Source organism: Phocoena sinus, chromosome X, assembly GCF_008692025.1.
Source record: "Phocoena sinus isolate mPhoSin1 chromosome X, mPhoSin1.pri, whole genome shotgun sequence".
NCBI lineage: Eukaryota > Metazoa > Chordata > Mammalia > Artiodactyla > Phocoenidae > Phocoena > Phocoena sinus.
The window spans coordinates 36294320-36438498 of NC_045784.1; the positions used below are offsets into that span (position 1 = coordinate 36294320).

Sequence of the window (144179 nt, forward strand, 5' to 3'; positions counted from 1 at the left end):
AACACAATGTGGTCTCTCCACATTGCAGAGGAGTGTTCTGCCGTAAAAAGGAACGAGGTACTGACGCACGCACTACCACATGGACGAACCTTGAAAACATAACGCTAAATGAAAGAAGCCAGACCTAAATGTCACATACATGAAATGTCCAGAATAGGCAACTTCTTAGAGTCAGGAAGGAGTTGAGAGGTTGCCAGGGACTTTGGGGAGGGGACAATGAGGAGGGACTACTAATGGGTAAGGGGTTTCTTTTTTGGGGCGACGAAAATGTTCGAAAATTGATTACCGTGATGATGGCACAGCTCTGTGAAAACACTAAAAACCACTGTACATTTCAAATGGGTGAATTGTACAGTACGCGAACTGTACCTCAATACAGCTGTTATTAGGAAAAAACTACAGTGAGATACCATTTCTCATCTATGAGGTTAGCAAACATTCTAAAGCTTGACGATATACTGTTGACAAGGCTGTGCGGTAACAGACACTCTTAAACATTGTGAGAATGCAAAATGGAAGGTGAATTTGTCAATATCTGGCAAAATTAGGTTTGTATTTACCCTTTGACCCAGCAGTACCATTTCTAGGGCCTTCCTCTTAAAATACACCAGTAACAAGAAAATACAGACACAAGGATATTCAGCATCATTCGTACTCACCAAAGAGTAGAAACTACCCAAGTGTCCAAATCAAGGCTACTGGCTAAACAAACGATGATACACCCACACAATGGAGTACTACATAGCCGTAGAAAAAAGAATGTGGAAGATCTGTGGGAGGTGATGTGGGGTGGTTTCCAGGATATACTGTAAAGTGAAAAGGAGTTTAAACAGTCTGTTCCCATTTGTGTAAGAAAGGGAAATAAGTAAATATGCACGTATCTCCTCACTTTCGCAAAAGGAAACGCAGGAAGGATGAACCAGAAAACAATGTAGTTAGTTACCTATAAGTTTGGGGGTGGGGGTGGACAGCATGGAATAAATCGGGAAGACGACAGCCCTTGCAGGGTGTATCTTTTTGTGGAGTTTAATGCTGAAAGGTCAGAGGAGACAGCTTCAAGGGGCTCCCACCGTCCAAACATGGGCCGATTAGGGCATCAAATTAAGGGGACAGTAAAGGATTATAACCCACTGGATAAAGTAGGAATCCACGAGACCACCTTAATAATAGGTAAGTATATAAAAAGGGGGGAGAAGGGGGAATTCCCTGGCGGTCCAGTGGTTAGGACTCGGCACTTTCACTGTCAAGGGCCCGGGTCTGGTCCCTGGTCGGGGAACTAAGATACCGCAAGCGGTGCAGCACAAACAAACAAACAAAAACTGGAGGGAGAAGGGAGGGTCTTCCTTATAGTAATGCTGACGGATATACATGGAAGGACTGGTGGAACTGGAAAATCACCACTCTGCATCCATCACAGTAAATATTGATTTGGAGAAGACGGACGCTGGCTCTATGGGAGAGAAAGTCTGACAAGGAGCAGGATATTTACATAGTCTTAAAGTAATTATCTACTGAGCGTTTATTAGCTGCAAGGGGGCAGTCGTATCTCTGCAGTGGAGAAACTGGACAATGCCTTGACTAGGTAATGAAAATGGACATTACCAGTGAGGGGCAGACAGACACGTGCTTCTGGATGTGATACTCTGGGAAGGACACAGATCACTTTGACAGTATTTTGGCTGAGATGTGACTCTGTGAGGAAACATCAGGCAGGCCCCAACTGAGGAACAGTCTATAAAATAACTGGTCTGTGCTCTTCAAAAATGTCCATGGTATGAAAAACAGAGAAAGGCTGAGGAACTGTTCCAGATGAAAGGGGACGACTAAATGCCCTGCATGGGTCCTGTACCGAAGAGAAAAAATGCAATAAAGGACATTTTGGGGACCACTGACAAAACTGAAATGTGGGGCTTCCCTGGTGGCGCAGTGGTTGAGAGTCCGCCTGCCGATGCAGGGGACATGGGTTCGTGCCCTGGTCTGGGAAGATCCCACATGCTGTGGAGCCGCTGGGCCTGTGGGCCATGGCCGCTGGGCCTGTGCGTCTGGAGCCCGTGCTCCACAACGGGAGAGGGCCACAACAGCGAGAGGCCCGCGTACCGCAAAAAAAAAAAAAAAAAAAAACTGAAATGTGCACTATAATTACATGAAATATTGTATACAACATTTCATCAGTGATAACTATACTGTGGTTACATCAGAGAATATCTTTGTTCTTAGGAAATACACAGTGAAGTATTAAGGAGTAAAGCAAAATGATGTTTGCAACCTACTCTCAAATGGTTCAGATAAAAAGTAATGTGTTTGGATTATATATAAATATATTACATATATAGATACACACACACACACATATACACATGCGTATCTATAAAGAGAACAATAAAACGAACATGGCAAAGTTTCAACTTGGCTGCAGTGGTTGGTACCGTGTCAACCCAGTTGAGCCAGACCGTGGTTCCTGGAATCGCCTTCCCCGCGCGATTCCAGGGAAGAGCTGGCTCAAACATCACTGCAAGAGGTTTGCAGCAGAAGGAAACTGACTCTCAGAAGGCGGCGGGGTTAAACGCAGTGGAAGGAAGGAAGGAAGGAAGGAAGGAAGGAAGGAAGGAAGGAAGGAAGGCAGGCAGGCAGGCAGGCAGGCAGGCAGGCAGGCAGGCACAGAGGTGCTGGTGGACTCCAGCTTGTTCTCTTCTCTGCTCCGTGGCCAGCGCGTCCCCCTGACTGCGGGGCTGACCCCAGCGCCTCTCCCCAGGCCCAGCACTAGACTCCTGGTCAGCCTCCCTTCAGGGCCCAGGCCCCGCTTTGGCTCCTCACACTGACCGGCTGTCGACTCCTCCTCCCTCCACCTCCCCCATAACATCCCCAGCTCCGTCCCGTCTATTCGCTGCAACAAATCCCTTCTCACCCAGCGGCCCTGCTTCCCGGATAGAATCTGACCTTGGTGGATCTCAGGAAAGGGTATATGAGAATTCTCTGCATTCCTGCAACCTTTTTGTAAGTGTGAAACACTTTCAAAACGAAGTTTTAAAATATCAAAATTTTCAAAGATTTAAAATACTTGATGATCCTTTCAGTAAAAGGTTAACAAAAGGTTTTTTCATTTCCGGTGCCAAGACTATGTGTGAGGAGTAGGCACTGACCTATTTCCGGTGACAGGACGCTGCGAATGAGGCCCTGGCCGGGGAGGGGGAGGGGGAGGAAGGCCTGCAGCCTTCTGCTTCTTTCACCACTGACCTGATCTGAGGACACAGGAATAAGGCAGACATGAAACAGAAGATGTGGAGGAAGCCACGGTCCACTGGGGGCCGGACCCAATGATCCCCTCCTGCCACTCAATTGCACGGAGGGACCCAGACCAGACCAGGACACAGGGAGCGTTTTATAGCTAGAGAAGCCGAGGTATAACACACTTAATTGACGTCCTCTTAGCTACTGGAAGATGCTGCATAACCACGCAGGCTTCAGCCACTGTATTCACATGTGTAGGGGGGGGAAAACGGCATAAGAAGGCAAAAGATTAGAATCAGGACCACAGATGGCTCTAAAATTACTTTTTGCGGTAACTGAAAATAGTAGAGCCAATATATCCGCCTACTGTTGTTTTTTTTTTTAAAATTTTTATTTATTTATTTATGGCTGTGTTGGGTCTTCATTTCTGTGCGAGGGCTCTCTCTAGTTGCGGCGAGCGGGGGCCACTCTTCACTGCGGTGCGCGGGCCTCTCGCTATCGCGGCCTCTCTTGTTGCGGAGCACAGGCTCCAGACACGCAGGCTCAGTAATTGTGGCTCATGGGCCTAGTTGCCCCGCGGCATGTGGGATCCTCCCAGACCAGGGCTCGAACCCGTGTCCCCTGCACTGGCAGGCAGACTCTCAACCACTGCGCCACCAGGGAAGCCCCCGCCTACTGTTTTATTCATCCAGCCTCTCTCGAGGCACGGTGCTACTGATTCCCTTTGGTACAATGTGAGAGCAAATATTCCAAGGAAATCAGCATAAGATGTGGCCAAAAACAATTTCATAAAACACCTAAATCCTAAATGTTCAGTTTTCATAGCCATAATTCAGGAATAGTCTTATGTTTTATAAACGTTGGCCAGCATTCCAGGGAAGCTCTAATGAAATACAATCTCTGATTTTTGTTTTAAACCACAAGACAGAAAATCATTTAAAAAATAAACTGCTAGGACTTCCCTGGTGGCGCAGTGGTTAAGAATCCCCCTGCTAATGCAGGGGACATGGGTTCCAGCCCTGGTCCGAGAAGATCCTACATGCCGCAGAGCAAAGCCTGTGCGCCACAACTACTGAGCCTGTGCTCTAGAGCCCGTGCTCCTTAACAAGAGAAGCCACCGCAGTGAGAAGCCCGCGCACCACAACGAAGAGTAGCCCCTGCTCGCCGCAACTAGAGAAAGCCTGCGTGCAGCAACGAAGACCCAACGCAGCCAAAAATAAATAAATTAATTAAATGCTGTCATCATTACAGTAATCCTTTCCCCCCACCCCTGGGGCCGCACTGCAAGGCTTGCGGGATCTTAGTTCCCCAACCAGGAACTGAACCCGGGCCACGGCAGTGAAAGCGCCGAGTCCTAACCACTGGCCCACCAGGGAACTCCCATTACGGTAATTCTTGACTCAGGCAAGAATCATCAATGGATGCTAAAATATTTGATGAGGAAATGGATATTTACATAGTCTCAAAGTATCTCCCCACAAATTACTTATGAATTACAAAGGGGAAAATACTGACTTTACAGTGGAGAGACCTAGTGAACATTACCTTGCTCCCACTAGTCACCAGAAGGCCACCTCCGTCTCACTAATGGCCATCATGTGCCTGGTAAGGTGCCGCGCCGGGCACAGGATGTCACTTCCGCGGGGCTCCTGCCAAACATGAACTCCCTGCACGTGGTCGTGAGAAAACATCAAGGGAACCCAAACTGAGGGACATTCTATCAAACCACTGGCCTGTACTCTTCTGAAGTGTCAAGGTCATGAATGCTGAGGAAAGGCGGAGGAACTGTTGTAGATTAGAGGAGACTACAGGGACATCACAATTAAATGCAATGCGTGACCCCACTCTGCATCCTGGACTAGAAACAGAAAATTGTGACACAGGACATTTATTGGGACAATGGGCAAAATGTGAATAAGGATTGTAGATTACAGTACTGTATCAACGGTAAACGCCTTGCTGTTGACGGGTATATTGCGGTAACGTAAGAGAAAGTCCGCGAGCGTCTGCATGCTTAGGAAAAAGACACTGACGTTCTGAAGTTCTTAGGGGCAAAGAAGACCATACAGTGAATGTGTCAGAATGTTAACAGTTGGTAAATCTTGCTTTGTCATTCTTGTTTTAAACTATTTAAACTTTTCTGTGAATGTGAAATTATTTCAGAATAAGAAGTTCAAAAGAAAATAAATTAAAGTCAAAAGGTGTGCTCTCCATGGTCCAGTGCCCTGGAATTCACTGAGCGGTCACGTGCGTCCGGATCCTTAACGTCCAGCAAAATGTCACGAGACCTGTAAACCTGGAATCTTCGTTAGAAGAAAGTATGCGATGGCAAGTTTTCAGTGGACTGGGGAAAGCTGGGAATCTTAGTATTTGCCAGTCTTCTCCCAGCGTTTTCCTTTGAGAGATGACAGTGAACTTGCCCTCCGTGTTCATGTGTCTCAAGGTGGAGCCACACAGTAGGCCCTGAGAGCTTTATGTTGGCACAGAGAGTAGAAATGACAATAATGGTAAAGAAATACTATCAATAATAATAATAAACCTTTAGCTGCTTAGTCTCATCTATTAAAATACAGTGAAATATACAGCAGCCTTATTTCCCTGTGGGGAAGCGTAATCCCAGGACAGCATTACTGATGCTCTCTCTAATCCTAAAACGGTTTTGTCACTATCTTTGCCAGGTAGGAATCTCTACAGCTTCGCCCATTCCTAGCCTTGCATCCTTCTCAAGTCTCCCCAAGTTCCATTACAGTGTCTTACCCTCCATTTGGGCCATCCATTGCAACTGTAACAACCAACAGGTATCTACCAGGCACAAACCTTACACAAAGACTATATTTAGCCAGGCAGCTACCAGCCGGGAATCTACCAGGAAAGTCACTTAAACGTTGCCCGTACCGTTGTCTGTACCTCCGTTTCTCTAGCTTTAAAATGCCCCTCTGAACAGGCAGATCTTGTCTTGTTCAATTTGGGCCAAATCCAGTCAACACGTTAGAACGGCTTGTGGGGAGAAGGAGTATTTCATTCGGTGATACTTTCGCTGGCCTAAGGGAACTTACAACGTAGTTGGAAAGACAGAAACACATCAGACGTTAAAGTGATTTGTGCAGAGAGAAACAGTGAGAGAAGGAAATCTTAACCCTGGTCTACCATGAATTCACCGAGTCACCGTGGCAAATGACACAATTCCTTAAAGCTTCCTGCCTTATTTGTAAACTGGGAGGGTTGGACTGGACGATAATAATGATAACAGGTAAAATTCACTGAGCACTTCTTATACACCAGGCCCTATATTAAGCACTGAACGTGGACGAACACACTGAAACCTCACCATACTGCTGTGAGGTAGGTACCACTATCATCCCTATTGTACAGACAATCCGTGAGATCCAATGTTCTATAGTCATGTGATTTCAAGTTAAAGAATATAGTAGACTGTAGTTTCCAAAGGTGGTCCAACAATATTTCCCATCCCACATGCTCTTCTTAAAAAGTATGACTTTGAAAAAAAAAAAAAAAAAAAAAAGTATGACTTTGAACATTCCTGCCTTACAGAGGTGGGTCTATGTCCGCTCTCGTTGAGTTTGGGTGGGCTTTTGTCTGGAGAAAGTTATGTTATGGGACTTCCGAGGCTAGATCATAAAAGCCAATAAATACAGCTTATATTAGTTTTCTATTGCTGCACAACAGATTATCACAAACTTAGTGGCTTGAAAGAACACCCACGTATTAGCTCACAGTCTGTAGGTCAGAATTCCGGGCACAGCATGGCTAGGTTCTCTGCTCAGAGTCTCAAAAGGCATGCATGCTGTTGGAAGAATTCAGTTCTTTGTGGCTGTAGGACTACGGTCTGCCTCTCCTTGCTGGCACTCGGCTGGGGCTGCCCTCAGCTCCTAGAGGCTGCCGAAATTCCTTGCCACGTGGCCCCCTTCACGCTCAAAGCCAGCTATAGAGAATCTCCCTCAGGTCAAATCCCTCTCACACTTTCAATCTCTGACTTTCTCCGTCTCTGACCTCCAGACCCACACTCAAATGGCTCATGTGACAGAGAGAAGACACACAGAAGAGGAGGAGGCAATGTTACCATGGAGGCCAAGACTGGAGTGCTGTGGCCACAAGCCAAGGAATGCTTGTAGTCACCAGAAGATGGAAGAGGCAGCCCCAAAAGGGAGCGTGACCCTGCTGAATTTTGGACTTTTAGTCTCTAGAACTGTGAGAAAATAAACTTCTGTTGTCTTAAGCCAAAAACAAAAAAACAAAACACCTCATGTGATTAGGCCACGTCCACTTAGAGAATCTCCCTATGTTAAGGTCAGCTGCTTTGGGACCTTAATTATATCTGCAAATTCCCTTTTGTCATATAATCATGGGAGTGATATCTAATCACATTCATAGGTTCTGCCCACACCTGGAGGAGATTATGCAAGGGCAGGGGCCATCAGGGGTCATTTTAGAATTCTGCCTACCACATAGCTTCTGTTTGATTCTCTTGTTACACCTGTTCTTAGGCACCATGCTGTGAGGAAGCACAAGCAGCTTTAATAGTCCCAGCTGAGTTCCCAGTCAACCACCAGTATCAACTTGCCAGCCTTGTTAGTGAATCATTTTGAAAGTGGATCTTCCAGTGTCAAGCTGAGCTGCCCCAGCTGGCCATGCATGGAGCAGATAAGTTGTCTCCATTGAGTCCCACCCAAATTGCAAATCTCTTAAGTAAAACAAAGGATTGTTGTTGTTCTAAGCCACTATGTTTTAGGGTGATTTGTTACACAGCAATAGGTAATCAAAATCAAGTAACAAGCTATGTGAGGCGATCTACAAGTACTGATAGCTTCTTGTGGACATTTCTTTTAGGACACTGGAGCATCTGGCAGGGTAGGCCTAAAATGTCAATTCATGCTTGCTGATTTATTAATTCAAATGTATACTTAACTGACTCACACCAGTATACCAGTCATCGATATTTGGAAGCCCAGTGCTTTAAAAGGGTTATATGAAAATGATGCTGCTTTCCTTTTGAACAATGGCTATACCGTATATTTTAAAGCTATATTTGTAAAACATCTGAGATGTAAATGAACAGAGATAATGAATGTATTAATTTTTAAAGGTATAATGGGCTTGTTTATAAATCACTACTTAAAAGTATTAATATTTCAATGTATACTTAATTACTTTTCAACACATTACTTTTACTGGAAAAGGTAGAAAACACTGGGAAAAGAGTCATCAGTTTTGTCATTAAGAATTTTCATCAATGGATATTAACTATTAGGTGAAAGACATCCATACACTCTCATAAGAGGCTCCCCTTGGATTACCTGTTGATTACATAGAGGAAAAGGTCCTTTACAATGGAGAAATCTGGCAGACAACTCAACTGAATGATCAAACTATCACCAATAATAGAACAAAGTGATATCACGTGCCTCCCACTGTGATGCACTAAGGACACAACCACACGTGTGTAGTATTCTCGCCAAAAAACATTTAACTTTAAAACAGACTAATCCAAATTAAGGACATTCTGAAAAAAACACTGACTTGTACTTTTCAAAAATACCAATGTTACAAAAGACAAAAAAACGCTGGGGAACTCTTCTAGATTAATGTAAAAGAAATGATAACTAAATGTGAATCTTTTTTTTTTTTTGCGGTACGCGGGCCTCTCACTGTTGGCCCTCTCCCGTTGCGGAGCACAGGCTCCGGACGCGCAGGCTCAGCGGCCATGGCTCACGGGCCCAGCCGCTCCGCGGCATGTGGGATCTATCCCGGACCGGGGCACGAACCCGTGTCCCCTGCATCGGCAGGCGGACTCTCAAACACTGCGCCACCAGGGAAGCCCTAAATGTGAATCTTGAGTGGATCCTGGATCTCCCCCTTCCAACAATAAAGAAAAGAAAAGCCATAAAACTATAACACTTAACTATGCACTGCATATTAGATGATAGTACTGTACTAAATGTTAAGTATCTGAGTGGATTATTGTACTGTGGTTTGTAGGAGAATGTCCTTGTGAAGAGCCAGATGCTGGAATATTTAGAGGTGAAATGTCACTTCGCAAGTAATACTCGGGCAAATTGTGCAAAGAAAAGTCTGTACCTGGCTGAAGAATTTTGTATCAACATCTAGTCAACGCTGTCCACAGCCTGGAGAGAACAGTTTCCCCCTGCGTAGCTGAGAAGCAGTGAGCAGGACCCTCGCCTCCCTGGGCGAGGAGCTTTCAGACGGCCACAGCACGACGGGGAGCAAAGGACGAGGCTGTGATCCCACCTTCACTGAGAAGCGCACGCATACACACTTTACGGCAGTCACGCGAAGGCACGAGGGCGAGGCTGCGCCTCACGTTCCCAAAGACAGGCACGACAGCTGTACGTGCCATCTAGTGCACTTTACGGCAGAAACGTGAAGGCACGAGGGCGAGGCCGCGCCTCCGCCCCCAAAGCTACGCAGGACAGCGGCACGTGCTGTCTAGCGCGCTTTACGGCCGCCGCACGAAGGCGGAGGTTCCGGGCCGACGCAGGGTAATCAACGGTTCCGGGCTCTGCGCTCCACCTCGTTGTCGGTAGGCTGTTCATCCGTTGGCGCTCCCACGGCTCGGCGATCATGGCGGCGGTGGCGGCACTGTGGCGGAGGGCGGTGGAGATCGTGAAGACCAAGGAGTTCCGGGATTACGTGACCAGCACGCACTTCTGGGGTCCAGTGGCCAACTGGGGCATCCCACTGGCTGCCATCAAGGACATGTGGGCGCCGCCGGACATCATCAGCGGCCGCATGACGACGGCGTTCATCTTATACTCGATGGTCTTGATGCGCTTCGCCTACCTCGTACGGCCTCGCAGCTTGCTGCTGATAGCGTGTCACAGCACCAACGTGGTGGCGCAGTGTGCAGGGGGGGCCGCTATCTGATCTACCACTACGGCGGCGCCACGGCGGCCACAGCCGTTGCTGCCTCTGTCGCCTCTCCCGGCTCTACCGCCGCTACCCCCGCTACCACCCCCGCAGCTGAAGACCCTGTGACTGACGGCGACTGCCTGGAGGTCACCGACTACGATCCGCTGACCCCAGAACATGATTGAGAGGGCCCTATCAAATCTTTGCAGCTTGCAAGCACTGAACTGTTCTTCCTAAAGAAAAGATCAATACAAAGTCTGGTTTTGACTCTGAAACAGTGCGAATCTGATTGAAACCTGCAGTTCTGTTAATAAAAAATGGCAAATAGCACAGAACTGAAGCTGTTGAGTGTTGTTTATTTCGTGACAGGGAAATAAAATGGTTTTTAGAAGGTGAGGGTAGATTGGCTAGTCTTCCTCTCCACGGGACCTGCAACTCGAGGGTTAGTTTATGTAGGGGACGAAGGCTGAACGAAAGACACTTCAACTTAGCTAATTTATTTTTTTTTAAGCTCTCCTGGGAACATGCTTTTGTTACTTGTTTCGGGTGTCCGGGCCAGATAAGCCACGATGTTTGTACACCAAAAAATTCCAAGGGCTACTTCTACTGAGGGAAATATTTCCAAGGGCGTTTAAATGAATTCAGTGAAATCCAGCTCAGACTTTTAAGGAGTACTTAGCAAGAGAACCTAGAATCTGTTGGTGACCGGGAGCAATGACAGAACCTTCAATGGAATCAGGATAAATAACTCAGGTCAGTGGCTGTCAACCCTGAATTCTAGGTAAACAGAAAATAAAAACGACAAGATCATTATCCTTTCCTCTTTTCCTCATGCCTAAAAATGGGGGACCTGGCAGTTTGTAAAGGTGGTGAACCTATCACCCTGTGTTGCACTGTAGCTAGGGGTGAGGGTGAGGGTCAGTGGTAAACAGTATTAGCCCAGGGTATCCCCCCTAGGAATCCTATGGGTGCTAAAGGACTCTGTCTGCTTGGGAGCAGGAGGAGGGAAAAGAGAAGGGTGGGGCTTTGGGTGTAAGGCCATTACCTCTGCAGCAGAGGCTGCCCTCTAGGATTTGACCCCCAATCCCCCCTCCCTCTGGAGAATGCGGGAAGTTCCAGGGTGGTCTCCTGGGGAACCCCCATGTATGTGATCAAAACCCCTACTTTTGTTAAAGACTTCAAATGCAAAGATACTGAAAACAACTCTGAAATTTTCTGAGGACATCAGGTTTTGGACAAGACAGGCACAACTTTACCTTCTGTGGCATCTAAGCAGTAGTCCTCTTTGTAGGCAGTTTCTGCATTTCACGTTCTGCGTACAGGGGGAAAAACAAACTCTGGAAAGTGACAGTGTATGAGTTATCTATTGCTGTGTAACACATCACCCCCAAACTTAGCTTAAAAAAACTTAAAAACAAATATCTCGGACAATTTTGTAGGGCCAGGAATCTGGGAGGGGCCTAGTTGGGTGCTTCTGCCTTAGGGTCTCTCAGCTGTCTGCTGGGGCTGCAGTCTCTGAAGACTTGCTGGAGGATCCACTTCCAAGCTCACTCACACTGTTGTTTGCAGGAGGCTTCCTTGTCATGTGGGCCATAGGGCTGCTCACAACATGGCTTCCCCCAGAGGTGTTCCAAAAGAGAGAAAGCCCAAGATGGAAGCCATAGTCTTTTATAGCTTAATCTGGGGAGTGACATACCATCACTTCAGCTGTGTTCTCTTGGTCATATGGACCAACCTTGGTACGCTGTGGGAGGACAACACAAGGGTGGGAATAGCAGGAGGCAGGGATCATGGGGGGCCATCTTGGAGACTGGCTACCACACGTGGCTCTGAAATAAAAACTCTCCTGCCTTCCTGAAACTCAATAGAAAGTAATAAATCATGTAAGGTCATCGCCCACCTTCCCCAAGAGATGTCACAAAATGCTCAGTTTACAGTTTTGTGGTCATTACAAACATGCATATATTACAGAGGATGGGTTTGAGAAGCAGGAAAGAAGTCTCTGGAAGATAGGTGGTAGCTCATAATATTTTAGATAGTTCAGATTATCATATAATAAAAAGCAGTTCTGAAAGTTCTGAAATGAATCATAACCTCGTAGATTTTCCCCCTTTGCTCTTACCTGAGTGGAAATTAATGCATTTTTAAATTTGTTTCACAAAATGTATTTTGTAATTTGACTATTGTATTTCAGTAAAAGGCCACTGTCTGTTGAAGACATATCAGAGCGGGTACGTTTGTAATTAACCTGGTAAGGGGAAAATAGGTAATCCCTGCTGATAATTTCCTGTCACCCTACATTTTTAATTTAGAGGGCAAAACGATTAGAGCAAATATCCAAAAGATTGCAACACCTCCATTCTAATGCAATGCTCCACTTACAGGACCTAATTTGTAGCATGCCCACCCAGCTAAGAGCTCTAACCCTTTGTTGCCTAGGATATTAGTGTTTAAAGCCATGTAAGTGATTAATACTTTAATAAAAACACACCCTTCAAATCATTAGGGTAATAATCATTTCATAATCTCCCCAAACTCTCAAACATAATTCTTTCTGGCCTTGGCAATTTAACTTAAACTGCCTACAGGTCTCTACCACTACTTTATGAAGCCAAAAACATTTTCCAAATAGGCAGAGCTATTTTTTCAGAAGCTTTTGTCATTGACACACTTTTGTTACTTCCCAGAATTTGGGTTTTATACTGAGTTTAAAAAGTAACATCTTCCTCTTTAGGTCCTCTGACCTTCCTGGCAAAGCCCAGGCTAAAATCCAACGAACTGCCTTATGTTTGCAACTCTAATGCTACAACCATTTTTCTCCTCGAATTCTTTCAAAACTATGAGCCTCATACTGTGTCTCAGGGAGAGGCTGGGAACAAATCACATTGCTGGACAAAGACAAGGCACTTAGAGATGATGAAGCCCTGTGCGGGAAGGAAACCACTTCCTGGACTTCTCCTGACCCTGATAACTCACGAGTTCCCCTGGAGGTGGAGATGACCCCCGCAAAAGTGGAGGCTACAATATATTCCAGGAAACGTGACATATAAGTCTTGCAGTTTGAATTTATGTCTATTATTTTGAAATGCAAAATTTGAATGAAAAGTTTTCAAACTACAGGAGTGCAGCTTTGTTGTAAAAATTTCACACGCGAGTGTGCAAAAAATAGAAAAGCCAAATTCGACCCCAATTCCTTTGGCAGTGGTAACATGGCAAAAAAGCTTGGGAAAAGTACACAACTTTTCAGACCTGTTATTTGAAAATACCATAGTTTTTTTTTTTTAATACCATAGTTTTATAGCATGCTATGCATTGTTACACATTCTGCTTTTCTATCTATAATGTCTTACACGTCACCCCCATCATGGCATTGCAGCCTTCTTTTTAACAGTTGCATAATACTCGGTAGCATGGATGTGCTGTGATTATTTAACCAGTCCTCTCTCGATGGCTGCCTGCCAAGGCTGCTGTGAACACCCTTTTGTCCATGCCCTGTGCCCATGGGCACAGATCTGTAGAAGAGAGTCCCACAGGGCTGATGTCCCCGGATCAACCTTTACAGCTATGTTTGCTATTTTTTTTAATTATAGTGTTTTTTAAAAAATTTATTATATTTTTGGTTGCATTGGGTCTTCGTTGCTGCACGCAGGCTTTTCTCTAGTTGTGGCAAGCAGGGGCTAGCTACTCTTTGTTGTGGTGTGCAGGCTTCTCATTGCAGCGGCTTCTTTTGTGGAGCACGGGCTCTAGGTGCTCCGGCTTCAGTAGTTGTGGCATGCGGGCTCACTAGTTGTGGCTTGCGGGCTCTAGAGCACAGGCTCAGTAGTTGTGGCACATGTGCTTAGTTGCTCTGCGGCATGTGGGATCTTCCCGGACCAGGGCTCGAACCCATCTCCCCTGCATTGGCAGGCGGATTCTTAACTACTGCGCCACCATGGAAGTCTTAAAGCTGTGTTTGCTTTAAAGCTATGTTTGCTTTAAAGCCCCCTCCAGGCATGTCTTCCTATCTTCGTTTCAATTTTAATGTAATTAAATGTTGCCAGAATAATGTTTTCTGAACAATATCTTTTTTTTTTTTTTTTTTTTGGCCGCACCTCCCGCCTTCTGGGATCTTAGTTCCCCTACCAGGGATCGAACCCGGGCCCCGGCAGTTGAGTGACAGTGCTGAGTCCTAATCACTGGACCGCCAGGGAATTCCCTGAACAGTATCTTTAATTCATCAGAGCAGACAATAAATCCAGTAAGATGACAGCTCACATACCATTGTCCATACCTTACATATCCTCCATTTGCATCAACTTCAGTGCCTGGCATGTGGTTGATACTTGATAAAACGTTTCTTGGGTAGATAAGGAAAAGCTAAATAGATACAAGAGGTATGAAATGAAAGTGTTCATAATCCAAAGTTCCTAAGGTGAGAAATCAGATCTTAAATTGGTTAGTGAATCAAGATTTAATGTGATCCCAAGTTTTGTTATCTTACATGTAGAAACTAGGAAATATTTCATGGAGTATCTTAGTTTGCAGGAAGTTGCAAGATGAAAGAAAATTGTTACTTTACTATTGAAGTCTTCTAAAGGAACTCCATGAAATGAAGGGAGAAAGAAAATGTAAGATTAAAGACCAAATAGTAGCAGGAAAGATGAAAGCAGGAAGTCACAGGCATATTTGCATTCATCCAGGTTTTACAGAACTACATTAAATGCATTTCAGGGTAAAAATGCACCCCCCCACCCCATTCTCTAAAAATCACATCCTTGTTGGGCAGCTGAGTAAGCAAAGGAGCAGGGCTTCACCTGGGCTGGAAACGGAAGCACCTCCTCTAGGCAGTGGGGAATGTGGCAATTCTGTCCCTCAAGGTCCAGGGGTGACAAGGCCCAGTTCAGTACTGCTGGCTTTGGAAATGAGCAGAGGTAGGCGAAGGTGAGGGTAGAGCTGATCCCACAGATCACTGCATACAATGGGACAGGGGTTTTGCAGTTTAGGAAACAAACAGGACAAAGTCAAAAGTGTATGACTTTTTGGGTAAAAGGAATAAGGAAGTATGAATGAATTTGTGAATTTGCTGAAAGAAAATGATGTCTTTGAACTTCCATAAGAATATTAAAGTTTCATTCCTCAATCTCATAACAAAGGACAAGGCTTAGTTAACAGTGTAACTAACATTTGCGTCTATGAATACCTCTAGGCTATCAGTTGACCCTTCAGTTAATGAATATTCATTGAGCACGCAAGGGCCAGGCCTTGTGCTCGGCACTCAGGTTATAACTGAACCGGAAGAGCTGTGACTGCCACCAAGGCTGACTTTTCTTAAGAGTGCCATAAACAAGTCAGCAACCTCAAAACTTTCCCGGACATCCCTGCTTGTGATACTGGCCTGGGCCCTCCCCCTGCTTTGGTCAGCCAAGCTACTGTGTTCTCCAGCCCACCTCTTTGTCCTACTGCCTCAAGCTACCAGAAACAGGTAGTAACAGTTCTGTACTAACTGGAAATGGCTAGAAAATGGCCTTTCGGGCACATTTTTTTCCTTGCCTGCTGGCAAAAAGGATTTATATCATCTCAACATGTACATCACAGCCCACCCTTGGGCATCCTCATGAATGAGACTTTCAGGCAAGTGTGTGGGCACAGGACTTGCGTGCCAGTGGGCAGAGAACTCTGCGTGGCCCTTCACACAGGCCTGGCCGAACACAGCCTTTAGTGTTTAAGCAGTTAGAGTTTCAGGACCAGAAAAGAATCTCACCTTTTAAACAGCAAAACCAAACCAAAAACAAAACCCAAAAAACAAACAAAAAAGCCCGGATGACAGCAAGTTTGGCACAAGAGTATCTAATATTTTTTGGCTGGTACAGATCACATAACACCAAGCTTAGGAATGTAAAAAAAAAAAAAAAAAAAAACTCCCAAAGAGTTAAAGGAAAGTCCAGGAAAAGATGACACAAATTCCTTTTTGTTTGAGTGGAGTACTTGGGTAAGTTTTCCCTTTTGCACAGAAAAGGACGGCTGAGATGGAAGCCCGGCTGACTTTCACAGAACATGCCTGATTTTTGTTGAAGGTCAACCTAAAATAAAAGAAAATATTTAATTTTCTTCATTTGAGGAAAAAAAGTAAAATACTGAAGATAGTTACTTATTTTAACATGTTTTTTTAAATTAATTAATTAATTAATTTGGCTGCACTGGGTCTTAGTTGTGGCATGCGGGACCTAGTTCCCTGACCAGGGATCGAACCTGGGCCCCCTGCATTGGGAGCGCGGAGACTTAACCGCTGGACCACCAGGGAAGTCCCAACAAGTTTTTCTTCTGAAAACAAACAAATTGCTATTATTCACGCCACGGCTAAGAGTGAGGCAACACTGGCATCACTTTAGGGCTGAAATGCTTCTTGATTATGTCAGAAAGTTGATTCATTTAAGACTAGACCAATGACTTCAGGTATACTTGACTGAACAAAGCTGACAGGGAGTTTATCTTGAACTAGTTCACAGATGTGAGAACCATCAATCAGAAAGAGCACAAAGCTCAGTGTCCTTTCTTTCAAATAAAAAGGACATAGGGAAACTTCAGATGAGACTATGTGTGTTATGGCCTTACCTAAAAGAACAGACATTAAAGAGATGAGGCTATTCTGTCCTTATTTACCATCATATGCTTAAACTCACTTCAGGCCTTCCCTTCAGGTGTCTGTGCCCTAGGTTCCTTCGAATCCAGTTTTTGAGGCTGTTGGTGGAGGCTGTCTAGCTTCTGCATATCTTCTGTGAGACGATTTCTAAGATCCTCGTTGTTTCTCAGAAATTCTTTCACCACTTCCAGTTGATTTAAGATCTGTAAGAAGAAACCATACAATGCACAGCTTAGATAATTTTATAGCAGACTTAAAATTCAGATGAAAAACTTACTAGCTCCAAGACTGGCTCCTGTTCATGTGTCTACCAATAGCTGGTTCTGGGGCCACACAAGGGCGTGTTTGCTTGTCTCCTTAACATTTTTTGCTTTTAGGGGTTAATATCCAAAATATATAAAGAGGGACTTCCCTGGTGGCGCAGTGGTTAAGAATCCGCCTGCCAGTGCAAGGGACACAGGTTTGATCCCTGGTCCGGGAAGATCCCACATGCCGCGGGGCAACTGGGCCCGTGGTCCACAACTACTGAGCCTGCGCTCTAGAGCCCTCGAGCCACAACTGCTAAAGCCCGTGCGCTCTAGGGCCCGTGTTCCGCAACAAGAGAAGCCACTGCAGTGAGAAGCCCACGCACCACGAGGAAGAGTAGCCCCCACTCGCCACGACTAGAGAAAGCCTGTGCGCAGCAACAAAGACCCAACGCAGCCAAAAAAAATAAAAAATTATACACACACACACACATATATATAAAAAGAACTCACACAATTCAATAGCAAAAAAAACAGACAACCCAATTAAAAAATGGGCAAAGGACCTGAACAGACATTTTCCCAAAGAACTGAATAGACACTTTCCCAAAGAAGACATACAAATGGCCAACAGGTACAGGAAAAGGTGCTCAACATCATTAATCATCAGAGAAATGAAAATTAAAACCACAATGAGGTATCACCTCACACCTGTTAGAATGGTCACCGTCGAGAATCCCCTGGCGGTCCAGTGGTTAGGACTCTGTGTTCTCACTGCCAAGGGCCCGGGTTCAATCCCTGGTCGGGGAACTAAGACCCCACAAGCCATGCGGCACGGCCAAAAAAAAAGGACAGTCATCATCAAAAAGAGGTAACAAATGTTGGCGAGGATGTGGAGAAAAGGGAACCCTCGTACACTGCTGGTGGGAATGTAAATTGGTGTAGCCACTCTGGAAAACAGTATGGAGGATCCTCAAAAACTTAAAAAAGGAACTACCAGGTGATCTAGAAATTTTACTTCTGGGAATATATCTGAAGAAAACAAAAACACCACACTGAAGAGATATCTGCATCCCCACGTTAATTAGCAGCATTATTCACAATAGCTAAGACAAGGAAACAACGTGAGGGTCCATCAACAGATGAATGGGTAAAGACGATGTGGTGTGTATATATATACACACACACACACACACACACACACACACACACACACACACACACACACAATGGAATATTACTTGGCCATAAAAAAGACGAAAATCCTACCATTCGAGACAACATGGACGGACCCAGAGGGCGTTATGCTAAGTTAAGTCAAACAGAGAGAGATAGATACTGTATGATCTCACTTATATGTGGAATCTAAAACAAAAACAAAAAAATAAACTCACATAAAAAGAGATCAAATTTGCAGTTACCAGAGGTAGGTGGGAATAGGGAATTGGATGAAGGTGGTCAAAAGGTACAAAGTTTACAAGATAAATAAGTACTAGGGATGTAATGTACAACACAATGACAATAGTTAACACTGCTGTATGGTATATTTGCAAGTTGTTAAGTGAGTAAATCTTAAGCATTCTTATCACAAGGTAAAAAACACTTTTTTCCTTTTTTTGGTATCTATACGAGATGACAGACGTTAACTAAACTTATTGTGGTAATCATTTCACGATATATGTACGTCAAATCATTATGCTGTATACCTTAAACTTATACAGTGCTGTATGTCAATTATATCTCAATAAAACTGGAAAAAGATTTTAAAAGATGATTTTTTTTTGCTGTAAAACTTCCTGCATTTGTACAAAAGGGCTGTATGTCTATACCTATATGTGTGTGTGTGTGTATACACATATATACACACATACGTATACATACACATACATATATATGTATATATAAAAATAAAATAAAGCCCTTTCATTTTGAATTTTGTACCCATTTATTATGATTAAATACATTTACACATACACATATATATATATACACACACATATATACAAACATATACACTCACACATATAATGCTCTTTGATGTTGTACACACTTATTACTAGTAAATATGTATACATATATACGTTTATTACTATTCAATATTTATAAAATATACATACATATTTACTAGTAATAAATACACTGGTACAAAATTCAAGATGAACACAGGGTACAACGTAAAAAGTTGGTCCTCTTCCACATCCTGTCCCCAGTCACCCAGCTCCTCTTAAAGGTGACCCCAATGAAGTTTCTTGTGTCTCTTCCAGAGACAGTCCATGCATTTACACGTGAGCATATATGTATATATGTGCACACCTTTTTAAAATTTCCGCTTTATTGAGACATAATTGGCACATACACATTTTTAAAAACACAAATGGCAGCATATTAGACATTGTTCTTCAACTGATTTTTTTCTATATCAGATTGTAAAGAGTGGCCTCATTATTTTTTTTAATGGCTGAACAGTTTTTCAGTTATGGATGTCTCATGCATTAACATATTATTTCAAACCTTCTGCTAAGAGAAATACTGCTGCAGTAACTAACCTGGGACATGTGTCATTTTGCATAAAGTGACAGGCTATTTGTAGGGTCTGTTTTTAGAAGTGGAATGAAGTTTTAATTGATAGAGTTTTCTGTTTTAATGTTAATAGATTTTGCCAAAACTGTCATCTCTAGAGGTTATACCAATTTAAACTCCCACCAGTAACATCCCTCCTGACATTTAAACTAATAAAAGCATGTATTCTTAGAACAGTACCACGGAAGTGTTTTCACTCGGCTTATCCCAGGATACCCTCACTGGTCACTGTGCTTATTACAAAGAAGAGAGTTATTAATATTTTGGGGTGTGGTGAATTGTTTAAAATGAGGGACCCCCAATTCCAAGCTAAGTCAAGATGATCGACGTCTAACGAAGGAAAGTGATGGAGTACCCTACTCTTAGCAGAGTGGTGGTTCTTAAACATTAGAGATGTACACAATTGACTCTGGTGCAGCAGGGCTAGGGCAGAACCTAAGCAGGCACCAGGTTATTGTGATGGCAGCGAGTGAGACGGTCGGTTGCAGAACGATGGCTGCCAGGGATGGGAGGGAGGGGAAGACTGGCTAGGGCTTGTGACCAGGATGAACAGGCAACAGGGAGGGCCAGGGTGGAGCTGAGGATGACCAGAGGTCTTCAGACAGGTTACTAAGTAGATGGGGATGTGCCCTTCAGCTGGAGCTGTTTATTACATGGCTAGAAACAAGCCTACAGCTCCTGAAAGATACCTGGGCTTTAAATAATAAATCTGGAAACCATAAAAACGTGAAATGAAGATTACATCAATGACGTAATTCACAGTGTACATTAGTAATTGCGGGTACTGCACTGTTAGCACTCATTGCCTGTGCCGGGTGCTCTAGATGCACCCCAGGGTTCTTCCCATTCCCTGGTTCCCATCAGACGCCCGAGCCCATGCCGGCCTGGTCTGTGCATCACACATACCCTCCAAGATGGAGTGGGGTCCTCCCTTCCCATAGACCTTCTCATTTCATGACTTGGGAGCTATGATCCTTTGTGCTGTCACCTCCTGACCCTCTCTGCTCTTGAAATGTGCTCAACAGGGGTGATTATTTTAGCTTGGGGGGAGGAGAAAGAGTCAAAAGGAGTTTTTAAAAAAATTTATTAAGAATAGGGAAGGCTTATGCACGTTTATATGTTAAATGGGGAAGGAAGTAAAGGTGGAAAAACAAAGTGCTAGAAAAGTAGTCAGACAGACTTGGATATTGAAGCCCAGCTTTGCCACTTAACTAGCTGTGTGACTTTGGGCAAGACACTTGACCTCTCTGAGCTTACTTCCATATATGCAAATATAGGATGCTGATACCAACACCACCAAGCATTCCTGTGAGGATTAGAAATAATCTAGTAAAAGCACCTAGCACTGTGTCTGGTACATTCCTCCCTTCCGACAATCATTTAACAAAAGCGTACCGAGAGTCTACTATGTGCCAGGCAGGCGCTGTTCTAGGCAAAAGATGCTTAGCGCCTCCATACTGCCAGGCACTTAAGCCAAAACCCTTGGACTTGTCTTTGACGCCTTTCCTTCTCTCCCACACCACACGTGCCCCCCTTCTCACCACCTCTACTCTTCACCCTTCCACCCTGGTCCGAACCACCACCTCTCTGACCTGGTACCTGCGGCAGCCTCCTAATGTCTCCCTGCTTCCGTCTTTGGCCCCCGGCCCTGCATCCTCCACACGGCGGCCAGCGTGCTCCCTTCATCGTTCTGCTGCTCAGAACTCAGTGTGGCTGCCGCCTCAGGAGGAGGAGCCTGGATCCTCCCAACGGCCCACACGGCTTCCCGTCGCTCAGCTCCTCACCGCACTCCAGCCAGCCTGCTTAGCTTGCCCTGCCCTCCGCCCGAACGCTCCTCCTCCAGAAGCGCACACGGCTGCTCCGCACCTCCTCCAAGGTATCGCTAAGTCTCAGCTTCCCCACGGGGCCTCCCTGGCCACCCCGCGCAACCCAACCCCCAGCCCCGTTCGGCCACTCCTGATCCCCACACTGTGCTCCACACAGCCCTCCTCCTTCTACCTCGCCCCATCATTGCTTATTATGCTGACCGTATACCATCTGTTTTGTTCACTGATGCACGCCAAGCTTCTAGAACTGTGCCTGGCAAATAGTAGGCACTCACTCATGAAATAAATCTGGCCAATAGCCAATGGAGTGTCACTTCCATCCTTTCCCTGCCTGCCTCGACTGCATTCTGTCACCTCCTCCCTGAGTTTCCCCCTGAAAGTGGTCCCCCCACCAGGGTTTAAGAAGTCAGTAATGATCTTCAAGAATGTGCAAGTTCTTTGCATGTTTTTTAGCCACTTACTGCACTCAACGTTCTCTGGCTGAATTTTGAACCCCCCAGATCCTAACACAGCACCGAGGGCCGGCAGGTGTGTGTGAAGGGCTCTTGGGTGACAGCTGCTGCTCCCATTTGGCTCTGAGGCGGACCGCGTTTTACAATCACAGTTATGCACGCACAGTGTATTTTAATGGGCGCCCCCTTTTATAATGTTATCATTAAGGCTCGCCAACTGGACAGAGAAGAATGGAGATGATGAACTCTCTGCTTCGTGGTCCCTGGCACTCACTCCCGTGCTCCCTGATGTCTTTCGGGGGACTGTCGCACTAAATCACCACCATTAACCCTTTCTTCTCAACTTGGCTTTCCAACCCGAGCTCTGCTGTTTTAATGAACACCAGAAACAGGTCTTGCTAAACATTCACACAAAAAGTGCCGCGGTCATAATACAACCACTGCATTTCTTGACTCCTAATTGCACATTTTTAAAAATACTTTAACATCTCGAATGAGAATGCGCCTTACCATTGACAGTGTCTTACAGTAAACTGGCAGCATTTTTTTTCTCTTACAAGTGACTGAATTAATGGTGTGTCTTGCAATTCACAGTGTTTTCGAGTCACTGGAATTTGGTTTACCAAATCCTCTGACTTTGGAGACTAACCCAAAAGAACACGAATAATCGTATTTGCTGCTGAACTTTCAAAAGAGGTCTGTTCCACACGTCGTGGAAAGCCATCCTTCAGCTTCTCAGAGATAACGTGCCAATCAATCCGAACTTACAACCTGATCAATTGAAATATCAAGAGAAATGCCACGGTCCACTGAACAGAAAGCATGAAACATGAGAATTTATCACCTTTATCTAGAGACTTGGGGACCCAGAGGACAAGCCAATTAACCCCAATTTCCTCTCTGTAAAACAGAGATAATGAAGGGTCGAAATTTACAATTGCTAGCTGCTCGGGGACATGAGAGCCGCTGCACCGCACGTGGGAAGGCAGGCCCAGGGCCAGAGCGGGAAGACCCCAGGGCCAGCCCTCATACCCCGGCCGTGAGGCCTTGAGCCCATCAGCACCTGCCCCTTAGGGTTGCTATAAAGCAGGGTATTACCCAGGTCCCTTCCCGCTCCCAACTTGCAGAGACTCCTGGTTTCAGTGTGTTGCTATCGATGCATTTTGCTCTTTGTTACACAAGCAGGAAAAGAACTGCAGCTCCCTCAAGGAAGAGGAGAGAATTTCTGACGACTCAGGGACCGTGAGCCTGATCTCCCGGTTTTCTTCTGTTGTCTGACTCTGCTTTTAAAAGGAGCAGTGGAAAGAAAACTGGGGATGGTTCTAATGGCATTTTAAAGTAAAGCCAGATGAGGGACTTCCCTGGCGGTCCAGTGGCTAAGACTCCGCACTCCCAATGCAGGGGGCCTGGGTTCGCTCCCTGGTCAGGGAACTAGATCCCACATGCCGCAACTAAAAGAGCCCGCACGCCGCAACTAAGACCCAATGCAGCCAAACAAATTAATACTTTTTGAAAATAAAAAAATAAATAAAGCCAGATAAAACAGATGGATTTAGAAAACAGCTTTAACAGCCTTATTCGTCACTTTAAATACCTACGGTGTGCCAGGGTGGGTGCACCCCAAAACCACTGGTACCCAGTCCCTGTGCTAAAGGAGTTCATCAAGCTGAGTGAAGCACCTGGGTCAAGGTCAGAAGAGTTAACGTAGGCATATGGACCAGTACGGAGCATGGCCTAAAAAATGAAATACACACTTTGTATTAAAACACGCTGTGTTTCACGAGGTAGCCAGTAAAGCTACTTTCCTCGGACGAGGTGGAATTGGAGAGGTAAAATGATCTGTCCAAGACATCCTGGGAATCTGGAATTCTAATCCAGCAAGTGCTGGGCTATTTCTGAACCTTACCAAAATATAATTCTACTACTGTTAGTTTTTTTAATATCTTGCATGTAACAAAGGGGACTCATATCTCCTGTACTTGAGACGATCATTAGCTTGCAGCGTCCTGAGCTAGAAGCCTTGACGATCCTTTAACCCCTCCTTCGCCACCTCCCGCCAGCCCCGGGCCACGCCCCAAGTAATCTAACCAGCCACTGCGGCTCGGCCCCAGTAGTGCCTCCAGCACCCGGCTCCTCCCCCACACCTCTAGCTTCTGTCCTCTTTCTCTCACCCTCACGCAACTGCCAAGAGCCTCCTGGCTCGTCTCCAACCTCCAAGTGCCATTAAGACGTCACTTCCTAAAAGCCCTATCTGATCTATTCATTTACCCTCTCCTGATTCAAAACCTCTGTTGGCTCCCAACTGCTCTTTGGGAATAAGGTCCAAACCCCTTAGTGAGGCATAGAAGACCTTCCAAAATACGGCTTCGACCTACCTGACCACCCTCACAACCGACCATACCTCCCTCCTACGTCGCCTCGTCACTGTCTGGCCCAGGCTAGTCTTTCATGTCTTGGCAAATGCCTTCTGCCAAGAATGCCCTTCTGCTCTTGCCAATTTGCTGAACTCTGATTTGATTCTTAGTCCCAGCTCAACAGCGCCTTCTCAGCAAAAAGCTGCAGAGAGTCGCGGGAGCCTGCGGTTCAGGATTCTGTGGCCGCCCTTCCTGTGGTCTTCCACTCTGTGGCACACATTAGGCACCCAAATGTTTGCTGATGGGGTGAAAACATTTGTTTAAGGGTAACAGTAATCTGTGCCGAAAGAATATCCATTTCTGGAAATTATCTGACTTTTAAAGCAGAAACATAACCGTTAGTAAGTTAAAATGTGCTACTCTTCCTCCCTGGTGCCTTTCTTTGTTTTGTTTACTCACACAGAGGATGTAATGCTTTTTTTTTTTTTTTTTTTTACCTCTTCAGGCAACACCTCTTGTCCCTTTGCTTGAAGATATAGCTCTTGAAGTTTTTCCTTTAGTAACTCCATTTCTATCTCGTTTACTTGGTGCTCACTCAGGTAAACTCCTGTTTCATAGTCACACCCATCTGGCTGATCCTCCTCAGGGATGTAAACAGCCCAGTCAGATGTCAGCAGCTGTTGGGTTACCGAACAAATACGTGAACCGACTGAATGGAAAAGATATTCCAAAAAAAAAAAAAAGATATTCAAAGAATTTGTAATTAAACATCGTTGACTGGATCCAGTCTAATAACATCCCGTGACCACAGAAAAGCTGCTCAGCCCAATCACAATTCTGACTTCGTATCAATATTGTTCCCCTACTTACATTCTAGAATTTTGTTTACATCTAATAAGCTTCAAATTCTAAATGAGTGACTGTGATTCCTTTTTTTCCCCCTTAGGTCTTTATGTTAAACGTGATTTTTTACCTGTTCTATTCGGGAGTATACCGCCACAATCTCTGGGATATTCTTAAATTCATTCAGAAAATTTTGGATCTTTATCTGAAAATCTCGAAGCCACACAGAAGATACTTTCATCTCTGAAGAGTGCATGATCTCGTTACGACACTTAATCACCTATAGAAAGACAAAAAAAGAGAAAAGCCTTCAAAGGCCAATAGTGGGGTAACCTGAGATTTTGTAGTTCCAGAGAAAGACTGTTGAAAGGCCTTGTTAATTCTAAAATCCACAAGTGCGTGGTCTGCAGGTGCCGTCGAGGCTCGAGGGGGATGTTCAACCCCCAGCCACTTGAATAAATTAATTGGGGTAAGAAATACAAACAAGCCTATAACTGTCGCTAGTCCTTGAAATCTTGTGGCCGGGGGCGGGGGGGGGGGGTAATCTCTCGCACAATCCCCCAAATGCCCTAACTTAAAACAACCTGCCGAAGAGTAAAACTATTGGCTACTGGCTCTGAGAATACCCAAAGGCCAAAGCAGACAATGCAAAAACTCTTTTAATATACATTTCATGCCAAGTCTTCCACACTCTTGGTTAAAAGCTACCAAAGGGGTTGATTTTATACTGTGATAGTTTTTGAGTCTGCTGATGATAAAGGACTCTCAGTCCTTTCAGCTGCTGGCATGCTAGCAAAATACACATGCATTTTCTCTACATATTATAAATAATCCAGGTATGCTATATACCCTTTTCAAGGACCCTTAGAGTAACAAATGTGCCAGAGCTGTTCTCTGGTGAAACAGAGGTAGTCTAAATCTCCCAGAGGAAGTCTGACAAGCGTAGCGATCTGTTCTGACACTGTTTATCCATTAGTGTTTATATTTTCCTCAGTTCTAGGTAAATTGGCCTTGCAACTGTTTAGCCAATGAGATTGAGAAGGGCAGGATTCCAATGCTGGCATCCAATGGACAGAATGACGCATTAGTCTGTATTTGTTTTTTTTTTTTTTTAATATGGAAGATTACTTTGCTTCTGTTTATGGCAGAACAGGGAAGAGAAATTTTGAGGCCTGTCGATTTAGTGGCAAACAGTGCAACAGCAGGTTGTCGGAAAAGTTCAACAGGGTAGGGTTGAAGGGTCAGTCTCCCGCCTGCATTCGCACAGGGGTTCTGGGACATCACAGAAAGTGCGTGTGATGTGAGCCCTGCTTGCCTGCTCAGCGATGACAACTGTGGACCAAAGTCTAACTCCTTCGCACACCACTGTCTGGGGAGAGCCGTGAGCTCTGCCTACACGGCTGCTCTAGCAGCACGGGGTGTGGCTCCTGACTGGTCTTCACAGCACCTACCCGGCCAACTCTGTCTGCTTTTCAATCTGATAGTTCTTACCTCTGTGACTTTCTTCCGATCAACCTCGAAGTGATCACAGGAGTTGATGAGACTTAGAAGAGCAACCGCGTCACATTCCTCGGGTCCTGTTTTGTCTGCCAGTCCTCGGGGCATGAAGGCCTGCAGCAGGGGAGGCCCAAGGGGCACCCGAGTCTCCTCCAACCCCAGGGGACATCTATCTATATGGGGCTAGTGGGACAAGTGCTATGTGCCTGTTCCCCGAATGATGACTGAAACTCTCTTACTGAGGTTTCAAGTTAGAGCCTCATGAATCCAAAACACGAGTTGGGAAACGGTGCGGCAGCCGAGCCTCAGCCCAGGGCAATAACTGAAGAGTTGCTCCATCTGTCCACTTGCTATTACAGACACTTATACACTTGACCTAATTGTCCTTTCTTAATGGCATATAAGCAGGAGGCAGGGGAAGAAACCACCCTTTTCTTTTCCTTACTGAAGTTTCAGTGGCTGAGTTGTTAAAGAAGATTTAAAAGTAATAGTTATTCCCAAGTGGACACTTAAAAATTACTCGAGAAAGTTCAGTATGGTAGTAGAAAGTTAAGAGTCTGGGCTGTGGAATGCGACAGACCCGGGGTGCAAATCCCAGCTCTGCCACTTGTCGGATTCCTCGGATTCCTCATCAGTAAATAGGGGCTGACTGTCCTCATCTACCTTGAAGGATGTTTCGAGAATTAAATGAGTTAATGCGAGTAAACCACTTGCATGGAGCCTGGCACATGCTAATACACAGGCCACAAATGTTGGCAATTATTATGTTGATGGTGCAAGGTGAGCAGGACCTACACAGGCGTTACAGACGGGGTCCCAGGGTCTGAGATACTAGATACGACAGAATGGCCCCATTCGAGCATGATCTTTCCTTTTGTAGCATTTTATGGTGTGTACCCCCGAAATGGTGTTATAGCAAGGCTTGGGCACATTTCTTTCCTGAAGTATTTCCAAATTTACATCTGAAGGCAACAACTTTACCAAGCTATGAAGCTCAAGAGCACGTTCCTGCCAAGGGACTAGAAGAGATGACATATGAAAAATGACTCGCCAAAAAAGAACTCTAAATAAAGAGACCTGCTCCCTTGAAAACACACACATTTCCGGAGGCAAGCAACCATGCTGCTTCCTGCAGTGCTCATGGTGCTATTCGGAAAAAGGAACGTGGTACGGGCCGACACCCCCCAAGGAGAGTCAGGGCTCTGTTCCTGATGGTGGTAGAATCACACACCTCGGCCTCATGTAACTGAGAAGAATTCTTCACCTACTGGATGGCCCCTATCAAAAGGTACAGTAGCCAAGACCATCACTGTCTCTGGCCAACCCGCTGAAAGTAGATTATGGATGTTACAAGTGTTAACAAAGAACTAATGTATCACAGGCAAACTAATTTGATGAAATAGAGGAAAAGAAGAGGAAGAAAAGAAACACTGCTTATTCCAACTGTGGCTGAGAGGAACACCCAAAGTGGGAGGGGCCTTAGTTGCCTCAAAACCAAGCAGAGTTTTTCTTTCCCATTACAAGGTATGTCCAGTCTGGCATTTTCTCACCAATATAAACCTGTCTCTCCCACGTCAAGGTTTTATTCTAGTACTTCTTTCTTTTCCTCAGAACCAGAAGCCGACGGAGGCTCTGCCGCCTCCTTGCCTCTGAAAGCTGTTTCTTAAAATGGTATCGCCTACCGCCAGGTTCCGTATGTGACAAGCACAGGGTGAGAAACACACGCTATTGCCTCTCACTACCCCCTCCTGTCTCTTCACTGAGTAGTAGGAGACAAGGTTGGAGAAATAAACAGGGGCCAGACGTGCTGGGCCTTACTGGACTTGACAAGGAGTTTGGAGTTTACTCTAAGGACATCGGGAAGCCATCCAAGGGTTTTGGGCAAGGGAAGAAAGCGATCTGATTCCCACACGAAGACCGCACATCCTGCTGTGTGAAGGACCAACCAGGGGTGAGCAGAGCAGCAGAGGCGGCCGGGTGGGAGGCTGGCAGGAGAGGGGGCGAGAGCTGTGATGCAGAGATGGCGAGGATGATTCCAAAGATAATTTGCACGTACAAATAAGAGGGGTGGGGGGGGGAAAGAGATGAAGCAAGAATGACTGTAGGTAGTTGGTGGTGGGGCACGGGTGCAGGCTGGCTGGCGGGGAGAGATGAAGAGTCCTGCTTGAGAAGAAAAGACGAAGTACCCAGGAGGTGATGAAGTGGAGGCATCAAGTAGCAGCTGGGTATGGGCCCCCGGAGCGCAGAACAGTGCATTGCTAGGGGTACCAATCTGGGAGCCGTCAGCAGAAACGTAGTATTTAATATTTCACTCCACGGGCCTGGGCAGTATCACCAGGGGAGAAGGCGGGATGGGGAGGGACAGAAAAGGCCCGAGGAAGGCCAACCGACACTCAGAAGGAGGCTAAGGAGGAGCCGGGGAGACAGGAGGAAACCCAGGAGGGGAGGATGTCACAAAGCCAGGGCTGTTTCAAGAAGAGTGGCCTGCAGTGCGGCGGCGCCGAATAGCTGAGAGGTAGGAGGGGCGAGGCCAGAGAACGGAAGGTCACGTGTGCCCCTGACAAGACATGCAGCGGAGTGGCGGGGCAGAAGGCAGAGAGGAGTGGGTTGAAGAGTCAACGGGACCTGCATGAACCCTGAAAAGAGAATTAGGCATAAAGCACTTCTTGAGAAGTTCTACTGGGTATGTATGTGGGAGGCAGTTAGAGAAATGGGGAGACAGCTGGACGGAATGGATGAAGGAAGTTTTTCTTTCTTTTCAAATTTTATTTTCCAAGTATTCACTCAATTCTTTTTTTAAAAAAGCTTTATTAAGATGTAATTCACATACCATATAATTCACCCATTTAAAGTACACAGTTCTTCGTGGAAAAGACTCTGACAAGTACAGGTTTCTGGTAACTGACTATACCGCTGAACTGAATGAATAAGCATTTCCAGAACTCTAATGGAAAACTGATGGATTCACAAAAGTGCTAACAAAAGATCAAGATGAAAAAAAAATTAATTACGTGGGACTGAGTGAACTGATGAGGATGATTATAATTTTTGTGACTTTCTGTGTGAATTAAAAAAAAAAAAAAAAAAAAAAAATCCCACAAGGACTCAGAGGCAAAAAATATACAAATCAGTTTTCACTGCAAAGTAAAGGAGCTGTTACCGTGGAGGATCACTGGACGGAACGCCAATATCGTGACATAGTATGAGTGTGTTTCGTGTTCGGTAATTGCAGTCGCTGTTGCTTTTGTTGTGGTCATCCACTTACAATGCTTGGTGTCGGTTTATTTATCTCTTGTAAAAATAAAATAACAGTGTGTGTGTGTGTGTGTGTGTGTGTGTGTGTGTGTGTGTGTGTGAAAAAAAAAAGAATGTGAATACAGGGAACTTTGGGAAACTAGGAAATCTAGAAAGGATTCATTGGTAATTATTTATTTTCAATGAATAAAATAAAATGTAATAATACGGCTAAAAAAATAAATAAATAAAGTACACAGTTCTTTGTGATGACATGGATGGATCTTGAGGGCATTATGCTAAGCGAAGTAAGTCAGACAGAGAGAGACAGATACCATACGATCTCACTTATTCGTGGAACCTAAGACAAAAACCCGAGCTCGCAGATGCAGAGAACAGACTGGTGGTTGCCAGAGGTGGGGGGTGGGGAGTGGGCAAAATAGGTGAAGGGGGTCAAAAGGTACCAACTTCCAGTTATAAAATAAATAAGTCCCGGGGATGTAATCCACAGCATGGTGACTATAGTTAATAACGCTGTACTGCAGTATTTGAAAGTTGCTAAGAGAGCAGCTCTTGAAAGTTCTCATCACAAGAGAAAAAAACTTACAACCACACACGGTAGTGGACATTAACTAGACCTACCGTGGTGATCATTTCACGGAGTGTTAAATATCGAATCACTATGTGGTATACCTGAAATTAATATAACGTTACAATCGATGACACCTCAATAAAAAAATTAGGCACTTACAGTTTAGTGGTGTTTTCAGTATATTCACAGAATTGCACAACTGTCACCACAATTTTAGGACATTTTCATCACCCCAAAAAGAAACCCCTCTACCCATTAGCTATTGCCCCCTCTCTCCTTCAGGCCCTGGCAACTACCAATCTACTTTCTGCCTCTACAGATTTGGCTGGTCTAGACACTTCATATAAATGGAATCATACAATATATGACTGGCTTCTTTCACTTAGCATAATGTTTTCAAGGTTCATGCAGTACTGTGGCATGTATCAGTACTTCATTCCTTTTTATGGCTAAATAATATCCCATTGTATGGATAAACCACATTTTGGTCATCCATTCATCAGCTGATGGACATGTGTGTTGTTTCCACCTCTTGGCTATTGTGAAGGCTACGGCTATGAACATTCGTGCACGGGTTTTTGTGGGGACACATGTTTCCACTTCATCAGGTATGTACCTAGGAGTGGCACTGCTAAGTCATATATTAACTCTATACTGAAATCTCTTTCTTTAAAAAAATTGAATAAACCAAGGCAGTACTAAGGCTATTTGTATGGTGATGGGAATAAACTGGGAGGTCGGAAGAGTGGAGACTCAAAGTCCTTGGGCAGGTGGGAGGGGATAAGGTCCAACACTCAAGTGGAGGGACAGGGCGGTAAGAGGAGAAACGCCCTTCCTCCTTTGTAGCAGAAGGAAGAAGATGGTGCACATTGAGGTAGGTTGGTAGGTCTGGTAAACAGATAAGAAAGCGAGAGCAAGGTTAGCAGCTGGGATTGCAGGTGGGGGAAGAGGAGTGGGAGCTCAGCGAAGGAGAGGCAGCAACAGTTGTCTTCGGGAACAGGAACCTACGGAGAGACAAGGCCAGGCTGCTGGGCTCGTGATCAAGAACTGAAAGCGAAAGATCCCTCGAAAGATTCTTCCCCAGAGCAGCAGGTGTGGTGTCATGAGGGCTGGAGCTGGGCCTGGCCAAGTGCAGAGAAAGGAGGAAGAAGACCGAGACAACGGCAAGGGACTGAACAGAATGATGGACTGTGGAATCCGGGCTGGCTGAGGAAGCAAAGGAAGCTGGGAGGGCAGAGGCTGCTGGGGATTGGGAAAGCAGTGGAAGCCTGAGAGCTGTGGACTTTGGAGAGGGACGAGGGGTGGGGCAGAGGTGGGGGCGGGTTGAATAAGTACACCGAGGGCAAGCAGGATGCTGGACACCGCAGCTCCCTGTGCTGACACAGTCCGGGTGTGAGCATGCAAGTGGGAGGCTGAGGTCGAGAGGATCACAGGATGTTCGAGAGGGGAGTCCAGCTTGGAGAGAGAATATACACATGTGGTTGGACTAGGTCTGCAGGTGACAGCAATGAAGAAGGGAAAGAGCGGCAGAAACAGGTGGCATGGGCTTCAAGAGGATTCTGAGGGTATGAAAGCAGTGACAGAAAACAAACAGGTGAGGGACGGTCATAGCAAAGGGTAGAGTTTTAAGTTTTCTTCTTTTCTAAGTAAAAGCAGAAGTTGGCAATTCTATGGCAGCAACAAACAAACGGGGGAGAGGGTATGGTGGGTTTACTGGACCACGATAGCCAAAAGTCTGGGGGCCACCGATATAGTCCAACTTCCTCATTTTTGAGGTTAGGGAACAGAGGCTGGCCCAGTGGTGCACCACAGCAGCTGGGCGGAGATTCTGATCCCTGCTTCCCAGGCACCAAGCCTGTGCCTGCTGGTAACTAGCATGTAGACGGACTCCAGAGGTGAATTTGTGTTAGGAGGCGACTTCGACTCCCCCTCCCCCCTCCCACTGGGCTTCTGGCAAATATCAAAAAATCAAAAAAAATTCTTCAATCAGCCCAGCTAGTAAATCCCATCACCAAGATCTGAAAACGGGCCGAACAGTCCCCTTTTATCTGGCTGCCTACCCCACCCCTACCTCCCCAAAGTTTTACTCCTTAGCTAGGCACTTAAGGTCCTTTCTATCTTAGCCCCAACTTCCCTTGGCTTATTCTGCCATCCTCATGGCACCTTACAGACAAAGTGAGCTACTCAGGGAGCCTACCCTCAAAAGGCCTTGCCTGCTTCTCCCTCTGTGCCTGTACCCATGATGCCCACTCTACATCTTGCCCCAGCGTCTCTTGTTGAAATCTTCTACTTCACTAAGCTGCGTTGGGTCCGATATAACAGCCCTGAGCCGCCTAGACACTACACCCTTGATCAAAAGCCCAATCTCTCTCTGCATCTGTTTATGGGGGCCCAGCTCCCACACAGACCCAACAGACGCCCCGGGCTCCAGGTAACTCCTACCTGGTGGGCCAACTCCTCCTACCCTCCCGACCGCAGGTGCTTACCTTAGCCACCTCCCAGGCGTCGACCGGCCAGCGGACCGGCCGGCAGTTTCCCCAGTGAACGTCTCCATTTCTGCTGGTGTGATGTTTCAAAATCTCCCGTTTCCACTCTGCGCACACCTGACACTGAGGCTGAAACTACAGGGGGCGGCGGTGAGGAGGGGCCCGGGAGGGAGGGGCGGCGTCTGGGCATCTGAACCCCAGGCACGGCGGTCGGCCCGGCTCCGGGGAGGGCACGAGACACTGCGCCCGCGGACGGGGTGAGGGGCGACGGTCAAGACCCCGGGCCGGGTGCTCACCTGGCGGGCGCGCGGGCTGCACCGCGAGCCGCTGCGGCAGGTAGCGAGGGGGCCCAGGCCGGGGGCGGCGGCTAGCAGGCTGCGGTGGAAGGCGAGCACCTCGCGGCCGACGAAGCCCTGCAAGCAGCCGCGTAGCAGTAGCAGGCAGTGGCCCGCCTTCACCCAGTTCTTGTACTCGGCGCAGTTGAGGCGCGCAGCCAGCTCAGAGAGCACCATGCCGGGAACGAGCCCGCGGGGCCACGGGGCGAGGGGCGGGGCGGACGGTCGTGCGCAGGCGCGGAAGTCTGGGCGCGCCAGAGGCGACGGCGGCGCTCTGGGCGTGGCCCCGCCCGAAGGCGCCCCGGATTCCCCCAACCGCCAGGCGGCAGGGAGTTCTAGTTTCCGGGGCACGTCGGCCCCACCCCCGTCTTAGATGGCGACCGACGCGTTATGTACTTTGGTGCTCGCCCAGAAAGCCTCTACTCTGTTCCCCCAAACTGAGACCTCGCCAGCCAACGATTGGGCTCCCTCTCCTGAAGCCTGTGCTCCTGTTTTGTTTTGTTTTTTTTATTGTAGAGGTAGGTGTAAGACGGTGCTCGAGACAGTTACTGAATTACTTATGTTCCTTGTGTTATACAATTCTAGAAAGTTTACTTAACTGGATCCTAAGCCCGCAGGTTGGCTGTAGCCTATCTGGACATTAGTGAAATTTGACCGTTGGCTGTCTGCACCGCGCACCTGTTAAGCGCCTGCGGTGTGCCAAGGTGACACAAAGCTCAGAAACATCCGCCATTGGGCAACCTAGCAGAGGCAAAACAGGACTACACATCACCCGGATTCTGGAGGGCTGCATCGCCCCGAGTGGGATGAGGACTTCTTCCACTGTGGTCTTGAAGCATCGAGCTTAGATGACTTAGTACTCTTGGTTATATGATAATTAGAGCTCCTTGCATAAGGTAATCTAAGTTCCAAATAAGTGCCATGAGGGTCAGAAGGCAATGGCTTGTCAACTCCAAATGACAAGAGGTCATCTCAATTTTAGTTGCTTTTGGTGAGCTTCTTGAGCTTGGAAAACATTTTAAAATTGTGTGTAGTCAAGAGGCTCTGAGGGAAGAGCCTAAACATTGAAGCCTTCCCCTGACTTTGTTTCACAGCAAAGTGGCAGTGTTCAGGAGTGTCAGCTTTGGACTCAAAATGCTGCTTCTTAGCTGTTTGATCTTGAGCAATCTTAATTTGATCTCAGCAAATTACTTCATTTGTCCAGGCCTCAGTTCACTCACAGTAAAAGGAGGCCTACCCGGCTGGGTTGTTGTGACAATTAAATACAGTCTGAAATACTTAGTGCCGGGCAATAGTAAGCTCTCAGTAAATATTAGCTATTATTTTATATTGACCTAAACGTGCCCTTTCATCAATCAGTCATTCCTGGGCAAAGTATTTTAACAAATCACTGGCCACCTGGAAATGGAGGCAATTTATAGCAAACCGTGAGCAGATCATAGCCTCCTGGAATTCTGCAGCACAATGCTGGCTGGTCTCTGCTAATTTTTTCTTAAAAACCTCGACAGTAAATCCATCCCAAGTAAATTTCAAATCATTCCCTTAGACAAACTGTCCATTCCCATTAAACCACATGAAAAAGGAAATTCCACAGGGAACAATGAAATATACATTAACATCTTTCTTTTCTGTCCCTTAAGTTCCCTGAGTATAAATTCTCTTATCATTTTCTGTGTATTGATTTTATATCAGGAACACTTGGATGATAGTAAACTGGATTAAAGTAAAATGTAATAGGTATTTCTTCTGGGGAAGAAACCATGAAAGAAAGGAATATCTTTTTTTTTTCTTTTTCTTCTTTTTTTTGCTGTACGCGGGCCTCTCACTGTCGCGGCCTCTCCCGCTGTGGTGCACAGGCTCCGTACGCGCAGGCCCAGCCGCTCCGCGGCATGTGGGATCTTCCAGGACCGGGGCACGAACCCGCATCCCCTGCACCGGCAGGCGGACTCTCAACCACTGCGCCACCAGGGAAGCCCCAGGAATATCTTTTTTTATGTTGAAATTGGACCCAGATTTAGAGTAGCAAAATTATATTTCTTGAAGTTATCAAATTAACCATGATCCCAAAAATGACTAACAGACTATTTAGTATCTCGTCGCTGAACAGGTTACTGTGTTAACTACAACATAGTAAAGTTATTAGTGGTGTTTAAATTTAAAATCATGTATATTTTAGTTTATGCTTGCACTTAGCTCGCTCAGTGTTAGTTTTCAAACAAAGTTCAGCGCTCCTGTTATTAATAACTTGATATGTTCTGTTAAAGTTTTCGCTTTCTTCCTCTCTAATTCTGAAAATACATTCTGTTTTTTTTTAATCTTTTGGCCGTGCCGCGGCACGTGGGATCTTAGTTTCCCGACCAGGGATTGAACCCGCGGCTCCCTGCATTGGAAGCGCGGAGTCCTCATTTCGGCAGATGGAAAAAAGAATGTGGCAAATCAGGACCAATTTCTTCAAGGTTAAGCTAATAATAAACCAGACTACTAGCCAAAAGATCTTCATGAAAATTAACTAGAGAGTTGGTAGTTCTCTGAAACTTGTATGAATTTTATTTATTACTGAAATTTCTAAAGTCACATTGAAACACACTACAGACCCAAACCACCCATTAGGCAAAATCCCTATGGGCATACAGTCCCTTTGATTGAACTCGGTTAACAGAAGAGGCAAAAGACATAGTTTGTGATGAAACCTAAGATTCAAATGCTCAGTGTTTTCAAGCTATAATAAAGTATGCATCAATTCCAAGCATCAAGCATGATATCAAAATTCACATCCATGGGTTTTCTCTTCATAAGCATCAAAAGCAAATTCTGTTCACTGAATTCTATCTTTTGATTTGCACAATGCATTCAGAGATGACTTACAATAAGGAACAAAGTATCCACTGACTGTATCATGTTTAAAAATGCAATTAATATTTCAAAACCACACTTAAAAGGGAAAATGCCTGAAAATTTAACTCTATTAATAAAATTATTTGAGACAATATTATCCTGCAGATAAAAATACATTTCTTGTATATACATGTAGATTTCTACATGAAAGAAAGGATTCAGCTCCAAATAGGAAAGGGCTGACCCTTGATAAAAGACATCTCAGACTGCCAAACCGATGTGATTACCATTGTAAGGTGAACCAAAAACAGAAGGATAAAAGGTAAGTTAAGGGAAGGATAAAAGTGTAGTCACCTGCTTCTGCATAGTGGCAGAGTTGGGTGAGAAGCAGGAGATGAAGGCAGAAATAAGACATAGAAGAAAGGCAAAGAAGGCCTCAGTTCTGACCAGAAATGAATGGAGAATCAAGCAAAGTTGAGAACAGATATTAACTGCAACGAGATGCTTGCAACTAGAATTTGGCAGTTGACAGTCACAGAAGCTCAATTAAATCATCTTAAAGTAGAATTAGATAAAGCATCTAAAATTTCATGGAGAACAAGTACAACAGTGATCAGATAACTCAGCATGGTATTACCATTTAAAAAACTTTCCCAAATAACATCAAGTCTCCAGAAGACCTTTGCTTTGGATCATGTTCTTTGAAGCTTAAAAAAGTTCCCGACGGACTGGGAGAGACAGCACAGTGCTCCAAACAGAAACTCTGCTGAGATGTGTAACAGAAACTCCATTTGACCCCGGACAGACCCTGGGTCTTGGATTCTTCCAAGTGAGTGCACTGCACCAGGCTTCTTCCATGTAAAACATTTCATCATTTTGTTGACAATAAATTAAATTGGGATTGTTTAGAACCACCCCAATTCTGGTGGGGAAGGCAAGGGGGAGAAGTTAATCAAGATAAAGAAACATCACAGAAATTTCATGCAAGGGTAGAGCATTCAAGTTCTTGGTTTCCTAATTAATGCTATATGCAGAAGTATCCTGTAAACTAAATTTGCCTAACAGAAAAGTTCCCACATCCTCAACAGAGAATGACTGCAGTATTTGGGATCCTTGATCAATATGAACTACTCACTGTTTGTTCTCAAAGATTGGGTTCTTTCTTTTTTACCCAAATCCTACACTGAAAGACAACCAAGGTCCTAAATATTAACCACCAGTCAAATTAGGAATGTTTAAGGAAAATAAATTAACCTTGAAACAAAGAAGATGTTTTGGTCAAATTTCAGACATGTATTATTAGAAATTAATTACTGGCCCCACCAGGTTAAAGATGAAGGGAGGCCCTGAGAAGTCTACAGAGCTGATATACACACAAGTGAGGGTCACTTTTTTTAACCTAGTTTTATTAAATATTGCTTCTTTGGGATGTGTTTATAACAACTCCCAGAACATTTTCATGTAAGGATTCAGAGTGGTCATATTAAAATACAGCTTCAATATAAAGTTTATCACAGTTTTACAGTATTCAAAAATGATAGACCTGCCTTAAAAAACAAAACCCCAAAAAGGACTATTACACCCAAAACATAAGAAAACAATTAAATAAACAAGTTTGGCATTTCCATGATTTTATAGTATAAAACAGAATATTAAATCTATTACTGGCAAACGGACACTGACGTATTACCTAGTTTGAAATGTGTCCCATTTAAACACACTATACAAGTTCACTATACAAAAGATTGATGGTCTTTTTGATGAAAGAAGTGCACCCTGAAAAATTTTCCCACTTTAGAATATTCAGCTCTTAAAGTCAAAAAAGTCCTTTTGCTTTTTTAAACTGAAGGCTGAATTCAGATTTTGTTTTGTTTTGTTTTGTCTCTTTTGTCAGCCTTCCTGGTTTAAAAACAATAGTGTCTATGGACGCCCACCAGGGGGCAGTGTAAGATTAGCCATTAAATCACGAACAGCTGCAAATATTGTGCATTCACCTGCAACAGAGAAAAATGGTCATTAGCTATTCGCAATACAGGAAAGATGATGTTAACACACCGGTGGGGGTAGGGGTAATTAAGTCTAAGACTAGCAAGAACTTTAAAGACCAAAACAAAAGACTAGATTTTAACTGCACGGATTATAGGGGATTAAGCGTTAAGTATCAGATGATACTTGGTTTGGGTTTTGTTTTTTTCATCATGAAGACATTTTGGGCAACTCCCAGTTAGATCTGAATTTAAGACAATATGCCTAGAGTTTCTCTACAGAAACACTGGAGCATTGGATAAGACTTTGAAGTCGGACTTCAAGGCTCCTGACGACCTTTTCTTGAATCTAATGCAAGATCTAATTTTATATTTATATATTGGTTAACAACATCAATCGTGTCCTTCTGATGTTGCATTAAAGGCCAGATAAAAATGTCTACGACAGCACTGATAGAACCTTCTGTGATGACAGAAATATTCTCTATGTGTGCTGTGGCTACTGAATACTTGTAATACAGCCAGTGTGACTGAGGAACTGAATTTTACATTTTATTTGATTTTAAATAAATTTAAATAGCCACATGTGAAGAGTGGCAGTTATACTGGACAGTGCAGGTCTATGACATCTATTGGAGTCTCCCTCAAATTTCCAGGAATTGATCAACTTCTGGAGTTCAACGTTAAAATCAATTAATACAAAAATAAAATGATTCCTCCTTCACCGGGGAGGAAGTGATGAGTTTGGGAGGAGGGGAGGGGTGGCTAAAGTTAATGATTCATCCTCTCAATTTCCCCTTTGCTCAAAGAACGAAATACCCTGCCTCTTACTTATTGTGTGTGTGTGTGTGTGTGCGCGTGTGTGCGTGTGTGTTATGTGTACACACACACACACACACACACACACACACGTATCTCAAATATTTCAATACAATAAACCAAAACCAGTTGTAAATATCAGAAACCCCAAACCGGGTCCTTTCCCTAGAGCATGGCCTAACGCTACAGTGGCTGAGAGCGAAGGAAGTGAAGACCTCAACTGAATAATGGCCTTCCGGCAAAGGGCAGGATGTGCAGTGATCCGGCACAAGTCACTGCAACCTTCTCTCCAACTACTGGAAAATTAAGGTACAGAAAGAAAAATCCAAAGGTTTAACCAGTCTAAGGTCAAATAAAAGAAAAAAAGAAATATACTTCCAAAATATCGCAACAATTCCTTAAATAAAAGAAGTTACAACTTTTTATTTTTTAAAAAACACATTTTTGTTATTGATAGGGAGAAAAACTTGCTCGATCCCAACAGGATCAAACATTCTTTCCTTTAAATTTTAAATTCCATGAGACATAATAATGATAGTCATCTGCTTGCGAAGGAATGGTGTTTATTATCCAAGTTACACTGAACTGCTACTTGGAAAATGCTGATAGCTTTAAACTTTGATTCTGAAGGACCTATTCTGAGCTGAAAGAAGAGAAGTCAAAGGATGAAAGCAGAAAATTGTAAGAAGTGGAAGAAGCATTACAACAAAAGAAGCACACCCTTCTCTACTGCCCAGTGTGTTCCTTATAAACTATATGTAGGTGAGAACTTGTCTATGTATACAATATGGGGCAACAAACAGCTGAAAATATAATTTCTCCCATGATTCCTGTGTCTAGTAAAATTGTGACACTGTGGTACCTAAAAAATGTTTCAGAGAACAACTTTCCCTCATTTAAAAAATTAATTCTGTTATCATACTATTCTAAACAGAAAGATACAGAGGACTTCCTTAATATTAGAAATAAGCAAATTTTAATTTAATTTCCTTAATGTTAGACATAAGCAGAATGGAAGAGAAGTGCTCTTTGCTGAGCTTTATGTTTTATAGTAAAAAATTTAGCACTGCCAGAAGTTCCGTGTTAAGCATAGGCTACTCCGGTATTGAAGGGACCTTGTTTATCTACCAGAATCATTCTGGTCTCTTCGAAAATGTTCCGTTTGAGAGCTTCATTGTGCACTTGGTGAAAAGGTTCACTTGCACCCGCCTAACACTTATATAAGAAGCCCGAAGAGCAGTGATGCCATTTGTATCAGCTTTTATTCTTCACAAAACATTTAGAAGATACAGAAGTTTGAGTGATATTATTCTATTCATGACTGAACCATGAAATAGGAGAAACCAACATGCATTTCAACTTGGTGATGTACAGAGTGGCAGGTATCGATGGTGGGGCAGAAATTCACAGCCATGGAAAATTCTATCATCCTAACCTAGGGCTTTGTGGCAACGTGTGCTATAAATACAAGCTTCCGGCATTAGCAACTGGGTCAGTCCCAATAGCAAATCACTAACAAAAATAAAGTCCAGGCAGCAGAGACATGGACAAAACTGAAGAACCAGTGAGTAAGGAAGAAAGCGACAGGCAGACATTAAGAGGGCCACAGCAACCAGAGCTCTACTACTAGGACTGGGGGGCAAGGTGGGTAAGGAGGGAGCAGAGGGGAGAAGGGGGATCTCTCAAAAGAACGTTTATAACATATATGCAATAAAATATCATCTACTTGTCATGTACCTTGTCGTGGTGGGTTCATCTCTGCAAACCTCTTCAGAATGTTGCTGACCATCATGGGAGCAGCAACAGAAGAGTTCTGCTGTCTGGGAATGTCTGCCTGCTGGGTGGTACCTGAAGCCATGTCATAAATGATTGGAACTATAATACTAACAGGTTCTTGGGGAGGGACCGATGTTTTCTGAGTTAGCTGAAGCTGTAGACACAACACAAACAAAAGAGAATAAAAACACAGTAAGAAAACAAAATATTTATGTAAATGTATCAAAAGTACTATCATTTACTCTACTGTCAGATTAAGATACAAGTAAAAGAAAATTAAATAGAACAAGAAAAGTGACAAACAACTAAATATTATGATTAAGATGCAACTGTGTCACACAATTACCTAGTTCAATATATTCCTTACTAAAGGAACCAAGATTATGTGAGGTCTAAACTGACAATTAAGGGATCTGGGCCTATATTTGGCAGCAACAGGTAATTTCTGTAGGTACCCAAAAGATGCTCTGTTATCCTCAAATGGAGTCTCCCTCAGAAGCTCTGCGCACCTGCACCCATATATACACACACACACACACACACAAACACATGTGCACGCCAGGTGGTACTTACAAAAAATAGCATTTTGGATTTCAGCACCACAGCAGGTGTCCCAGGAGGTGCAATTGGCGGTGCACTGGGAGGGATCGTCAGGCAAAACTGAACGTTCCATTTTAGCTGTGTTGCCTGGTCAGGAAACTGTTTTGAAAAGAAAAAAAATTATGATAAAGTCATATGAACATTTAAAATTATATTCTAGTGTAGGAGCCTGAAAGGTTAGATGGAATTTTACACTCAATTATCAGTAGATCATAAAGTTGATAACCTGCCTTTTCTCAAAGGAAATATACATGTGAAGGTCCTAACTGAAGAGTCAGCTCTGGATTTATATGATATGTTCACCTTCCTTCCCTCCCACTTCATTAATTCCCAAGGCCTGCGGGTTCTCCTTCCTCGGTGTCTCTGACATCTGTTCCCTCCTCTCTATTTTCACTGATGCCACTGAGCTCAGGGCTCCGTTACTTCTCCCGTGGCCCCCCTAATGGTCCCTTCCATTGGCTGCCTCTCCCAATCCATCCTTACACCACTGCCAGACAAATGTCCTAGAGCATGGTTCTAATCTAGCTGACAAATGCTCAGTGACATGCAGTGATCCATGCTGCCCCCCTCACCCCCCAAGGACCAACACTGGCATTCAAGGCGCTTAACTGGTGCCAATCTAGACCTCTCAGTCTCATTTCCAACTCCTTCTCTAAAACAAACTAATCAAACTGCATTAATAATTTTAAACTATATCTACTGGAGCTTTTTTAGTGACATAAATATTTACTCCTTTAAAAACTCAAATGGATTTTTTAAACATAATGTTTCCTATAGCCTATCAGAGCAGAAGCCAAATGCTGAGACTACTAGCAAAAGAACACTGCCGTCCCAATATTAATAATAAAACACCACTGAAAAAAGGAATGAGGTATTTGGAATTACCCAAAGCAATGCTAGAAACATTAAAATGAAAGGCCTACTGCAAGACTGGAAAAATAAAATTAGCTGCCATCTGGATTCCAGCTATATAACTGTATACTTTCACAGGAAAGAAGAGGCATTTAAAAACCTCCCCAGAGGGAGAGAGGGGGATGATGGCGGAAGAGTAAGACGCGGAGATCACCTTCCTCCCGACAGATACATCAGAAATACATCGACACGTGGAACAACTCCTACAGAACACCTACTGAACGCTGGCAGAAGACCACAGACCTCCCAAAAGGCAAGAAACCCCCCACGTACCTGGGTAGGGCAAAAGAAAAAAGAAAAAACAGAGACAAAAGAATAGGGAAGGGACCTGCACCAGTGGAAGGGAGCTGTGAAGGAGGAAGGGTTTCCACACACTAGGAAGCCCTTTCGGCGGGCGGAGACTGCGGGTGGCGGAGGGCGGGAGCTTCGGAGCCGCGGAGGAGAGCGCAGCCACAGGGGTGCGGAGGGCAAAGCGGGGAGATTCCCGCAGAGGATTGGTGCCGACCGGCAATCAATCATCAGCCCGAGAGGCTTGTCTGCTCACCCGCAGGGGTGGGCGGGGCAGGGAGCTGAGGCTCGGGTTTCGGTGGCGCGCAGGGAGAGGGCTGGGATTGGCGGGGTGAACACAGCCTGAAGGGGGCTAGTGCGCCACTGCTGTCCAGGAGGGAGTCCGGGGAAAAGTCTAGAGCTGCCGAAGAGGCAAGAGACTTTTTCTTCCCTCTTTGTTTCCTGGTGCGCGAGGAGAGGGGATTAAGAGCGCTGCTTAAAGAAGCTCCAGAGACGGGCGTGAGCCGCAGTGATCAGCGCGGACCCCGGAAACGGGCATGAGACGCTAAGGCCGCCGCTGCGGCCACCAAGAAGCCTGTGTGCGAGCACACGTCACTCTCCACAGCCGCCTTCTGGGGAGCCAGTGCAGCCCGCCACTGCCAGGGTCCCGTGATCCAGGGACAACTTCCCCCGGGAGAACGCACGCCGCGCCTCAGGCTGGTGCAACGTCACGCCGGCCTCTGCTGCCGAAGGCTCGCCCGCCCAGCATCTGTACCCCTCCCTGCGCCCCCCCGCCCCCCCCCCCCCCCCCCCCCCCCCCCCGCCTGAGTGAGCCACAGCCCCTGAATCTGCTGCTTCTTTAACCTCGTCCTGTCTGAGCGAAGAACAGACGCCCTCAGGCGACCTACACGCACAGGCGGGGCCGAATCCAAAGCTGAGCCCCTGGGAGCTGTGCGAAGGAAAAAGAGAAAGGGAAATCTCTCCGAGCAGCCTCAGAAGCAGCGGATTAAAGCTCCACGATCAACTTGATGTACCCTGCATCTGTGGAATACCTGAATAGACAATGAATCATCGCAAGTTCAGGAGATGGACTTGGAGAGCAAGATTTATTATTTTTTCCACTTTTCCTCTTTTGGTGAGTGTGTATGTGTATGCTTCTGTGTGAGATTTTGTCTGTATAGCTTTTTTTTGCGGTACGCGGGCCTCTCACTGTTGTGGCCTTTCCCTTTGCGGAGCACAGGCTCCGGACGCGCAGGCTCAGCGGCCATGGCTCACGGGCCCAACCGCTCCATGGCATGTGGGATCTTCCCAGACCGGGGCACAAACCTGTGTCCCCTACATCAGCAGGCGGACTCTCAACCACTGCGCCACCAGGGAAGCCCTGTCTGTATAGCTTTGCTTTCACCATTTGTCCTAAGGTTCTGTGCGTCCGTATTTTTTTTATTGTTTTACATAAAAAAAAAATTTCTTAATATTTTTTATTTTAATAACTTTATTTTATATTATTTTATTTTATCCTCTTTCTTCGTTTCTTCCTTTCTACTTTTTCTCCATTTTATTCTGAGCCATGTGGATGAAAGGCTCTTGGTGCTGCAGGCAGGAGTCAGCGCTGTGCCTCTGACGTGGAAGAGACAACTTCAGGACACTGGTCCGCAAAAGACCTCCCAGCTCCACGTAATATCAAATGACGAAAATCTCCCAGAGATCTCCATCTCAACACCAACACACAGCCTTACTCAACGACCAGCAAGCTACACTGCTGGACACCCCATGCCAAACAACTAGCAAGACAGGAACACAACCCTACCCATTAGCAGAGAGGCTGCCTACAATCATAATAAGCCCACAGACACCCCAAAACACACCACCAGAGGTGGACCTGCCCACCAGAAAGACAAGATCCAGCCTCATCCACCAGAACACAGGCACTAGTCCCCTCCACCAGGAAGCCTACAAAACCCACTAAACCAACTTTAGCCACTGGGGACAGACACCAAAAACAACGGGAACTACGAACCTGCAGCCTGCAAAAAGGAGACCCCAAACACAGTAAGATAAGCAAAATGAGAAGACAGAAAAACACACAGCAGATGAAGAAGCAAGATAAAAACCCACCAGACCTAACAAATGAAGAGGAAATAGGCAGTCTACCTGAAAAAGAATTCAGAATAATGATAGTAAAGATGATCCAAAATCTTGGAAATAGAATGGACAACATGCAAAAAACATTTAACAAGGACCTAGAAGAACTAAAGATGAAATAAGCAACGATGAACAACACAATAAATGAAATTAAAAATACTCTAGAAGGGATCAATAGCAGAATAACTCAGGCAGAAGAACGGATAAGTGACCTGGAAGATAAAATAGTGGAAATAACTACTGCAGAGCAGAATAAAGAAAAAAGAATGAAGAGAACTGAGGACGGTCTCAGAGACCTCTGGGACAACTTTAAACGCACCAACATTCGAATTATAGGGGTTCCAGAAGAAGAGAAAAAGAAAGGGACTGAGAAAATATTTGAAGAGATTATAGTTGAAAACTTCCCTAATATGGGAAAGGAAATAGTCGATCAAGTTCAGGAAGCACAGAGAGTCCCATACAGGATAAATCCAAGGACAAACACGCCAAGACACCTATTAATCAAACTGTCAAAAATTAAATACAAAGAAAACATATTAAACGCAGCAAGGGAAAAACAACGAATAACACACAAGAGAATCCCCATAAGGTTAACAGCTGATCTTTCAGCAGAAACTCTGCAAGCCAGAAGGGACTGGCAGGACATATTTAAAGTGATGAAGGACAAGAACCTACAAGCAAGATTACTCTACCCAGCAAGGATCTCATTCAGATTTGATGGAGAAATTAAAGCCTTTACAGACAAGCAAAAGCTGAGAGAGTTCAGCGCCACCAAACCAGCTTTACAACAAATGCTAAAGGATCTTCCCTAGGCAAGAAACACAAGAGAAGGAGAAGACCTACAATAACGAACCGAAAGCAATTAAGAAAATGGGAATAGGAGCATACACACCGATAATTACCTTAAATGTACATGGATTAAATGCTCCCACCAAAAGACACACACTGGCTGAATGGATACAAAAACAAGACCCACATATGTGCTGTCTACAAGAGACCCACTTCAGACCTAGAGACACATACAGACTGAAAGTGAGGGGATGGAAAAAGATATTCCATGCAAATGGAAACCAAAAGAAAGCTGGAGTAGCAATTCTCATATCAGACAAAATAGACTGTAAAATAAGGACTATTAGAAGAAACAAAGAAGGACACTACATAATGATCAAGGGATCGATCCAAGAAGAAGATATGACAATTGTAAATATTTATGCACCCAACATAGGAGCACCTCAATACATAAGGCAAATACTAACAGCCATAAAAGGGGAAATCGACAGTAACACATTCACAGTAGGGGACTTTAACACCCCACTTTCACCAATGGACAGATCATCCAAAATGAAAATAAATAAGGAAACACAAGCTGTAAATGATACATTAAACAAGATGGACTTAATTGGCATTTATAGGACATTCCATCCAAAAACAACAGAATACACATTTTTCTCAAGTGCTCATGGAACATTCTCCAGGATAGATCATATCTTGGGTCACAAATCAAGCCTTGGTAACATTTAAGAAAATTGAGATTGAATCAAGTATCTTTTCTGACCACAACGCTATGAGACTAGATATCAATTACAGGAAAAGATCTGTAAAAAATACAAACACATGGAAGCTAAACAATACACTACTTAATAACGAAGTGATCACTGAAGAAATCAAAGAGGAAATCAAAAAATACCTAGAAACAAATGACAGTGGAGACACGATGACCCAAAACCTATGGGACGCAGCAAAAGCAGTTCTAAGAGGGAAGTTTATAGCAATACAATCCTACCTTAAGAAACAGGAAACATCTCGAATAAACAACCTAACCTTGAACCGAAAGCAATTAGAGAAAGAAGAACAAAAAAACCCCAAAGTTAGCAGAAGGAAAGAAATCATAAAGAGGAGATCAGAAATAAATGAAAAAGAAATGAAGGAAACGATAGCAAAGATCAATAAAACTAAAAGCTGGTTCTTTGAGAAGATCAACAAAATTGATAAACTGTTAGCCAGACTCATCAAGAAAAAAAGACCTGTATGCAGAAAATTATAAGACACTGATGAAAGAAATTAAAGATGATACAAATAGATGGAGAGATATACCATGTTCTTGGATTGGAAGGATCAACATTGTGAAAATGACTCTACTACCCAAAGCAATCTACAGATTCAATGCAATCCCTATCAAACTACCACTGGCATTTTTCACAGAACTGGAACAAAAAAGTTCACAATTTGTATGGAAACACAAAAGACCCCGAACAGCCAAAGCAATCTTGAGAACGAAAAACGGAGCCAGAGGAATCAGACTCCCTGACTTCAGACTATACTACAAAGCTACAGTAATCAAGTAAAGATGTAAAAAAAAAAAAATCTCCACAGAAAGGACAGAGTTTTCAATAAATGGTATTAGGGCAGTTGGGGGCATCTGAAAAAACTGGACCCATACCTCACCCTTTGACCCCAAGATATATTTTAAATGGATCAAATATATAAGTAGTTTACAAAATGATTCCGTAACAGTATTAGGAGAAGCCACGGGAGGATTATTTCATGATCTGGGAGTAGGAAGAGTATATTAAATGTATCTTTTTATAAGAGAGAAGCCACTGATAACTTGGATTGCCTGTGGTGAGGAGGACTAGATGGCTGGATAGGGATAGATGTGAAACTTCCCACTGTATCACCTTGTTCTAAATTCAAAAGATGTAAGAGGATTGTGTTACCTACCCAAAGACAAATAAAATTTAAGTTAAAAATTAAGGATGCAAGAGAAAAATGAAGTACATAACATAAATGGGTGAAAACCAACATATACTGTTCCCACCAACTCCAACCTCCTCAGACCGACCTGGCTAGAAAAGTCTGTGTGTCACTGTAACTTACCAACTCTAGCTTCATAATATGCACACAGTCCCTGAGGATGTGTGTAGGAGCTCCTAACAGCTTGGTGAAAGCTATTAATGTATTGGCTTTAAATGGCGGTCCTGCAACCTACAAGGATAAATAAAGCAAGTTAAGTTACTCTTCATTCTACCTTGACTCCTCTGTTTCACCGACTGTATTAAAATTATGCATTAAGAAACACATACTCTTGTTTCAAAGAATTTCTCTAAAACTTGAAGTTCATCAGGTTTCCACTGTCCTGCATTTTCGGGTGTCACTTTTAGCTGAAGTGTTTGGTTGGTTTTGGGACTAAGGGCTACTCTGCATTTCAGCGCATCAGTCTTAAACATGATCACTCCAGGTTCGTTGGAATTTATCAGCTGTAGCTGAAAAACAAGAAGCATGCATCAAATTAACATGTGAAATAATATGTAAGTCAAAGGGAAAATGGAAATGTTTAACTAGAGAAATGTTTCAAAAGGAAAACAACTAAGTTGGTACCTGTTCCACAAAAAGGTATCTAGGCACTGGGCACCAGCAATTGCTAACCATATAGCAAAAAGAGGCAATCAGACATTAGGTGTCTCTTGATGGAAGAACATAACACCACCTATCAAAACCACAACCAACTTGAGCCTGAATTCAGTAGTCAGATCCACAGGGTTGATCAATATTACAGAAATATGGAGGTCAAAAGAACATGTTAGATGATTCCAAAGGGATGCGATCAGCAAGATCCAGACTGAGAAACTCCACAGGACAAATGATATGGCTTCTTCAACAAATACATTATCTAATGAGAAATGGAGGGGGAACCTATTGTTTAGAAAGGACTTAAGAACATGTATGGATTTTGATTCAGATGGTAAAACCTGTGACAACTTGGGAAATCTGGACACCAATTAGAAATCTGATGATAAAGAAACTATGGATGAAATGATGTCAGGAATTTGCTGTCAAACAATCTGGGAGGAGGAGCTATAGGTGAAACAATGTTAGTGTGAGTTCACTGTGTTGAAGGCGGGTGATAAGAACAGACAGGTTTCTTATATAATTCTCTCTACTTTTGTATATGCTTAAAATTGTCCACAGTAAGTTTTTAAAAAAAGATCCAGTAGGAGAAAAGAATAAAGAGTTCAATTACAAAATGTTAGATCTGGACTGGGACGATATGCTAGCCCAGGGGTTGGTAAATATTTTAGGTTCTATGGTCTCTGCTGCAACCACCCATAGACAATATGCAATTGAATGCGTGTGGCTGTGTTCCAATGAAACTTTACAAAAACAGGTGGAGGGCAGGACTTGGCCTCTGACCTCTGCACTAGCCTAATATGCCGACTATGCAGATGAGCAAAATGAGGTTCAAAGGGCTGAAAGCTTCCATGGCTTTTCAGTGGCAGAGGTGAGGCTAGATCACAGGTCTGATGATTACTTTTGAATGCTAATTCATTTCAACTTACGTTAAAATTTTTCTTTCTTTCAAATTTGAATATAAAGGTTGCAAAATAGCTTGGTGCCATCGGTGGTGTGGCTATTTTAAACGTTCACCATTCTGACTACCTCGTTAACATAAATATCAATAATAATCATTATAAATAATATGTAACTCAATACCAAAACATTATGTAAAGGTTTTATATGAAGTTATCTCAAATTTCCACAACTGTTGCTAGGTAGATACTACTATCTACTGTTATCAAAAAAGGTGAAGAAATGTGCCGAAGCTCGTACCAGCCAGTGGCATGGCCTGGCTACAAACTGGGGTGGCCTGACTATAGAACTGGTGCTCTCAACTCTGAACTGTCTCCTAAGGGTATCACCACAGGATAGAAGTCTTTTTCTATAAGAGCTTTAAATCAATTCAGTTGCTCATGTGTTTTTTAAAAATACTTATTTATTTATTTATTCTGGCTGTGCCAGGTCTTAGTTGCGGCATGTAGGATCTAGTTCCCTGACTAGGGATCGAACCCAGGCCCTGTGCACTGGAAGCACGTCTTAGCCACTGGACCGCCATGGAAATCCCCAATCGCTCGTGTATTTAAAAAGTAGCTCTCATCCTTGTGATCATAAATAATTTCACGATCACAGATTCCGATTCAGCCTGCCTGCAGAAGCATTCCAGAGGGCAAATAGTTCCTCGTATGCTATTCTCTACCAAGTCAGATCCTGGGTGCACTTGTTCTACGGTATCGTGCGGACCTATCTCCAGGTCCATGATAGCCACAGTATGGCAAATTATAAGTGAAGGAATTTGTTAATGTAAGAATGGAAAAGAAAATAGTGGATCCATTTTTAATGCTAGGGTGGAGGGCAAAACATAATGCTAACAGGCTGGTTAAAGGAGGTGAGGGAATAGCACTTCAGTTCAGATCCTACTCTAGGAAGCAACTTAGCACCTGCTTTGACAATCACCACTTAGGAATTCAGCAGGTACCCACATACCGTTTCTTGTTGAATAATTCTTTGAAGGTGTCGTCTCATGATGACGGATCCAAGGAATCTCTCAAGCGGAGAACAAAGGTAACTACCTGCTAGGCCGGGCACGAGGCCTGGCGTTGGAGAGGGCAGCAGTAAAATATTCAAGGCACTGTGAGTGAGGATGGTAGGGATGGAGGCCGCCCAGGAGCGCTGAGGTAGTTTACGAGGTGGAGGCATGTTTGTGGGCATCGTTTGGGAACCTTTTGGGAAGGAAAACGTCATTTTTTTTTTTACAAATACACACAATCTCGTTGTTCCCTATTTTGCTTTTATTAAACACCTTTACTTTTCTATAGCAATCCATACTGTTTCCGTTACTCCCTGTGTTGTTAACAATCACATATTAGTTTCCTTACAGTTATTCTCCTCCCTGCAGCCAGGTCCCTTGCAGTGTGACTTTGCAGCAGTTCCTTCAAGGAGTGGGGTCTACTTCTTTACTTGGGATCTGGGCTGGCCTTGTGACTTGCTGTGGCCTACAGAATGCAGTGGAAATGACACAGTGCCAGCTGCAGGCCTAGGCTTTTACTGACTCTCTTGGAATTCTGTCTAGCCCCAGGTGAGCAAGCCCATGGTCAAGTATGAGACCACAAGAAGCAGAGAGAAGCCAGGCCCCAGCCAACCCAGGAGCTGACCACAGATGCATGAGTGAGCCCAGCAGAGCCTGGGAGAATCACCCAGCTGGGCTCAGCCCAAATTGCCAATCTGCAGAACAGCGAGCGAACATATGATTGTTGTTTTAAGCCACCAGAAGTCACATGGCAAAAGCTAATGAACATATGTGTACAATTCTTCTTTTCTGTGTTAATTCGCATAACCTTGTCAGTTACCTTTAGGTATCTTTTAAGGTCTAGTAGTGCAGCTAAGTTAGTAGTCATAACAGAGGTACAGGATTCACCTCAGAAGACTTCTGGAGGAGACATTCTCCTTTCTTACATTTTGCCCGACTTTTACAAATTTAACTACTGTTACAACTAATTTACCAAATGGATAAAAGTTTAAGTTACTGAGTATCCTTATTAAGTCATGACTTTCAAATGTGGGGATGAGGATAGAATGATTACAACAGGTCATTTATGTTATTCTAAAAGCTAACATAAAAGTGTCGATGACACTCACTTGTTCCAGCTCGAGGGGAATGAGAAGCATCTGGAACTGGAGAATGTAGTGATGGGTTGGCTGGTGACATCCCAGGCATGCGTGTTGCTGGTGAGGGGCCAGACACTTGAGGAGACCCTGGCCAGTTCCCTGCTCGTCCACTTGGTGACACCATAGTGTATGGAGAACTAGGGTCCAGGGTTCCTGTAAACAAGTAAACAAATGGTTTTCAAAGCCTATATTTTAATAGCTGAAAAGCTATTAAATAGCTGACAACATTCAAATGCTTAAACCCCACGTGGTGATACTTTGTCTTTCAGTAAGATATTTCACTGAAGCCTGATGCACATGGCACATCTGAATCTCTATTTGGTGTAGTTTTTGTACTTTTGAACATGATAAAAAACTTAGGAAGATAAAAAAAATACTGAGAAAGGATAAAATTTACCTTTACACAAGCTTCAAGATGTGTAATATGTAACAATCTACTTTACACTATATAACAAACACTGCGTTTGAAAATATTAAGCAAAAAAATCTCAAAGCTCCTTTAAGGGTAGAAATCTTATATTTTTAAACTAACCCTGACAAATTATGTTTTCATTCTACTCAGAGAAGGCTGAAGAGAGGGAATTTTCCATTTTCTTTATTCAGTAAAGGGTACAGTGACTAAGAAATGCACCAAGAATCAAATTTTGAAAGCAGTGACCTCCTGAACAATCTGGTATTTAAATTTCACCCTGCAGATACTTTTAACTTATTTACACCTCTTTGTAACCAAATGACAAAATGAGAAAATACTTCTACCATATCAGAGAATAAATGTTCCTTACTTAGAAATCTTACAAATCGGTAAGAAAAAACACAAGAATATAGGCAAAGGATATAAACTGGCAGGTGTAAAATAAGAAACACGAAAGACTAATGAACATAAAAAAAAGCTCAACTTCACTAATAATCAAAAAACCACACATCGAACAGTAATATGCCATTTTTTACCTATCAAAATGACCAAGATTTTAAAAAATCACAATACCCCTTGTTGGCAATGATGCAGGAAAACAGACATCCTTGTACAATACTAGAGGAAATTGGTACGGCCTTTTAGGTGAGCAATTTGCAGTATGTTTCAAAAGCTTTAGAATTTCTCAAACCCTTTGAGACAGCAATTCCACTTCTAGGAACTTACCTAAGAAAATAATCCTGCGAGCAGAGAAGACACCATTTTCAGTTGTGAAAAAATAGAAACATTCTAAACGTATCGTAATAAGAGAACGGTTAAATCATGGTGTGCCCAGACAAGGGGATACTATGAAGCCATTTAGTATGATGATGTAGTTTTTACCGACAGAAATGTTCCTGCAAATATTAATAGTAAAGAGGAAAATCACAGATGCTACACAGCTGTAAAACCTGAGGAAGCTCTCTATGTTCAGATTTGGCACGGGATTCATGATACAGTTAAGTGACGAATGTAAGGCACCAAATACGGTGTGCAGTACACTGCCATGTGTGTAAAAGAGAGGGGGAAGAACAATCCACGTAAGACATCCCTCCAAGGATGCACGAGAAATCAGTAGCACTAAATGCCTTTGGGAGGAAGAACTAGGTGGTTGGTGGACTCGAAAGGAAACACCTCACTGGCTACCTCTTGTATTCTTTCTCTTTTTGGACAAATTCAAAATAGAATTTTTGAGTTAAAAAATTCAAGTCTCGAAACAATACGTATGGTAGGGTCCCAATTTTGTGTGTGGGGGGTGGTGTTTAAGGGGAGAGAAGAAGATGGGTAGAGAGCAAGATAGAGCAACAGAGATTTGGGCGGGCAGGCAGGCAGGCAAGCGGGGGTGCGTGACAGGCCGAGTGAGGGGGAGAGAGAGTGCGAAGCAGACAGACTAACTGGTAGATCTCTTCGTTGTGGGATTAGGAAAAACGTATTCTTATTTTTGGCCGCGGCACGTGGGATCTTAGTTCCGAACCCGGGCCCCCTGCAGTGGAAGCGCGGAGTCCTAACCACTGGACCACCAGGGAATTCCCAGGAAAAACGTACTTTCTTTCGCTATTTCCCCAATACACAAGTGCTAATTTTGCAAAAAGAAAATTTATTTAACAAAAACTACTTTCACATCAAACTCTTATGTTCTAGCAATTTCCGGTATGGACTCACCATGTGGACTAGCAAAACTGGCCCCTGGTCCTATTGAGATTCCATGCGAGGAAGGGGGAGGAGTTGGAACAAATGATGCTGGTGATGGGGCTCTCAAAGCCCCACTGGGGGAGCTGGCGGCATGCAGATTTCCTAATAAAGGAAAATAATTATAGATGATCTTGCAGGACACATATTATGTCCTGTCCAAGGACCCCGAGTTAAGACTCTACAGACTAAAGAAACAAGTAGTAAAGCTCCCATGAGTAGCGCAAAGAAAAACTGGAACAATTTCAGTATGGAAAAAGAGAGACATCAATTCCATGGGGTCCAAATTCTAGCTCTTATATTGACTGATGTTTAAAAAAAAAATCCAGTGTACTTTTTTATCCACTCACTCACTCATTCAACAAGTAGGCATGCACATCAATTTCATGCCAAGCATTGTTGTAGGTACTGGGGATGCAGCAGTTAACAAGAGACAAAAAAATCCTGCCCTCATGGAGTTTATATTCTAGTATAATGAGAAAGACAAACAAATATATGTCAGGTTATGCTAAGTGCTACGGAGAAAAACAGGGCAAGGTAAGGGGGCTATATCGTGTAGTGGTGGAGGTGGGTGCTGTTCTTTATATAGAGCAACCAGGGACCTCTCTGAGAAGGGGCTGTGTGGGCTGAGACATGAAGTGAAGGATCAGAAGAGCTAGTGCAAAGGCTCCAATGGTAGCAGCAGTTATAAATAACAGGGGGAGGCCAGTGTGGCTGGAGCAGCGTGAGCAAGGCGGGGAGCGGGGAACGGAAGATGATCAGGTCAGAGAGGTGGGAGGAGGGTCCCAGATCACACAGGGACTTGTAGGCCACTCTAAGGACTTAGGGTTTACCCTGAATGAGATGGGAGGCCACTGCAGAGTCTGGAGCAGAGGAGTCATGACCTAACTTCTGTTCCAGAAGGATCACTCTAGCTGCTGTTGAAAAACAGACTATAGGGCAGGAGGCAGCGAAACCAGTTAGAGGCAACTGCAATTACCCAGGTGAGAGATGGCTAATGACCCGGGAAAGGGTGAAGGCTGAGATGGTGAAGGTGGTTAGATTCTGGATAAATTCTGAAGATGGAGCTGACAGTATTCGGTAACTGACTGACTGTGGGTGTGAGAGAAAGAGGAGTCCAACATGACTCCTATGGCTTTGGCCCAAGTAACAGGAAGGAAGGAAGAAGCTGCCACCTGCTGAGATGCAGTGCCTGTGGGAGAAGCAGCACAGGGCAGGGTTGGGGGGGTGTTAGGAATTCAGTTTCAGCCATGCTGAGTTTCAGATGTTGACTAAACATCTACATAGAAATGCTGAATAGTTAGCTGGAAAAGACAGGACTCGAGTTTGGGGGAGAGGCCTAGATGGAGCTATAAAAAACTCGGAGACATGAGCTTAAAGATGGTATTTAGCCACAGGACTAGCTTTAATTTAGGATGATGAAGGGTGGGGACTATGGCTATCGAAACTATCAGTGCAACATTAAAATACTTGCTACATTACCATGACTATCCTCAATACCAGCAGCTTCCAAATTCTCTACTATGTAAGAGAATTTCATATTTTTAATGTTCTATTAATACCTAATGCAGTACTAATACAGTATGAATTCAATATTAACATACTGATATTCAATAAATGTTAATCAACTTGATTAACCTTTAAGTATTATATTTACATATTTAGCTGTGTGATCTGGACTAGTGACTTAACTTCTCCATGCCTCGGTATTCGTTTAACCGTTTATTCCCTAGGGAATAAACGAATTCGTTTAATTTGTTTAATCCCTAGGCATTACCCGTTTAATGCCTAGGGCTTAAACGGGTCAAGTGCTTAGAACAGGGCTTGGCACACAGGAAGCACTACGTACCTGTCTGCTACTAAAATTATTTCAAAATAATCATCTCTCCTTCCTTCTATACGAAACCAGTCTCAACCCACATCCTAGAAACTCCCTCCCCTCGGGTGCTGGGACCCCACTTCCCGTTCTCCCCCTTGCTCCCCAGCTGCTCCTCCTCAGGCTCCCACACTGTCTACTGTCGGAGCTTCACAGGGTCTGAGTCTCCCACCAGCTCAGCGTTCAGGGGCCTTCAATGACACGACAATGACTTCCAAGTCTTCACCTGGGGTCCCACCATCTCTGATGAGCAGGAAAGGGCTCATCTACCCTAAATATCCGATACCAGTGCTCCTTGCTAGAAGGTAAGCTCGAGAAGCAGGACTGCTCTCGGGCTCACTGCTGAATCCCCAGCACCGTGCAGCATTAGACACAAAGCAACCACTTAAGACAAACCAGCGAATTAATTGTTCTGTTAAAAGTCAAAATTTGGCATTCTCCCGCAATTTTTTTTTAAAGATTTTTTTTTTGATGTGGACCACTTTTAAAGTCTTTATTGAACTTGTTACAATATTGCTTCTGTTTTATATGTTGGTTTTTTGACCGCAAGGCATGTGGGATCTTAGCTCCCCGACCAGGGATCGAACCTGCATTTTCGTGCATCGGAAGGCGAAGTCTTAGCCACTGGACCGCCAGGGAAGTCCCTCTCCAGCAGTTTTTACAGCGTACTTCATGGGGTCGCCAACAGAGCCATCTTGTTCAGACAAGCAGGTTGTGGCCTGCCTGACTCTGAGGTGGGGCACTGTTCACATACACCTGGGCTCTGCCAACTCCTTCTGTAAGGTGGCTTTTCTGAAACGGGTTATCGTAGCGGGAAAGCAGCCACAGACACTACATAAGTGGATGTGGCTGTGTTCCGATGAAACTATTTACAAAACCAGGTGGGGGATAGGATGTGGCCCACAGGCCTTAGTGTGTCGACCTCTGACATAGATCATGTTGTGATTCTTGGAGTTGCGCCATGAGTCTGGCTCTGGGTGACAACAACTCCACTTCACGCAAACCTTTTAAAAGTGCTCCTGAGGGGCTTCCCTGGTGGCGCAGTGGTTGAAAGTCTGCCTGCCGATGCAGGGGACACAGGTTCGTGCCCCGGTCCGGGAAGATCCCACATGCTGCGGAGCAGCTGGGCCCGTGAGCCATGGCCGCTGAGCCTGGCGTCCAGGGCCTGTTCTCCGCAACGGGAGAGGCCACAACAGTGAGAGGCCCGCGTACCGCAAAAAAAAAAAAAAAAAAAAAAAGTGCTCCTGAATCATGAACATAGATTTCACAACCCTGCCATAATGAATGAATGGCAAATATCCAGCCACGGACTAGCAAAGCAGTTCCCTCTGACATCTACGGCTACATCTGTAGTATTTCTCACGGTGTGTGTGCGTGTGTGTATGCGTGTTGTCTATTTTGGATCTGAAAGTTGAACACAACAAGAGAGTAAGTAATATCTTACCTGGAGACTGTGTGTGCATCATAGAGGGAGACTGGTTAACTGTGCTGTGATAAGATGTAGGGGGCGAAGTTAGAGGATAAGCGCCTGATGATCCTGGCTGCTTTGGAAATGGCTGAAAAGAAGAAAATTCCATGTTGGTAAAATGGCCAACCATGCAGATTATGTGAGTGTGGCTTTCCCCAATAAAGAGCTACAGTGTTAATTAACATTTACACACATCACTGGTTACCAAATAGGAAAGGTGAGGTATGAAAATGCCCAAAATTCACATCAATAATGCAAGTTTTAAAAAACTTCCTTTCAAAATGTTTTAAAAATAGCAACATTCTCATTCCTGACCTTGCACTACCACTGCTTATAGCCCCCAAGATGTTTTTTGCTCATTTTATCTACCATATAACTGACTTATCTATATTATTTATCTACCATTTGACTGACTCTAAGATAAATTTTCCCCATATTTTAACATCTCTGAAATCAGTGTGTGTCTTCCAATTCATGGCATGTCGTAGTTGAACTGGCAGTGTTGTTTCGGGCAGTACATAAAAACAATGCATTTGGTGGAGTTTTAGAGTCAGTGAAATATGGTAGTTCAGCCTGATCTCTACTCACCTTCACCTTCATCTCCAGTAATGACAACGTAATTCTTCCTAGTCTATTTTTTTAACTTGAGGTATGAATCACATACAGTAAAGCACACGACTCTTAAATGTACAGTCTGATGAGTTTCTATAAATGTAACTGCCACATAGATCAAGATACTGAAGGACATTACCAGAACCCCAGAGGCCTCCCTCACCCACCTTCCAAGTCTCTATCGTCTCCCCAAACTCTGACTTCCATCACTCAAGCTTGGCTTTGCCTGTTTTTTGCATCTCATATAAATACTGAATGTACTCATTAGTGTCTGGCTTCTTTTGTTCAACATTACGTCAGTGAAATTCATCATTTCGTTGCATGCAGCAATAGCTTTTTTCATTTCTGTAAAGTATTCCACTGTATGAATATACCCCCGTTTACTCACTCATTCTACTGTTGCCGGATATTTGGGTTGTTTACAATTTTTTGAATAATGCTGCTATGAACATTCCTGTGTTTTTTGGCTGCATTTCTGCTGCATATATACCCAAGGTAGAACTGTTAAATCACAGGCATGCATAATGTTCAGCCTTAGCACTCTGGAATAATGCTAAACACCACTGCAAGGCAGCTGTACCATTTTATACACCTTCCAGTAGTAAATGAGAGTTTTCAGATGGTCCTAATACCAAATGTTGGCAAGGACTATCAATTTTTTTTTTTCCTTAAAGACATTTCTGTGGGTATGGGGTATTATCTCACTGTGGCTTTAATGTATAATTCTGTGACGCCACCAGATGACACTGTTCACCTTTTCTGTGCTTACTGGCCATTTGGACATCATCTTTTGCGACCACATGGGTGATCACCTGACATTATTTTAAGTGCGGGAGTCTGAAGTTAATACTGTTTCTGGTACTATTTACTTCCCATCACTAGAAGCCTCCTCCTGTCTCCCTCTGTCACTATTTCTTCATATGAATTTCTTGGGCATCTCGGGTCCACCAAGGACCTCCTTGCCTTTCAGCAAAGAAGCAGAGCCACCTATGGAACCTGTTAAGTAACACAAATATGACACCGTTTGGAGTGTCAGCTAGACATCACCTGTTGCTGGGGTGGTGGCTGGAGTTGTGAGATTAAAGAATCCATCATATCTCCTCCAATGGGAGAAGGGGGATTATCATCCTCATTTACAGACCTTCTTCGAGCATCCTGATTGCTGTCAACAAACATATTCAGGAATGTCTATGGATATAAACAGGTAAAATTTAGATTATTTTACCTAACTTTAGTAAGATATTCTTAATCACTGAGAATGTGTTAACAGAAAGAAACATATTATGTCCATTATCTGAAATATAAGTTTGACACATGGCCACTATTGTTAGGCCAACCTAGAAGAGAGAGTGATCAATTTGAAGAAAGGGGAAAAATTGAGGAAAAGTTAAACACAACAATAAAAATAACATCTAAGTTAAAATGTTATTATGTGAGCAAAAAGTTGAAGAAAGAAGTTCACCCTGGCCAAAATATTTTCTTATTAATTTCTGAATAAGAAATTCAGAAATTTCTTATTTCTGGAAAAGAATAAAAAGTTGTATGGTAGGCATATAAGTAACTTCAATGACTTGGAAAACTTCCTATTTAGTGAGAGTTCTCACTTTTTAAGCCAGAAAATATGAAAGAGGAAAGCTGAATAAAGAAACTAAGCCACCTTTTCCCTTTTTATTTTATGTGACTTAATCTTAAACATCAAGAGTGGGACAGTCTTGTTTTATAGGTTATGTCATCTAAAATTAAGCAAGGCTACCAGAATTTGTGTCTCAAGAGCAGATTCTCTTTTTTTTGCGATACGCGGGCCTCTCACCACTGCGGCCTCTCCCGTTGCAGAGCACGGGCTCCGGACGTGCAGGCCCAGCGGCCATGGCCCACGGGCCCAGCCGCTCCGCGGCATGTGGGATCCTCCTGGACCGGGGCACGAACCCGTGTCCCCTGCACGGGCAGGCGGACTCTCAACCACTGCGCCACCAGGGAAGCCCCTCTTTTCTTTTTAATATAAATTTCATTTATTTATTTATTTATTTTTGGCTGTGTCGGGTCTTTGTTGCTGCGTGCAGGCTTTCTCTAGTTGCGGTGAGTGGGGACTACTCTTCGTTGCGGTGCGCGGGCTTCTCATTGCGGTGGCTTCTCTTGTTGTGGAGCACGGGCTCTAGGTGCACAGGCTTCAGTAGTTGTGGCACATGGGCTCAATAGTTGTGGGTCGCGGGCTTTAGAGTGCAGGCTCATTAGTTGTGGCGCATGGGCCTAGCTGCTCCACGCCTGTGGGATCTTCCTGGACCAGGGCTCGGACCCGTGTCCCCTGCATTGGCAGGCGGATTCTTAACCACTGCACCACCAGGGAAGTCCCAGATTCTCTTTAATATGCTCCACCTTCCCAATCTTCAAAAATATAGATTACAAGCTTATCAGAATTACTGAAAAGCTTTTAAAGGTACAAAGTCTGATTTCTAATTAAAGATAATAGATTATTCACAACACACATTTCATCTTCTCTCAACACCCCACTGAAGCTCCTAAAAAAATTTTTTTAAGCAGTAAGTCACCAAGACAAAAAGAATGGGACAAGAGAGAAATAGCAATAAATTCTAGGAGGTTGCAGAGCAGATGGTTGAGTGGTAACTGAACTATCTGATGTGAGGAAGTTTCTTCTTAAGCAAGCAGTGGGGAAAGCCAAGAAGCAAAGCTATTTCCATCCAGATCTCCAAGATACACAGGAACTGGCAGCATCAGATACCCCTGGAAATGGAAATGAAACAGACTAAGAGCAGAGGACTGGGTGAAACGTCTTAAAGACAGTAGTGAAACCCTCCAGAGCCTCTGGCACTCCCACTGAGTTAGGCTGACCTTTACCACCCAGGTGGAAGGTTCTCTGATTGGGGGCGGGGGGGGGGGGGGAAACCTCTAGAATCAATTGACAGCAGGGGTACCATACTAAAAATAGAGATTAAAGTTTACATACTGAATGCTGAGAATACTAGTTTCCTTCTCTTATTTGACTTGCCAAATATTGGGAGCCAGATGCACAACGGCTATGCAGAGTCTTGATACTCTTCTCTTGGTACTCACACTGGCCCAACAAAAAGACCTGAAGCTACTGACATTGGGAGTTACCCAATGAAATGGCCCAAGCAGATCATCCTGCAGTGAAGATTACAGTCAGCAAGTGTCACCTTTAAATAAAAGCACAGAGTTAAGAATCACTTAATATTTGAAAACTACTAATATGAAAGAGATGAAAACAAAAAAAGGCGGATGAAATGGAGATTATGTAGGAAGAGGCAAGAGAAGGTAACGCAGCCATACAGAACAGGACGTCATAAAACGAACTTTCAGAATCAAAAAGAGCTCTCGGAAATTTTTTAAAAGATGGCAAAAAAAAAAAATTCTTGATGGAAATGAAAAATAGAAGGATTGGAAAAAAACCAAAGAAAGGAAATCTCCCAGAAACAAAGAGATAAAAAACAGAAAAGATAAGAAAATTAGAGGATAAGTCCAGGATGCCCAACTTCAGAATAGCAGGGGTAGCAGAAAGAGCTAACAGTGAACACAAAGGAAAAGACTCGAGGAAGAGCACAAGGAAATTCCCCACAACAAAAGGATGTAAGTTTCCAGACTGAAAGAGTCCACTTAGTCACATAAGGTTCAAGAACTGGAACAGGATGAAATGTCTCAATGGTCACAACAGAAGCTAGGGCACAATGGAGCAATGCCTTCAAAATTCTTACAGAAAATGACTGCAACCTAGAATTCTACACCTAGCCGCTCTCTCAACTAGATGACGCTAAACTAAAGATGCTTTCCGACAATACAAGGTCTCAAATTAACCTACCGTGTATCTTCTCCCAGGGAGCTACATAGAAAGTATTCCACCAAAACAATGAAGTAAACCAAGAACAAGACGTGGGGTCCAAGCCACAGGGCATGCAACACAAGAGAGAAGTGAAGGAATCTCCTGCTTCACCACCCTTCTGCAGATTCCTAAATCAAAACTGGGCCAAAGGTCTGGAGCGCTACCATTCCAGACTGGAGTTCAGAGGACTGTGGAAGAGATGTCTTCAAGATGAAACTGGTAAGGTATCTGATTTGTGAACGTACTGAGGGGAGAGTTACATATATGGGAGACTTTAAGGTTGAGTTAGTGATAAGTACAGAGAGAGCTAAGAAACAAAAAAGTTAATTAATAGTTCCAAGGAAAATAAATGCTGAGCAAGAAAGGAAAAGTAATCATAGTAAGCTTGGTAGAGTAGTGTTAAATACTCATAATAATGTGAACACTGAAAAATTACCTAAATTGCTACCTAACCATACCAAAAGGTTGGAGGAAAGAAAGAAGATGAATCGGTACTGGGAGCAGCCTGAAAAGGGGAAGGGGCATGTAAGAAAGAACTAAAAAAGAATTAAATCCTCATCTTCCATTACGAGAGTCAGATAACGCCCTCAACTAAGAAGTCAGCAAAGAGCAAGGAAAGCATGCTATTTAGAGGTAAGGATGTAAATACCAAGAGAATGAGCTATACTGTATAAGAGTTGAAAACAGAGTAGGAAACTGGCAAGACTGGGACTAATTTTCAAAACAGGCCATTTGGAACTATTTGACTCTAAACTATAAGAACATACAACTTAGCTGTCATACCAAAATCTCCAGGGGTTGTGGCCCAAGACCCTACATTTTAAAAAAAGTATCACAGCTGAACTGATGAACAAAGCTTTTCAATATTCACTGATAAAGACTACTTTTAAAGTTCCTTGAAGCTCCAAAGAGCAAGTAGGACTCTCTTTAGTATCTTCACTCATTACACGGTAAGGAAATAAAAGGAAGGACATCTTATCATTTCATATACCTAGGCACAGCACTTTACCAGAAGTTCTAGCTCCTTCAGAATGAAGTTGCAGAGATGATGAATTAACATGGCTACTCATTAAATTTAAACAGGAACTTGTTGCTTTTCCCCCCCGTTATTTCCCCCTCGAAGGAACTGTTTTAGAGATCACATTTATGTTTACTAATGCTGTAAACACTGAAGTCCATTACCTTGAGTCCTGGTGCAGGATAAAAACCTTCAACTAACTTGCTATTATCAAAAAGACTATAGGCCCCATCGCGTATTGCCACAACGCCTCGACTCCGGCAGTATATATCAATGCAATACATGTTCCTGAAGGCCAGTCTGATGTGGGTGGACGACTGCGGCAGGATGGAGAAGCACTGGTAGGCAGTGTTGGTTCTCTGGGTCAAGCCCAACATCGGCACAGTGGGCAGTTTGTTGATGGCATTCAATGGAGCCTGAGTATCAAACAGTACCTACAAGGAACAAATGCAGTGAGAGCATCCAGTTTCTGCTAAAACCTCAGAATTTTCAACGTAAAATCGTCACAAATGAGACAATGTCCTTCTGGCACATTCCATAAAGACTTTCGTCGTTAAAGACAAGTTAAGTCCACATGATTTTTTTTTTTAGTTAAGGGTACTTTAATTAATTAATGAATTTTTGGCTGTGTTGGGTCTTCATTTCTGTGCAAGGGCTTTCTCTAGTTGTGGCAAGCGGGGGCCACTCTCCATCGCAGTACGCGGGCCTCTCACTGTCATGGCCTCTCTTGTTGCAGAGCACAGGCTCCAGATGCGCAGGCTCAGCAGTTGTGGCTCACGGGCCCAGTTGCTCCGCGGCATGTGGGATCCTCCCAGACCAGGGCTCAAACCCGTGTCCCCTGCATTAGCAGGCAGATTCTCAACCACTGCGCCACCAGGGAAGCCCCCAAGTCCGCATGATTTTTTGAGGAGTTTTCCACGAGACACTAACACTGAGTCTTATTTTTAAATAGAAAATGAACTTAATTACCTGTAATAACTGAACCACATTTGGTGTTTTGTTGAACATTTCTTGAAGCTGATGGAGAATGGTATTGTGACAGTTACTGCATCCTGAGTTTGGACCAACAGTTCCCAAAGAAATGTGAAATTTCTGATGTATGGAATTCCACTGGATACTAATCTAAATCAAAGAGATTACATGTTTCAGAAACCGAGAAAGGAACGGAGTCAATCAGAAGAAAAAATAATGTTTAAACAGTAAGGCAAAATGCCAAAGATCTAAATGAGGTCTTTTTTGGAAGCAACTCATGAGACCCTGTAAACTGCAGATGTGCTGTCCCTATGGACATTCACTTAGTATGTGTGTGTTAGACAGCCCACTTCTACTAAATAAAACAGAAAGAGAAGGTGCTAAAGAAAAAATTTTGATTAAACTTTATTTGAAAGTTGTCATTGTTTCTTATTTTTCCATTTTCTCTTGAATGGAATAAGAGTCACCCCCTAGGTGAGTACCGTATTAAAGGGAAAAGGAAGCCAGCCCCAACAGATGCCACCTTCAGTTAACAGATTTTAAAACACTCAAGTAATTTCTGATATTACTTTATGTGGAAGAGTCCAGAAAGAAGCTAGCTGGCTGAATTTATATACTAAATTTCTAGGACTTTACATATGGGGTGGGGAAAAAAATAAGAAACTACAGACTGTGGGGAATACCTTCAAGATTAATACAGGATCAGATAACGTTAACAACCATATGACTAAAAGCACAGACATACCACACTGTTCAAGACCATTCATATATAATCTTCATTATAGTAATCACGCTGCTAAGCAGATTTGAAACCAGTGAAGAAAAAACCCCATAAATACCAAAAGTATATTACCTTGCCCAAAACTCTTCAAGAATACACACTCCAAAGAGGGTATAGTTTTTGTTTTCAATTTTAAAGAGTTAAGCGTTATAGTATATTTTTTTATCAACAAAGTATTTAAAATTTACCATTTTATCCCTAATTTTTACTTGAACCCTCAATTATTTCAAGAAAGTTTTCATAATTTTTGAATTCTTGAGTTTTTAAAGATATATGAAAGGACTTTAGTTTTTTGGGGTTTCTTTTGTGCACCCCACCCCCCCACCCCGCCAAGCGGACACCCCGAGACGCCTGGAAACCCCTCTGACCTCCACTCACCGTTGCCAAAACGCCCCAATCCCCACAAACGGAGTGTTTAACCCGTCCAGGGAACCCCCTCGCCTACGCTTCGCACTCAGGCAATCCCCACCCCATCTGAAGAGGTGGAGCCCCTCCTGGGGATTCCACCCCAAGTCCCCACAGGAGTCATCTCCACCAGCCAGGCGGCTTCTCCGCCTCCTCCTCGCAGCCGCTGCCGTCGCCGGGAACCCCCACAGCTCCTCCCGCTCCCGCCCCCACCACCCCATCCCCGAGGAACTTTAGTTTTAATTAATTCATAGACTTACTGAACTTCCCTTGGTGGTTCCATAACACAAGATAAGTTTTCGGTAATTATAAACACGAACTTCTGAGAAAATGTTTAGATGAGTGGGTATGTCTAAACAGAAAGAAAACAAGTTTAAGATTATCCATACGAAATTTTAAAATATATATTTGAAAAAGAGGGCATCTTGGCAATAGTATATGCCTAGATAGAAAGGTCTCTGTATATATAACTTAGTTTAAAAAAAAAAAAAAAAAGAAAGGAAAAAAGATAGTAACAGCATAAATAGGTAGTAGGGCTTCCCTGGTGGCACAACAGTTAAGAATCCGCCTGCCAATGTAGGGAACACAGGCTCAAGCCCTGGTCTGGGAAGATCCCACATGCCGCGGAGCCACTAAGCCCATGCACCACAACTACTGAGCCTGCGCTCTAGAGCCTGCGAGCCACAACTACTGAGCCTGCACGCCTAGAGCCCGTGCTCCACAACAAGAGAAGCCACCGCAATGAGGAGCCCGCGCACCGCAACGAACAGTAGCCCCCACTCGCCGCACCTAGAGAAAGCCCACGCGCAGCAATGAAGACACAACGCAGCCAAAAATAAATTTAAAAAAGAAAAATGTCTTAAAAAGAAAAAAAAAAAGCTGAAAGTATTTCTAACAGTTTACTTAGTTGGTTGACAATAGTAATAAGAAGAAATAAATAAATAGGTAGTAGGCTTCAATTTCCATTTCGACAAAAGGGGGCCAGGGCAGGGGCGGAGATGTACTGAAGCAGTACAGCATAGTGGTTTATGGGTTCCAATTCCAGCCCTGCCCTTTGCTAGCTACGTGAACTTCAGCAAGTTTCTTAAGTCTGTGTGACTTGTTTTCTTCATTTGTGAAATGAGGGATGATAAATTACCTCATAGGGTGACTGTGAGGAGTGAATGAGTTAATACAAGCGTTTATTACATTGTGTGGCACACAGTAAACTCTCAATAAGCACTATTATTATAATCTGGTATACCTGTGTGTTAAAATTTCTCAATATATACGAATCATCACAGTGGCTGTCTCTCGGGGATAGACTGACGATTTTTTTTTTTTTTTTTACAATGTGCATGGTTTCACTTCCTCAGTTAAAAAAGGCGGTGGCGGATGCTTCCCCCCTCCCTCCGCACCAAACGAAGATTATCACTTGTACCTGGTAGAGAACGTGCAAATTCCAACACACACTCATATAATCGTGCGATGCTATTCCAGTCATTAAGGAACATTTCAACCACTTTTCTACCACCAACAGGTTCAGACAACAGGTTTTCATATGTCAGATAAACATGCCGGGATGGTCCTACAGATTAAAAGAAAAGATTAATAGTAACCAACACAAAAAACAACCCAGAAATATGCAAAGACAAAGTGTGTGAAGCGTCTCACCTTGCTCCCTGGTAGAAGTGCCATTAAGTGGACAATTTGCAAACACTAACTCTGCCACCCAGGTGCGGTTATTTCTACCTTGTAATCGGAAAGTGCAATCGAGAAGAGAGCGGTCCAGAGCCTTTTGGGTTTCCTCATTTACACCCTTACAGGGAGGAATTCTGGTGATGAAAGACAGCATATGAAGTGTACTTCATATCACAGAAAGACAAAAGCACAATCTACACAATGACAGGCAGGGTATCATATTAGAGCTTTGGTTCAAAGTCCACTACTAGGCACCTTCTGCAAGAGAACGAAACAATTCACAGCAGTTAATAGCATTTAACCCACTTCCATTCATATCAATATGGATTAGGACTCTCATTTTAACAGTGATGCTCGCCTTCGTCCTTAATCTTGTTATTAGAAAAGACCACAATTTCTCAGAAAATCAAAGATACTGGCATTCTATGAAATCTACCTAGAACATCCTCAAGGAAAAGCTAAGGAGAACAAAATACTTTTAAGACCACTCTTTGAAGTCAGGATGACACAGTGAAAAGAACAAGGGCTTTGGAGTAAGGGACCTGCATTCTAATTCTGACTCAGCCACATTCAACCTCTCTGAATTGCAGTTTCGCAACTATAAAATGGAGATAAATAATTACCTTATGGGTCTCTGATTTTAAAACATGACAAAACATATATATAAAGTACTTATGGTGGCTGATACAGCAGGTATTCATATATGTTAGTTTCTCCTTGCAGTAAAACCAAGTCTTGATCACTGACTGCCATGACAAAATTTCAGGTTCGTTATCTCCCCCCACCTTCTCCCCTCCTCCTCTGTAGAGGTAACTCACTGTGATGGAGCTACACATGTATCAACTCATTTAACATACATACTGTCACTTACATATACCACATATACAAGAGGAATATATTAGCTTCGGTGTCTTAAAATACCCATCTCTTGCAACTTTATGAACTACCTTATTTGTCATAAAACATGATGAGGCAATATATTTTGGCTGTTTTTTCAGTAATGGATGAAATAATGAGATAATATTTAATTACACATTATCCTTTAACTCACAGGGAAGGTGAGTTAATTATCAGACTTGGTATAATAATTATCAAAATCTAAGCAAAAAACAATATAACTAGAAATATGGAATTTTGGTTCAGGCCTCTCATTCAGATATAACACCTAGACCAGGCTTTCTCAGGGTCGGCAATAGTGACATCCTGGGCTGCAGAATTCTTTGCTGTGGAGGGCTATCCTGTGCAGGTTATCCTACCCTGGCCTCTACCTACCAGCTGCCAGTAGCACCTCCCACCCCTTCTTCTCAGTTAATGAGAACCAAAAATATCTCCAAACATTGCTCAATGTTCCCTGGCAGGGAACACTGCCCTGAGGTTGAGAACCACTGACCTAGAATAAACAATTTAAGAGAGAAAAAAGAGACAGAGATTGTATATGGTAAAAAATAAAACCTGTAGGGGGAAAGAAAGCTATCCAGGTTGCATAAAAATAGAATTAATGTACTGAAATTTTCTCAGTAAATTAAAAATTCCACCACAGCCTGTTTTAAATGTACACGTTTGGGCTTCCCTGGTGGCGCAGTGGTTGAGAGTCCGCCTGCCGATGCAGGGGACACGGGTTCGTGCCCCGGTCCGGGAAGATCCCACATGCCGCGGAGCGGCTGGGCCCGTGAGCCATGGCCGCTGAGCCTGTGCGTCTGGAGCCTGTGCTCCGCAACGGGAGAGGCCACAACAGTGAGAGGCCTGCGTACCACAAAAAAAAAAAAAAAAAAAAAAAAAAAAGTACAGGTTTTAAAGTTTTTTCAAAAGTTAATATTTCATACTACATACTTGTTATCACTCACTACCAAGAAGATTCTGTCCAACATTATTTGGGGTAGTTATTATAGAAATCGCATACACTGCACATATGCTTCGAACTTCGGGTATACTGAGGACTTTTGCCTGCCCTTACCCCTCAAAATGTACCTCTAATCCACAGTAGTTATAAAGCAGCCAATTCAGATAGATTTTTTAAATCCTGAGTTTGAAAATATAAATGCAGTACATTATCCTTCTTTCACATAAAATAGGTATTTCATGAAATCCATCTGGTTAGAAAATGAACACATAGAAGTCAGCATGTTTTGAAGTAAGAATTAAGTAAGACTCCTTCCAATTTATGTTCTCAGGGACAACACGACCCTGAAAATGCATTCTATGTCACTTTCTTAATCTGTGATACCGATATAATTGGCTTTATTTCAAGGAACCTGCAAAATATCTACTTGCTTTTAAGGTTATACATGTAACAGAGAGAAATAACAATAACTTTAATCCTACCTGCATGATCATGTGAGGTGGAAAGAAAAAAACAAAAAAAACAGGTTCCCCCAAAAGGAAACCTGACAAAATCATTACAAGCACAAAATACTATTATTCAATACATTTGCCAAAAATTAAGAACTGAGGAAGATGTTCCCCGGACAATGGATTTATAACATATCTGAACATTTCTATCATTTCAAAAAAGTGTTTTGATCTAAACAGCTACTTCTGACTGATTTTTCTCCTGTAATTCTGAATACTGAACAAATTTAGAAAGTAAGCTCTGGTCTTCTAGGGCAGATGTGTATCAGCACTGCTCCTTCTCCGCCATCACGTGCTGCGTGTCAGTTTCGTTCTGAGGGATTTTACAAACATCAGTAACCACGTTATGTCCCCACAGTGCAAAAGTGGGGAGGAAGATCACTGAAAGTGCTAGTAAAAGCGGCACAACTGCACCTACAAGGAAAGTGGGGTGGATTTTATATAGATTGCACGTGCATATGCAGAAGGACTCAGTCGCATAACTGACAAGCCGAGTCACACAACTTGCAAAAAAGAGCTGCGCCTGTGCATTACTTGCATAAGCTACCAGGGGCAAACGAATCACGAGATGAAAAAACCTTGTGGGCGTGGCTGGAGGACCAGCACCACTGCCCATTACTGTAATGTTAGTTCAGGAGAGGGTGGGAAGTTTGCTTAAGAGCTCAAAACAAGGCACTGCGAGCATGCTGCTCTCGAGACTGTGTCATGTGAGCAGTGGGATCAAGGCTCTTGAGTTTGCACAAGGCAACAGGCCCATGAACCAGAGCAGTCTAAGGTGTTTTCCATATTTTCAGAGATACAGCAAGGAGGCCTGCTCAACAGATTTTCAAGGAGATAAGCTGAACAAGAACAGAACATATTTTTTAGCAAAGAGGAGAAATCTATGCTCAATTTTAAAGCTTTGAAGTCATACTCCCATTTAATATGAATATACCTAGGACTAAATGCTTAAAAGAAGAGTTTCTGAAGATTAAATGAATTAGAGCAATTACTTACTAATTATAATTAGATCTATCCCAGATATAGACATTTATTATTTTTTCCTTCCCTCGATAACGGACAGCTTGTACCAAACAGATCTCTTTGTCCATTTCTATGTATTTTCCTTTTAAGTTTTAAATAAAGAAAACAATAGCCAGGATATAGTAAAGACTTTCTCAAAAATTATTGTAAAATGAAGATTAAAAAATATGAAGTGCTTCCTCTCCACGTAAGGACTATAATGAATTCTCTTGAGTTCAAGAATAAAGGGGACTGAAATTTCTTTTGTAAAAATGCCGAGAGCAAGATATTTTAAGATTCTTGCAAAACATGAAAAATATAACTAAGAGAATAGAACACAAATGTTATCATCTATTAATCTACAGTTGTCAAAAAGAGTAAAAAGAAAAAAACCCTATACTTTAGGCAGAAGTAATATAAAACCAAAGGTAAATTAATTAAAAGTTTTACATTTTCCTTTTGATGTCTATTCTAAGACCAGCTCTCTCCCCAGAAAGCTATTTGTGGAGATGGAGATGGCATTAAGGTAACCAGGCAGGGCAGCTATTCTAGTTCTTCAACTCTTTATCTAACGTGAGCACCATGACACATGGGTGGAGTGCACGCTATCTGTGAGTCCTTCCCACCTTCCACAGGGCAAATTGATTCCCAAGTAACAAAAATTAAAGCCCCGCTGGCTCAAATTGCAGAGCCGCCATGTCTTGGCAGACAGGAATTCAATAAATAAAAATTGCTTCTATGATTTATATTATTAAGCAACGTCTAATAAACAATACAAATGTCCAAAAAAGAAAACTGCTTTGTGCACCAAAAAGGGTGATCTCTTAAATGGCATTCTAGCTTTGCAAGTCCATCCTGGTCACCTTATAAATCACACACGCTGCCTTAGTTTTCCCTCTAAGCATCCTTTGGCCCCCTTGTCTTCTACCCGTTTAGAACCAAGCCCTCTGCCCATCTCCCTCTGCGTGCTCTTTCCCGGTGATCTAAGTTACTATCCCAGCTCAATTACTTTCACCTTGGTACCGACTCATTTACTTCTCCTGCCCAGACCAGTCACCTGGGCTTGAGACACAACCCTGCCTGCCCAAAGGGATGTCTAGGCACCTCAAACTTAGCAAAGCCCCTTCAAACTCACATCTTCGGTCCTGTCTTGGAAAACATCACTGTCATCCATCATTTGCCCAAGATAAAACTAAGAGTTATCTTTGCCACCTTCTCCTCTTTCTCACCTTCGACATCAATCTAATCACCAACCCCTTAAGATTTCATCCCCTAAAGACACGTGACGGGGACTTACTTCAATAAGCGAATCGCATGACTGAAGCCATCACCTTCCATTTGCACTCCTTGATGTGGAATCTCCAGATTGGACAGCTGAAAACAGAAAAGCACAGTTATGTCAGACCACCAATTTTACAAAGGAAACTACCTTTTCTAAGTACTACTGTCTCTATTCTCATGGCATCTGTACTAGGGTCACTCTGTCCCAAAGTGACAACGTATTAGGCATGAGCATTGTGCCCCCATCATCCGATTTCCTGGGAAACCAAATAAGACTGGTTTTCTTGTGTGATTCAATTATGTTTGTTTGAAAACAAAGTTCGAGTCATAGCCACATCTCATATTTAATCACAAACAATATTTTTCCGTTTATAACTTTTCTGGAATACATTTTTATTTTTAACAACTATTTCCTCCGTGAAACCCAAGAAGAAAAGACTTTCACTTTATGCATTTACCCAGTGAGGTATCACTCCCAATTGGAGGATTCAGTAAATGAGTTAAAAAGATAAATGCAGGGATAGTGCCTGAGACCTTATCAGTGGAACTACAGGTTATTTGGGTATGCCAGGAAGTCATCTGATCTAGCAAAGAAATGCTTGCCTTCAGTACATATTCCCAGGCCTTCTCTGACAGAGTATTTACTTATTTATACCCACCTTGTTCCAGAAAGGATTTAAAGCAGCCCTAAGCATTTCACTGAGCCCTGCTCTTTGGGCCTGGGAAGAGCAGAGGTTTAGGAAAATAGCTGCTGACCAAATAGGCAGGAGGGGTCCAGATTCAAAAGGAAGCAAAGTGTGGGAGGGCTTCTCTTCTATGGATCAGAAATATAAACATTCCTGGTAAGACTAGATTTAGTTATTCACATCTTAATATAAATTACTTTAAGCAGAAAATGTGCTTGCTTTTACCTTTAACATATCTTTTTCATTGATCTTTTTCATTGAGAGAAGAAAAAGTTAAGTTTTTAAGAGCTTGACTGAGTTCAGTAGACTACTACAGAATGTTACATGGCCTATGTGTGCAACAGGTATAGGAGCACAGGGAAGGGGGACAGAGGCCATATGCCTACAGGTGTCTATAGGGACACTACGAAGACACAAGCTTTTGCAACTTCTAGCCTGTGGGTAATGGGGAAGACAGCAGACAATGAATGAGGCATTACACTGCCTCTGGGCATCATGTAGCCTCCCTTCCCACTGCAAGGGAGTAACTGAATGACATTCATGTAACCAATCCACATGGCACGATGAAAAAGCCCAACGACACAGTTAAGTAGATACAAGCACGGACACCGCACAGTTTTGGAGCTCTGGCCAGTTCCCAGACAAGAGGACATCCGTCAAGCTTACAGTTCTAGGAGCGGGGACGCTGTGGACATAAGTATCTACTTTAGCCTATTTCTGGGCTTGGATTTTCTGGGCTACTGCTGCTCCTCACAATTTCACACCTTATTCTCGGCCTTCAGTTCCCAAAACCCTATAAAGCAGCGGTTGGCATACAACAGCTCATGGGCCAAAGCCAGCCACTGCCTGTTTTGGTAAATAAAGTTTTGCTGGAACACAGCCACACTCATTTGTTTAAATATCAACTATGGCTGGCTCACACTACAACAGCAGATTTGAAAAGCTGTAATAAAAGACCATGACCCACAAAGGCTTAAAATATTTACCATCTGGCCCTTTATAGAAAAAGTCTGTTGATTCCTGCTCTAAAGAATCAAAATGTTTTCAACAAGTCTTCCCAAGACTATCATCAGCCCAACTGAAATAATCCACTTCCATGTTTCTAGGTCTCTTCTTCATTCCCAATAATTTACAGAGGGGAGGAGTCTTACAGAAAGTAAAACTTTAAACTGGAGGGAAATAATTAAGGTTTAGATGTATTAGTTTTAAGGGCTGCCAATCCTTGGCAAAAGCCCTTTTTGGAAATACAAAAATGCAGGTTCTGTTACCTCCCTTTACTTTCTTTTTTTTTTTTTTTTCTCCCTTTACTTTCACGTTTGGGGATCATGCTGGATATCACGACTGTGTACTCTTGAAAGACACTAACTCTGCATAAGTCTATTGCTTCTTCCATAGGAAAAGAGTAAAAATTTAGTTTAATATTCTTTCTGACCTGCTTCTCAGAAAGGAACCCAATTTTATTAGTAAGCAATATGTACAGCTTCACCCACTGAAAAATGAGCCACCCCTTTATCAACTACCCATCTCTAAAAGGGTAAATAATGCTCCTAAGAGGTATACAAGTAAGATGTTAATTCTCAAAAGTTGTCTTTTTTTTTTTAAACTAGAAGAATTTACTTTCCATTTCCACAAAGAACAGAAGGCCCACAATTTGGAACCAGAGAGATGAAATAATTTAACTCATGTTTTACATGTATACCACGAGATGCTGTGATTTCAACCCCACCCCTCCCAAAATATACAAGTGATCACAACCATCCGGTTCTAATGGAATTCATGTAGCTTTAGCAAGGCATTTTAAAATTACTTAGAGTACCCCAAATTACCTCCAACCGAAGTCCTACAAATGGCATATTTGTATCACACATAGCAACAAAGTGAGCTAGAACTTTATTGAAGGCACACATTTCTCCTGATCGTTTGGTTTTCTTGGGTTCTACTGGACACAGATCATCAGACAACTAGAATTTAAGTAAAGAACACAAGTGGGTAAAAAAAGCACGTGTGATGCAATTAGTTAAGGCAGTTGTACTACTATAACAAAAGTCAAGGTTAACCAAAACAAATGTTAATTCATTCAACAAATATTTACTGAGCAAATATTGACCTAAACGCTGGAAATTTAGTAGTAAATATTATGTATTTAACAAGCTGTCTTTTGGAAAATGGTATATAATTATTAATTAAGAGAGAAACATTTGCAAGAATACATAGACATTTGTTACCTAAACCTTATTGCTGCTCAGTCTCTTAAAAACCATACCAAATTCTTTCCCATTTAAAAATGGTTAAAGAGCACAGCAAAGTTCATACACGCAAACCCTGTGCTCGTTTCTGTATGTGATCGTACCTTGCGCTTGGTACTGCTTCTAGGCTGTTTCCCGTTTTTTGTACGATAAACTAATTCCTGGATGTTTTCCTTGAACTGCTGCAGCAGGAGGGCCATGACAGGGCAGTCTTCACGATCTGCAGCATTCACAGACATGAAGTAGTACTTGTATGACAGCTGTGTGGGTTTATTGGGAACTTCCAACATCTCCACAACCTAAAAAGGCCCCAAATCAGAAATGAGTCTCAGAGACGTAACTGATAAGTGTTGGATATTTTCCTCCTTATATCAAGTAGGGCTCAGAATTATATACCTAATGTGGATGCCTTTTTTCTTTAAACAAGGACAAATCAGTCATGATCTCAAAAAAAAAAAGGCACTGCAATTAAATATGTAATTTGTTTTCTAAAAAAATAGATCAGGCTAAAGAACAATGATAAAAGTAAATGCAACCATAAACTAGAGCAAATGGAACATTTAGACTATCAGCATTAAGTGTTCTTGAATTCATACCTTAGCTTATAAATTGAAAACATTTTCTGCTTAAGTCCAGCAGGTCTTCTAGATTTTCTAGAATAGCATCTATTTTAAATTGCCCTGCTGTCTCTCTTAACCAATGAAACAGCCTAAGAATTCCACTCTTATGGCAGAGGAAAAATGACAACTACCTCTCATACTTGGAAGCATATAAAAATAAACTCTGATTTTTCAACTGAAATATATATACAGTCACTGGGAGGATAATAACATCAACAGTAGTTAACACTGATATAGAGCTTACTGTGTGCCACGTACTGTCCTAAGTACTTGACAGATGTTAACACATTTAATCCTCCTAAAAACTCTATGAAGTAGGGATTCTTATCTTCATTTTTCTGATAAAGAAACTGAGGCACAAAAAAGTTAGGTTAATTGCCCAAGGTCTCAGAGCTGAGAAGTGATACGTTTTGATCCTAGAAGTCTGGATCCAGAGACCTTGCTCTTACTCACTATAACAGCTTACTATTTTCAAGGTCTACCTAAAATTTAAGGAAAGTCCCCTAAATACTTTAAGAAGTGAGAGAAACGAATGCCATGGGACAAGGCTCTTGACCAACACATACTTTTATGTCTCTGTTCCTGCCTCCCTTCTCTCCACCTCCTCCTCCCCACACACTCTCTTCAGGAAATTGTTTGGTCAACACGTAAGCATAAACGCTGAGGCACCTGAGGAAATGGAAGGATTAAAAGTAAAATGGAACTTCACTAAAGCTATACGGATGGCAAATCAGCACACGAAATGATATTCAACACCATCAGCCATCAGGGCAGCATAAATTAAGACTACAATAAGATACCACTACACATCTATCAGAACGGATAACATTTTTTTTAAAGAAATTACTGTTGTGGTTTATGGGTTTTTTTAACTTATTAAGTTATTTATTTATTTTTGCCTGCGTTGGGTCTTCGTTGCTGCACGCGGGCTTTCTCTAGTTGTGGCAAACGGGGGCTTCTCTTCGTTGTGGTGTGCGGGCTTCTCATTGCGGTGGCTTCTCTTGTTGTGGAGCACGGGCTCCAGTAGTTATGGCACGCGGGCTAAGTAGCCGTGGCTCACGGGCTCTAGAGCGCAGGCTCAGCATTGTGGCTCACGGGCTTAGTTGCTCCGCAGCATGTGGGATCCTCCCAGACCAGGGCTCGAACCTGCGTCTTAACCACTGAGCCACCAGGGAAGTCCCGAATAGCTAACTTTAAAAAAAAAAATCACAATACCAAGTGCTGGCAAGAATTGTAGAGCAACTAGAACTCTCATGTATTGCTGGCAGGAATGCAAAATGGTCTGGCCACTTTGTTTTTTTTTGTTTGTTTGTTTGTTTTGCGGTACGCGGGCCTCTCACTGTTGTGGCCTCTCCCGTTGCGGAGCACAGGCTCTGGACGCACAGGCTCAGCAGCCATGGCTCACGGGCCCAGCCGCTCCGTGGCATGTGGGATCTTCCCGGACCGGGGCACGAACCCGTGTCCCCTGCATCGGCAGGCGGACGCCCAACCACTGCGCCACCAGGGAAGCCCTGGTCTGGCCACTTTGGAAAACAGTTTGGCAGTTTCTTATAAAGCTAAACATACACTTAGTGTATGACCCAACAATCCCACTTTTAGTTGCTTATCCAAAAGAAAACTTATGTTCACAAAAAAATCTATACGCAAAGACGTATAGCGGCTTTATTCACAATTGCCCCAAACTGGAAACAACCCAGATGGCCTTCAATGAGAGGCTGGTCAAACAAACTGTGATACAGCCATACCATGGAACACTACTCAGCAATAAGAAGCATGAACTATCATGTATACAACGATATGGATGAAAATCAAAGGCATTATGCTGAGTGAAAGAAACGAAACTGAAAGGCAAATCTACAGAGACAGAAAACAGGTCCGTGGTCACTAGATGAGAGTGGGGGGAGGGTCTGATTATAGAGGAGAGCATGCGGGAGTTCTGGGGGATGATGGCAGTTACAAAACTGTATGCATTTTTTAAACTTCAGACACTAAAACATCTGAATTTTTACTGTATGTAAATTATATCTCAATACAGCTGGCAAGAGTAAAATAGCAGAAAGACATTTAAAGGCAGGAAGACTTTCCTCTGTTCTTAATGTCCATGGTAGTTCTTCCCACTACTATGAACGTATCATCCTTAAGTGAGAAAGATGAAGGATGGAGAGTAGTATACATTCAGTTTTGGTCTAAATCATGAGAAACCAATTATTGCTTTATAGTAAATCGCTAGTCACTGAAGCGTAAAGCCTGGCTTTTTGTTGATACTAAATAAGGTCAGAAAGTAATAAATTATAACCATTTAATTCTGTGTGTGGCTGGGTACAAAAGATCTTTGTGTGTTCATAGGTTTGATTATTATGTATATCATTTCATATGTAGACCGGGCAGCTCACAGAGAACTGAAACAACAATCCTCTGTCACGTGCCAGATCTAGTTCCACAGCTGGTATTTTAGAATTCAGAAAAAAGTGAACTTCACATCAATGACAGACTTATTCATCGACATAAGTAACCCTAACTTAAGATATATCAGGCTACCTTTTTATGACAGTATCTTTTAAAAGTACAGCTTAAAACCTTAAAAAAAATTCAGTCCCATTACCTTCAACGAACAATCCTGAATTAAGTTGTTTCAACCTCCTTAGAATCTTATCTAGAAATATCTACTTGGTATACACAAAAATTTCTACAAGCAGGACATATATTTATAAAATATATGAGTCCATATTTCAAACTCTTTCAAATTTTAACCAATTCAATGATCTCAAAGGAACTACTAGAAAACACCTGGAGTGTAAAAGGAATGAGGATTTTACAGTGTACTGAAAGGCACATGCAATCAATAAAATGGATGTATATGCCTTCAATCAATTAAGGATGAGAAAATAAAGCTACTTTAGTCAGCCATATTTAAAAGGCAGCGTTATACACGTTAACATTTGATTAAAGCCAAACAAGTTTATCTGACACCAAAACATCTCCAAACCTTCACAGTAGTTGCTTTCAAATTTTTTCTTACACAGAGATGCCTCATTCCAAGCAGAAACTAGGCCTCACTACAGGAGAGATCCTAGGGTGAGGGATAGGGGCATAGCTTATATTCACCAACCCTGCCTAATCATTATATAATTTCTTACAGACATGATTTTCCTCTCTCCCTCATCCTTACCATCTCTCTCCCCTCTCCTGGGTTGAGAATCACCGTACAAAATTCAAATATCCAATAAAATACATTTGCAAGTTAAACCAAACAATAAATTATTCAAGATATTAATAGAATTACTGAACTCGATCACCCAAATCACCCCTTTGCATACTTACAATGTAGTATTGTGGAAGACGGGTAAGCTTAATGAACAGCTTATTCTTAGAAAGGTTTCCAATAGGATGGGTTGAATAATTGGACAGCTGCAATGTTTCACTGCTTATTGTAGGCAAGTGTTTTATAGACTGTTTGCAACGCTGTTGTCCAAGCCAAAACCTTAAAAGAGATAATCCAAATCACAAAATCATACACTTTTCTGATTAACTGTGTGCTACTGATTTATAAATAGATTAAAGACCACTAAGAAACCGATTAATATGAAATTTAACTGAACTAGTAAAAGGACACATGACCATAATGATGAATCATTCCTCTAGTTTTGTACTGGACTGTTAGTTCTAGTTCTAGTTTAAGGAGTTTAAACTGCAGTGTGAATGGATTTTAATTAATAAGGTAGAATTAACTAGTATTAAGGCTGAGACACTGTATCAGTTTATTATAGGAGATGAAAGATTTCCTATGCTTTATAAGACAGCACAAACTAATCTCAACATCTTTTATAAAATGCCTGAAGTGTTTATAAAACAAAATAGAACAAACAATAAGTATAAAAGTATCTCATTTTTCTGGTATCACTGGAGATATTCAGTCCCAGTTTTTATACTGTACATATAAAGTGACAGATATGCCTAGCAGGTGCCAGTAAGTGTTGCTTACCTTCTTCCCCGCTCTCTCAGTTAAGCCACCAGATTTCACTTTGATGCTTCTACTACAGTACTCCTCTTATTCCTTTTATCTGACTGTCTATCCTTGAGGCTAGGATACCATATAATATGTGAAAAAGGGATAAAATGATTGGTACACAAACTCTCACTGATCCACAATGAGACAACTCAAAAACTAAGAATACAAATATAGAAGCTTTTCATAGCAACATTAACAGTGCCACAACATCCAAGATCACGATCACTAGGCTTGCCTTGCATAACAGGGCACAGACCAGTTTGGATGTTGTTGCATTTTTGTAGTGAGCCGCATGTGACACAAAATATTTACTAGTCATGTGCAGTAAAACCATGTTTAATAATATAATATTTTAACGGCACTTTGTCAACTATTACCCCCCAAAACGTATAGAATCTGGAAACTGCTTTTTTACCCTGAAAAACAAATTTAACTACAGCTTCACAGGATCAATTGCTAGAACTATTAATAAAACAATGAAAACAAATTTTTAAAATACACCAATACTTGCCTCATTCTGGATGACAGTTAAAAACGAATATTCTGAACTTGCAAAAACTGCTTTCAGATCTCTACTTCCACTCTCATCAACATACCTTTGTGAGACTGGTATCTCTACTATAGATGTTATTTTTAAAAAAACCATGGAAACACTTAAGATACACATTATCTCCTGTGATTTGCGTCATCATCAATCCAACCGAGATTAATTACAACAAACCAGAAACAAGCTCATTTGCCACATTAAAAATCTAAATCTATTACAAATGTAATATATATAAATTATAAATGTGTGAATAATACGTACAAGATATTCTTTCAAAGCATATATGGGATTGCTATTTCACTAAACTTTTTTTTTTTTTTTTTTTTTTTGCGGTACGCAGGCCTCTCACTGTTGTGGCCTCTCCCGTTCCGGAAGCGCAGGCTCAGCGGCCATGGCTCATGGGCCCAGCCGCTCCGTGGCATGTGGATCTTCCCGGACCGGGACATGAACCTGCGTCCCCTGCATCGGCAGGTGGACTCTCAACCACTGCGCCACCAGGGAAGCCCTCACTCAACTTTTTTGTTACGACTTTGCAGAAAAAAAAAAATTTGAGTTACGGGTGGAAGATGGTGGAAGAGTAAGACTTGGAGATCACCTTCCTCCCCACAGATACATCAGAAATACATCTACACGCGTAACAACTCCTAGAGAACACCTACTGAATGCTGGCAGAAGAACTGAGACCTCCCAAAAGGCAAGAAACTCCCCACGTACCTGGGTAGGGCAAAAGAAAAAAGAATAAACAGAGACAAAAGAATAGGGACGGGACCTGCACCAGTGGGAGGGAGCTGTGAAGGAGGAAAGGTTTCCACACACTAGGAAGCTCCTTCGCGGGCAGAGACTGCGGGTGGGGGGGAGCTTCGGGGCTGCGGAGGAGAGTGCAGCCACAGGGGTGCGGAGGGCAAAGCGGGGAGATTCCCGCACAGAGGATCAGTGCCGACCGGCACTCACCAGCCCGAGAGGCTCGTCTGCTCACCCGCCGGGGCGGGCGGGGCTGGGAGCTGAGGCTCGGGCTTCGGTCAGAGCGCAAGGACAGGGCTGGCGGCGTGAACACAGCCTGAAAGGGGCTAGTACTGCTAGCCGGGAGGGAGTCCGGGAAAAAGTCTGGAGCTGCCTAAGAGGCAAGAGACTTTTTCTTCCCTCTTTGTTTCCTGGTGCGCGAGGAGAGGGGATTAAGAGCGCTGCTTAAAGGAGCTCCAGAGATGGGTGCGAGCCGGGGCTAACAGCACGGGCCCCAGAGACGGACACGAGAGGCTAAGGCCGCTGCTGCCACCACCAAGAAGCCTACGTGCGAGCAAATGTCACTATCCACACCTCCCCTCTCGGGAGCTTCTGCAGCCCGCCACTTCCAGGGTCCCGTGATCCAAGGACAACTTCCCTGGGAAAACACACGGCGCCCTCAGGCTGGACACGCTGGCCTCTCCCGCCGCAGGCCCGCCCTGCATCCGTACCCCTCCCTCCCCCCGGCCTGAGTGAGTCAGAGCCCCCGAATCAGCTGCTCCTTTAACCCCGTCCTGTCTGAGCGAAGAACAGACGCCCTCAGGTGACCTACACGCACAGGCGGGGCCAAATCCAAAGTTGAACCCCGGGAGCTGTGTGAACAAAGAAGAGAAAGGGAAATCTCTCCCAGCAGCCTCAGGAGCAGCGGATTAAATATCCACAATCAACTTGATGTACCCTGCATCTGTGGAATACATGAATAGACAACGAATCATCCCAAATTGAGGAGGTGGACTTTAAGAGCAAGATTTATTATTTCTTCCCCTTTTCCTCTTTTGGTGAGTGTGTATGTATATGCTTCTGTGTGAGATTTTGTCTGTATAGCTTTTTTTTTTTTTTTGCGGTACGCAGGCCTCTCTGTTGTGGCCTCTCCCGTTGCAGAGCACAGGCTCCGGACGCGCAGTCTCAGCGGCCATGGCTCAGGGGCCCAGCCGCTCTGCTGCATGCGGGACCTCCATGGACTGGGACACGAACCTGTGTCCCCTACATCGGCAGGCGGACTCTCAACCACTGCGCCACCAGGGAAGCCCTGTCTGTATAGATTTGCTTTCACCACTTGTCCTAAAGATCAGTGCGCCCGTTTTTTTTTTTTTTTTTTACTTTTTAAAAAGTTTTTTTCTTAATAATTTTTATTTTAATAACTTTATTTTATCTTACTTTACTTTATTTTCTTTTATCCTCTTTCTTTCTTTCTTTCTTTCTTTCTTTCTTTCTACTTTTTCTCCCTTGTGTTCTGAGCTGTGTGGATGAAAAGCTCTTGCTGCTGCAGCCAGGAGTCAGTGCTGTGCCTCTGAGGTGGGAGAGCCAACTTCAGGACACTGGTCCACTAGAGACCTCCCAGCTCCACGTAATATCAAACGGTGAAAATCTCCCAGAGATCTGCATCCCAACACCAGCACCCAGCTTCACTCAACGACCAGCAAGCTACAGTGCTGGACACCCTATGCCAAACAACTAGCAAGACAGGAACACAACCCCACCCATTAGCAGAGAGGCTGCCTACAATCATAATAAGTCCACAGACACCCAAAACACACCACCAGACGTGCACCTGCCCCCCAGAAAGACAATATCCAACCTCCTCCACCAGAACACAGGTACTAGTCCCCTCCACCAGGAAGCCTACAAAACCCACTAAACCAACTTTAGCCACTGGGGACAGACACCAAAAACAACGGGAACTACGAACCTGCAGCCTGCACAAAGGAGACCCCAAACACAGTAAGATAAGCAAAATGAGAAGACAGAAAAACACACACCAGATGAAGGAGCAAGATAAAACCCCACCAGACCTAACAAATGAAGAGGAAATAGGCAGTCTACCTGAAAAAGAATTCAGAATAATGATAGTAAAGATGATCCAAAATATTGGAAATAGAACAGACAAAATGCAAGAAACATTTAACAAGGACCGAGAAGAACTAAAGATGAAACAAGCAATGATGAACAACACAACAAATGAAATTAAAAATACTCTAGAAGGGATCAATAGCAGAATAACTCAGGCAGAAGAACGGATAAGTGACCTGGAAGATAAAATAGTGGAAATAACTACCGCAGAGCAGAATAAACAAAAAAGAATGAAAAGAACTGAGGACAGTCTCAGAGACCTCTGGGACAACATTAAACGCACCAACATTTGAATTATAGGGGTTCCAGAAGAAGAAGAGAAAAAGAAAGGGACTGAGAAAATATTTGAAGAGATTATAGTTGAAAACTTCCCTAATATGGGAAAGGAAATAGTCAATCAAGTTCAGGAAGCACATAGAGTCCCATACAGGATAAATCCAAGGAGAAATACGCCAAGACACCTATTAATCAAACTGTCAAAAATTAAATACAAAGAAAACATATTAAAAGCAGCAAGGGAAAAACAACAAATAACACACAAGGGAATCCCCATAAGGTTAACAGCTGATCTTTCAGCAGAAACTCTGCAAGCCAGAAGGGACTGGCAGGACATATTTAAAGTGATGAAAGAGAAGAACCTACAAGCAAGATTACTCTACCCAGCAAGGATCTCATTCAGATTTGATGGAGAAATTAAAACCTTTACAGACAAGCAAAAGCTGAGAGAGTTCAGCACCACCAAACCAGCTTTACAACAAATGCTAAACGATCTTCTCTAGGCAAGAAACACAAGAGAAGGAAAAGACCTACAATAACGAACTGAAAGCAGTTAAGAAAATGGGAATAGGAGCATACATATCGATAATTACCTTAAAGGTACATGGATTAAATGCTCCCACCAAAAGACACACACTGGCTGAATGGATACAAAAACAAGACCCACATATGTGCTGTCTACAAGAGACCCACTTCAGACCTAGAGACACATACAGACTGAAAGTGAGGGGATGGAAAAAGATATTCCATGCAAATGGAAACCAAAAGAAAGCTGGAGTAGCAATTCTCATATCAGACAAAATACTTGAAAATAAAAACTATTAGAAGACACAAAGAAGGACACTACATAATGATCAAGGGATCGATCCAAGAAGAAGATATGACAATTGTAACTATTTATGCACCCAACATAGGAGCACCTCAATACATAAGGCAAATACTAACAGCCATAAAAGGGGAAATTGATAGTAACACATTCATAGTAGGGGACTTTAACACTCCACTTTCACCAATGGACAGATCATCCAAAATGAAAATAAGTAAGGAAACACAAGCTGTAAATGATACATTAAACAAGATGGACTTAACTGGTATTTATAGGACATTCCATCCAAAAACAACAGAATACACATTTTTCTCAAGTGCTCATGGAATGTTGTCCAGGATAGATCATATCTTGGGTCACAAATCAAGCCTTGGTACATTTAAGAAAATTGAAATCGTATCAAGTATCTTCTCCGACCACAAGGCTATGAGACTAGATATCAACTACAGGAAAAGATCTGTAAAGAGTACAAACACATGGAGGCTAAACAATACACTACTTAATAACGAAGTGAGGGCTTCCCTGGTGGCGCAGTGGTTGAGAGTCCCCCTGCCGATGCAGGGGACACGGGTTCGTGCCCTGGTCTGGGAAGATCCCATGTGCCGCGGAGCGGCTGGGCCCGTGAGCCATGGCCGCTGAGCCTGTGCGTCCGGAGCCTGTGCCCCGCAACGGGAGAGGTCACAACAGTGAGAGGCCCGCGTACCGCAAAAAAAAAAAAAAAAAAAAAAAAATAACGAAGTGATCACTGAAGAAATCAAAGAGGAAGTCAAAAAATACCTAGAAACAAATGACAATGGAGACACGACGACCCAAAACCTATAGGACGCAGCAAAAGCAGTTCTAAGAGGGAAGTTTATAGCAATGCAATCCTACCTTAAGAAACAGGAAACATCTCGAATAAACAACCTAACGTTGAACCGAAAGCAATTAGAGAAAGAAGAACAAAAAACCCCTAAAGTTAGCAGAAGGAAAGAAATCATAAAGAGGAGATCATAAATGAAAAAGAAATGAAGGAAACGATAGCAAAGATCAATAAAACTAAAAGCTGGTTCTTTGAGAAGAGAAACAAAATTGATAAGCCATTAGCCAGACTCATCAAGAAAAAAAGGGAGAAGACTCAAATCAAGAGAATTAGAAATGAAAACGGAGAAGTAACAACTTTCACTGCAGAAATACAAAAGATCACGAGAGATTACTACAAGCAACTCAATGCCAATAAAATGGACAACCTGAAAGAAATGGAAATATTCTTAGAAATGCACAACCTGCCGAGACTGAATCAGGAAAAAATAGAAAATATGAACAGACCAATCACAAGCACTGAAATTGAAACTGTGATTAAAATTTTCCAACAAACAAAAGCCCAGGACCAGATGGCTTCACAGGCGAATTCTATCAAACATTTAGAGAAGAGCTAACATCTATCCTTCTCAAACTCTTCCAAAATATAGCAGAGGGAGGAACACTCCCAAACTCATTCTACGAGGCCACCATCACCCTGATACCAAAACCAGAGAAGGATGTCACAAAGAAAGAAAACTACAGGCCAATATCACTGATGAACGTAGATGCAAAAATCCTCAAAAAAATACTAGCAAACAGAATCCAACAGCAGATTAAAAGGATCAAACACCATGATCAAGTGGGGTTTATTACAGGAATGCAAGGATTCCTCTATATACGCAAATCAATCAACGTGATACACCATGTTAACAAACTGAAGGAGGAAAACCATATGATCATCTCAACAGATGCAGAGAAAACTTTCGACAAAATTTAACACCCATTTATGATAAAAACCCTGCAGAAAGTAGGCACAGAGGGAATTTTCCTCAACAAAATAAAGGTCATATGTGACAAACCCACAGCCAACATCGTCCTCTATGGTGAAAAACTGAATCCATTTCCACTAGAGAAGACAAGGCTGTCCACTCTCACCACTCTTATTCAACATAGTTTTGGAAGTTTTAGCCACAGCAATCAGAGAAGGAAAGGAAATAAAAGGAATCCAAATCGGAAAAGAAGAAGGAAAGCTGTCACTGTGTGCAGATGACGTGATACTCTACATAGAGAATCCTAAAGATGCTACCAGAAAACTACTAGAGCTAATCAATGAATTTGGTAAAATAGTAGCATACAAAATTAATGCACAGAAATCTCTGGCATTCCTATACACTAATGATGAAAACTCTGAAAGTGAAATCAAGAAAACACTCCCATTTACCATTGCAACAAAAAGAATAAAACATCTAGGAATAAACCTACCTAGGGAGACAAAAGACCTGTATGCAGAAAATTATAAGACACTGATGAAAGAAATTAAAGATGATACAAACAGATGGAGAGATATATCATGTTCTTGGATTGGAAGAATCAACATTGTGAAAATGACTCTACTACCCAAAGCAATCTACAGATTCAATGCAATCCCTATCAAACTACCACTGGCATTTTTCACAGAACTAGAACAAAAAATTTCACAATTTGTATGGAAACACAAAAGACCCCGAGTGGCCAAAGCAATCTTGAGAACAAAAAAATGGAGCTGGAGGAATCAGGCTCCCTGACTTCAGACTATACTACAAAGCTACAATAATCAAGACAGTATGGTACTGGCACAAAAACAGAAATATAGATCAATGGAACAGCACAGAAAGCCCAGAGATAAACCCACGCACATACGGTCATCTTATCTTTGATAAAGGAGGCAGGACTATACAGTGGAGAAAGGACAGCCTCTTCAGTAAGTGGTGCTGGGAAAACTGGACAGGTACATATAAAAGCATGAGATTAGCACACTCCCTAACACCATACACAAAAATAAGCTCAAAATGGATTAAAGACCTAAATGTAAGGCCAGAAACTATCACACTCTTAGAGGAAAACACAGGCAGAACACTCTGTGACATAAATCACAGCAAGATCCTTTTTGACCCACCTCCTAGAGAGATGGAAATAAAAACAAAAATAAACAAATGGGACCTAATGAAACTTCAAAGCTTTTACACAGCAAAGGAAACCATAAACAAGACCAAAAGACAACCCTCAGAATGGGAGAAGATATTTGCAAATGAAGCAACTGACAAAGGATTAATCTCCAAAATTTATAAGCAGCTCGTGCAGCTCAATAACAAAAAAACAAACAACCCAATCCAAAAATGGGCAGAAGATCTAAATAGACATTTCTCCAAAGAAGATATACAGATTGCCAACAAACACATGAAAGAATGCTCAACATCATTAATCATTAGAGAAATGCAAATCAGAACTACAATGAGATATCATCTCACACCAGTCAGAATGGCCATCATCAAAAAATCTCGGAAGAATAAATGCTGGAGAGGGTGTGGAGAAAAGGGAACCCTCTTGCACTGCTGGTAGGAATGTGAATTGGTACAGCCACTATGGAGAACAGTATGGAGGTTCCTTAAACAGCTACAAATAGAACAACCATATGACCCAGCAATCCCACTCCTGGGCATATACCCTGAGAAAACCATAATTCAGTAAGAGTTATATACCACAACGTTCAGTGCAGCTCTATTTACAATAGCCAGGAGATGGAAGCAACCTAAGGGTCCATCATCAGATGAATGGATAAAGAAGATGTGGCACATATATACAATGGAATATCCTCAGCCATAAAAAGAAACGAAACTGAGTTATTTGTTGTGGGGTGGATGGACCTAGAGTCTGTCATACAGAGTGAAGTAAGTCAGAAAGAGAAAGACAAATACCGTATGCTTACACATATATATGGAATCTAAGGGAAAAAAATGTCACGAAGAACCCAGGGGTAAGAGGAATAAAGACACAGACCTACTAGAGAATGGACTTGAGGATATGGGGAGGGGGAAGGGTAAGCTGTGACAAAGTGTGAGAGTGGCATGGACATCTATACACTACCAAACGTAAAATATAGCTAGTGGTAAGCAGCCCCATAGCACAGGGAGATCAGCTCGGTGTTTTGTGACCACCTAGAGGGGTGGGATAGGGCGGGTGGGAGGAAGGGAGACGCAAGAGGGAAGAGATATGGGAACATATGTATATGTATAACTGATTCACTTTGTTATAAAGCAAAAACTAACACACCATTGTAAAGCAATTACACTCCAATAAAGATGATAGAAAAAGAAAAAAAAGAAAAACAAATTTGAGTAAAGAATATCTTGTCTGTATATGTTCACTTTCAATGAAAAATATATAGATTTTGAATTTTTTTCTTATATTTTTTGTTCTGATTTTATGTATTGAAATGCAATTTTATGTCTGTTCACGCTAATAAAAAAAGGAGGCTTATATTTTGAACATGTTTTTTCAATTCTTTTTTCTAGAATTTGTTTTCATTGCATGTTATAAAAAAAAGTAATCTCATGAACAGATGCCCAACACCATTAGTCCCTAGAAAATGTAAGTAAAAACCAGTCAGACACCTGTCCCACTCACTAGGATGGCCACTGTCAAAGACAGTAACGAGCGCTGACAAGGATGTAGAGAAATGCAAACCCTCATACACTGCTGATGTCACTGTAAAATGGCACAACTACTTTGCAAACTAGTATGGCAACTTCTTTAAAAGCTTAAATTTACTGTATGATCCAGTAATTCCATTCCTAGTGGAATGAGAAGTCCAGCCATATATTTGCACATGAATACTCACAGCTGTGTTATTCATAAGAGCCAAAAAAGTGGAAACAATCCAAATGTCCATCAACTGATGAATGGATAAATAAAATGTGGCCTAGCCATACAATGGAATGTTAGTTAGCCATAAAAAGGAATGGAGTACTGGTACATGCTTCAACATGGATGCATCCCAAAACATTATGCTAAATGAAAGAAGCCAGTCACAGAAGACCACATACTTTATGATTCCATTTATATGAAATGTCCAGAAAAGAAAAATCTACAAAAACAGAAAGTAGATTCATAGTTGCCTGGGGCTGAGGCTGGGAATGGGGATTAACTGTAAATGAGCATCTTTTTGAGGCAACGGAAATGTTCTAATTGTTCGAAAACCGGATTGTGGTTATGGTTGCAAAACTCAGTAAATTTAATACAAGTCACTGAATTGTACACTTAAAACAGTTGAATTTTACGGTATGTACATTATATTTCAATAGTTATTTCAAAAAGTTTAACGTCCCATGATAGATTAGTGATAAACCGGTCATTCACCAAAGATCATCTGAGAAGCACCACTGTAAGTGACAACCAGGGGACCTTTCCTATAAATAATGTGAGTTTAAGTATAGGTACACATTTGATAAGTTTAAAGCTTTTGGGACTTGACTTTCTGGTTTTAGGTTATATTTCTACTAGCTGGAACTGCCCAAAAGCGTTAAGTTGTGCAAGATGTGAATTATCAAGATTTAAGTATTTAAATCCCACTGAACAGTCTGGCCCCACACCCCCACACCCCCACTCCCCCACTCCCCCACCCCGCCATTTGCCAGTTTGGTTTTAATCTCTGATATTTATTTTTATCCCTTGGAATTCTGTTTTATCGATTTAAAAAGAGTCTGTTAGAGTTGCCATAATGGTACCTTTGTGTACCAGGGTGGTAATGAAACCTCACACAATTATCTCTAGCTCCATTTTCAGTTTTATTTAGTTTAACAGTCTGAAGCGTTCAAAGGATTCTAAGACAAACTGAATGACAGTATTAGAGAAGCAGAAATGACTACTCTGAAAGTGTCAGCTGGTAGATTCATACCATGAAGATTATCCCAGATAAGAGCAAATAAGACTCTACTGCAAAGAACACCAGATACAATAAAATTCATTGTGTAAGTATTTGGTAGAGTGCTTGCACAGGAGAAAATGTGAGTGTCAAAGCTGAGTGAATCAAAGCTGAGTGTCACGCCCTTCATACCTATATTTGCTCTAGAGGGGAATTTGATACAAAGCACTGCCATCTTGGACCTATTCCAAGAAAATTTAGATTCTAAGTACCAAAAGGTACTCAAGTTTCATGTCATAAACATTAAGGATAGTGGGTGGTCAAGAGTAATGATGGAGAAGAAAATATTACCTTGTCAAAAGAAGTTTCCATTTTTAGTTTTGAACTAAATAAACTTACTTAAGTTGCTGAATCCAAGGAATGATCCGTTTCATATCATCATTCACAGACTTCTCCATGTCATCCAGTGTGGCCTGGTCTATAGCATAAAGTACTTCATTTATTAATTGCTTACACGAGACACAAGATATCCAGGTAGCCCAAAATTTAAATGAAAATTATTGTTTTAGGCAGAAAGTAGTGTTATTTTTGAGTCAGAGAAGAACTAAACGGAACGCATCATGAGGCATAAATTAACCTAATTTGTTTTCCCTCTTTAACATTTAGGGAGAGTTACAGTTAAGATAATTAATAGCAAATGTACATTAGCAGGAAGAACAAGTAACAACACGAATTATTTCTTTGCCTATAGTTTAATTACCAAAATTCTTAGTCTAATTAGCTAATATTATTAATTTGTATGTATTTCAAACTCATAGTATTACTAGACTTAGAACCTTAAAAATTATAAAACTCCATTAAAATGTTTATTTATTAAACACAAATGATCTCTGGCATAAGCATGATCTGTTGGCTGAAGATTAGCTTGCTAAATGTCACTTAGAATTTTTAATGACACTAGAAAATGCCAATAATAGAATGTTGAGCAAAAAGCAAAATATAAAATGAGTTCAACTAAAGAAAAAAGTATAGAAAAAATTAGAAGAGCATTGCTATGGATTGAACTGCATCCCCCCAAATTCATATGTTGAAGCTGTAACTCCTCATGTGATAGTGTCTAGAGGTGGAGCCTTTGGGAGATAATTAGGTTTAGATAAGGTCATGAGGGTAGGCCCTCATATAAGATTAGTGCCCTTATAAAGAGACACCAGAGAGCTTGCTCTCTCTCTCTTCCTGCCATGTGAGGATACAGCATGAAGGCTGATGACTATAAGCCAGGAAGAAAGCTCTCACCATAACCTGACCATGGTGGCAACCTTATCTCATACTTTAAACCTCCAAAACTGTGAGAAAATAAGTTTCTGTTATTTAAGCCACCCAGTCTGTGGTTCTCTGTTATGGCACCCTGAGCTAAGACAAGCATATATCCCCTAAAAACAATAATTACCAACAGGCAACTATTTTTTTGCTTCTCTCATTTTTACATGTTTAGTTTTTCTACTTATGAGTATGTACTGTGTTAATCATCAAGAAAACAGTTAAATAAAGTTTTCAAGAGCAAACAACAATTTCCTAATGTGTCACTTACCATTTAGCCATCATAAATGTGATGTGATTCAAAGTAATGAGGCCAGTTTTCCATAAGCAGTTCATAGAAAAATCTACCTTTATAGCCATACGATATAACCAGAAAGCCTTTTCTTTTCATCAATCTATCTAGCTTAATATTAATTTCAAATGGCAAATGTGCTAATATATTCAAGAACACTATTCCATCAGCAATACAAAAACACTGAGTTCCTAGTATTTCATCATTTCAGAACACCAACTTGGTAACAGAACATGCTAGAAATCAAACTTCAATTTCTACTGTGTTTAAGCCAGAAAAAAAATCCTTTCCTACAGGATTCTGTACCCTGAGTCATCTGAGATGTTTATACTGTCATAAATTTGTTCTTCAGCTGTGAATGACATTAGATTGTAGTCTTCTCCATGACACCCTACTATTAGTGGTAAAATAGTTAATCTAAGAAAAGATCAGCCATCAATATTATTACTTTTACATAGGAGAAACAACATGAATGTACTTCATACTGGGAAGTTTCACTTCTGGTACAAGAGAGTTAAAATGGGCCCCAAGGAATAGACATCAGCCAGAGTTATTCCTTCCATATCTACTTTCCATACACTGTTTATACCACCTATCCCAATACCTAATGGCAAAAAATTTTTATTCTGCTTTTGTTAAAAGTATTTTTCTTTACATTGAGTGAGTCTATCATTTAGTAACTTACCAAGTCCGTAAAGCATCAACTGGAACATTCCAGAATGCAAATCTACAAAAATGTGTAGACACTCCGAATTACCACAGGGCTCCAAGATGGGAACAACAAGAGCTGGAAGTGCAGTCTCTATGGAAGCTGAACAGTTAAGAATTAAGTTATATTTCTATCTGAATATCCACCCCCTCAAAAAAATACATATATTTCTCAGTGAGTAGAAACGAACCAACTACTGAATGATCCTGAATGTTACAGGAAAACCATAATTTTGCTAAACTGGGTTAGTAATATTATGTCACTTAGTAGCTCAAAAGAAGAATGTAATCTACAAGGTGACCTGAAACAAACACACCCATCTCAAATACTACAGCAAAGAAAAAAACCCTCCAATATTCCTTTAAAAAGGTTAAAATAGCTCGTGAAAATTTAACCTTATCAGTGAGCTGAGTTCTAGTTTTACTTTCACTCAGTAATTACTAATAAGCTAATTTGAAGGATTTTCTTTCTGATATAATGGGAAAAAATATTGTTTGGTAAATAGAATAAACTTCATTTATGGCCTAAATATTTTTAATGCCATTCTTCATAAAGAGAGGTTTTTCTGGCAATTAGGGCCCATGTATTTAAAAAAACCTCTGAACGCTATTAAACATTGATTACAAAGGAAAAGATTTTTTCAAGTTATTTATGTACCTCATTTTCAAGTCACAGATGAAATAAGAACAGAGGCAACTGCTAAACACAAATTCCCAAAGCTGCCAATATACTCTTTCTAGAGTTTCACAGTATTTCCACCAGGCCCGATTAACTTTCCCCTTAACCTCACAAGTTGGTATAACACAATCCAGTAAAGGAGCAAAGTCCTGAAAGCACACCATGTGCTCATCACACTGATGACCTGCTAAAGGAATATGCTCTTCTGGTTACCACAGTCCTTTAAAGCTACACTGCAGGAGAAAGGCGGGGAGTGAGTAGAGTGGTAGCGTAGGCCCAGCCCTTCACCAGGTGTGACTTCTCTGTGCTACTTTGTTAAACAAGGACAATGACATCTTCCTGTCCACGCCATGGGTTCAGGAAGAAGCAATGACAAGCTTGTAAAGGTGCTTTAGAAAGCAAAGTGCTCAATAATGTACATTTTCTGTATTTATGTACCAAAACCTCTTGTTATAAATTTGCAACAATTAAAATAGGTGATGTTGCCACTGGTACTGTCTATACAAACAAAATAATAAATCAAAAAAAGATTGCAGGAAACATATTTAATCAGAGGAAAACAAACTGCTTTCAAGTGTATCTAACATATTTGCATACAAATCTTTAACATGCAGGTCCAGCATAACTCATCTAAAACAAACAAAAAAACAGGACAAAAAAGGCACAAACGGGAATTTCTTTAACAATATTCTATCATTCAGAGCAGTGTGACAAATTTAAAAAGTGCTTAGAGATTTGAAGCAGAGTTGCTGATTTTTAAAATATACCTGTACTGTCTTAATTCCTAATGGGATAGGAATGTACTCTTTAAAACAAAACTATTTTTAAAGTGTAGCAACAGAGTAAAACTAATTCTGACAATTGGGATGACAACTATAATTTCAATCTAATTAACAAAATTAAATATTTTTGAAAAGATAGGGCATCAGAGAAGAATACAGAGAACACAGTCCAAAAGATAGAAAATACTTTGATGTACATCTCTGAACATATTTTATGGCTGCCGATGTCTGTATTTTTCTTTACAGAAAATAAAATATATAAGGCCTTAAGCATTTAAAGGCAACAGGTTTTAATGGAGTGTATCCAGAATGGAGAAACTTATGGAGAATTAAAGGCCGTGCAAAATGACTGAGCTGCACACTTCTTCCTGCAGCAGGAATATATACAAATCTCCTCTTTCATTTCTCCCTATCTATTTATTGAGGACAAGATGAGGAATGTACCAACACACAATAATATAAAGTGGGAAGACTGAAGAGAAGCAACTAAGCCCAATTAGGAATGGCTGTGTGTGGTTCACAGCTTCTGAACTGACCTTGAGACCCCAAATCTGGTGCTGACAGAGCACAACCCAAGGGAGAGCACCCTGGCTTCCTAGAGTCAGGTGATGATGAGAAGGGGCCGCAGGGCAAGTTACCTTTAGTGCCTTGAACTGCCTTTTTAAAATTGCTCTCCCAGAGTCCTGCCTACCCTCCCCTGAGACATTCCCACCCCCCATCTCCCACCCTCAAGAAACCACACAATGCCCCCTGGGCTGTCTGAAACCTGCTAACTGTACACTCCCCTAGCCCTTCCTTGAAATGCTCCATTCTCCCGAGCTACTCATTTCCTCGGCTTATTCTAGTGAGGAGTTGGAAGAAAAGCCAGCTAATTAAGGGTAATTGCACTAAGGGGTTCGCAGAACAGACTATGGTCCCGGGTCCCAGCAAAGGATCTGACTAAAGCATGCTTTCCCATCACAAAAGAGATCAAGTAAGACTACATGAAAGTATAAATGCATGAACGTGAATTTAAAAAAAACAGTTAAAGCACATGTCCTAAAATGGTGGGTCAGCAGACCTTTTCCTATAGCAGTCCTTGTTTCCAGAATTGTTCTGATTAAAGCAGGGCTGAGGGGCCAAACCCCACAGGCAGAAACCTCCCTCTCCTTCAAAACAGTCTCCAAAGCACCCTTCTCTAACACTGAGGACTCAACAGACTCGTAGGGCTTGAAAACCACTACTGTAGCACACTCCCACTACAGTAAGAGATCCAGGAAGAGCCTGGACTAACATCCTCAAATTACAGATGAGGAGAATGGGGCCCAAAGAATTTAAGTGACTTGTTCAAGAGCAGAAGAGCAGCTGAACCCACATCTTTTGGCTACTCAAGCAGTGACATCTCTACAAAATGCTGCTAAAGAAAAATCTTCGCAACTTACGTGAACAACACGCAAAACTATTCCTAGGTAAACACACGTTCAGTCCATTTTTCAAAGTAATTTAAATATCCCCCAGGCAATCATACTGAGGTTTTTTTTTACTTACTAAGACTTGTTTACAGATGATACTAAAGTAAACCAGAGCCTATCAAAAGATCATAAACCCCAATTTTCTACAATCCCAATGATATTTTAGAATTTCACTATTTTGAAAAATTAGAAATAATTAAAATTAGAAAAATTAAGATTGCAAAAATACTGTGGGCACCAGGTAATCACAGCCAAAAACTGGGGTAGGAATAGTAAATATGCTCATTGTGATACTGTGAAACGATATTCCTAGAATGAAAGCACTTACTTTGTAAATGACTGACCGTCCCCATACGCTCTGAATATACCAGGTAATTAGAAGATTTTTCACTATGTGTGCATATCTGTATTTATTTTGAACCCTGTTAATGTATTAACAACTCAAAAACATTTTTAAAAAGACAAGGGATATATTTTGCTTCATTCAAACAGGCATTATTTCATAAATACATTATAAATATTTGCAAAGCTGCCTTAACCTTTTAGAAGAAAAAACAAAAGAAGACTCATATTAAAATGTTAAAATAGCTTCTATTTCAATAGGAAAGAAAAGTTTTAAGGAGAGTTGATATACATACATTTCAAAAATAAGGTCAAGCTAAATGAAAACGAAGAAAGTAAGGGAAAAATTAAGACAAGCTTGGTAGATCACAAATTAAAATGCAGCCTCTACAACAAAATCAGTATATCAGGAAAAAAATCATTAAGAAAGACTCTTCAGAAAATAAAAGTGGATACTAATTTAAACAAAAGAAAGACAGAAATGCCATTTTAAAAATACCTACAATTTTCATTGGCATTGAAACCTCTAAGAATGGCCTTCAGTTCCTGGAGCTTCTGATGAGCTCGTGCATGGACACTGTCAATCAGGAGTTTTTCTACTGATAAATGATCAATCTGCATAAACAAGAACAGAACTGTATGTGCAATTTAAACATTTTTACTTTAAAAGCCTGAGAGTAGGTTATTGTGCTCCAAGATACTTCCTTTTAGAATCACAATGACTAAGTGTTAACCAGTAAAAGAAAGCAAACTTAAAATTAAAAAAATAAATTTAAATGGTATTGATAACTTAAAGGCTACAGTTAACATTCTGGCAACTACAGATCTGACCTAAATTACAGAATTTGAAAGAACATCTTAAAAATTATATTAGATGTTAAAACAACCACAACAAATGTACAAGCATAACATTCATTTAAAATAAGTTTCATAAAGGGTTTTAGGAACAATTAGGTATTTTAAAGGATTTGCGCTAACAGTTTAAGTATAAATGGTAAGTTGTATTACTATATTCATTTAATCAAACCAATATTGAAATATATTGAGTTCTTTTACCTTCATGGCTCTTTCTACTAATTTGGAATCAGAAGCTGGCAAAGGAGGATCATGAAAAATCTGTAAAGGCTTGGAGACATCATTCTCATCAATTTTAATTGTAACTTTGTGAACAGATGCTGTTCCTGTTTTTCTCCCAAGAACCTGTTGACTAAAGAGAAAAAAGAAATATTAAGAATTTTTTCCAACACAGTCTGTTAACTTCTGGAATAAAAGAGAGACAGTCTATTGTGCACCTTATCCAGAGCCTAGAACATGGCAGGTCCTCACTGTTCGTTGAGGGAATATTAATATTGGGAAGACAGCTATTCTGTAATCCAACACAATATGATTTACTACATTAAAAAAAAGGACAGAATTTAAAAATAAAACACATGCGCACACACACACAAAAAGGCCAAAACAATCTTTAAGCGGTGTCTATTCACCTTTGATTCCTTTACAGAAAATGGGAAGGAATCAAGCAAAGTTCAAATAGGGAATAGAGGATTGTAAAACAGCCTGATACTGATTTTCCCAAAAAAACTTCCCCGAAAGTTTTTAAAAGGTGCAATTCAAAATATAACACTGTAAAAGAAATATATATATATATATATATATATATATATATATATATAAAACGCTGTGATAAGCAAGGATTTTTTTTTAAAATGATACCTGATAATCTAACCTAATGGTCTTTTAGCAATCTGGTATGAAGCCAGAGTAATCTAATCTTTAAGAATAGTAAGTTTTGAGCTTCCCTGGTGGCACAGTGGTTGAGAGTCCCCCTGCCGATGCAGGGGACACAGGTTCGTGCCCCGGTCTGGGAGGATCCCACATGCCACGTGAGCGGCTGGGCCCATGAGCCATGGCCGCTGAGCCTGCGCGTCCGGAGCCTGTGCTCCGCCACGGGAGAGGCCACAGCAGTGAGAGGCCCGCGTTCCACAGAAAAAAAAAAAAAAAAAAAGAATAGTAAGTTTTAGTACAAATAGATAAACGTCTACATATTTAAAATATGCCGGGGCTTCCCTGGTGGCGCAGTGGTTGGGAGTCCGCCTGCCGATGCAGGGGACGCGGGTTCGTGCCCCGGTCCGGGAGGATCCCACATGCCGCGGAGCGGCTGGGCCGTACACAGACCCTGCGCGTCCGGAGGCTGTGCTCCGCGGCGGGAGGGGCCACAGCAGTGAGAGGCCCGCGTACAGCAAAAAAAAAAAAAAATGCCATGTTCTAAGAAAGGTGTCAATTATGGATGTCCTATGTGGTTTATATACCATAGGACTTTACCATACAAAATCATGTTGCTAGAGGTACACAGAGGTATATGGTAAATCAGATGTATGAGAGAAAGAGAGAAACAAAAAGAATATTTAGTCATTGCATGACCCCACCAGAATCAACTTTACTTACTTCCAAACTGAGAGGGAGAGGCACTTTCCTGCATGATACCTTTCCACCTGTACGAGGTCTCCCCACCGCTCTCGGATTAACATTAGAGTTTGGGAATGTAGCACTTCTAACTGAAGTGATAAGCAGAAAGAATCTGATGGATCTTGTTAAGCAAATCTAAGATATTACTACAACAGCCAGTGAAGTATAAGCAAACTTCATTTAACAAACGCTCTATTCCCCAAAAGTTGGCTATTACACTTCTCCAATGACTTATACAAAAAGTGTTGGAATTTGTGACATAATTTTAGAAAAAGGTTTTGTATTTAATTTTGAACCAATATAAACAAAATGTAAGGTCCAGGTTGCCCCTTAATTCATCATAGTTTAGAGAATATGGGTAGACTAAATGGTACTATTTTTTCTCTCCAAATAGTCCTATCTCTACCTTATCATTTAAAGTTTTTACCTGCAAAGTCAATAGTAAAATTTAAAACTTCATTTTTTACAGACATATCACTATTCTTTACACTGGCCAGTTCCCCAACCCCCGTTTCCACCCAAAAAGGGTGACGGGGAGAGTTTAAGCGGCTCTAGTTCAGGACTAGGGGCAGATGGAAATTGTGTGTGTGTTGGGGGACACAAATTCTTTACAAATACAGGGCTCAAATTTCAGAAGGATACGCAGGCAGTTGTACATGTCCTGAAGAGGTTTCTCATCAGCAAAGAGCCTAGACTGTACCAGCTGATGGATAAAGTTGATCTGCATACTATGAACCAAGGCTCGCCCATCTGCCATTGGCAGGAGAAAAGAAGGTGGTTAATCAGAAAAGTGTACAGCTTGTGTCATAGACCAACTAAGGAAGAGTATATTCACTAACGATGAGTTTAAAAAAAAGAACTGAAATTATCTATGAAAACTAGAGAGTACACTAGAGAAACACTGAAACTTCTGTGGTCAGTAGGCAGTTACAATTATCATAAAATCTGCATCAGATTACAGGATAAATTGCTAAACACATGTATTATTCTGCAAGAATGTTTCAATAATATAACACCCAACATTTAAATCAATACATATGATTTAAATCATTATTTATGATTTACCTCCTGTTTCCTTATCCTCAACTAGAATTTCTAGCTTGAGAAGACGCCAGGGAACATCAGGGTCATCTCCCATCACAGTCAAGGTGGCTTCAAATTCTCCTTCCACTCGAAACTTCACTCGGCCATTTGCTTTTAGAAGAAGAAGAAGGTCTACTTTGCTAGAAAATAAGCAGCTTCCCACTAACCTAGAACTTTCAGTCTCGCTCACGAGAAATTTTAAATAGACTTAAGAATCTTTCATAAGTGTTCAGACAATTCACTGGTTCCTGCATAAACAGTAGCCAGCTTCCAGGTCATCAAGAAACCAAAGGCAACTCTTCTAACATCAAGGAACAGTATTTTCTTGAGGCTCAACTCTAGGACTTAGTCTCTCCTCCAGCCCCAGGTAATCTTGCCCACTCCCCAGCTTCAAATACCAGCACTGTATTTCCAGGTACTAAAGGGAAATGATATGGCACAAGTTACGGATTCAAACACCACCAAAATTGTAGGTCAAGACTTCATAAGGATATTTTAAAAGATAAAACCCCAAAAGCTGTTTGAAAAATATTCTAACGAGTCAATTCTTTAAAAATGTATTTCAGGTACATACCAACTGTAAGATTTGCTAACTGAGGAGGAAGATCTGTGGTTACAAGTCGATGTCTAAGAATCTGGTTCAGCTGGTGAAGTGTAGCTTGTTTCTCAATTTTGGTAATTGGGTCTGGAGGAATAATTTTATCCTACAAAAAAGTTTAAGTAATCTAAAAATAATGTACAAAGAGACATAATTTTTACCTGCGCCTGTTCTAACACAGTATTTTCTTACTTTACCCAAGAGAACCTCAACACTCATTTCTGCAGTCTACATCCAATAATAGTGACCATTACTATCATGCATTACAGTGTCAATGATTCCACCAGTCCCCCAGCTAAGATGGTAATGCAACACGATCTTCTTCATGTTCTATTTATGAAACCAACTTAATGTCACTAGATGACTTTCACCACTTCTTAGAAGTATAAAATACAACAGCACCAAGTGAGTCAACAACTACCACAACAACAAATTTTTAAAAACACTTCCAAAAAGCAACTAGCGTGCCGTATTTTCACATCTGAAATAGATGTTAAGTTACCTTCATAATTCTGTTCACCCCCACCTAAATAAATAAATAAATAAATAAACTCATTTTGACAGCTACTCACATTCTGGCTCCAATTTATTTCAAACCCGCCCCCTCCAAATTTTAAGTATAGAGAAAAAAGCAAACTACATGAAATATTTATTTTAAAAATACAGAACAGTTTTTTGTTTTGGCTGGGCTACTTATTAATATTGTAGAATCCAATGCCAAAGGCTTCAACTTTTGAGGGTGGGCTGGGGTAGGAATGCACTTACCCTAATGCAGGTTGGCAGCCGTGGGTAAGACCCAGTAGTCAGTACATCAATAGCATATGGGATGGCGAAACTAGGCAGGCGTGCATGGACCAGAGCATCTCTAGCTAATGAGGCCAGGCGATCAGCAGTATCCACAAACAGGATGGCTTGCTGATCTAAGAAGCTCGAGATCATCTTCAAAGCAAAGGGTATATGTATTACGCTTCCTTGAAAACCAGCCACTTTTCACTTCAAATAGCATTTACTGATTCCAAAGTAAACTCTGAGAGGAATTACTATAGCTTTTCCATACTTCAAAATATTTCATCAAAAAATTTTCCAGTAATTTGAGGAAAGAAGAAATATTTTTAAAAACCAGTAATTTTCTATCAATTTAAATAAAAGGTTTCCCGATTCGTTTCTCCATCTTTAACATTACACATACATATGACAAGTTAGGAAAAATAAATAGAATACAATGCTTTTTCTCTTTCAGACTTCTAGAGTTGATTGGTAATAAAGGAGACATAAAAGCATGGTCTCCTGGACCCAGACTGCCTTGGTCTCAACTTTAATTCTGCAACTCACTAGCCCTATAACCTTGGGCAAGTTGCTTAAATCCCTCTTTGCCTCAGTTTTTTCAATATAAAATGGAGATGATTTCCTCCCCCTCATAAGGTTGTTCGAGGATTAAGAGTTTATGCATATGAAACCTTTAGAACAGTGCCTAGAACATATAAAACACACAGTAAACATTGTCCATTATGAGATCTAGGCCAACTTCACGTCCAATATAGAAATCCTTTCCATCAGTTGTCTACTCAATGCATTTCACAAGTGTGCCTAAACTAGTAGAGGTCATCATGAAGCTGAAAACTACTTCCTTTCTGGAACAATACTTAAAAACTTAAAAGTCTTTCACGTCCTTCAAACAGGGGAAGCCCACTCTATCTTCAAGCTGAACATTCCAAATTCCTGACTCACCATCCCTATTCCACTGCCTGCAAATGCTCCAGTTTATCAGTGATCAACTTAAAATATGGTATCCAGAATTAATAACACATCATGCACACATAATGCCCTACGTTTTCTCAGTATTCCCACACTTATTTTATTATCTGATTTTCACAACTCTAGGAAATAGACAAAACAATATAATTACTATTATCTTAGAGATGAGAAAACTGAGGCTGAGGTTTAGACACTTGCTCAAAGATAGTGAATAATCAGAGAAGCTGGAACCAAAAAATGTTTTTTTAACTCTTAGTTAGACCAGCACAGCCCCTCAGAAGTGCTACCTTCCATGACTAGTAAAATGGAGTTCTATTAACACCACCAACACTAACTTCTTATCAGCAGCCACGACACTGCTAACACACAGCAAGCTTGAAGTTAACTAAAAGGCCTTGATCTTCTGTGCATGAATCTCTATCAAGCAAGGTCCCCTTTCCCACCCTGAACCTAAAGCATGACTGTACTCTGATTTTTAACATATTTGAACCCTGCTTCTCTCAATTTCCATATAGGTTTTTGCTCAGATTTAGGTCATCCCAAGTCTCCATTCACTCAAGACACTGTAAAAATGCTTAGGCCAAAGAATACTAAAGATTTCCGTCCAGGAAGATGTGCATCAACCCTAGTGGGGTGCCACAGTTCATCGAGCCTACATCACTCCACCTTAAATGTGGGTTATTAATGAAACTCTCTAAACTACCTTGCTCAACTCAAAATAAACTAGCTCCAGCTATATTTCTTTGACTTCGAAATCAAATTAATAAAGATAAAAGTTTAGTTTTGAGTTACTTATTAGTGAATCCATATAGGTCCTTAATAATCATGCTCTTTTTTTATTCTTAAGTACTCACATACCAACTGCTGATATGATTAATACCAATCTCCTTTAAAATTTAACTGAGCACCAAAGAGACACTTCTCTAAGGAAAATATACAAATGGCCAAAAGCACATGAAAAGACGTTCAACATCACTAGTCATCAGAGAAATGCAAACAAAAAACATAGCGAAGTGCCACTTCACACCTACCAGGAATGGCCAGAATCAAAATGTCAGACGATAACAAGTGTTGGCATGGAGCAATTAGAATCCTCTTACATTGCTGGTGGGAATGTAAAATAGTAGAGCCATTTTGGAAAACAGTCTGGCAATTCCTCAAATGATTATTAAATATACAGTTACCGTATGACCCAACCATTCCACTCCTAGGTATATAACCAAGAGAAATGAAAACACATGTCCACAGAGAAACTTGTATATGAATGTTTATAGCAACATTATTCATAATAGCCAAAAACTGGAAACAACCTACAAGTCCATTAACTGATGAATGGATAAACAAAATGTAGTAGATCCATACAATTCAGCTATAAAAATGAAGTACTGATACATGTACAAGTACAACATGGATGACCCTTGAAAACATCATGCTAAATGACAGAAGCCAATCACAAAAGACCATCTATTATGATTCCATTTATATGAAATGTTCAGAATAGGCATATTTATAGAGACAGCAGAGGTTGCTTAGGGCTGGGGGGTAGTTGGGGTGATAAAGGGTAATGATTTTCTTTTTGAGGTGATGAAAATGTTCTAAAATTGACTGCTAATGGTTGCACACATCTGTGAATATACTAAAAACCACTGAATTGTACACTTTATTATTACTATTTTTTTTTTTGGCCGCACCGCACAGCATGCGGGATCTTCGTTCCCTGACCAGGGATTGAACCTGTGCCCCCTGCGGTGGAAGCGCGGAGTCCTAACCACTGGACCACCAAGGAATTCCCAGAATTGTACACTTTAAATGGATAGATTGTATGCTATGTGAATTATATCTCAAAATTGCTTTTAAAAAAAGCTCAAAGAGGAGAGAGATATTTTTTCTTTTTCTTAGCTAAAACATCATCCAGACTGCTTTACCATTAGTTAGAGTTCTATAAACCGTGTATTTATACACTCATCTAAACACTTTATATGTCTGGCATGGCTAAAGATCATTATCTATTAAGAACCTCTAATGAGTCTAGTTAAACAATCATTAGGTTGAGAACACAAGTGTCAGAACGTGAATAATCCTCTAATTCTCCAGCTGATGGACTTTATCCCTGACAAAAACACATCTCTGTATCTACATTCACAAAACAAAAATACCAAAACTTTATGTATAAAGTTCAATATGAGACTTTATTCAGAATGCGACTTACTGGAACAGCCAATTCAAAAAACTAATAGGCAAATACTATACCATGAATTAATGAAAGATAAATACAATATGGCTCAATATCAAAACCAAGAGTTTTGGATTTTGCTTGATATTATTTTAACGACATACAGCTCAGTAGTATCAAACAGGTAATTTAAATACCCATTAGGGATTTAAAGCTAGATTTGAAAAATTGAATACTTGGATTTTATATACCTCAGTAATACTTAACTCTTCACTGCAAGTCTGAATACCTTTAGGAAAAGATTACCTCAAATTAACTAGTTACTGAAAAGAAACCTTAGGCTTCTCAGAAATACTAGACCATGCTTCTTCATTTTGGCCAAAATAGATTCATTAGACTTGGTGCCCAAATTTGCACAACAATGAAATGAATTGTAAACTTTCTGGTAAATAAGCTTGGAATAAGCCTGTTTATTAATATTTATAATAAAAACTATCCTTTGATGACAACATGAATAAAATAACTTTTTCCCCCATAAAGAAAATTCAATATATGGTACAAAATATCCTCCCCCTTTGATCAATGCTATATAAAAGGATGATACCAGCTTACTCCTAGAGACAAAAGATCTGTGGCTAGAAATGTGTCTTCTTTTAACTTTCAAAAAATATATTATTCTAGAATTTTAAATTCTCAACTTCTTCAAACCTCTTTTTTCCTTTCACTTTAGCAATTTTCACATAAGCTTTCTTTCTAATGATAGGGGAACCTAGTGAAACTGAGGATAGCAAATGCACTGGGCTAAAATTGAGGGGAGATGTCAGAAAATCATATGCAGAAACACACGGTGTTGTAGATTTCTTTCTAAAGGGAAATTTTATGGAATATGCAAACCCCAATAGACCTGCAAATGTAAAGTTACTATAAAAATATTTCAACTTAGCTTGTCAGGGTGCAAAAAATAAATTATGGTGGATAAATAAATGCTCTCATTATTTTAAGATTTTATTCATTTTATTATAATTACTCTACCCTTTCCAATATGAAATCTATTCTCCTCATTTTGTGTCTCATCTGTTAACACCGTATCATCCTCCCTAAGTTATGAGCACAATAGGCTAACACAAGATCCCTACTGATGTTTCTCCTCCTTAACATTTCTTGAACATAGCTTAAAACTTTTGTTGGGGGTAGGGGGTGCATGTTTTAGAATCTTTGGTACACTTCGCTACAGGTCACTCCTTTGAATTCAAAAGAATGACTCAACCAACAGTCAAAAGACCATGAGCTTCCTGAGGGCAGGGACTATGCCTTATTCAAGTCTCCATCCACTATGCCTTAATGCCCTGTGTGCAATAAAGGGTTGGAGAATGAACAGATGAATAAACAAAGGGACAGATAAGTGCTATCATCAGCTCTGGGGCCTTGAAAAAGCCATTTAACTTCGAGGAACCTTATTTCCTCATCTGTAAAATAAGAAAAGACTGACTCTGCCATTCTCAAAGGGTTGTCAAGAAATCAATAGGCAAATTTAGGGAATACTTTGCAAACTCTAAGGAAGCATACGAATGTAAGCTAACCATTTTCCCCCTTTAGGTCCAGTCTCATATTTAACGTCTTCTAGTGTACTGACATCTCCAGATATGGCCTACTCTTTTTTCTGATTAGGTGTCCATAAACAAATACTAAGTTTCTACAGATATATACTATACATTATCATACAGAAATAATGATTACTCACATAAGTAATGTATCCCAAAACATATCAGCAGATATAAGTTAGAGCTAAAATTAGAAATTATGCCTATTACAAGTTAACATTCCAAAAAAGTTATTTTATATAAAATAAAGTCAAAAGTTTAACTCACCGCACATTTTTCCACTTTGCCAGCATTATTAGCCCATTTTACTAAAGCTAATAATCGAACAAAGAGTTGGCGTGTCCGGCTAGCAAACTGCACTATTTCTATTTTCCTTTAAAATAAAACAAAACAACTCTTAATGAACCAACAAATTTGAAGGAGTATTTCACAATTTATTTTATCTGAGCTAAAATATGAATCAGTCTTTGTTTACAACCATTACAATGAAATGAACCACCTAAAATATTTATTTAAATATGAATTGTCACATTTTGTATACCACCTGCATATACTTCATTTTCTACCTCAGAGTAACATCTCCAATAGAATGCTTAAGCAATGAATCACATTTTCAAATTAATTTTATACTGCAATAAAAGTTGTTTACTAAAATATACTAAATTCACAAATATAAAATTATTACATAGAAGTTAACTGGGTCACAAAGGGGACCAAATTATGGTTTGAAGTTGAAATTATGAATTAGTAACCTTTCTGGTAAGAGAGAGGAAGTGAAATAGCTCTTTACCAAAACTTGAAACTGCATTATTTCTACAAAGGCAAGGGCCCATTTCCCATCTTGCAAGAGCATGATTTATAAAATTGAATAAAGAGCTTAACTATGCAACTCTTGACCAAACTAATTTCAATAACAAAGTACTAAAAATAAAAGCTAAAAGGTCTGTCCATATCTATTTTTATGCTATACCCACTACAATGCTTTTTCTCCCCATATTCATCAGTATTTTTATCATCTCCTCATAAAGGCTTAAAAGCTTTACTAAAAGCTTTACATTGTCCATCAGCGTGTTAGCTAGACCTCTCAACTTCATGTCAGCTACAAAACTGATAATCATACCTTTCATGGTTTACCTTACGACACACAAACAAATATTTGACAGACCAGGACTGATGACAGGCCCCAGCAAGACACCAACCTCCCTCCAAGTGGACTCTGACATATTAATCTTGTTACAGCTGTTCACTGACCTGTAGATCCAACCCACACCTCTGTATCTCACCAACAGCAATACCATGATGCAATGCACCAAAATGAAAGTTTCTGCTGAAGCATAATCCTAACTGAAGACCACAGAGTCTAGATCCTATTGAGAGCATACATAGCCCACAAACAACCTGAAAGACTTCCTTAAGTTTCAGCCTGCAATATGATTATTGGTAGTAGAAAGAGAAGAATCAAGGACACTGATACAATTATGACTCTTTGCCAGGGTCTGTGAAGGATCCTTAGAGATGAAACAAGCGGAGAGCATCACAGGCAAGACTGGAACACAGCAGAAATGTTAAATGTACACTAAGATCTGGCAGTCACCTCAGTGCTAGGAGCCTCAGTGCTGTCATTCTAACTCAGCAACGGCTTACAGAGGATGTGAGGTCTCTTCTCTCGCAGAGTAAACATATTTGTATATTACTAATTCCGTTGCCAGAGGAGCTCCTCTACTGGGAAGGAGACATCCCCCTTTGCAAACTATTTTAATATGGTTTTTTCTTGACACCACGCTGTCTCAAGTGATAAGCAGCATGAGTTGGTTTTCCAAGGCCCAGTTTCCCTTCCTACCCCAGAGTGGACAGAACAAATCCTGATTTTCTTTTTTTTTTCCCCCAAAGGAATGCATTCTGGGTATTTTATTTACTTTTGGCTGGTGTCAAATATATTTTTTTAACATCTTTATTGGAGTATAATTGCTTTACAATGGTGTGTTAGTTTCTGCTTTATAACAAAGTGAACCAGCTATATATATACATATATCCCCATCTCTCTTCCCTCTTGCGTCTCCCCCCCTCCCTATCCCATCCCTCTAGGTGGTCACAAAGCACCGAGCTGATCTCCCTGGCTGCTTCCCACTAGCTATCTATTTTACATTTGGTAGTGTATATATGTCCATGCCACTCTCTCACTTCGTCCCAGCTTAACCTTCCCCCTCCCCTTGGCCTCAAGTCCATTCTCTAAGTCTGCGTCTTTACTCCTGTCCTGCCCCTAGGTCCTTCAGAACCTTTTTTTTAGATTCCATATATATGTGTTAGCATACGGTATTTGTTTTTCTCTTTCTTACTTCACTCTGTATGACAGACTCTAGGTCCATCCACCTCACTACAAATAACTCAATTTCGTTTCTTTTCATGGCTGAGTAATATTCCACTGTATATATGTACCACATCTTGTTTATCTATTCATCTGTTGATGGACACTTAGGTTGCTTCCATGTCCTGGCTATTGTAAATAGAGCTGCAATGAACATTGTGGTACATGACTCTTTCTGAATTATGGTTTTCTCAGGGTATATGCCCAGTAGTGGGATTGCTGGGTCATATGGTAGTTCTATTTTTAGTTTTTTAAGGAACCTCCATACTGTTCTCCATAGTGGTTGTATCAATTTACATTCCCAACAACAGTGCAAGAGGGTTCCCTTTTCTCCACACCCTCTCCAGCATTTACTGTTTGTAGATTTTTTGATGATAGCCATTCTGACTGGTGTGAGGTGATACCTCATTGTAGTTCTGATTTGCATTTCTCTAATGATTTAATGATGTTGAGCATTCTTTCATGTGTTTGTTGGCAATCTGTATATTTTCTTTGGAGAAATGTCTATTTAGGTCTTCTGCCCGTTTTCTGATTAGGTTGTTTGTTTGTTTTTTGATACTGAGCTGCATGAGCTGCTTGTAAATTTTGGAGATTAATCCTTTGCCAGCTGCTTCATTTGCAAATATCTTCTCCCATTCTGAGGGTTGTCTTTTTGTCTTGTTTATGGTTTCCTTTGCTGTGCAAAAGCTTTGAAGTTTCATTAGGTCCCATCTGTTTATTTTTGTTCAAATCCTGATTTTCATTTCCTTCCTTAAAAACGGACCAGCCAAACCATAATACAGGTATGCTTCAATTGTCTCTTCCACTTCTATCTTTTCGATCTATGTCTAATTCTCTCAGAAAGGTCACTGGGGGTAGGGAGTGGAGCGTAGTCACTAATAAATGCTAAAATCCGCCCTAGTGACTTGGTATTTAATAAAAAGATCAACCAAGGAGCATAAGTAGTTCCAAATATAGAGTCAAGTAGCCTATACTGTAGCCACAGTTTAAATCTCCATCACCTAATTTCTTTGAAAGCTTAATTTATCTTGTTCCTTTGGACTATGGAAACATACTAGCATTTAGAAATGTCTTAAGCCCCAAACTCCAACTGAATCAAAATTCTCTTAACTGTAAAACAGCAATAGCAGTAGACAGATGTCCACTCTCTAGATATCTAATAGCATCATTGCAGCAAATGATAAATTAGCAGCAAACTTTCTAAAGTCAGTCTCTTCCTCAGCTTTCTCCATTTAGTTCTGTATTTTCTACATCTTCCTACCCCCTCAGGCACTTGACCTGGTCAGTGATTCAATAAAGATTTCTAGAAGAGAAGGTCCAGAGCTGGCCTCATACCAAGAATTGTCAAGGATGAGGAAATTATATTTCCCAGGGCTCCTTAAACAAATGGTGTGAAGTCACCCTAGGCTCTCTGCGCCTATGTTCCTGGTCCACAACTCTACCACCCATACCTACACATACCTCCCCGCCCCGCCACTTTCTCCCTCACTCACACACACACATACTCATAGATATATCAACACAGACACAGATTTAAGGTTTTTTTCATACTCACCTTTCCACATCAGATTTCCTTGGCAGTCTAAGAAGAAAAAAAAAAGAAACTGACTAAATACATGCACACCTTCATTAAAATATGATAATGATCTTTACTTTGACTTATTAAATACCTTAGTATTTCAGAAAAACTGGATAAATAGACACTACAGGCTTGTGTGGCTCCCTACTCTTTTTTATTTTATGAGTTTCCGGCAATATAGCTACAAAGGAAAAACTAACAAAGGAACATTTCTCTCCATTCAAAGTGCTTCAAAAGATACTGCATGAACCTCAAACATTTAAAAAGACCAAGTCTTACCTTAGCACACTACATCATAGAGAGTCAGAGAAAATATTCTTTTAAGACCAAAATGATCATGGATGCAAGGTACTACTTAGTCGCCAGCCTCCCCATATTCAATGGAACCTTGCTTCCAAGCACTAATCCCTCCATGTTTTGTTATGGTGGGCAAAACTAGAAGCTAGGCACACAAAAGGGCCAGCGTCAGCCAAGGGATGTACAGTAATTATGATGTTGCTTGGTTAGATGCAAATGATTACTTTTAAACAGCTCCAGTGAGATTTTGATCTCTTTTTTGCTAGTTCTCCAGTACGAAAGCCAGCAACCAACGTCACCCTTTTCCCTGAAATTATACCATTTAACACTCTCACATCCACCGATGCTTAGAAAGATCCTGATTTGCTTCCTGAATCACCACAGTCTGTAAACCTCTATCCTATGGTCCAAGATTCAACAGCCTGAACTCTAAAGCCTCCCCTATATCTAATAGGCTCTTGAAGAATACACACTGAACCGCTTAGACCCTCTTCCCCCCGACATGCCACAAGTGCGGAAAAACTAAAACCACCGCCAGAGATTCGAGGTACAAGGAAGGGAAACTATTAAAATGAGCTCTGACTTAGAGTTACCTACAATTCTTCGGGTAGACAATGGGATGGAAGCTCAAGTTATGATCCAAGTGATACAAGAAACTAGATAGGAGCTAGAAGGGCCAGCAGATCAGAGGATGAAGCAAAAATTAAGGCCTTATTATAAGACTGCAAGTAAAAGCAGCTACTGGGAAGTTCCTATACCTGTGAAAGATCCGGAAAACACTCCTTGAGAAGACTCCCCTGTCCTCAAGAGAGGGAGAGAATGAGAACCATGGATACTTGTATGTGAGAGAGGGAGAAAAACAGAAGAGTAGAGCCTTTGGGGGTAGAAAGAATAGGAATCATTGTTCTAGCCGCCGCCCCCCCCCACCCACCCAAAGACCCTAAAAGGATCATCTCTTGCCAGAGGTGGTGTCATTTCAGGGACAAAGGACAGGCTTTGCTGCCTACATCCCTCCCCCTACCAATTCCTCCTAATCTATTTAAAATTCCTTTATGGATGACAAATCCACCACTTGGGGCAAAAACCAACCCTAAAGGGCGAATCTTTGGAGGAAGTCACAGAAACCTTGTTTACACCAAAGCGTTTTAAGACAAGTTTACATGATTGAGATCCTAGCATTTTCTGATTTTAATTAAAAGAGGTTTTTAAAAGGAAGAACCTAAGTCTCTAAAAAATCACCGCAGAATGTAAACTCTAAAATGAAAGCATGTATTACATGAGTCGGGGGAGGAAATGAACAAGCAAAAGGAAAAAAAAATAGAAATCTGGGACCAAAAACAAAACACCTTTTTTACTTTCAATAGTCCACAGACAAGCATCAAATGTGGCAGAAATAAGACTCAAAGTATACCTTGAACACTGGTTTTATATTAATACATTAATCCTGGCAGTTTTTACCTGGAACAAGGAAAAATACATGATTTAGGAACTTCCAAGGTATATTCCTAAACCAATTTTGGTTACCACAAATCAAAAGAGAAAAAAGTTATTTTATATACCTAGGTATCAAGAGCAACAGTGAATTTTCCCCTTAAATTCCCCAGGTCTACAATGACAGGTGCCCTGACTTAGAACAGTTATTGTTCTAAGCCCCGGGGAAGGTAGCAAACAACTCAAAATCCTTGTCCTCATAGAACTTCCAGTGAGGAGGAGACAGACAACAAACAGTAAGTGCTGTAGAAAAACAAAGCAGTGAGTAAAGATAGGTTGAAGGGGCAGAGTACTGCTCATGGGTGATCACCAAAACGTCTTTCTGATAAGTTACATCTGAACAAAGACCTAAAGGAAATGCGAAAGCAAGCCACACAGATTTCTGCGAGAAGAGCAAAGGCTCTCAGGTGGAGTGTGCCTGACCCTATCAAGAAAGATCAATAAGAATAGCGTGGCTGAAACAGAAGAAGCAAGGAGAGTATTAGAAATGAAGTTAAAGAGGTAAGGGAGAGAACACACATCATGTAGGATATTAAAGGTAGACCACAGTCTTTGTTTGCTCAAGATAGTCCCGGTTTATGCCTGTCGTTCTGCCATTGCTATTAATAGCACCACCTTTCATGCTCAAAAGTGTCCTGACTTGGACCATAAATTTTATGGTCACTCTCTATATAGGTGACTATAAAAAGTTTTTACTCTAAGTGAGATGGGGAACCACGGGAAAGTTGTGAGCAAATAAGTTTTAAAAGGATCATCCTGGGGGCTTCCCTGGTGGCGCAGGGGTTGAGAGTCCGCCTGCCGATGCAGGGGACGCGGGTTTGTGCCCCGACCCGGGAAGATCCCACATGCCGCGGAGCGGCTGGGCCCGTGAGCCATGGCCGCTGAGCCTGCGCGTCCGGAGCCTGTGCTCCGCAACGGGAGAGGCCGCAACAGTGAGAGGCCCGCGTACCGCAAAAAAAAAAAAAAAAAAAAAAAAGGATCATCCTGGCTATTTTATGGAGGAAAAACCGTAGAGGGGGCAAGGGTAGCAGCAGAGGCCCCAGTTAGCAGACTACTGCAGTAACACGAGCAAAAGATTAACACTTGATGGAAACGTTGAAAAGTGGTCAGATTCTGAAGTCAGAGATCACAAGACTCGCTAATGTACTGAGTGTGGGATTGGAAGAAAGAGAAGCCAAGAATTACTCCAAAATTTCTGGCCTAAAAGCATCAAAAGGAAGAATGGAGGTACTATTTAGTGAGATAGGAAAGTTTTGGGGGCATCGAACGGAATCAGGAGTTTGGTTCTGGACTTGGTCCACTGAAATGCCCATTAGGTACTTAAACGTAGGCACCTGGATAGAGTCTGCAGCTCAGTGGAGACGCCTGTGCTGGAGAAATAGGTATGGGAATCATCAACCTATAAAGGGTGCAGGATGAAGTATAAAACTATATACTCGGGCTTCCCTGGTGGCGCAGTTGTGGAGAGCCCGCCTGCCGATGCAGGGGACGCGGGTTTGTGCCCCGACCCGGGAAGATCCCACATGCCGTGGAGCGGCTGGGCCCGTGAGCCATGGCCACTGAGCCTGTGCGTCCGGAGCCTGTGCTCCGCAACGGGAGAGGCCACGACAGTGAGAGGCCCGCGTACCGCAAAAAAAAAAAAAAAAAAAAAGCAACGATATACTCATTCTACAGCAATAAAATGTTTCTTTTCATAACTAAGTCCTGAAACAGTAACAACAACACAATTCAAAGAAGTGCTACAAATGCCCTATGGAGAAACAAATTATACAAATACTGATGGCGGCAGTTTTCAACAGTTTCCCATAGCTCTACATAGGACGGGTACATGATATTTTCTCATGGATACTCAAATTCTTATGAAATCCAACAACTAATGGTGCAGAGAAGTATATTACCACAATAATCCCTCATCATGACAGCGATTTAAGTTTCTCATTACACGGGCGCGGCGGGGGAGGGGGGAGGCTTCTTTCTGTAAAGTACAGTATATCAAAATTCTCAGAATGATGTTTTACAGGAATAAGTGGAGCCTATTCTAATTCTTTAAGTCATCTGCAAAAAAAATATTGTAACAGTCTCTAGCAACAAATTACTCTGACACTGCACAGCCTAATACCTACATACTCGTGTATTTCAACTGAATACACTGATCTGGAGCCTACCAATAGATAAAAGATAAAAACGAATCTAGATGAAAACTAGTAATTCTTACTTTTTCTGAACATGAATTTAAAAATGTAAAACAGCAATTCAAGTATATATACTCCTAAAATTTAGTTTCTTCACACACCTGAAAATCTTTACAGTGTATTCCGATCCTATTCTGAAGAGATTAACACCCTAATCATGTCCCAAGGCATTTCACCCGGTAACTTGGTGATTTATAAACTCCGTTCATACCCCCAAGAGACAATAACAGCAGGCTAGTTACAAAAAAATCTTACACTAAATGCTTGAAGACTTCAGTCCCAAACGTTCCAGAAAAACAAACAAACTCGGAATCCAAAATTTCACATTATTTTATACACAATACATCTCCTGAGTTCAAACTTTATCAGGAGTAATTACAACCCACATTTAAAATGTACCGTAAGAAGCTGTAAAACAATTTCTCACCTTTGGGTTTTTTGGGGGTTTTTTTGGTAACTCGAATAGTATGTATTCCTAAACCGTAATCGTGGGGTCTGGGCTAGAAAGCTTCCAACCAAGAAATCAATAGGGTTCAGCTGGCAAATCGAGCAAAAATTCCAAGGACTGGCTTTTCAGGGAGTCTACAACGTGCATAATTCACAAGTCTCGGCTGCTTCATCTCCAGAAAGACCCCAAACGCAAAGCTTCTCCTCCACCTCCGCTGGGCCCCAAGAGTTCAAAATTTCTAGACTAAGCAGTCCAGCAAAGAGGAGAAAGCAGCAGCCTTTTGGGAGAAGGAGGTGCGAACCTCTCAGCCGGCTGGGCGGGAAGGGGGGGCTGGGGAGCAGGCGTGGATTTCGCGGCACTTACAGATCAGTCAGCACCATGAGCTCCGAGTAGGCCCGGTGCAGCAGAAATTCGATGAGGGTGCTTAGCCGGTAGCCAGGGCTAGCCGCCGCCGCAGCGGCCGCCGCCACGGCGGCTCCCGGAGGAGGAGGCGCCGGGGCTGACGCGGGGCCGCTGCTGCCCCCTCCGCCGCCTCCGGGCGGGACCAGCTGGTTCTCCAGCTGCACTGGGGCCATCGCGGCGCAGAGCCGGGCTTGGCGCAGCGGCACAAGATGCGGACCTCGAGTCTCCCTCCCGGGCGCTCGGTCACCGCGCCGATGTGGGCGCGGGCGGAGTCGTCGCCGTCGCCGTCGCCGCCGCCGCCGCCGCCGCCGCCGCCGCCGCTTACTACCGCCAGGCCGCCTCTGAACAGGAAGCCGTGCGCCAGCCGCGGAGGCCCGCCCCCATGTAGCGACAAGCCCGCCGGCTCCAGGGACTGGAGCAAGGGGCGGGGGGGAGGGGGCAGGGGGGAGGAGGGAGGGCGGGGAAGCGGGGCGGGCGCCGCAGAGAAGCTGCGCTCCCGCAACCGATCAGATGCAGCTCCGCCAGGCAGCCGCAGCATCCATGTTGTTGACGGCCCAAAGCGGAAGTTGTTAAGCAGTACGGACAGGGAGCCAAAGGGGAGCTTCCGACAGCAACCTGTGCCTTTTCTCCCGGCTGTTGGGCGCCCGGACGCTGGGGGGCGCGTGGGAGTGGGGCGGGACCGGCCCGCTGGCGGGAAAAGCGGAAGCGGGGGCAGCGCGCCGCCGGAAGTGGGTGTGAGGGCGGGGCCGGTGCGAACGTCAGCAGTTGCCCCGCCCTTGCCCTCTCCGCCCTTGCCCTCTCCGCCCTCTGGGATATAAAAGCCTCCAATTTGCGCTGAGGTGTCGATCAACGCTCCCCTGGTGGGTGCAACACGATCGGGAGGCCACCCCATCCCAGATGTTTGTGACTTGTGGTTCTGGACTCGCAAATTGTTGCGACTGCGTGCTTCTGACTTCTCAGATCTTTGCCCCGCCCACAGTCTGCCCATGCGCCTTTCGTGGGATAGAAGACGTTTCCGTCATTTTTTTTTTTTAAACTGTGGGAAAAGATTCGAGAAAATCTGATTAGGGGTAGGAGCAGGGCCACTGGCAGAATAACCTCACTTTAACGGAGTTGAATATATGCTGAGTTCTTTACCGACCCCCAAATCCTGGCAGTTCTACCACGGAAACAGCCCTTAAATCCTCTACCGCTGATTCTCCCACTTGGTTCTTGTCCGTGCCCTTGAAGTAGCCGCCCTGCCTTCCAAGGACTTTCAGTTCATCTTCTGTGCCCTACTGCCACTTTTTCCCCCCTCATAATTCACGTTTAATAATTTTGCTTCCTGCGTTAAAGCGGCGATTCTCAACCTTGCCTGCACGTTGGAATCTTGGGCGGTGGAGGGGTGGGTGGCTTTAAAAAATATTTATGCCACCCCCACCCCCAATACATTCGACTTTAATTGGTCTGGGCTTCAGGATTTTTAAAAGCTTCCTAACTGATTTTAATGTGCAACCGTTTAAAAGCGTCAATTGCTGCGACCCTTTTCAAACATCTATTTGCAGATTCTTATCTGTAACTCTTAGGTGTAAGAGATGCACATGCTGTTCCCTAAGTTTAAAATACTCTCATTCTTGTCCACTTGTGTAATTCTTAGTCGTTCTTGAAGACCATTCACCTGTCTTTTGAGGGTGTAACTTTGGAGTGTAATTAATCACTTGCTCCCTCTTTTGTGATCCTAAAGCACATTTACACAAACAATACCATCATAGTACTCAGCAAAAGACATTAGATTACTTACACCACCACCACCACCCCCACACACAGGTACAGTTGCTGGAGGGCAGATAACCCCCCTAAGATTCATCCCTATGCTGCTACCTCAGGAAACAAACACATTTTTTCTAAGTTAGTTAGAATGGTACCTTTTTTTTTTTGCAGTAGTTTTGATTTGTTTTACTGAAGGTTCTTTTTCCTCTTCTGAAAACTATTGACTTCACTTAAAACGCCGTGCTGGTCACATACACACAAGATGTACAAGATGGTCCTTAAGGTCTTTTCTAATACTCACATTCTGATTCTGTGTGATGTTGATGGGATTTTAACTCTGCCTTATTGCATTTATTAAACACAGTTATACACCATGCCTCTTGGTATTCATTCTATTTGGCAGTAAGATTCTACCTAGAGAAATTACAACCAATTTGCAAATAAAAAAAAGTAATGGGTGGATGGGGGTTGTTTTAGAGAAGAGGAATTTTCACCGGCATCCATCGGGTTAGATATTAATGAAATTTCTGTGAGTCTGAATACATATCTTTAAAAATTGAAAAGTACTGGTTATTAAAAACGATATTCTAATGGAAAATAGGGTGAAAATACAAGAATAGAACTGTGAGACTTGATGTGCTTGAATTGTTGGAGATCGGGAGGTAATTTAAATGAAAACTGAAAGTTATAGCGCACCTCCCAACCTGATAATACAGACAATTAAGCAAATATAGGAACTGCTAATCGAAAACATGAATAAGGAAGGAGAGAAAATGTTAGCATGTTTGGCTGAGTTACTAAAGGAATGGCTCATACCCAAACTTTTGGAAATAGTGTAATTTATCATTTTAAAGCCTACAGTACAATGTTTGGCACTGTAGCATAAATACCTAATTTTTCATTCCCACTCTTCAATTGTTGCTCTATTTGGTCATCACCAGATTCTATCACACCTGAGATAATTTCAGAACTAGCAGCATATTTCCTCAGTTCTTAAATCAACCTAACACTTTAGATCTTTCATGAAGTCAATCTGATTTTAATGAGGAACAATTTGACTGCAAAATATGGGGAAAAAAGAACATTTCCTTATAAGCCCTTTTGATGGAACATTGAAAATTTGATACATATACAGTTGACCCTTGAACAACTTGGGGGTTAGGGACACAGACCCTCCTTGCTGTCAAAAATCCATGTATAATTTATAGTTGGCCCTCCCTAACTGGAATTTCTCCTTATCTGCTGTTCTGCGATTTTCAACCAACCTCGGATCATGTAGTAACATTTACTGAAAAAAAAAATCTGCATATAAGTGGACCCATGCACTTCAAACCCATGTTGTTCAAGGGTCAAATGTAGTTTCCTTTTGAAACATACAGCTGCCCCTCAGACACAAAAGTCTGGGAAAGGAAATGAAAAGTATGTTTTCTTTCTTTTTTTAATGATATTACAATCAATTCCTCCAAAATGGAGAGCAAAAGCAGTAACTGCATTCATTTAAGAGATGCTCCTTTCATAGTGAAGTTGAGGGAAGGAACTCACAATACTGTGAGTATGGTCTGACCAACCTAGAAAAAATGAGAACGCTTGGATGGCTTTGCATATAGAAGAAAACCCAAACTTCTTAGTGTGGTCTCTAAAGCCATTAACACAGTGGTCCTTGCCTGCTTCTCCACCTCCATCTCCTGCCACTCTTTCCTTCATTCACTTCACTGTAACTTCACTGGATCAAGTACATGCCATTCCCTAAGGTGTTAGGGCTTGTCTACTGTTCCAGATACCTGAAACACTGGTATCCCAGCTCTTCACGTGGCTGGCTTCTCATCCTTCCAGTATCAGCTTAAATGAGAAAATCCTCAGAGAGGCCTCCCCTGACTCTATGATATTAGGCAGGTACAAGGAAGTTCATCGCAACGTTGTTTGTAGAAGCAAAAAAATAAGAAGAAACTCAACTGTCTCTCAGTAGGAGAATGGATACATAAATTACTGTATTTCTACATACCTCTGTAATTGAATAAATTAGACCTACATGTACCAACATGGAGACACCTCAAAAACAATATGGAATGAAAAAAAACCCATCTTTTTGATACCATTCCTATTTTTAAAGCACACAAAATACTCTATAATTTAATATATTGTAGACAAAGTAAAAAATGTAAATGAGGATAATAGACACCACCTTCAGGATAGTAGTTACTTCTAAGGAACGGTTAGGGATGAGGTGATGCTTTTTATTGGTTATTAGCTATTAGTTATATCTAAAGGGTTTCTTGAAGAACAACCTGAAGGAAATGTGACAATATTAATATATGTTAAATCTGGGGATAGAGATATGATTGTTAATGTATTCTGCACTTTTCAATACTTTTGAAATATTTCATAATTTTTAAATTTTCTATTAGTATTATTTACACAAGCTGCCATAACGAACACCCCACCAAATCTCAGTAACTTAGCACAGAAAGGGTTCACTTCTTGTGCTCACAAAGTTCAGTAAAGATGTACCTGATGGAGAGGCTCTCCTGTAAGTAATAACCTACAGATACAGTCTCTTTTCATCTTGGGAAGCCATCGCTCTAACCCGGAGATTTTTTTTTTTTTTTTATATCCACCCACATTCCATCAGCCAGAATTAGCCACATGGCTTGTTTAAAAGGCCAGGGAGCTGGGAAGTATAGTCTTCCTGTGTGCCTAGGAAGAAAATGAAATGGTTTGGTGAACAAATAACATTGTTTTTACCACAATATTAAGGCAGTCTTTTTTTCTTAGACCACAGCATCTGAAATCAGACCACATAGAAAAAGATCCTAGCTCGACCACTTATGATCTTAATGCTTTCCAGGAAGTTACTTCATTTCTCTGGGTTTCTCAGTTTGCTCATCTGTAATAACAGTATTTACCTCAAAGGATGATTATGAAAACTAAATGATGTTTATTCTTTCTTTAATTTTACTGAAATATAGTTGATTTACAATGTTGTGTTCAATTTCTGCCATACAACAAAGTGACTCAGTTATACACACATATATTCTTTTTTTTTTTTTCGGTACGCGGGCCTCTCACTGTTGTGGTCTCTCCCGTTGCGGAGCACAGGCTCTGGACGCGCAGGCTAAGCGGCCATGGCTCACGGGCCCAGCCGCTCCGCGGCATGTGGGATCTTCCCGGACCGGGGCACGAACCCGTGTCCCCTGCATCGGCAGGCGGACTCTCAACCACTGCGCCCCCAGGGAAGCCCACACATATATTCTTTTTCATATTCTTTTCCATTATGGTTTATCACAGGATTTTGAATATAGTTCCCTGTACTGTACAGTAGGACCTTGGTGTTTATTCATCCTATATATAATAGTTTGCATCTGCTAATCCCAAACTCCCAAACCCTCCCTCCCCCATGTCCCCCACACCACAACCACAAGTCTGTTCTCTATATATGTGAGTCTGTTTTTGTTTCATAGATATATTCATTTGTGTTTTCTTAAAACTTATTGAAAACTGACATTTTTTTTGAATTTTATTTAATTTTTTTATACAGCAGGTCCTTATTAGTTATCTATTTTATACATATTAGAGTATATATGTCAATCACAGTCTCCCAATTCACCCCACCACCACCACCCGCCCCCCCGCATGTTACCCCCTTGGTGTCCATACGTTTGTTCTCTACATCTGTGTCTCTGTTTCTGCCCTGCAAACCGGTTCATCTGTACCATTTTTCTAGGTTCCACATATATGCATTAATATAGGATATTTGTTTTTCTCTTTCTGACTTACTTTACTCTGTATGACAGTCTCTAGGTCCATCCATGTCTCTACAAATGACCCAATTTCATCCTTTTTATAGCTGAGTAATATTCCATTGTATATATGAACCACATCTTCTTTATCCATTCATCTGTCGACGGCACTTAGGTTGCTTCCATGACCTGGCTATTGTAAATAATGCTGCAATGAACATTGGGGTGCATGTGTCTTTTTGAATTATGGTTTTCTCTGGGTATATGCCCAGTAGTGATATTGCTGGGTCACATGGTAGTTTTATTTCTAGTTTTTTAAGGAACCTCCATACAGTTCACTATAGTGGCTGTGTCAATTTACATTCCCAACAACAGTGCAAGTGGGTTCCCTTTTCTCCACACCCTCTCCAGCATTTGTTGTTTGTAGATTTTCTGATGATGCCCATTCTAACTGGTGTGAGGTGGTACCTCATTGTAGTTTTGATTTTCATTTCTCTAATAATTAGTGATGTTGAGCAGCTTTTCATGTGCCTCTAGGCCATCTGTATGTCTTCTTTGGAGAAATGTCTATTTAGGTCTTCTGCCCATTCTTTGATTGGGTTGTTTGTTTTTTTAATATTGAGCTGAATGAGTTGTTTATATATTTTGGAGATTAATCCTTTGTCCGCTGATTCATTTGCAAATATTTTCTCCCATTCTGAGGGTTGTCTTTTCTTCTTGTTTATAGCTTCCTTTGCTGTGCAAAAGCTTTTAAGTTTCATTAGGTCCCATTTGCATATTTTTGTTTTTATTTCCGTTACTGTAGGAGGTGGGTCAAAAAAGAGCTTGCTGTGATTTATGTCAAAGAGTGTTCTTCCTATGTTTTCCTCTAAGGGTTTTATAGTGTCCGGTCTTACATTTACGTCTTTAATCCATTTTGAGCTTATTTTTGTGTATGGTGTTAGGGAGTGTTCTAATTTCATTCTTTTATATGTAGCTGTCCAGATTTCCCAGCACCACTTATTGAAGTGACTGTCTTTTCTCCATTGTATATCCTTGTCTCCTTTGTCATAGTTTAGTTGACCATAGGTGTGTGTGTGTTTATCTCTGAGCTTTCTATCCTGTTCCATTGATCTATATTTCTGTTTTTCTGCCAGTACCATATTGCCTTGATTACTGTAGCTTTGTAGTATAGTCTGAAGTCAGGGAGTCTGATTTCTCTAGCTCTGTTTTTTTTCCTCAAAATTGCTTTGGCAATTTGGGGTCTTTTGTGTCTCCATACAAATTTTAAGATTTTTTTTTTCTAGTTCTGTAAACAATGCCATTGGTAATTTGATAGGGATTGCATTGAATCTGTAGATTGCTTTGGGTAGTATAGTCATTTTCACAATATTGATTCTTCCAATCCAAGAGCATGGTATATCTCTCCATCTGTTTGTGTCATCTTTGATTTCTTTCATCAGTGTCTTATAGTTTTCTGAGTACAGGTCTTTAAACTCCTTAGGTAGGCTTATTCCTAGGTATTTTATTCTTTTTGTTGCAGTGGTGAATGGGATTGTTTCCTTAATTTCTCCTTCTGATCTTTTGTTGTTAGTGTATAGGAATGCAAGAGATTTCTGTGCATTTATTTTGTATCCTGAATCTTTACCAAATTCATTGATTAGCTCTAGTAACTTTCTGGTGGCATCTTTAGGATTATCTATGTATAGTATCATGTCATCAGCAAACAGTGGCAGTTTTACTTCTTCTTTTCAAATCTGTATTCCTTTTATTTCTTTTTCTTCTCTGATTCCATGGCTAGGACTTCCAAAGCTGTGCTGAATAATAGTGGTGAGAGTGGACGTCCTTGTCTTGTTCTTGATCTCAGAGGAAATGGTTTCAGTTTTTCACATTGAGAATGATGATTGCTGTGGATTTGTCATATATAGCCTTTATTATGTTGAGGTAAGTTCCCTTTATGACCACTTTCTGGAGAGTTTTTATCATAAATCGGTGTTCAATTTTGTCAAAAGCTTTTTCTGCATCTATTGAGATGATCATATAGCTTTTATTCTTCAATTTGTTAATATGGTGTATCACATTGATTGATTTGCATATATTGAAGAATCCTTGCATTCCTGGGATAAATCCACTTGATCATGGTGTATGATCCTTTTAATGTGTTATGGGATTCTGTTTGCTAGTATTTTGTTGAGGATTTTTGCATCTATATTCATGAGTGATATTGGTCTATAATTTTCTTTTTTTGTAATATCTTTGTCTGGTTTTGGTATCAGGGTGATGGTTACCTCATAGAATGAATTTGGCTGTGTTCTGTCTGCTGCAAATTTTTGGAAGAGTTTGAGAAGGATGGGTGTTAGCTCTTCTCTAAATGTTTGATAGAATTCACCTGTGAAGAAAAATAGATCAGTGGAACAGGATAGAAAGCCCAGAGATAAACCCACGCACATATGGACACCTTATCTTTGATAAAGGAGGCAGGAATGTACAGTGGAGAAAGGACAGCCTCTTCAATAAATGGTGCTGGGAAAACTGGACAGGTACATGTAAAAGTATGAGATTAGATCACTCCCTAACACCATACACAAAAATAAGCTCAAAATGGATTAAAGACCTAAATGTAAGGCCAGAAACTATCAAACTCTTAGAGGAAAACATAGGAAGAACATTCTATGACATAAATCACAGCAAGATCCTTTCTGACCCACCTCCTAGAGTAATGGAAATAAAAACAAAAATAAACAAATGGGACCTAATGAAACTTCAAAGCTTTTGCACAGCAAAGGAAACCATAACCAAGACCAAAAGACAACCCTCAGAATGGGAGAAAACATTTGCAAATGAAGCAACTGACAAAGGATTAATCTCCAAAATTTACAAGCAGCTCATGCAGCTCAATAACAAAAAAACAAACAACCCCATCCAAAAATGGGCAGAAGACCTAAATAGACATTTCTCCAAAGAAGATATACAGAATGCCAACAAACACATGAAAGAATGCTCAACATCATTAATCATTAGAGAAATGCAAATCAAAACTACAATGAGATATCATCTCACACCAGTCAGAATGGCCATCATCAAAAAATCTAGAAACAATAAATGCTGGAGAGGGTGTGGAGAAAAGGGGACACTCTTGCACTGCTGGTGGGAATGTGAATTGGTTCAGCCACTATGGAGAACAGTATGGAGGGTCCTTAAAAAACTACAAATAGAATTACCATATGACCCAGCAATCCCACTACTGGGCATATACCCTGAGAAAACCAAAATTCAAAAAGAGTCATGTACCAAAATGTTCATTGCAGCTCTATTTACAATAGCCCGGAGATGGAAACAACCTAAGCGCCCATCATCGGATGAATGGATAAAGAAGATGTGGCACATATACACAATGGAATATTACTCAGCCTTAAAAAGAAATGAAATTGAGCTATTTGTAATGAGATGGATAGACCTAGAGTCTGTCATACAGAGTGAAGTAAGTCAGAAAGAAAAAGACAAATACCATATGCTAACACATATATATGGAATTTAAGGGAAAAAAATGTCATGAAGAACCTAAGGGTAAGACAGGAATAAAGACGCAGACCTACTGGAGAACGGACTTGAGGATATGGGGAGGGGGAAGGGTGAGTTTTGAAAGGGCGAGAGAGAGTCATGGACATATACACACTAACAAACGTAGTAAGGTAGATAGCTGGGGGAAAGCAGGCGCAAGGCAAGGGATATTAGCTCGGTGCTTTGTGACAGCCTGGAGGGGTGGGATGGGGAGAGTGGGAGGGAGGGAGACACAAGAGGGAAGACATATGGGAACATATGTATATGTATAGCTGATTCACTTTGTTATAAAGCAGAAACTAACACACCATTGTAAAGCAATTATACCCCAATAAAGATGTTTTAAAAAAAAAAAAAAAAAAGAATTCACCTGTGAAGCCATCTGATCCTGGACTTCTGTTTGCTGGAAGATTTTTAACCACAGTTTCAATTTCATTACTTGTGATTGGTCTGTTCATATTTTCTATTTCTTCCTGGTTCAATCTTTGAAAATTATACCTTTCTATGAATTTGTCCATATCTTCCAGGTTGTCCATTTTATTGGCATACAGTTGCTTGTAGTAGTCTCTTATGATGCTTTGTATTTCTGCAGTGTCTCTTGTAACTTCTTTTTCATTTCTAACTTTATTGATTTGAGTCCTCTCTTTTTCTTGATGCGTCTGGCTAAAGGTTTATCAGTTTTGCTTATCTTCTCAAAGAAGCAGCTTTTCGTTTTATTGATCTTTGTTACTGTTTTCTTTGTTTCTATTTCATTTATTTCTGCTCTGATCTTTATGATTTCTTTCCTTCTGCTAACTTTGGGTTTTGTTTGTTCTTCTTTCTCTAGTTCCTTTACGTGTAAGCTTAAATTGTTTATTTGAGATTTCTATTGTTTCTTGAGGTAGGCTTGTATTGCTATAAACTCCCCTCTTAGAACTGCGTTTGCTGTATCTCATAGGCTTTGGATCATCGTTTTCGTTGTCATTTCTCTCTAGGTAATTTCTGATTTCCTCTTTGATTTCTTCAGTGATCTCTTGGTTATTTAGTAGACTATTGTTCAGCCTCCATGTGTTTGTGTTTTTTACGTTTTTTTCCCCTGCAATTTGTTTCTAATCTCATAGCATTGTGGCCAGAAAAGATACTTGATATGATTTCAATTTTCTTAAATTTACCAAGGCTTGATTTGTGACCCAAGATGTGATCTATCCTGCAGAATGTTCCATATGCACTCGAGAAGAAAGTGTAATCTGCTGTTTTCAGATGGAATGTCCTATAAATATCAATTAAATCTATTTGGTCTATTGTGTCATTTAAAGCTTGGTTTCCTTATTAATTTTCTGTCTGGATGATCTGTCCATTGGTGTAAGTGAGGCGTTAAAGTCCCCCACTATTTTTGTGTTACTGTCAATTTCCTCTTCTACAGCTGTTAGCATTTGCCTTATGTATTGAGGTGCTCCTATGTTGGGTGCATATATATTTATAATTGTTATATTTTCTTCTTGGATTGATCCCTTGGTCATTATGTTGTGTCCTTCCTTGTATCTTGTAACATTCTTTATTTTAAAATCTATTTTAAAGAGTCATGTACCAAAAGGTTTATTGCAGCTCTATTTACAATAGCCAGGAGATGGAAACAACCTAAGTGTCCGTCATCAGATGAATGGATAAAGAAGATGTGGCACATATATACAATGGAATATTACTCAGCCATAGAAAGAAACGAAATTGAGCTATTTGTAATGAGGTGGATGGACCTAGAGTCTGTCATACAGAGTGAAGTAAGTCAGAAAGAGAAAGACAAATACTGTGTGCTAACACATATATATGGAATTTAAGAAAAAAAAATGTCATGAAGAACCTAGGGGTAATACAGGAGTAAAGACACAGACCTACTAGAGAATGGGCTTGAGGATATGGGGAGGGGGAAGGGGAAGCTGTGACAAAGTGAGAGAGTGGCATGGACATATATACCCTACCAAACGTAAAATAGATAGCTAGTGGGAATCAGCCGCCTAGCACAGGGAGATCAGCTCGGTGCTTTGTGACCACCTAGAGGGGTGGGATAGGGAGGGTGGGAGGGAGGGAGACACAAGAGGGAAGAGATATGGGAACATATGTATATGTCTAACTGATTCACTTTGTTATAAAGCAGAAACTAACACACCATTGTAAAGCAATTATACTCCAATAAAGATGTAAAAAAAAAGTCTATTTTATCTGATATGAGTATTGCTACTCCAGCTTCCTTTCGATTTTCACTTGCATGGAATATCTTTTTCCATTCCCTCATTTTCAGTCTGTATGTGTCTCTAGGTCTGAAGTGGGTCTCTTGTAGACAGCACATATATGGGTCTTGTTTTTGTGTCCACTCAGAGAGCCTGTGTCTTTTGGTTGGAGCATTTAGTTCATTCACATTTAAGGTAATTATTGATATGTATGTTCCTATTACCGTTTTCTAAATTGTTTTCGGTTTGTTTTTGTAGGTCATTTTCTTCTCTTTGTTTCTCACTTAGAGAAGTTCCTTTAGCATTTGTTGTAGAGCTCGTTTGGTGGTGCTGAATTCTCTTAGCTTTTGCTTGTCTGTAAAGCTTTTGATTTCTCCATCAAATCTGAATGAGATGCTTGATGGGTAGAGTACTCTTGGTTGTAGGTTCTTCCCTTTCATCACTTTAACTATATCATGCCACTCTCTTCTGGCTTGTAGAGTTTCTGCTGAGAAATCAGCTATTAACCTTATGGGAGTTCCCTTGTATATTATTTGTCGTTTTTCCCATTGTTGCTTTTTAGTAATTTTTCTTTCTCTTTAATGTTTGTCAATTTGATTACTATGTGTCTCAGCATATTTCTCTTTGGGTTTATCCTTCCTGGGACTCTCTGGGCTTCCTGGACTTTGGTGGCTATTTCCTTTCCCATGTTAGGGAAGTCTTCGACTATAATCTCTTCAAATATTTCCTCAGGTCCTTCCTCTCTCTCTTCTCCTTCTGGGACCCCTATAATGTGCATGTTGGTGCATTTGATGTTGTCCCAGAGGTCTCTTAGGCTGTGTTCATTTCCTTTCATTCTTTTTTCTTTATTCTGTTCTGCGGCAGTGAATTCCACCATTCTGTCTTCCAGATCACTTATCCGTTCTTCTGCCTCAGTTATTTTGCTATTGATTCCTTCTAGTATTTTTCATTACAGTTATTGTATTGTTCACCTCTGCTTTTTTGTTCTTTAATTCTTCTAGATGTGTGTTCCTTAATTCTTCTAGGTCTTTGTTAAACATTTCTTGCATCTTCTCGATCTTTGCCTCCATTCTTTTTCTGAGGTCCTGGATCATCTTCACTATCATTATTCTGAATTCTTTTTCTGGAAGGGTTGCCTATCTCCAGTTCATTTAATTGTTTTTCTGGGGTTTTACCTTGTTCCTTCATCTGGTACATAGTCCTCTGCCTTTTCATTTTGTCTATATTTCTGTGAATGTGGTTTTTGTTCCACAGGTTGCACGATTGTAGTTCTTCTTGCTTCTGCTGTCTGCCCTCTGGTAGATGAGTCTATCTAAGAGGCTTGTGCAAGCTTCCTGATGGGAGGGGCTGGTGGGTAGAGCTGGGTGTTGCTCTGTTGGGCAGAGCTCAGCAAAACTTTAATCCAATTGTCTGCTATTGGGTGGGGCTGAGTTCCCTCCCTGTTGGTTGTTTGGCCTGAGTATACCCAGCACTGGAGGCTACAGGATCTTTGGTGGGGCTAGTGGCGGACTCTGGGAGGGCTCATGCCAAAGAGTACTTCCCAGAACTTCTGCTGCCAGTGTCCTTGTCTCCGTGGTGAGACAGAGCCACCCCCCACCTCTGCAGGAGACCCTCCACCACTAGCAAGTAGGTCGGGTTCAGTCTCCTATGGGGTCACTGCTCCTTCCCCTGGGTCCCAATGTGCACACTACTTTGTGTGTGCCCTCCAAGAGTGGGGTTTCTGTTTCCCTCAGTCCTGTTGAAATCCTGCAATCAAATCCCACTAGCCTTCAAAGTCTGACTCTCTGGGAATTCCTCCTCCTGTTGCCAGACCTCCAGGCTGGGAAGCCTGACGTGGGGCTCAGAACCTTCACTCCAGTTGGTGGACTTCTGTGATATAATTGTTCTCCAGTTTGTGACTTGCTCACCCAGTGGTTACGGGATTTGATTTTATTGTGATTGTGCCCCTCTTACCATCTCATTGCAACTTCTCCTTTGTCTTTGGATGTGGGGTATCTTTTTTGGTGAGTTCCAGTGTCTTCCTGTCGATGATTGTTCAGCAGTTAGTTGTGATTCCAGTGCTCTCACAAGAGGAGTTAGTGCACGTCCTTCTACTCCATCATCTTGAACCAATCCCTAACATTTATTCTTAATAACGTTTACAAAGGGCTTAAAACAGTAATTGATCTATAAATATTAACTATTATCATTATCATCCCCTAGGAGCAATAATGTTTATATTTGATTCTTCAACTAATAACCTATGAACATTCTGTCTTCTCCTACCCTCAAGTGGCTCTCTCTGATATTCCCAGCAGCTAACATAGTGCCTAGCTATCTGGCTTTAATGCGTGAACAGAACAGGCATATTCCTTCATCTATACGCTGTAATTTTATTTATATTGCATTAACTTATTTGGGATTAAGATTGACTTTCATATATTTACATGTGAAATCAAGTGTCAAGGAGTTCTTTTTAAATGGCTCAGAAAAAAAAGTTGGGGGAGGTAGCTGAAATAAGATTGGCAGAATGTTGACGGTTGTTAAAGTTGATGATGGATACATGGGAGTTCATTATACTCCATTCTTTCTCTTCTTTTCTGTATGTGTAAGAATATACACAATAAAAAAAACTGGGGGAGGGGGGACTTTCCTGGTGGTCTGGTGGTTAAGACTCCATGCTTCCACTGCAGGGGGCATGGGTTTGATCCTTGGTCAGGGAACTAAGATCCCACATGCTGTGCAGTGCAGCCAAAAAAAAAAAAAATTAAGAATGGGTAGTAAACTAAAGGCCCAGATCTTTTTTCTTTCCTAATGAACAGCCTTTAATATATATCTACTCAATTTTTCAGATTTTAAAAACTTTTTTGTAATTTATAGAGTGTTTAAAACTAACATTAAAAAAGAAAACTACAAGAAACTTCAATTATAACTGCTTGTAAAACAGATGAAAATGTCAAATATTTTAACAATTTTTGTTTCAGGCCTCGATATAAGAATGTTTCCAAGGGACTCTCAACACACACACACACACACACACACACACACACACACACACACACAAATTTATAATCTTAAAAATTTCTAGCTTTGCTAAAATTCAGTATCTTTTTTTTTTCACCTCACATAGTTACTTTTTCAAAAATTTTGTGGTGAGAACATTTAAGATCTACTTTCTTAGCAACTTTCAAGTGTACAATACATGTTAACTATTTTAGTCACCATGCTGCATATTAGATCCCCAGAACTTGTTCATCTTATAACTAGAAGTTTGTACCATTTGACCAACATCTCCCCATTTCCCCCACCCCCAACTTCTGGCAACCACCAAGTTACTCTTTGTTTCTATGAGTTTGGCTTTTCTAGATTCTAAATACATCTGAGATCATAGAGTACAGTTGACCCTTTAAAAAGGTGAGGGGTGGGACTTCCCTGGTGGTCAGGGGGTAAGACTCTGCACTCCCAATGCAGGGGGCCCAGGTTCGATCCCTGGTCAGGGAACTAGATCCCACATACATACCGCAAATTAGAAGCCCGCAGGCCACAACTAAGAGTCCGCATGCCTCAACAAAAGATCCCGCATACTGCAACGAAGATCCCACGTGCTGCAACTAAGACCTGGAGTAGCCTAAATAAATAATAAATAAATAAATATTAAAAAGGTGAGGGGTGAGGGCACTGACCGTCTGCCCAGTTGAAAAATCCATGTCTAACTTCACAATCAGCCCTCTGTACGTGCCGTTCTCCATCTGAGGATTCAACCAACCATGGATCATGTAGTACAAATTTAGTCAAAAAAAAAAAATTCACTGTAGTTCAAACCCATGTTGTTCAAGTGTTCACTGTATTTGTCTTCCTACATCTGACTTATTTGACTTAGCATACTGCCCTCAAAGTTTTATCCATGTTGTCACAAATGACAGGGTTTCCTTTTTTTTATAGCTAAATAATATGCATGCATGCATTTGTGTGTGTGTGTGTGTGTGTGTGTGTGTGTGTGTGTGTGTGTGTATTCCACATTTTCTTTATCTGTTGACAGACACTTAGGTTGTTTCCATGTCTTGGCAGTTGTGGATAATGCTGCAATGAACACGGAGGGTGCAGATACCTCTTGGTAAAATTCAATATCTTTTAAATAAATGATTTCTAGTGGGTGAACAAAGGAAAGAGGAAAAGAGGGGTATTATTAGAAACAGAAAGAAGGGGGAAGGAACCCATTTAGAATACAATTATTATATTCTTCATTAAGAGATAAAAAATCTGGGCTTCCCTGGTGGTGCAGTGGTTGAGAGTCCACCTGCCGATGCAGGGGACACGGGTTCGTGCCCCGGTCCGGGAAGATCCCACATGCCGCGGAGCGGCTGGGCCCGTGAGCCATGGCCGCTGAGCCTGCGCGTCCGGAGCCTGTGCTCCACAACGGGAGAGGCCACAACACTGAGAGGCCCGTGTACCGCAATAAAAAAAAGAGATAAAAAATCTCACCTTGCCTTGTTCTACCTTTGTTACGGAAGAACCCTCAACCTCTGGATTGCAAGGAGTAAACCTGGCATCCATAGGTACTGGAACTAGATCACGTGATCAGAGTAAGACTCAGCACGGCAACAGCAGAGGCATCAGCATGGTAGCTCTGGTTCTCATGCCCCCAAGTCCCAGGGAGTTATTCAATGAGCCCAGACAGAGTCTGTGAGCAGTGAGATGCATCACAGCTGAGGAACCCAGGGCCAAGGGCTCAATGCCTTACTTCCTATCAGTCCGATTGAAAAAAGGTTACACTGGTGCACATATGAGGGGGGAGCTGAGGTGTCAGACACACCCAAGCAGTCCAGCTTTCCTGAGGGTATCGGGCAGAACTGAAGAGTCCTGCTATGGTGCGGGTGTCCCACACAGCAGAATAGTTTTGTTCTGGCCACACCCACGTGAGTTCTTCTCTTTTCCTAGCACTTGGATGGGATGACAAACCCAGCAGCAGGGTTATATTGCCAATTGCACCCACTGCTTGACTCAAGGGGACCATGTGATTACTTTGTGATGCTGCAGTGCTGGGTCTAGGGGACAAAGAAAGCATTAAATATTCCCACCACCTCAAACTTCCTAGGGAATGAAGGTGTTCATTCTTCAGGTACCAGGGTTATTGTTCTCTTTCCGTGGCCACATAGTTCATTTGTTCTAGGTCAGTAGCCACTCTTTCTCACTAGGGAGCCAAAGGCTGCTCTCAGAGTCATCTAGGAGAGGGAGCTACAATGGCCCCTAAAAGTGTGGCCACAATCTATTCACTTGTGGGACTAGGCTTGCTTCTCCCTTGACTCTATTATTTTCATGAAATAAGAAAAGATTGTGCCTTTCCCTTCCTTAGTTTTGTCTTAGATCACAGTCTGTGCCTGGTTTGGGGTGCCTATCCTTATCCTGGGCATTTTGGGGCTCAGCATCATCACAGCCTACCACAGAGGGCCCCCAAGTACTAAAACAAAGATAATGGAGTCTTTCTTCCACTTGGGGCGGCGGGCAGATCGAAGTATCTTTTCAGCCATTCTCTGCAGTGAGAGGCTCATCGTGGGGGGCTGTCATTCTGTCCAATGCTCATTATCAGTCTGGAGCACCTACAGCACTCAGGCTTTGAATAGCTTCTTCCACGGTATTCCGTGGGATTTTTATCAGCCTCGGGAGAGTCTTCCTGGGTTGGCCATAATGTAGTCACTGCTGCCATTCATTCTTGTTCCCTCATCACACAGACACGCCAGCCAGGTCTTTAACGGCTCCCCAGGCCATCAGCCAAAGCCATCCCAGGTGTCCCTCACCATGATGGGTCAATTAAAACTGATTTTGTCAGGCTATAGGTTTGTCCCTGGTGGTCTTAGGCATATTAAGCTAGAATAATTTGGAGTTTCTACCAAGGTACGGCTGAGATCCTTGCTGACATGGACCAGGACCTTTTTTTTGTTTGTTTCTTTGTTTTTTTGCGGTACTCGGGCCTCTCAGTGTTGTGGCCTCTCCCGTTGCGGAGCACAGGCTCCGGACGCGCAGGCTCAGCGGCCATGGCTCACGGGCCTAGTCGCTCCGCGGCATGTGGGATCTTCCCGGATTGGGGCACGAACCCATGTCCCCTGCATCGGCAGGCGGACTCTCAACCACTGCGCCACCAGGGAAGCCCGACCAGGGCCTTTGGCTCAGTAATCACGTGCACATCTGCAGCCCCTTGCATCTCGTCCACTTGAGGCATCTCTGTCCCTGATTACATGGATTTTTGCTCTGAATCTGGACTCTGTTGATTTCTTTGGCCCTTGGGTATCAGATGTGTCATTTGTCTGCTGGGATTTTAGAGGTCTGATCAGACTTTGGTGTCCTCTGGTGACATTTAGCTTTTAACACCGTCTTCCGTCATCTGCGTGTCCACCATCTTGTCTGTTGTCTGTCTGAGAACTTATGAGAAATTGACTTTGGAAGAGATCTTTGTAAATATTCTGCCTTCCGGGAGGCTGCTGATTCTTCCAGTCAGCAGTCGAGGTGACTTAACATTAGAGTTAAGGGCCCAACTCATTTGTTAAGTGATATTTTTACACTTGACCAAGTGTCAGCCGATTTCTCCTGGCTTTGTTTGCTAATGAACTTGTACTAACTTCTGGCATAACTTCACTGAGGACAGTGTGGAATTGTAGTGGCCACTTTGGGCAACTTTGACATGAATAAGATTGCTCATCTGAGAGGAGCTTTAGAACAAAAAGAGACCAAAAATACTCATGAGGAGACTGGCTTGTCTAAAAGAGAGAGACCATGTTATTTTTTCCATACAAGTGTTAATATCAATAAGTACTGGCTTTTTAATAGTATGACTTGATAAAATTATCAAGGTGCCAATAACAAATGCTGGAGGGGCTGTGGAGAAAAGGAAACCCTCCTACACTGTTGGTAGGAATGTAAATTGGTGCAGCCACTATGGAAAACAGTATGGATTTTCCTTAAAAAACTAAAGATAGACTTGGCATATGATCCAGCAATCCCACTCCTGGGCATATATCCAGACAAGCCTATAATTCAAAAAGATACATGCACCCCTATGTTCATAGCAGCACTATTCACAACGGCCAAGATATGGAAACAACCTAAATGCCCATCAACAGATGAGTGGATAAAGAAGATGTGGTATATATCTACAATGGAATATTACTCAGCCATAAAGAAGAATGAAATAATGCCCATTTGCAGCAACATGGATGGAGCTAGAGATTATCATACTAACTGAAGTAAGTCAGACAGAGAAAGACAAATAGCACATGATATCATTATATGTGGAATCTAAAATACGACAAATGAACATATCTACGAAAACAGAAACAGACTCAGATATAAGAACAGACTTGTGGTAACCAAGGGGGAGGGGGTTGGGGGAGGGAAGGATTGAGAGTTTGGGGTTAGCAGATGCAAACTATTATATATAGATGGATAAACAACAAGGTCCTACTGTATAGCACAGGGAACTGTATTCAATACCCTGTAATAAACCATAATGGAAAAGAATATGAAAAAGAATATATATATATGTATAACTGAATCACTTTGCTGTACAGCAGAAATTAATACAACATTGTAAATCAACTATACTTCAATAAAATTTTAAAAAATCATCAAGGCCCCAAGTTATTGTTTAAAACACCTCTAATGACTCTAGTGTGGATGTGTATATATGACTATATGTCGAAATGGGTGTTTAGCTTTTACAGTGATAATTTTATTCTACAACTTGCTCCTTCTCTTCTTTTACATTTTTTTCTCTTTTCATTACTTGGGAAATTTTAAAGGTAATTGATCAGAAAAATCATTCTGTCATATTCATATTCTAAGAACATCTAGTACAGATAAATATTCATAAATGTCTATGAGAAAGAAAAAATGTAATAAACTGTGCTTCTTTCACTTTAAAAAATATATGACAAGTAAATTTAAGTAATAGCCTTTGTTACTAGAAGAATGTCTTCTCCTGGTTTTAATCTATTAAAATTAATGCAAGCCAGTGTTCTAGTCTATGTAAAACTAAGGCCAAACTTCTCATGATTTAGATTTCCTAAATTTCCCATATTGGTCTTACGGATCAAATAACTTTTCATTGTTTCCACAAAACGTTAAAGTTTACCAAATTGTGTTTCACTAAATGAAAATGGTGTTTCACTAAATGAGAATTTAATGACAGATATCTTTTAAAAGAGTTTGAGTTTATAAATTTTTTATGATTCTACAGATCATAAGGGCTTAGTGTGTTAGCTAAAATTACAATTTCCAGATCTTTAGTTAACATTTGTTAAGGTTTTAAATATGAGGTTGAATTCACTGGTAAATAATCTTTGGCTATTTGAATAATTTCTAAGTATAAAAATATACAAAACTTTGGTCACTAAACATAGTTTCAATTTACCCTTATTCTTATGTATTATAAAACTTTTATAAGTTAACAGAATGTTCCAGGCCTTTGGATGATGTATGTGCTTATTTTACCACATTAAAATTTATAAATATAATCTAAAAAGTATATTCAGGGAAAATTAGCTAGATGGTTCTTGGCTTCCTGTCTAGTGGTTTTCTCTGGGTCTAGAGAAGACAAAAGTTGGCTATGTAAACTAAAGGAGATAAGAAAAATGATTAAGGCTGTACACAGTATAGGGAATTCCTTGCTGGTCCAGTGGTTAGGACGCTGCATTTTCAATGCTGAGGGCACGGGTTCAATCCCTGGTCGGGGAACTAAGATCCCGCAAGCCGCACAGCGAGGCAAAAAAAAAAAAAAAAAAAAAAGCTATACACAGTATAAGAATCACGTAAAATACAAATATGTGTACAAGAAAATGTTTTTCCTGATGACGGATTTGTCCGTCACATAAGGAAATTATTAGTTTGTTAAAATAGTAATTTTAATGTCATACATATTTTATTTAATATGCTAACACTAATTATATCTTAAAATTAAAGTCTTTAATTTTACTGTTTATTAACATTGCTATATATTTACATCCAAACATATTCATATAAAAGTATATTATGGAATGACGTCACTGAAAATTGTGGAGTAGGGAACTCCAGGGCTGTGTCCCTCCACAGAAGCAACTAATGAGCTGGCAAAAATGATCATTATCAACTTTTGCACAACTCTAGAACTTGGTCAAATACTTACAACAACGAGAGGAAGGCTTGGCGAAGACAAAAGCATTTTAAATTGCCCACTTACAATCCCCCATACCCCAGATTGGTGGCAGCCATGAGGATAGCAGCCCACACCCCTGGTGTAGGTTGCTAATGCCTGAGGGAGCAATGTGGACCTTATTCTCAAATAATTGTTGTTGTGGGTTTAGACTTGCCTGGCAGCTCCCTAAAGGACCTGCACAAGACTTACCTTTGTTTTGCTCAACTGGGAGCATTCCCAGGCCTGGAGCAGCTTCCCAAAGAGCTTTTGCCAAAAGCATTTAAGGGCCCAAGTATTGAAGTAGCAGCCTGGGACAAAGAATGACAGTCAGGACAATAAGTACAGAGACCATAAAGCCTGGGAAGGAAGAGATTGGGAAAGGAGATACATGGGAGAAGAAGGAATTTAAAAGCTCCCACATGCACTTGGGAATCAAGAAGGCCACATGCATGCCCAGAGTTGGATGCGTGCTCAGAAAAAACCCTGAAAAGATCCTAAACTCTCACCTCTGGCTTGCCTTCAGGTTCTGCGCAAGCAGGATGTGAAGGCTAAGTAGATTTGCAAAGGGCTTGGGTAAGCAGAGTTGCAAAGGGCTTGGCTAAGCATTGAAGGAGTGCCCTGACACTAAGCCAATCTGCAAAGACTAAAAGAGGGTTTTTTTCCCTTCTCTCTTCCTCCTCCTTCTCCTCTCCATGTCTTTAAGGAAGCTGTCAAAACACTAGCCAACCACTAAGCTAACAGAACAAACTTATGTGGCCACGTATGACAAAGAATACAGACTTAACAAAAATAGTTTAGAAAAGTCACTAAGCAAGTAAACAACAATATAGATCAATGGGATAGAGTTGAGAGTTCAGAAATAAACTTGCATATCTATGGCCAATGGATTTTTTATGAGTGCCGAGATCATTCAACGGGGGAAAGAACTGTGTCTCCAGTAAATGGTTCTGGAACAACTAGGTATCCACATGCAAAAGACTGAAATTGTTAAGAGGTACAAACTACTATGTATAAAATAAATAAGCTACAAGGATATATAGTACAACACAGGGAATACAGCCAATATTTTATAATAACTATAAATGGAATATAACCTTTAAAAATTGTGAATCACTATGCTGTACACCTGAAACTTATATAGCATTATACATCAACTATACCTCAATAAAAAAAGAATGAAATTGGACCCTTTCCTTATACCATATACCAAAATTATTAACTCAAAAATGGATCAAAGGTTTACATATAAAAGCTAAAACTATAAAACTCTTAGAACAAAACATAGGGATAAAACTTCATGATCTTTGATTTGGCAATGGATTCTTAGACATGACATGAAAAGCATAAACAATAAGAGAAAAAGTAGATAAATTGAACTTCATAAAAATAAAAAAGTGTGCATCAAAGGAAACTATCAAGAAATTGAAAATACAACTTACAGATGGGAGAAAATATTTGTGAATCATAAATCTTACAAGCGTCTAGTATCCAGAATATATATAGAACTCTTACAACTCAACAAAAGACAACACAATTTTTAAATGTGCAAAGGACTTGAATAGACATTTCTCTAAAGAGGATATACAGATGGCCAATAAGCAAAAGAAAAGATGCTCAACATCACTAATCATTAGGGAAATGCAAGTCAAACTATTTTAGAGTGTACAGTTCACAATGAGATACCATTTCACACCTAGCAAGATGGCTGTTATTAAAAAACAGAGAATAACAAGTGTCGGTGAGGCCATGGAGAGATTAGAGTCCTTATGCATGGACTGTGAGAATGTAAAATGGTGCAGCTGCTGTGGAAAACAGGTCGGTTGGTCTTGCAAAGTTAAACATATAATTAGCATATTAATTAGCATATTAACAATTCCACTGCTATGTATATACTCCAAAGCATTGAAAACAGGTATCCAAATACTTGTACACAAATGTTCATAGCAGCACTGTTCCCAAAAACTGAAAGATGGAAACAACCCAAATGTCCATCAATTGATGAACAGATAAAATGTGGTAAATCCATACAATGGAATGTTATTCAGCCATAAAAAGAAATAAAATACTCATATATGTTACAGCATTGACCAAACCTCAAAAATATGCTGAGTGAAAGAAGCCAAACACAAAAGGTCACATATTGTATGATTCAGTTTATATTAAATACCCCAAACAGGCAAATCCATAGAGACAGAAAGTAGATTAGTGGTTGCCGAGGCCTGGGAGGGGAGAATGGAGAGTGACTGTTTAATAGGTACCGGGTTTCCTTTGGGGATGTGAAAATGTTTTGGAACTAGATAGAGGGGATAGTTGCACAGCACTGTGAATGTACTAAATGTCTCTGAATTGTACGCTTTAAAATAGTTAATTTTATGTTATGTGAATTTTAATTTACCCTGATATGAAAGTGACAAGAGTAATTTTTAGAAGGTCTATAAATGGTAACAAAAAATTAAGGGTATATTCAATGTTGATAGATTTATTTATTTATTTTAAAAGGCATTTAAGTACCCTTCTGGAAATTATTACATGGATTACATGGGCTTTCCTTCCGTAGAACAACCAACTAAGTCTCTGCCTGGAAAACAGAGGTTTCTGTTATGACCTATTTAAAATTTATAGGACATATTTTGTTAAGACCGAAAATATTCTTTTTACTCTTTGTACTTCTTGCAAACTCTTGAGTAATTTCAACACAAGTTTCTTATTTTTTCAGTTAAGCCCTAAAAATCACTGTCAATTATTACTGTGGTTTTAAAATATATAACTGTATCTTGGGTTTAAAAATTATGACTTATGTTAATGTCTTCCGTCTCCTGACAGTTCCTGATTTTGTCTTTCCCTTATCAGACCCTACATATGAAATAATAAAACTGTAAAGATGTCTTTTGTGCCTAAACTATCTTTGGATTTCCTGGAATGGCCTCGTAAAGATTTGCTTCTACACCTCATAAAAAAGAAGGATAATAGAAATAGGTTTGTTTCAGTATTCTCCACGTTTAAGTAACTCAAAACTATTGTGAGAACTCTTTTGCTTCCCAAAGTTAAGATTGAGAGGGAGGGGTGGGGGGAGAGAGAGGTGGAGGAAGCTAACACATCAAAAAGGTTCAGTATTCTTAGATTACTTATGTATAAGTTAAACAGAGCAGATACACTTCAGTGTGTACTTTTTAGGTTAGAGCAAATATGCTCTAGCACACAGACTTGTACAATAATTGTCTACAAAGTGATTTTCTTTCTAGATTTCAATACCCTTGTCAATCAGGGACAATCCTGGTCAACTCTCACCGATATAAATCGGAAACTACTGGAAATTTGTTATTGTCCCCACTGTTCATAATATTTTCTTACTCCCAGGGTAATTTTGACTCTATCCTTATAAATTAATTGTGTTAGACCCCAAGGGAGGATGCCATTCTCTTCCAGTCTGCTACTGCTGATTAATATAACACATTAGCCAGAGGTGTTCAGTCATATTACTAAGGCAGAGATAATCTGACTAATTTTAAAACCAGTATTGGTTTAAAAGATACCGCCAAGGATGTTTTCACCTACCTGTGCCATAATCCTGTGAAAACTGTTAAGGTGGGAAAGATACTGTAGCCAAAGCCTCAAGCCTCCTTTGAAAACCTCCAAATAGATTTACATGGGATACAAATGTGTTCAGCCATTATATATCTACTTTTGAGGATCATCAAATGTTATCAAAAAGCCACTACTTTAACAATAACAAAAAAGTTGCTTGACTTGTTTTTTACTTGGGAAACCTTGATTTTCTCTCTAGTGATGGTGACAGTCACTTCTCTAGAACTGTTGCCAAACATCTTTGGGAGATATTACATCTTACTCAAAATCTCCATTGTCCATATCGCCTTCAGTCTTGTATTCGACATGTCCAAGAAGAGTTTTCACTACATCCTTTAAAAGAGTGGTTCTCAACCAGGAGCTATCCCCACACCCGGGGACATTTGGCAATGTCTGGAGACATTTCTGGTTGTCACAACTGGGGGCGGGGTGCTACTGGCATCAAGTGGGTAGAAGCCAGGGATCCTGCTGAACAGCCTCCAGTGCACAGAACCGCCCCTCATCCCAACAACAAAGAATTAGGAGCCCAAGATGTCAATAGTGCTAAGGTTCAGAAACCTTGCTCTGAAACAAAGTCTACAATTTAATAAAACTAAGAGACTTCGTCTTCTGAGAAAAGATATCGAGGAAAGACTTCCTCCAACTTTGATGAGGACATTACCAGGTACTCTTAATTAACACAACAGTAATACTCCAGGATATTGATCCTTGGACCCATGTCCCTCAATTAAAGAGACAAAAACCACCCTTAAATCACTGGAATACTGTATCAGTTGTAGACCTCAAACTAAAGATTCTTATAAATCCTTCAGAAGCAGATGACAGCATGAAGTAGACGGCTTTCACCCAACATCCATAGCACAGGATAGGCTTTTTTCCTTCTTTACCAGATCAAGGTTTAAGATTGCTGAATTCTTTAACTACAGTATATACAGGGTCTATTTTTTTTTTTTCCGGTACGCGGGCCTCTCACTGTTGTGGCCTCTCCTGCTGCGGAGCACAGGCTCCGGACGCGCAGGCTCAGCGGCCATGGCTCACGGGCCCAGCCGCTCCGCGGCACGTGGGATCTTCCCGGACCGGGGCACGAACCCGCGTCCCCTGCATCGGCAGGCGGACTCTCAACCACTGCGCCACCAGGGAAGCCCTATAGGGTCTATTCTTAATATTGCTCTTTGAAGCCTTAATCACTCCTTGGTATGGATCCTACACCTGGCTACAATTTGCTCACGATTTGGCTAAAAACATACAATTAAACCAGCTGTTGAGTTTGTACTCACTTTCTATCCAACTTCCTATGGTACGGATCAATTGGTTTCCTAGGTAATTGAACTCAATACTAAGTGACTTTATAGGTGACAAAGAAGTTTCCTTTAAAAATGAGATAACTTAGCTAATACCCCCATATCTGGCTCTGTGGGCTCTTCAGATTGGGGATAAGATCTGTTGTCTTAATTTAATTTGGACACCTTCTAACTTACAAGTATTCTTCAAACTCTGATGATAAAACCTTCCCTTAGTATTTGTCTGTGTTACAGTGTTCAAATGTGTGATCTTCAGAGTCTTAAATGCTACCATTCAGATACTGTCACAGAAATTGGCTCACCAGTTCATCTTACAATGAAAGAAATGAGCAGGACTTACTAATCCAACTGTCCAAATAGCCTTCCAATCAATGGAACTCAGACAGCGGTGCAGATCTGGATTTCACAAAATAATGTCCTATGGATTGAATTTCGTAGCCCTTGGACAAAAGAAGACAGTTGTGAAAGTTAAATTTAGCTTAGAATCTTCCCAGCCATTCATTAGGCTTGAGTAATACACAAAGTCAACTGCACTGTCAACTGCAAATAATATTTCTCTCAAGGACATGCTGCAGGTAGAAAATGTCATAATAACCACTTTCGTTGTGTGACTACTGCTGCCATACTCATTGAGAAACTTTGTTCTCTAAAATCATGGACTGTCAGAAGCTTTGCTGTTTGAAATTATATCTTCAAGAATAAAACATCCCACTCTTGCCTGGAGGATCTAAGTCACTCTGACCTAGAGAAGCAGCCACAATTTCCATCCTAGGTGCAAAGCTTCAGAAAGGGGTCCTGGATTCAATATCCCACATACGTGCTAATCCAAGTGTTCACTTTGCAGCTCAGAGCTGACGTTGAGCTCTTTACACACAGCCTTACTTTGAGCCTACCAAAACACTGCTTCATTTAAACGTCACCTAAACTCCACCCTTCCCCTAAATTCCATAATGACTCTAGCCTTTCCTTTATTTGATGAGATGCCCCATGGTTCCTCTTGTGTGATCTCCCTCACTGCAGTGGATCAATGAACCTGATTTTGTTACACTACAAATGTGTCCTTGGTAGTCTGATTGGGCTAACACAGAGTAAACCTCTTACTTCCGCAGATGCCAAAAAAGTAGACAACGGGAGTTGATAAATCAGAATAAAGCATTTTATTACAGCATAGAAAACAAGAGGAACATCAGCATGGTGGTACCAATTCCTATGTCCCCAAGTCTCATGAGGCAATGAGCTAGGCTACACACATAGCAGACTGCACTGCAATCCAGGGCCAAGGGCTCAGTACATTTTGCGGTACGTGTCAAACAAGCCAGTCCCGGACTTCCCTGGTGGCGCAGTAGTTAAGAATCCACCTGCCAACGCAGGGGACACGGGTTCAAGCCCTGGTCCGGGAAGATCCCACATGCCATGGAGTAACTAAGCCCGTGTGGCACAACTACTGAGCCTGCACTCTAGGGCCCACCAGCCACAACTACTGAGCCCACGTGCCGCAACTACTGAAGCCCACGCACTCTAAGGCCTGTGCTCCACAACAAGAGAAGCGACCGCAATGAGAAGCCCACGCACACCACAACGAAGAGTAGCCCCTGCTCGCCGCAACTAGAGAAAGCCCGCGTGTAGCAGCAAAGACCCAACGCAGCCAAAAATAAATAAATTTATAACAAATAAAAAACAAGCCAGTCCCCTTTCCCCAGAGTAGTCATGTTTTGGTCACCTTGACTGACTTAACTGTATACAAGACTCTCTATAGAAACTATTCAGTATCAGGGGATGGTTAGGCCTTAGTGTGGCACAATTAGCAAGGCCAGGCAAGGATGTTTGGGACCCATGGTAGGCTACCTCTTCCTAAATCACTGGAAAGATCTGTAGAGAATTCATTTTTACTTCCAAAAAATTTAGCCCATTATTTCTAGACACTTTTGAACAAGATAGAATGAGCCAAAAGGGAAGGAAACTCCCACTTCTAAGCTAAAAGCAAAGTTTAGAGAGAAAAAAATGCTCTTCAGGAACATGTGAATTATAACTTTGGTTTTTCTTTGATATTTATGAAGGCTGCCAAAATTACTCCCTCTAAATGTTACCAAAAGCTTGTTGAATTAGGTATTATTGAGACATAGGTAGCGGTATAGCAGCGTATTCAGTAAACCAAGGGTCCAAAATAAGATTGCCAAATATCATGAGGTCGTCCATTCTTCAGTAATTTCATTTATATATGTTTTCTTAATTTTTCAGAGTTTTATATTTTTGCCAGCCGAAACAACTGGAAATGTATTTGTTGTATTGGAACCTAGACTATATTGAATCCAAACGATTTGACTTTGAGGGCCACCACAATACAAAAATACACATGGATGAATCTGTACCTTGAGAGCTGATACTAGGGTGAGCATTTATCATCGCCTGGAATCACTGTATGACAATTCTTCAGGGCAGGAAAAAGTTAGACTCTGGTACCTTATATCTGGAAGCAAAATAACAGTTCTGTCGGGCTGAATTTCCACATCAGTTATTTCCTCTTTATGGATGCTGCTTTCAATTATTCTGACATTCTAGGTCATTAATTAACGTCAAAGCATTTCTCTTTGACAACAGAACACTTTTCCACAGAGAACAAAAAATAAAGAGATTTAAGAGACCATGCAGAAACCTGTATTCAGGAACACTAAACCCATCTGTCTCTTCTGTAATTGTCACAGCCCATTTGCAGACTTTCCCAGTTCTAGTGTGACCTCAGCCAAACACTAGATTAGGTTTCCAAATCATTAGGACTGTGGGCACTAGAAATGATTTTGGTTGCAAGAACAATGTGGCTAGCAGTAGACAGGAGTTCATTTTTCTCACATAACAAGGTGACTGGAGATTTGTGGTTGCTGGGGAATTGGTTCAATGTCTCAACTGTATCAGGATCCTCTGCTCCATAACTTCATGGTCCCAACATGGTTGCTGCAACTCCAGGCATGGCATGAAGTACAGAAAAAGAAATGTTTCCAGGATTTTTGTCCTTTTCATTATACAAAGCAAAACTCTCCCAGAAGCCCTCTGACAGACTTCTGCTTCTAGTTCATTAGTCAGAAACAGTGAAGCATGGCCACTACTGGCTTTGAGGGAGACCGGGAAACCAAGGCTTTTTGTAGCCTCTAGAGTGGGGACCAGGTGAGAGCAAAAGCAAATGGGAACAGACGTCGCGTTAGCCTGTCAACACATGTGAAACACATATAACTTCTATGCTATTCAGTTCTACTCAGCGGGACGACACAGTGTAGCAAAATGAAGGAAGAAATCAAAGCAGTTCCATCTGACGGGAGTTCATAATCCCGTTTCATTTATTTTGCCAAAATACAAACCAAAGCCACTGTTCAAGCTTTCCTTACTAATATTTCCTTTAATGTACTGTCTGATCTGACCCAATTTAACGTCCTGCCTGCACGCATTTGCTCATGCTGTTAGCTCGGCCTCAAGGGATCTCTTCCCGTTTCTACATATTAAACATTTCATTTCTTCTTTACAACCTAGCTCAAATATTCTCTCCCCCATGAAGTGTTCCCTAATCTCCCTAACTTTAAATTCTCTGTGAGTTCCCAAGATACATTAGTATTGCCTAAAATAACAAGAGCTTGAATGCTTTACATAGGATGATATCTCAACCTTCACAACCACCCAATGAAGTAGGTACTATTGTTATTCCCATCCTATCGTTGTGAAACCGAAGTTCAGATTAAGTAATTGGGTGAAGAGCACACAGTTTGTAAGGGCTAGAGTGAAGATTCAACCCCAGCTCTACCTGATGCTGAAATCCATTCTCTTCCCATTATGCCATCACTTTCTCTATACACCCGCTGGCTGCAAAAGGGTGAACTAGGATAGGGAGAGCATCTTATTCACCTCTAATTACTCCCCTCCTATACTCACCCACTGTCTTGGAATTCAGAGGTGCTCACAAAGTTATTAAGTAAGTAAAGCTGAAGCCTCTGTCAATATGGCAGCAAAGTAGTACATCAGAAGATTAGAAATCAGGCTGTCTGGGTTCAAATCCTGACTAACTTAAGTTATTTATCTACCCTATACCACAATTTTCTCACCAGTAACATAAGAACAATGATAGCTTCTCTGTCTCTACTGGGTTTAAATGAGACGATTTTGTAAAAAAAAAATCCATCCGTGCACTTGGTGGGACCTAGCATCCTCAAGACTGGTATCTTTCTTGAGCTCTTACAATATTTCATTTATTATTTCTTCATTCCCTCCCTTCTACTATCTTTTTTTTTTTTTTTTTTTTTTTTTTTTTTTTTTTTTTTTTTTTTTGCGGTACGCGGGCCTCTCACTGTTGTGGCCTCTCCCGTTGCGGAGCACAGGCTCCGGACGCGCAGGCTCAGCGGCCATGGCTCACGGGCCCAGCCGCTCCGCGGCATGTGGGATCTTCCCAGACGGGGGCACGAACTCGTGTCCCCTGCATCGGCAGGCGGACTCTCAACCACTGCGCCACTAGGGAAGCCCTCTACTATCTTTTTTGTCCATGTAGAATCACTATCACGTGCACATTTGAACTTGTGGATCTGTCATCCCTGTCCCTTGGTGTGTCTCTTATACTTTTCATTTCTTTGCCTCTATGCACTGTATTCTGGAAAAATCTCTTGATTCAACTTCGTCTGTGTTTAAGGTGGAAATTAAGCCAGTATACACCATTAGGGCATTCTGTTTTGAGTCTTCCTGATTAAGTGTATATTCTGATTGTTTGATACCTATGCCATACTAGTGAGCAAATAGTTTTAATATCATTCCTAGGTGTGCTTGTTATTCTTTTCAGCCCATCTCTTGAGTTTTTTTTTATTTCAATGATCATATATTTCATTTCTAAAAGCTCTAGTTATCTCTTCCCTCATGCACTTCCCTCTAGGATCTCTCTGGGGATATTATACTTAATTTTACAGTCTTTGATTTGCCATGTTAACTGTTTCTTCCACTTGGGGAGTTTGCTAACTTTATTTTATGGCTGTTCTTGGTTTTGTGCTTATATTTCTTTGAAGTATTTTATTATTCTGTCTATGGACTTTTGTTCCATGTAATGAATTTGACATTGCTAGCAATGAGGGGGTCTACATAGGTTTCATTTATCTGAATTAATCTGTAACGTCGTTCTTTCAGTACAAAGACATATAAGTATTTTTGCATGGACCTTGTTCTGGCTATATAATTACCAGCCACATGGGAGTGGAGCCTCCTTTATGAGCAGGTGATGCTATATGGGAAGCTCTGAGGGGAGGAAGTCTCCCTGAAAAATCAAAATCCCAGGGATATGCCTCTTCTGGGTTTGAAGTCCAAATTTATACTACCTACATGGTTTGATAATCCCAAACTATAAAACCAACGTGAAGAATTGGTCCTGGTCCAGTGATACGTCCTCAAGAACTCAATGTGCCAATTATCAGTTTGCTGCCTCTCAGCTCTAAATCTACGTTTCTTGGCCATGCTTTGTGATACTGGACCTTGTAAACATTTCTCCTTTGCCAGATAGTGTAATGTTAGGCTTTGTCAAGTGAGGGTGCTGGAGGAACAGTGTAAAGCACAGAAGAGGCAAGAGCTCCTCTTTCTGGTCTGGTGTGTTTTCCTTTCCTGAATCTATGGTACAACTGTCAATGATGTGCAGGAGATGGAGCGGTGCTCACCATTCAGCAATCTTCACCAGAATCCCAGCAGGTGGCATCCTTGTCAACAGTGTATAGGAGACCCAGTGGCACCCAGAGGCACACACCCCTGGCACCCTAACAGGCAGCTCCCTGCTCTCCAGCCCTAGCTCACTAGCCCCAGCTCACTAGCACCCTGGTGAGCAGCTCCTTGATCACCAGCCTTGGCCTTCCAGTTGTGGACCAGCTCTGACCTGTTGCACCTCAGAGGATTTCCCCACCATCCAGTGGGCTGCAACCCACCCTCTCTGATGAGGTCGAGGTCTGAGTCTTAGCCTAAGGGTGGGGAAGGGGCAGTGCTCTTTTAAGTTTTTTCATCCTTGGATCCTTTCCCTCAACTCTAGAGATAGTAGGGGCTCCCTGCAATGCTATTCCTGCGTTCTTCAGAGTTCTCTTTTATCCATTTAGTAATCACCTTTAACTCATTAGTAATTCTTTGTATTAATGATGTTCAAATTACTGGTGTGTTTTATGTCTCCTTGCTGGACCCTAATTGATACACCTGGCAAAAGTAAATGCAAAGAGACCCAGTTGCATTGGATACACATAGAAAGGAAGAAAAAAACCCCACCGCTGTTGAACTTACAATAAAAAATTATAAGGCCTCATAAGGAAACAACTCACCACAAGTAGAAATCAGCAGACATAATAAGTGGAAGGATTAGAGCCCCCCCAAACCAGAGATAATAGAATAAAATTAGAAAGAGAATATAAAATCAGAATATTTTAGATAATCAAAAACCTAAAAGAAGGATCAAGACACTAAGAACAAGACTCTATGAAAAAAGAACAGATAGATTAGGAAAAATAACCATAGAAATACAAAGATAAAAAAATACAGGCACTGAAAAAAGATTTCATGGATGAATTGAAAAGCAAATTAGACACAGCTAAAAAGAGAATAAATGAATTATGTAACAGATTTAAGGAAATGTTTCAGAATTTTGTGACACAGTGACACAAAGATTGAAAATATTTAAAGAAATTTAAGAGAGCTGGAAGATAAAATGTGTAAGA

At 41.5% G+C, this 144179-nt stretch overlaps 3 protein-coding genes across 6 annotated transcripts; 1 reads left to right on the plus strand and 2 right to left on the minus strand.

Moving 5' to 3' along the window:
* Positions 1–9797: 9797 nt before the first annotated feature.
* MPC1L (mitochondrial pyruvate carrier 1 like) lies at positions 9798–13766 on the plus strand. Its single transcript, XM_032619072.1, is given in 2 exon segments — positions 9798–10105; positions 10108–13766. Coding segments are annotated over 2 exon segments (471 nt in total). The 5' UTR covers positions 9798–9828; the 3' UTR covers positions 10302–13766.
* Positions 13767–14288: 522 nt separating this feature from the next.
* CXHXorf38 (chromosome X CXorf38 homolog) lies at positions 14289–33396 on the minus strand. 2 transcript variants are annotated; one of them, XR_004347974.1, is made up of 8 exons: positions 33141–33396; positions 32845–32979; positions 26527–26646; positions 25166–25315; positions 24690–24869; positions 16776–16938; positions 14910–16175; positions 14289–14472 (listed from the first exon to the last, which is right to left on the minus strand). XR_004347974.1 is itself a non-coding variant. In XM_032619071.1 (7 exons), exons 1-6 carry the CDS (start codon positions 33354–33356, stop codon positions 16777–16779), a joined length of 963 nt encoding a protein of 320 aa, XP_032474962.1. In that variant the 5' UTR covers positions 33357–33396; the 3' UTR covers positions 14289–16175; position 16776. The 2 variants fall into 2 exon arrangements, 1 of the variants encoding a protein (XP_032474962.1); XM_032619071.1 differs by having other exon boundaries at positions 14289–16175.
* Positions 33397–35703: 2307 nt separating this feature from the next.
* MED14 (mediator complex subunit 14) lies at positions 35704–112627 on the minus strand. 3 transcript variants are annotated; one of them, XM_032619434.1, is made up of 31 exons: positions 112179–112568; positions 107364–107390; positions 103711–103816; positions 98680–98853; positions 97891–98020; positions 97299–97427; positions 96876–96983; positions 96213–96345; positions 94824–94974; positions 94271–94382; positions 90491–90616; positions 88596–88674; positions 77327–77486; positions 73490–73684; positions 72966–73100; positions 70470–70546; positions 65795–65955; positions 65562–65708; positions 64402–64493; positions 62953–63105; positions 62148–62417; positions 58160–58300; positions 56477–56588; positions 53130–53261; positions 50987–51169; positions 49835–50070; positions 47599–47778; positions 47393–47500; positions 41168–41293; positions 40556–40748; positions 35704–38008 (listed from the first exon to the last, which is right to left on the minus strand). In XM_032619434.1, the coding sequence occupies exons 1-31, from the start codon at positions 112388–112390 to the stop codon at positions 37935–37937; spliced, it is 4362 nt and encodes a 1453-aa protein (XP_032475325.1). In that variant the 5' UTR covers positions 112391–112568; the 3' UTR covers positions 35704–37934. The 3 variants fall into 3 exon arrangements, 2 of the variants coding, with proteins under 2 accessions (XP_032475325.1, XP_032475326.1); XM_032619435.1 differs by lacking the exon at positions 53130–53261 and having other exon boundaries at positions 112179–112622; XR_004348017.1 differs by lacking the exons at positions 35704–38008; positions 40556–40748; positions 41168–41293; positions 47393–47500; positions 47599–47778 and adding an exon at positions 50227–50343 and having other exon boundaries at positions 49949–50070; positions 112179–112627.
* Between the last annotated feature and the right edge of the window lie 31552 nt (positions 112628–144179).

What these genes read in the sequence shown, in the direction of transcription:
- CXHXorf38 (XM_032619071.1), bottom strand. Translation starts at nt 33,356, where the DNA reads ATGGTGCTCTCTGAGCTGGCTGCGCGCCTCAACTGCGCCGAGTACAAG. An exon ending in ACGCCTGGGAGGTGGCTAAG is followed by an intron (nt 26,647 to 32,844) that starts GTAAGCACCTGC and finishes CCCCTGCTGCAG; the next exon opens with GCCTTCATGCCCCGAGGACT. An exon ending in ATCGGAAGAAAGTCACAGAG is followed by an intron (nt 25,316 to 26,526) that starts GTAAGAACTATC and finishes GTCTTTCTATAG; the next exon opens with GTGATTAAGTGTCGTAACGA.
- MED14 (XM_032619434.1), bottom strand. Translation starts at nt 112,390, where the DNA reads ATGGCCCCAGTGCAGCTGGAGAACCAGCTGGTCCCGCCCGGAGGCGGC. An exon ending in CTCTCCCTCTCAGTTTGGAA is followed by an intron (nt 94,975 to 96,212) that starts GTAAGTAAAGTT and finishes TTTTCTCTTTAG; the next exon opens with TCAACAGGTTCTTGGGAGAA. An exon ending in AGCCACCACCCCAGCAACAG is followed by an intron (nt 56,589 to 58,159) that starts GTGATGTCTAGC and finishes TCTTCTTTTCAG; the next exon opens with CCATTTCCAAAGCAGCCAGG.